The sequence below is a fragment of the Aegilops tauschii genome, chromosome 1 (assembly GCF_002575655.3).
Source record: "Aegilops tauschii subsp. strangulata cultivar AL8/78 chromosome 1, Aet v6.0, whole genome shotgun sequence".
Taxonomy (NCBI): Eukaryota; Viridiplantae; Streptophyta; class Magnoliopsida; order Poales; family Poaceae; genus Aegilops; species Aegilops tauschii.
Window position 1 is genome coordinate 41121191 of NC_053035.3, and position 144179 is coordinate 41265369.

Consider the following 144179-nt stretch of genomic DNA (forward strand, 5'->3'; position numbering starts at 1 on the left):
ACGGGCTGGATTTTCACGATCTGGCCCCCAATTTCATCCTCAACATCTCGGCATTTATCGTCGTGTGCGAGGCCTTCCTCCGCATCAGGCCCCACTTCGGCCTGTGGCTGAAGACCTTCAATGTTAAACCGAAGGTTGTGGTCGGCCAGCAAGCGGAGTGTGGAGGAGCCATGGTGGACAAAATGCCTAACGTCACCTGGCTCGAAGGCTCCTATGTGGAGACCATAAAGGGGTGGTATTCGGGGTGGTTCTACATCACCGAGCCGCGCGACACCAACTGGGTGGCGGCCCCCAAATTTTGATCCGGAATCCCCATGCGGCTAACCTCCTAGAAAGAGAAGGGCCTGTCCTGGGGTTCCTCGGTAGAGCTGACCAGACTCCAGACATGCATCAAAAACATGATGAGCAAGAAAATCAAGCTCGTCAACGTGGTCCAAGTCATGCTCTTCCGCCGGATCCTCCCGTGTCAAAGACGGGCATTCAACTTATGGGAGTTCGACCCGGCTAAGCATCAGACACTGCGAGAGCTCTACGACACGACGCACAAAGACATCCGGAAGGTGCAGTTCAAGGCGCCGAGGTACCTCCTCCCCTTACCAAGGATCGCGGACTCGACGCAAGGCGCCCCGCCAATCCGGTAAGTCTTCTACATCTCATAAGATGTTATTTCCCCCAGTATAACCACGCGCGGGATATAAGCCTCCACGCCATTTTAACAGGACCGGGTAGAGGCAGCGGAGAAGATCGATTGTCCAGCCCCACTGCCCAAAGATGTAGTAGACGCTCTTGTAACGGAGATGCTGGTTCCGGCGCCTTATGAGGTACCGGCAAAGAAGGCCAAGAAGAAGGCCACGAGGACCCGTAAGGGTCTCCGGTGCAAGGTTATATCAGACTCATCGTCCGAAAACACAGAGGCGCACTCCTCCCACGAAAACTAGGAGGAGGAAGAGGAAAGTTCTCCCCCCCAGCCGGGGGGGGGGGGGACAAGAAAAGGAAGACCGCCCCATCCGGGGAGGCCGAAGGGTCCAAGAAGGGAAGGACCCTCCTCCCGGACTGCTCCACGATGGCCGCCTATAGCGACGACGAGTGGTTGCCCAGGGACAAGCCCCTGGCGAAGTCGTACGTATCCGGATACCGTAGTAATTCATGGTAGGTCTTATTGGACTGCTTCTCATCACGCCGAACATGACTATGCAGTCCGTCCCGAGCCCATATCGACGTATCTTCGTCGGATGGTTCTTTGGACCCGTCGGATATGAATAGCGATTCACTTCCGACCGCCTCCTCCCCTCGCCCTATGGACAACGTCGAGGTGTTGTCTCAAAGGGCACCTAGCCTAGGGGAGGTAGTCCTGGTGGCGCCTCAAGGCAACATTCCGGACCCTGGGCGCAAGGGGAGCAAGACTCCCGTGGGCTCCGAATTCGGCCCCCAGCCGAACACTGCGTCGGAACCTCCAGTGGTTCCGGACTCTGTCAGGCGACCCCTCGTTAAGAGGGGCAAGCCGCCTTTGCCAGTTGCCTCTGTCCATCCAGAGGCACCGGACAACTTGCTGGAAGCGCTTCGCGGCGCTTCCATCGACGAAGAGCACCGCACTATCATGAGTGCGGTGATCGAGAAGGTTCATTCCGCCAAAAGCGGACTAACTGAAGCCTATGCCAGCCTCCTAACAGGCTTTTAGGTAAGTAATCAAATTATAAGAAAATATTACCGCATAGACAGTAGCCCCTGATGCTCTGTTTGGCGTTCACAAAGAAAGGCCGAATACAGGATCAAATAATGACTGCAGGAGTCTAATCAGAATATGTCTATGTGCATATGCAGGCTCCACTGCTGGCCGCTGCCGCACGCACTGCGGAGGTCGCTGCACTAAAGCAGGACCTTGAGCGGTCCAAGGAAGAGCTCGGCCTTACCAAGAGGCACCTCGAAGAGAACAAAGGTAAGCGATACCCCGTCTGTATATTAAAAAGAAATCAGGTTGTAAAATAATAGGATCATCATGAATTTGCCGGTAGCCACGACCGAAGTGGCGACCCTGAAGAAGGCGCTATCTGAGGCCGAAGACAAAGCGGCCAAGGAGCACATCGAGCGAGAAAAGCAAGAAGCCCGGGTAGGCGAGGTGCAGCAAGAGCTCCAGGCTCTCACCAAAAAACACGAGTCCTTGGAGCTTGACTCTAAGACGCGAGAGTCCGAGCTTGCGAAGGCCCTCGAAAGTGCACAAAACGCCAAGGCTGAAGCCCACAAGGCCCTCCAGGAAATTGAGGAGGTTAAGAAGATAGCAGCGGGTAAGGCATTCATTATGCAAAGCAAGCATGTGAAGGAAACTTTCCTTTTACTTACCCGAGTTCGGAGCTCTCCAGGAGCGTTCGCAGATCTACCCCGCAGTGTGTCGGATGCCGCGGAATTCTACCGGGCTGAGGAGGGGAGCTCGACAGAGAAGTTGTTCTGGTCTCAGTATACTGGGACCGAACACCCAATGCCCTTGAGCGACCAGCTGAAGCAACTGGTTGAGCTCCATAAGGCGGCCGAACAGGCCATGAAGGGTCTTATAATTCGGATGTGGCCTGGCGATCCCTTGCCTGACAGCTACTTCGGTCTGGTGAGGCGGCTTGTGAATGCCTACCCATGGCTTGAAGTCATAAAGCGGTCCGTTTGCATCGAGGGTGCGCGCATGGCTTTTGCCCGGGCGAAGGTTTACTGAGCGAAGATGGACGCCGTAAAGCCGGTGAAGGAGGGGCCGCCGGAAGGCAAGGACATCGCCACCCCGAAATATATTATGACAGTGTCCTGAAGGGTTCCCGCCTTGTGGCGGAGGAATGTGCTAAGGATGTAATATTCGAATAAATGTACTCATGTGATCCTGTAATATGAAACGAGTTCATGTGCGCTATGCAACGCTTGTTGATTTAAAATATTACCTTCTGTGCGGCCGTTTATGAAATCTGAGAGTTGGCCAGTCGTCGGCTTCTGCCCCCATGTAACTAGTACTGGGGTGTTCGGGATAAACCTGAGCACTCTTTATCCCAATTTTGGGTCCTTCGAAGGAGGTGTTCAGCACAGCGAACCAGGCAATCGGACTATAAAGCTTTATCACTCTCACTTAGCCATAGAAGTCTACAATTTTAAATTTTGGCGAAGCCCCTAGTATTCGGAAGGCCGAATTTGGGGCGCTATATACGCCTAAGTCGGGCAAGGCCGACTCCTCGCCCGAAGCGGAAAAATTCTTTAAGGACTTCAGACCTCTCGAACAGCGACCAGCTCTCGCCTCATCATGACAGTCAGTTTTCGGCTTTCTCTACTGAGGTGCTCGTCCGGAAGAATCGGGACACAATCACAGTAGTTCTCTCAGTGCTACCTTAGCCAATATTGCGGAACGTAAGGTACCAAAACATGGGAGCCGTGCAAACCCAACTATTGACCCAAGACATGATTCGGAGCTGATGCATATAATGCTATAAGTTCGGGGTGTCGCACTGTCGAAAGTGTTCGGACTTCTCACGCCGTATTATGGGGTATGCTGAAGCCCCTGCCGTACTAGTCGTACTAGAATGTACGGGTGCAATCTGTCATAATTAGGCAGACCAGAGAAAGAAAAGAAAAAAGAAAGGGTAATGCAATAATAGGCTAACGCTACGCATTGTTATTAAATAGTACGTCGAAGCGTACGGATACAAGTAGTGCAATAATCAGAAAATAGGGCCATTTGACATGTCCTATCCAAGGGCAAGTTGCGTGCGGGTATGTAAAACATATATTTTGATCGTTATCAGAGACCACATGGGGATTCGCTTGTACGTCAGACCGTCTTGCTTCCTTGGTATTTCCTTACTGCGATGAGTCCAACAATTAGACTGCCGGAAAGGGCTTCCAGAGAGTAAGGTCCTGAAAGAGAGAAAATGATAAAGGTATACAACCCCTGGGGCAGTTGAGCCGCATTGTGGGACGTGCCGTATTGGTGCCTCCGCCTATGTCCATGGTACCTTGAGTGCGTAGTTATGTACGCGTGGCACGAATTTCGCCATTTGACTGGGGCTAGGACGGAGGCCGAATTGCTAGTCGAGCTCAAAACGTGCCTGTCCGGGGTCTTTTTCGCCGAATTGGCGGTTTGCCTAATAAGGCAGCTTTGCGCTTCTGCAGCGAGGGCCACAGTGTGCTCCTCTGTGCGGAGCGAGCGCTCTGTGTTTCCATTGACTGTTATTACCCCACGAGGTCCTGGCATTTTGAGCTTGAGGTATGCATAATGCGGTACCGCATTGAATCTTGCAAATGCGGTTCGCCCGAGCAGTGCGTGATAGCCACTGCGGAACGGGACGATATCGAAGATTAACTCCTCACTTCGGAAGTTGTCCGGAGATCCGAAGACCACTTCCAGTGTGATTGAGCCCATGCAATGGGCCTCTACACCCGGGATGACGCCTTTAAAGGTGGTTTTAGTGGGTTTGATCCTCGAGCAGGTTCAGGCTGCTGCCGCCGTCCATAAGGACTCGAGTGAGGTGAAATCCGTCAATGATGGGGTCGAGGACCAATGCGGCAGATCCGCCATGACGGATACTAGTGGGGTGGTCCCTGCGATCGAATGTGATCGGACAAGAGGACCATGGGTTGATGTTTGGGGCGACTGGCTCCATCGCATAGACGTCCCTTAGTTCACACTTCCGTCCCCACTTGGGAATGTGGGTTGCGTATATCATGTTCACCGTTTTCACTTGTGGGGGGAACCTCTTCTGTCCTCCCGTGTTCGGCTACCGGGGCTCCTCGTCGTCGTCGCTATGCTGCCCCTTGTCCTTGTTCTCGGCATTCAGCTGGCCGACCTGCTTGAACACCCAGCATTCTCTGTTGGTGTGATTGGCTAGCTTATCGGGGGTGCCGTGAATTTGACACGAGCGATCGGGTATGCGGTCCAAACTGGACGGGCCCGGAGTACTTCTTTTGAATGGCTTTTTCTGTTGACCGGATTTAGAGCCACAAAATCCGGCATTGACTGCCGTATCTTCGGTGTTATCTCCGTTGTTGCGGCGCTTGTGTCTGTTACGACGTGGTCTGCCATTAGTATCTTTGGTATCTGAAGTGCCAGGATTCCTTGATGTGTTGTTGCTGCGAGCCAGCCAGCTATCCTCGCCCGCGCAAAAGCGGGTCATGAGTGTCGTGAGGGCTGCCATAGACTTCGGCTTCTCCTGGCCGAGGTGCCGGGCGAGCCACTCGTCATGGATGTTATGCTTAAATGCCGCTAAGGCCTCTGCATCCGGACAGTCGACACTTTGGTTTTTATTAGTTAGGAACCTGGTATAGAATTTCCTGGCCGATTCCCCTGGCTACTGAATTATGTGGCTCAAGTCATCAGCATTCGGTGGTCGCACATAAGTGCCCATGAAGTTGTCAAGGAATGCATCTTCCAAATCCTCCCAACTGCCAATGGAGTCAGCTGGCAAGCTATTCAGCCAATGCCGAGCTGGTCCTTTGAGTTTTAGTGGGAGGTACTAGATGGCATGTAGATCATCACCGCGAGCCATGTGGATGTGGAGGAGGAAATCCTCGATCCATACCGCGGGGTTTGTCGTACCATCATATGATTCAATATTTACGGGTTAAAAACCCTCTGGGAATTCGTGATCCACTACTTCATCAGTGAAGCATAGGGGGTGTGCGGCGCCTCTGTGCCGGGCTATATCACGACACAATTCATACGAGTATTGTCTGCTGTATTCGGCCCGGCCGGATTTGCTTTTTGTATATCCGGCGTGACGATCATCGTCCCACGTTGGGGCGCGACCCCGTGATCCGTAGATCGATCTTGTATGCCCTGCTTTGTTGTCCAATACGTCTCGCAGGTCCCGCGTGTTGCTCCGGGCCTTGGTGTTTTTGGTTGAACAAAGGCGGGGTGCGGTCTGGGCTTCGGGCTGGTATGCCTCTCTGTCTCGGCCATGAGGTGGCCAATCAGCTGCATCGTACGCTGGTGATGTGGGTTTTAATGCTTCCTTCTCGAGTTGGGGTTGCAACCTGCGCTTTGGGTAACTCTTGGAGGGGCGTTCGAGTTCGTATTCCTCGGCCGCAAGGACTTCAGTCCATTTATCCGCTAGCAAATCTTGATCAGCTCGAAGCTGTTGTTGCTTTTTCATTAGGCTTTTTGCTGTGGCTATAAGCCAGCGCTTGAAGCGCTCCTGTTCGACGGGATCCTCAGGCACGATAAATTCCTCGTCACCGAGGCTCACCTCGTCTTCGGAGAGAGGCATGTAATTGTCATCCTTCGTTTCTCCGTCTGCTGCCTGTTCTGGAGGGCTAGCTTGTTCATCCTCCCGCTCTAAATCTAGTTGGAGGGGATTGTCATCGTCTTCGACACTATCCGGAGTGCTATCGTCTCTTGTGCCGGTATCGCTACTTTTGTTATGGCAGGACTTAGAGCAGCGCCGCTGACGTCGGTGCTTGGGTTGCTTCTTGGAGGGGTCATCCTCCGCTGTCTTATCGCCATTGCCTTCTTTGGGGGTATCCACCATGTATATTTGATATGATGAGGTGGCGGTCTAGCGCCCTGTGGGCGGTGGTTCCTGTTCGTCTCCTGCATCGTCGTCCATACCGTCGATGTCTTCGGAGTCGAAGTCGAGCATGTCGGTTAAATCGTCGACAGTGGCTATTAAGTGGGTGGTGGGTGGGGAGCGAATTTCTTCGTCATCCGCATCACATTCTAGCCGGACATAGTTCGGCCAAGGTTCTCCTGACAAGGAGAGAGACCTTAATGAATTTAGCACATCGCCAAAAGGCGAGTGCTGAAAGATATCCGCGGAGGTAAACTCCATGATCGGTGTCCAATCGGATTCGATAGGCACAGACGTAAGCGGCTCGGAGCCCGTGGCCGGGGACGAATCCAATGGTTCGGCAACGTGGCTCTCGTAGGAGGTGCAGTCAGTATTCGGCTCTATCGCCATTGAGAATGCGGCCTCCATGGCGGGGTCTATCCACCCGTCCTTAGATGGCGCAATTTGTTCCGGATTGAGGGCCGGAGTAGTTGCAGGTGTGATCTCCCGAACAGTGTCCGACGACAAAGTTAAGTCATGCTCGTCGTGATTGTGCGGCGCAACTGACATGGGATCGAATCCGTCGAAGATTAAGTCTCCGCAGATGTCGGCAGTATAGGTCAAGTTTCCGAACCTGACCTGATGGCCAGGGGCGTAGCTCTCGATCTGCTCCAGATGGCCAAGCGAGTTGGCCCGCAGTACGAAACCGCCGAATACGAAGATCTGTCCGGGGAGGAAAACCTCACCCTGGATCGCATAGTTGCCGATGATCGAAGGAGCCATCAAGCCTTACGGTGCCGGGATAGTGGAACTCTCAATGAAAGCACCAATGTCGGTGGCAAAACCGGCGGATCTCAGCTAGGGGGTCCCGAACTGTGCCTCTAAGGCGGATGGTAACAGGAGGCGGGGGACACGATGTTTACCCAGGTTCGGGCCCTCTCGACGGAGGTAATACCCTACTTCCTGCTTGATTGATCTTGATGATATGAGTATTACAAGAATTGATCTACCACGAGATCGTAGAGGCTAAACCCTAGAAGCTAGCCTATGGTATGATTTCTGTTGTCCTACGGACTGAACCCTCCGGTTTATATAGACACCGGAGGGGGCTAGGGTTACACAGAGTCAGTTACAAGGGAGGAGATCTACATATTCGTATTGCCAAGCTTGCCTTCTACGCCAAGGAGAGTCCCATCCGGACACGGGAAGAAGTCTTCAATCTTGTATCTTCATAGTCCAACAGTCCGCCTAAAGTATATAGTCCGGCTGTCCGAGGACCCCCTAATCCAGGACTCCCTTAGTGACACCTTCACCAGTCTTGGGAACGCCATTCTTGACGACATACCAGAGGTCGACATCAATGGCTTCAAGATGCATGCGCATGTTATTCTTCCAGTAGGGATATTCAGTTCCATCGAAGACGGGGCAAGCAGCAGAGACTTTGATTATCCCTGCAGTCGACATAGCTAAAACTCCAGGTGGTTAAGCCGAATCACACAGAACAAGGGAGTACCTTGCTCTCACTACTACAAAAACAGCTATAGCCAATAAGGACACTAATGGCGCACTGTACATGTGGTGTGCCATTACTAAATACTAATGGCGCACCATGTGTTGGTGCGCCATTAGTGTGCAAATACTAATGGCGCACCACATCCACGCTGCGCCATTAGTAATTTTTTTAATTTTTTCAAAACTACTAATGGCGCACCGTGGGATGGTGCGCCATTACTAGTTCAACTAGTAATGGCGCACCACTCCCACAGTGCACCATTAGTAATTATGTTTCAAAAAAAATTTCAATTCTTTTTATTTTTATTTTTTAAACTACTAATGGCGCACCGTGGGAGTGGTGCGCTATTACTAGTTGAACTAGTAATGGCGCACCATCCCACCGTGCGCCATTAGTAACTTGGCCACCACTTCCACCGAATGCACCCCCCCTGGACCGCCTTTTCAGTTTTAAAAAAATAAAAAAATGATGGAAATGTCAAAAAAATAAAAGAAAATAAGTTTCCCATGTGATATGTGGTCTACTTGTTGTGAAAATTTACAAATATGAATTTGGACTTTATTTGCAAAATCTCTCGAGAATTTGTAAAATGGGCATAACTTTTGCATACGAACTCGGATGAAAAAGTTTTTTATATGAAAAATCATCTACTCGAAAAGTTACATCCGAATTTAATTGGGGGAACCCCGTTAAACATTTTCAAAATCCTCAAAAACCTAACAGAAAAAAAGATACGGGGCTTTTAAGATCTGAAGAGGCAAAAAAATTCAAAAAAATTCAAACTTACTAATGGCGCACCTGCCCATGGTGAGCCATTACTATCTTCCCGCGTTCAAAATTCAAACTAAGTCAAAAAAATAAAAATAAAAAGTTACTAATGGCGCACCTGCCCATGGTGCGCCATTAGTATCTTCCCTCCTTCAAAATTCAAAATAAATCAAAAAAATAAAAACAAAGTTACTAATGGCGCACCTGCCCACGGTGCGCCATTACTATGCCGTATATATGGCTGGGCGTGGTCCTCTCCTCCTTACCTCTTCATTCTTCTCCTCCACTCCATCTCCTCCTCTCCTCCACTCCATCTTCCCTTCTCTCCTCCACCATACTACCCTCCTCCTCTCCGGCGACCTCCTCCTCCTCTCCGGCGACCTCCTCCTCCCTCCTCTCCTCCCCTCCCCTCCCCTCACGGTTTCTCCTCCCTCCTCTCCGGTGAGCTCCTCCTCCCTCCTCTCCGGTGAGCTCGTCCTCCCTCCTCTCCTCCCATCCCCTCATGGTTTCTCCTTCCTCCTCTCTGATGCTCCGGTGAACTCCTCTCCAGCGAGCTCCTCCTCCTCTCCGGTGATGTAGGCGAGCGCCTCTCCGGTGACCTCCTCCTCATCCTCTCCGGCGAACTCCTCTCCGGCAAAAGAACACGGCAAAAGAACACGGCAAAAGACGTACAAGATCCAAAAACAGGAACAAAATTTGAAATAATATCGTGCAAAAAAATGAGCAAAAAAACAAGCAAAAAATGGGAAAAAAACGTGATCCAGATCCAAATTCAAAATACAAAAATAGCAATGGCGCACGGTGGGGGTTAAAGGGTGCACCACTACTATTTTCCCGCCTTCAGAATTCAAAAATACTAATGGCGCACCATGGCCTATAGTAATGCCGCACCAGTGGTGCGCCATTAGTATACCAGATACTAATGGCGCACCACTGGTGCGCCATTAGTAAAAAATACTAGTGGCGTGGTACTAGTGGCGCACCAGTAGTGCGCCATATGTAGGCAAAACTCGTGCGCCACTAGTAGGCCTTTTCCTAGTAGTGTCTGATACCAATTGAAAGTGCTAGTTATCGACTAAAGGGGGGGGGTGAATAGGCGATTTTTATGGAAGTCTTCAAAACATGAGAGTTTCGAAGACAAACAATGGAAATGAACCTATTGATATGCAGCAGAAGGTAGACTACACTAAAAAAGCCATAGTCAAGTATGCAATAAAGTGAAAGCACGAAGACTAATAGCAGCTAGGTAGTAAGGATCAGGATGGAAGATGGTATGCAGCCAAACAACGATAGTAGTCACATAGTGAAGACAAATTGGTAAAGCAACCAGGCAATGACTTCGCGAAGACAAACTGTAAGTAAGGAGAGTGAGAGGATAGAACCAGTCACTTGTTGAGGACACATGATTTGTTGGAACAGTTCCAGTCGCTGTGACAACTGTACGTCTGGTTAGGGAGGCTGAGATTCAACTCAGAAGACTGCGTCTTCACCTTATTCCCGTTGAGCTATGGACACCCAGTCCTCGCCCAATCACTCTGGTAAGTCTTCAAGGTAGACTTCCAAACCTTCACAGACTTCGTTCACCGGCGATCCACAATGACTCTTGGATGCTCAGAACGCGACACCTAACTAGCTGGAGGATTCACAGTCCTCAAGAGTAACAAGTCTTCAGGTCACGCGGGCAGAAAGACTTCAGTGATGCCTAACACTCTTTGGCTCTGGGTGTTTGGGCTTTGTCCTCGCAAGGATTTCTCACTCTCAAAAGCTTCGGAGGTGGGTTGCTCTCAAACGACAAAAGCCGTGCACTAACTCTGAGCAGCCACCAATTTATTGTGTAGGGGGAGGGCTATTATAGCCACTAGGCAACCCGACCTGATTTGTCCGAAATGACCCTGGGTCACTAAGGAACTGACACGTGTTCCAATGGTAAGATTTCAAACACATGCGGCAGCTTGACTTGGGCTACAAGTAAAGCTGACTCATCCAGCTCTGGACCAGATTTTCTCTCATTGTCTTCGTGTCGGAGTAAATGGCCACGGGTAGCCCAACCGACTACCCCTGGTTCTTCAGAAAAATTATCAGGCCTTTGGGCCTTCAAGCACTCCAGGCATTCGGGCCGCCTTCCCTGGCCGGCTACCTCTGAAGCCGACTCCCGGAGGGCGACCCTGCCTCAGCAACCCCTCCCCAGGACGATTACAGGGTGGCCGACTCCAAGAAGCCGGCCAAGACGGACGCCGACTCCAAAGAGCCGGCCGAGACCACAACCACTCGAAGCCACTCCCACATAACGGCGACAAGACGGGGTGTGGCCACAGTGCGGCCCACTACCCCCGAAGCCCGAGGCGGGCATGGCTACAGGAGGCCGTACGGGACGGCTGTCTCCCGTGCGGCTCGGCACTGTAGCCATGCTAGCCTCGACGTCACCCACGACTGACTCCCGTACGGCCCACAGGCGGCGGGCCCCTTCAGCCAGAGAGAGGCATGAAGGCGGCCCGGCCTTTCCCAGTCGGCCAAGAGCGTAGCCGGCCTCAAGAAGCCGGCTACTCCCTTCCTCGAAGCAGGAGCCCCATTAAGGAGACAAGACGAGGTAAGGCTACAGTGAGAGCCCCCGAGGTGGCCCACTGTAGCCACGCTTACCTGGACAAAGCCCTCGTCATCAGAGGCGCGGCTACAGTAAGCAGCCGCCGACAAGACCCTAGGCGGTGGGGCCGGCCTGTCGACCAAGTAGCCGGCAGCCGGCGGGACCCACCAGCCGGCGGGACCTAGCAGCCGGCGGAGTAGCCGGCGAGCGTAGACACTGACGGCTGGGACCAGAGCCCAGCCGGATTACCATTGTACCCCTGGGGGGTAGGCCTATATAAACCCCCCGGAGCACCCATGCAAAGGGTTGGCCTCTGAGCATAGAGTTGCCTTCTAAGCATAGCACACACACCATAGATAGAGAGAAGCAAGAGCTAGCCTTGTTCTTCTTCTCCCTTGATCACAAACAGCTCTAGGAGCGATTGTAGCTACCCTTTCTCGATCTAGTGATCATGCGGAGACCCCGCAGAGCAGGACTAGGGGTGTTATCTCCTCGGAGAGCCCCGAACCTGGGTAAGATCCGCCGGCATGCATGTCTTCGCCTCATCCCGTTTCCGGGCACCGGCGACGTATTATTGGCTCCCACAATGATAAGACATCCCTTGGCATACGTCGCACCAACCACCCGACTTTGGTCGCCCACCATGGGGCCAGGTGCACCGTCGTCCGGAGACCTGTTCTGGACGGGAACCCTCTTCCTCCCCCGCGAGCGCAGCCAGCCTGTTGCGCCCGATGGCGTTTGCCTCGACGCGCTGCAAGGTGTCGACGACGCCTGCGCAGCGAGCCGCCTCGCCGATCTGCTCGGCGAGACTCGCATCTCCGACGAGCCTGCGTCCGACGCAGGCACCAACTACCCCGAGAGCCGCCTCGTCAGCCTCCTCGACCAACTTCACGTCTCCAGCGAGCCTGCTGCGGACATGGAGTCGGTCGGCTCCACCGACCCGATGCTCATCGACTCCGACACCGCGTCGCTTGACGCCTACCCTTCCGACGTGGTGGTCTTCGACGACCCCCTCCTCGAGCTGACAGCGGCAGCAGCGCTGTCACCGAAGTGCTCGTCATCAGCCACGTCTCCAACTCGGGCGAGAATGCCCGCGACGCTCAGCAAGCGGCGATGCACGACCTCTCCGTCCCCATCCCGGCCGACGCCGACGCCGAGACCCTGGAGGCACGCCGCCTTGCCCTCATCGTGGAGGGCCAGAAGATAGCCTCCATGAGACGCCTCACCGAGGCCCACCAGCGCGAAGTCGACCGCGCCGCCTTCGGTACGCCGCCGCCTAGCGGCCCGAGCCGAGCCGGCTTCGTCCAGAAGCGCGGCGCAGCCGTCGCCAGCATGCTGGGCGCAAATCGCCCCGTCTACGCCACCCCGCTCGAGAATCTGCGAGCCGCTCAGGCGGCTGCAGAAAAGATGGGCTGGGAGCTGATGAGCTCCCCTACATGACGAGACGGATCCAACAGCTGCTCGACGCGGCTGCAGAACGGCGCGAAGCCGGCACCCGTGCTGATAGTCATCCCCCGCGCTGGGAGCACGCCGCAACGTCCCGCTCGCCGACTGCGAGCGGCGCGCGCCAGAAGAAAGACAAGGAGCCGGCTGCCAGCCGCAGCCGAACTCGCATCACCATCGAGCGCGACGCGGATGGCCGCCCTCGAGTTGTAGAGCACCAAGGAAATCTGCCTCCTCCCCCGCCTGGAAGAGAAAGACGCCTCACTCCGCCGCCTATCACGCACCCAACTCTTGGCGACCGACTCGGCCGCCGAGAAGGAGTCGGCGAGAACGACGCCCGCCACAGGATCGACCGCCTTGCTCGATCCTTGGCGCTAGAAGAAGAAGACGATGTCGGCCCGCCATGCTTTGGCCCCCGCATCCGCGACGAGCCCTTCCCCAAAGGGTTCTCGCTCCGCAGAGACACGCCCAAGTACAACGGCTCAGTGAAGCCGGAAGATGGGCTCATCGACTACTCCACGGCCGTCAGCATCGCCAACGGCAATCGGCGCGTCGCCGTGAAGTACGTCCCCCTCATGCTGCAAGGCACGGCGCGCACATGGCTCGACAGCCTCAAGCCCTACAGCATCAACAGTTGGCTGGACTTCACCGAAGTTTTCGTCCGCAACTTCACCAGCACCTACAAGCGGCCTCCCAAGCCTCGCCAGCTCTCCCTCTGCGTCCAGGGGCCCAACGAGTCGACCCGCGACTACCTCACGCGATGGGCCGAGCTCCGCAACTCCTGCGAGGGAGTGCACGAGGTCCAGGCCATCGAGTACTTCACCGCCGGGTGCCGAGAGGGCACCCTCCTCAAGCACCGACTCCTCTGCGATGAGCCGGCCACCCTCGATGAGTTGCTGGTCATCGCCGACAAATACGTCACCGCCGACTCCTCAATGAAGACCGAGCTCCGAGTGGACGCCTCGGGGAAAGTGATTGCTCCGGCTCCCAAGACGCCGGCTGGCGACCCTAATCGGCGCCCCTACCAGAACGACCACAAGCGCAAGGGCCCCATGCCGACTTCTTCCAATCGGCAGGTGGCCACAGTTGAAGACGAGCAGCCTGAAGAACGGCCCACTCCCAAGAAGAAGGGTGGAAGGCCGGCTTGGCAGCCGTCTTTCTCCTACGAACAAGCACTCGATGCCCCCTGCAAGTTCCATAGCGGCGCGAAGCCGTCCAACCACACAACCCGGAAATGCCACTGGCTCACCCGCATCACCAAGGGCGAAGGGATGTTGCCGCCTCCAGTCCCCCAGTAGCCGGCGGCTCGGCCGGCAGTCGGCGCCATCCAAGACGAATTCCCCGAAGAGCACGCCGCCTACGTCGTCTTCACAAGTCAAGCCGACGACAAGCGCAGCCGACGCCGGCAGCACCAAGAAGTGAATGCAGTCGCCACTAGCACTCCTGAGTTCATGCATTGGTCAGAAAAGCCAATCAGCTGGAGCCAGGCCGACCACCCAGAGGTGATGCCTTCGCCTGGCTCCTATGCAATGGTCTTGGATGTCACCCTCGCGACGGAGAGGCGAGCTGCCAGATTTTCCCGCGTCCTGATAGACGGCGGAAGCAGTATCAACATACTGTACCGCGATACCATGGAGAAGCTGAACATCAAAGCGAAGCAGCTCATGCCGAGCCGCGCCGTCTTCCATGGTATCGTACCCGGCCTGTCTTCCTCTCCAATCGGCAAGATCAAAATGGATGTCCTCTTCGGAGACAAAGATCATTTTCGCCGGGAAGCAATATGGTTCAAGGTAGTGGATTTGGAGAGCCCCTATCATGCATTGCTTGGCCGACCTGCTTTGGCCAAGTTTATGGCTGTGCCCCACTACGCCTACCTGAAAATGAAGATGCCGAGCTCGAAGGGGATCATCACGATAGCCGGCGACTACAAGAAGTCCATCGAGTGCGCCATGGCCAGTAGCCGGCTGGCCGAGTCCCTTGTGGTGGCAGAAGAGAAGAAGATGTTGGAGTGGGTTGTGGCCATGGCCGGCAAGCAGCCGGCCTTGTCCCCCAACCCCAAGGATTGTGATGCGCAGGGCTCCTTCCAGCCTGCAAAAGAGATGAAGAAGATACCTCTGGACCCGGAGAACCCGGAGAGGTTCGCTGTGATTGGGGCGAACTTGGACAGTAAATAGGAAGGCGAGCTCGTCGACTTCCTCCGTGAGAATCGAGACATCTTTGCATGGTCTCCAAAGGACATGCCGGGTGTCCCGAAGGATTTCGCCGAGCACAAATTACATGTCCGAGATGACGCGAAGCCGGTCAAGCAGCCCCTCCGCCGACTGTCAGAAGAGAAGCGAAGAATTGTGGGAGAAGAAATAGCCCGGCTCCTTGCCGCCGGCTTTATCATGGAAGTGTTCTTTCCAGAGTGGCCTGCCAACCTAGTTCTGGTTCTGAATAAGAATAACAAGTGGCTTATGTGTATAGACTACACTAGTCTGAATAAGGGCTGCCCGAAGGATCCGTTTGCTCTGCCACGGATTGACCAAGTGATAGACTCCACAGCCGGATGCGAGGTGTTAAGTTTTTTGGATGCATACTCAGGGTATCATCAGATCAAGTTGGACCCGGCTGACCGCCTGAAGACTGCCTTCATCACACCCTTTGGAGCTTTCTGCTACCTGACAATGACATTCGGCTTGAGAAATGCCGGTGCCACTTTTCAGCGTTGCATGCAGAAATGTCTCTTGAAACAACTCGGCAGAAATGCCCACGTCTACGTAGACGACATTGTGGTGAAGACAGAGAAGCGCGGTACCTTGCTGGAAGACCTGAAAGAAACATTTGCCAACTTGCGCTGATTCCAAATCAAGCTCAACCCCGAGAAGTGCGTGTTCGGAGTGCCAGCCGGCCAGCTGCTAGGCTTCCTAGTCTCCGAACGCAGCATTGAGTGCAACCCCGTCAAGATCAAGGCCATCGAGAGGATGGAGATTCCCACCAAGCTGCGAGATGTGCAGAAGTTCACTGGCTGCTTAGCCTCCCTGAATCGTTTTATCAGCCGACTAGGAGAAAAGGCTCTCCCCTTGTACCGACTCATGAAGAAGTCCACTCACTTTCAGTGGAATGATCAAGCCGACCAAGCCTTCCATGAGTTGAAGAAAATGTTGACCACTCCGCCTGTCCTGGCAGTGCTGTCTGAGAAGGAGCCCATGCTCCTCTACATCGCCGCGACTAGCCGAGTCGTCAGCACTGTTGTTGTGGTCCAGCGCCCGGAGGAAGGCCGAGCCCAGCTGGTCCAGAGGCCGGTCTACTATCTCAGCGAAGTACTATCCAGCTCAAAGCAAAACTACCCGCACTACCAAAAGATGTGCTATGGGGTGTACTTCGCTGCCAAGAAATTGAAGCCCTACTTCCAAGAGCACCCCATCACGGTCGTGTGCACTGCCCCGCTCGCCGAGATCATAGGCAGCCGGGATGCATCCGGCCGGGTGGCCAAATGGGCCATTGCCTTGGCGCCCTACACGATCTTCTATCAACCCTGCACCGCCATCAAGTCGCAAGCATTGGCCGACTTCCTCGTAGACTGGGCCGAGACCCAGTACTTACCGCCGGCTCCCGACTCTACCCATTGGCAGATGCACTTTGACGGGTCCAAGATGCGCACCGGCTTGGGAGCCGGCATCGTCCTCACCTCTCCCAAAGGCGACAAGCTCAAGTACACGCTGCAGATCCACTCGCCGCCTCCAACAACATGGCCGAGTACGAGGCGCTCGTACACGGGCTCCGGCTAGCCAAAGAGCTTGGCATACGCCGGATCCTGTGCTACGGCGACTTAGACTTGGTGGTCCAGCAATCATCTGGCGATTGGTATGCCAAGGACGCGAACATGGCGAGCTATCAATTCCTCGTCCAGCAGATAAGCGGATACTTCGAAGGATGCGAGTTCCTTCACGTGCCAAGGGCCGACAACGACCAAGCAGATGCCCTAGCACGGATCGGCTCCACCCGACAAGCCATACCGACTGGCGTCTCCCTCCAGCGCCTCCTCAAGCCGTCCATCAAGCCGTCTCCAGAGTCGGATTCCATCTTCGTACCGCCTGCGCCAGATACAGCCGGATCCGACTGGAGAAATCCCGCAGGCGGCACGGGGACTTCGACAACTGGCCCGGGGACTGTTGTAGTGGCACCCGGCCCGGGGACTGCAGCAGTCGGTCCGGGGACTGCAACGACACAAGAAGCGGTGGCCGACTCCAATGCAACACCCAACCCACCCACCCGAGTCATGGTGGCCACATTAACAGAAGAAGAAGTCACAGCTCCCTCATGGGCCCAGCCCATCCTCAAGTTCCTAGTCAGCAGAGAGCTGCCGGCTGATGAGATCTCAGCAAGACTAGTGCAACGACGAGCCGTAGCATACACAATAATCAACAGAGAGCTTGTGAAGCGCAGCGTCACTGGAGTCTTCCAGCGTTGCGTCGAGCCAGAAAAAGGAGTGGCAATCCTCAAAGACATCCACCAAGGCGAATGCGGCCACCACGCAGCCTCAAGATCCCTTGTGGCCAAGGCTTTCCGCCATGGTTTCTTCTGGCCGACTGCCTTGGAGGATGCTAAAGAAATAGTCAAGAGCTGCAGAGGATGTCAAGTTTTTAGTTCCAAGCAACACCTGCCGGCTTCTGCCCTCAAGACCATTCCCCTTACTTGGCCTTTTGTCGTATGGGGACTGGACATGGTGGGCCCTTTCAAGACAGCCCGCGGCGGCCTGACACATCTACTTGTTGCTGTGGACAAGTTCACAAAGTGGATTGAAGCAAAGCCAATCAAGAAGCTCAATGGGCCGACTGCCGTAACATTCATCACCGACATCACTACTCGGTACGGCATGCCGCACAGCATCATCACCGACAACGGCACGAACTTCGCCAAAGGAGCACTGGCACGTTTCTGCGCGACGCAGGGCATCCGACTGGACTTAGCGTCCGTTGCCCACCCGCAGTCAAACGGCCAGGTCGAGCGAGCAAATGGACTCATCCTCTCCGGCATCAAGCCCCGACTGGTTGTACCACTGGAGCGATCGGCCGGCTGCTGGCTCGAAGAGCTGCCGGCTGTCCTCTGGAGTCTGCGCACTACACCCAACAAGTCAACCGGCTTCACTCCATTCTTCCTCATGTACGGTGCCGAGGCTGTCATCCCAACAGACATCGAGTTCGACTCGCCTCGGATCACCATGTACACGGAGGAGGAAGCCAAAGAAGCAAGAGAAGACGGCGTCGACCTACTAGAAGAAGGCCGGCTGTTAGCCCTCAGCCGGTCCGCCATCTACCAGCAAGGGCGGCGCCGCTACTACAACCGCAAGGTCAAGCCAAGATCCTTCCAAGAGGGCGACCTTGTGCTCCGGCTGATCCAGCGAACAGCCGGCCAGCACAAGCTCTCGGCCCCTTGGGAAGGCCCCTTCGTCGTCAGCAAGGCACTCGGCAACGACTCCTACTACTTGATCAACGCGCAAAAACCCAGAGCACGCAAGAGAGATGACTCCGGCAATGAGTCGGAGCGACCATGGAACGCAAACCTCCTAAGACGATTTTACAGCTGAAAAGCAGTATGTATCACGCTCCCCTTTTGTATTAAGTACAAACCAACAGGCCCCCCGAACAGTACTCGGGGACTGCCTTTTATTTATCTATGAATGATGAGTGTCATATCCATGAATGTATTATTACATTTTGAATTTTTGTCCGGCACCGGGCTCGACTAGTCGGCCCGGGGACTGGCCGCCTTGAGCTATATCGAAAGTTTTTCCTAAAGTCAGAAAAGTAGTGCGCCGGCTCGCGAGTCCTCTCTTGTTGAAAGTCGCAGCTCAAAGAACTGACTGTCCGACTAGCAAGAGGAAAGACAGAAAGGACGCCCACACGAAAAACGGCTAAGGAACAACGAACCTATATAGCAAAGAGACGGCCTCCAAATATGCCTGCCGGCTACCAGAGCAGCCGGCTGGCCGGCTTCGTAAAAAACTTAGCTTTAGTCCAGAAGAGCTAGAGTACTTCCCCCCCCCAATCGGCCACGCACTCCTCAGGCTACAGATTGCAGAGCAACTGTTTGACTGGGGAAGCGGCAACCAAGGGAGGGCGGCAAAGGAAAAAGCAGAAGGACAAAAAGCAAAAGTACAAGGAAAGACCAAATGCATAAGTTATATATACATAAAGCCCCCAACAGGCGGCAACAGACATAAGTTCGAATACACCCAGTGGGTGGAATTGTGCAGAATTTAACCAAACATTGTTCTAAAGAGTAACAAGACAGGAAAAGCAAAAAAATGGCGGACTAGGACACGACATGGAGGCCGAGCTGGATGGTGAAGGCGGCCTCACCGGCCGAAGGAGTGGCCGCCTAGCGGGTCTCGGATTGGCCACCACCTACGGCAGGCGACGCGCTCGCGCTTGACGTGGTGCTGGAGGTGCGGTCAGGCTGAGGCTGGCCGGCTGCTCCACTAGCCGGCTCGGCGTCTTCACCTTCCTCCTCCTCTTCTTCACCCTCGTCGCTGGATTCGATCTCCTCCGCCGAGTCTTCGCCGTACGCCGGGTCCAGCCCGAACCACTCCTCCGGCTGGGCAACTCCATTGTCGTCCACCTCGGGGGCGAAGACGCTGGTGTCGGTGTAGTCGGCGATCGCCGAAGCCCGCCGAATGATGGCCGGCCGCGCCGGCTCCAGCTCCGTGTCGGCTTGCTGCCGCCAGGTAGCCAGCTGGTCCAGGCTCAGGCCGGGATACCAGGCCTTGACGAACTCCAGCGCCCGCCTGGCGCCGGAGCGAGCAGCCGAGGCCTTCCAAGCCTCGAAGCGGCCGACTGCCACCTCCAGCCAGTCGGCGGTCCGACTGGGGGTGCGAGGGACCACTTGGCCGGGCCAGAGGGCGGCTAAGACCTGCGCCCCGGCACGCTGAAGCCGGCGGAGCAGCCGGTGAGCTGGCTGGATGCGAGCCTGGATCGCCAGGAGCTGTTCCTCCAGCGAGCGGCCGGCGGTTGGCGAGATTTCAAAGCCGGCTTGCCTCCGCGCCTGGCAACGGGCCTCGATGGTCTGGTTGGCGGCAGTCGAATAGCCAGGGAAATACTCTGCGCGAAGAAGAAGAAAGGAAGAGAAGAACACCAAAATCAGAAAGCAAGCCAAAGTGGCAGACGACAAGAAAAGACGGAGAGGTAGGCGGCTTACTGTCAACCAGATCTTCGATCTGGCCGTAGCCAGAGACCAGAGTCTGCCTGGCCTCAGCCCAGCCAGCCGCCTCCGTCTCGAACTCGGCCTGGAGAGTGGCTTCGCGATCCTGCGCAGCCTTCAGCGCCGCCTTGTGGCCTTCCTCCTGGTCGGCCAGCTTCTTGACCAGGCGGTCGCGCTCCTGCACCAAGGCGGCAAGCTCGGCGTCCTTGGCACGAAGAGCAGTCTGGGACTCCCCCAGCTGTGCCCTCAGACTGGCGTTGGCTGCTGCAGAAACCACGGAAGAAGAAGAAAAGTAAGAAGTCGTCAAAGAAGATCCGACCCGACTGCTCAGCAGTCGGCCCGAATCTCGGGGACTACACCCAGTGGGTGCGCTGACGCGCCCCACATGAGATAAAGATCATGTCACGTACCTCGGCTCTCAGTAAGGTCGGCGGTCTTCTGAGTCAGCTCCCGAGCCTGGGAGTTGAAGGCGGCCGCTCGAAGGTTGTGGTAGTCCTGCAAGATGGACAGAAGACCGAAGTGAGAACAAAAACAGCAAAGACAAAACCTCCAAGAAGTTCCAAGCCGCCTGCTCAGCAGCCGACTCGGAACTCGGGGACTACACCAAGTGGGTGCGCTGACGCGCCCCCACGGAAGAAATCAAGATCAAGAGGAGAAATCAAGTTCAAGAAGAAACAAGATGGGAATACTAACCCGTATGGCCGCCCGCGTTGCGAGGAACTCGTCAGTGAAGTGCCTCAGCGCCGCAGCTTGGCTTTGGAGCCGGGTCCGGACGTCTTGTGCAGCCACGTTCACTACGGCTGTCCCTCCGCCTGGCGTCCAACCCGAGGTAGCGCTGGCCGCCTCCGCATCTCGGGCCGACGAGCTGGAGCCCACGGCCGGCTGTGGCTCCGACGCGGCCTTCCCGGCGCGCCGGCTCGGCGGCACCCGGACCGCCACCTCAGCCCTCGCGGCCGGCTCGCCCTCCGCCGACTGTGCAGGCGGCGGATCAGGCCGGCCGCCTTGGGCCGCTCCAGTTGGCGGGGTCGGCTCCGGCGCCTTCTCCAAGATGATGACGTCGTCGCCGCTTCCCCCCAGCCCTGGCTGGTCGCCGCTGGCTCCCCCTGGCGAGGGCTCCATGTCCCCAGGCGCCATGAAGCGCAGCGGGGTGACCATCAAAACTTCCCCCGCCGCCGCCGCGGCCTCAGCCTCTGCCTGGGCCCTGGCTGCGGCCTCGGCGAGTGCCTTCGCCGCCTCCTCCTCCCGTGCCGCCTGGGCGGCAGCCGCCTTTCGTGCCTCCGCCTCCCGTGCCTCCTGCTCCTCCCGCGCCTCCCGCGCGTTCCTTTCCGTCGCCTCCTGGAGGTCGGCGCGGGGGTCCACGCGGCGGGTGGTGCTCTCAGAGCCCCTTGGCGACTCGACAACGGAGCCGGCAGCCGCCCGCTCAAGTGACAACGGAGCTCTGATCGTTGAAGAAAAAGACGAGAGTTCAAGAACCACCAAAGAAAGAAAGAGAGTACACAGAGAAAGAGAACTTACGCCGACACAGTCTACGGTTGCTTCACCACTTTACGGAAACGAGCCGCCTTCGCGGCCGCCTCTTCCCGCCTGGTGGCTACCGCCCCGCCCCTGGGCTTCTTCGTTCGGCTGCCAAATAGACCCTGGGCGGCGCGACGTTTCTGCCCTCCGCGCCGAGCAGGCGGTGCAGCAGAGGAACCCGCGCCGCGTCCGGACGCCGGCTGGCGGCACGGGACGACTTCGGCTTCATCGTCGTCCGGCCAGTCGTCAAAGGTAGCAGTGAACCCGGAGCCGCCTGCTTCACCACCGGCTTTGCCACCGCCCGGCTCGACGTCGTCGTCCATATGGACCGCCCCCAGGTCGGGGTCCTCCAGGTCATGTTCGGACCGGTCGGGGACGAAGCGGCGCTCCGCGTCTGACCCGCCGGCCGGCCGAAGCAGAGGGCTCTGTCGAAGAACAAGCCGACTAAGTCAGAGTCGGCCAAGAGATGCTCGGCAACAAGGCTGAGAGAGAGAGAGAAAAGAGACAAGGGGAGCATACCGTAGGCGGAGGATTGGCTCGGCTATATGGCTCCTTGCCGAACTGCCACTCTTCAGTGAGTTTGCAGTTTGCAAGGTAGTTCACCATGTAGGCGACCTCATGGCGCGGCATCTCCTTGGTGCACATTCAGCTCGGATCGAGCTGGCCGCTCATCTGACAGATTAGATGAGGCCGGCTCTGGAGCGGAAGAACCCGGCGCGTGACGAACGCAGCCAGAAGATCGGGCCCCGTTAGGCCCTCCGACTGGACCATCACCCGCAGTCGGGCGATGGCGGCGTTTCCAGCCGGCGACAGCGTCACCGCCCAGAAGGACCACTGGGGCAGCCTGCCCGCCGGTGGGCCGGCTACGTAAGCCGGCAGATTGATGTAGTTGCCCCGTGAAGCGATGTTCCGCACGTAGCAGTACGACTTCTGCCACTTCTTCACCGATTGGATCAGCGTGATGACGGGGAAGGGGTTGTCGGCGCCCGATCTCCGCAACGCGATGAAGGCGCCAGTATGAGCCGGCACGCCCTTACTGCGCGTGCCCAGCTTCGACTGGAAGAACTCCCCCAGAGCTCAAGGGTGGGGAGGACGCCGAGATAGCCCTCGCACAGGGTGACGAAGGCGGACAGCAGCACCACCGCGTTGGGGGTGAGATGGTGCGGCTGGAGCTGGTAGAATTGGAGCCAGGAGCGGAAGAAGGCGCTCACTGGCAGGCCGAAGCCGCGCAAGAAGTGCGAGCGGAAGACCACCCGCTCGCCCTCCTGCGGCCTCGGCGAGATTTCCTTCGCCGGTGCGAGGCGGACCTCCACTTTGTCCGCGCTGGGCAGCCGCCGCGTGTCGCGGAGGAAGTCGACGTGGTCGTCATGGACGTTGGAGCCGTCCCAATCCCCGCCAAGCTGCTCTACGGTGGGAGGCATGGTGAAAGCTAGCACGGCAGCGGAGGAGCGTGCGGTGGAAGAGCGCGGCGGCGAGGCACTGTCGCAAGAACTGGCAAGAGGAAGAAGACGGTGGAAGTAGGAGGAGCGTGCGAGGACGTGGGATTAACTGCGCCCACTCCCCCCACGTCTCGCGATTATTGCGCATAAGTGCGAGCCGAAACTGCCGCACGGAACGTGCGGGCGGTTTCGGGATACAAAGGATCCGCGCCTGGGCCGGGGCACGGACGTGGCGGGCCCCCTCCCTGCGGCGACGTCCCGTCACGCGCGTGGGCTGGCAGGCTTTCCGGCCACGTGGTTCGCCAACGGCCCGTGGCCGGCCCGCGGCCCGGTGCACGTGCCACCGGGCTCCCGCCCTCCGACTCCAGAAGATTTCGACTCAGGCGGCGCGCCTGACCAAGGCAGGCTCCCAGCTGCCGGCTTGTCAAGATAGGAAGCTGATCGAGCTTCTCAACCCCTACTCCACCTCGAAGCCCAACCAGCTTCGGGGACTACTGTCGGAGTAAATGACCACGGGTAGCCCAACCGACTACCCCTGGTTCTTCAAAAAATTATCAGGCCTTTGGGCCTTCAAGCACTCCAGGCATTCGGGCCGCCTTCCCTGGCCGGCTACCTCTGAAGCCGACTCCCGGAGGGCGACCCTGCCTCAGCAACCCCTCCCCAGGACGATTACAGGGTGGCCGACTCCAAGAAGCCGGCCAAGACGGACGCCGACTCCAAAGATCCGGCCGAGACCACAACCACTCCAAGCCACTCCCACATAACGGCGACAAGACGGGGTGTGGCCACAGTGCGACCCACTACCCCCGAAGCCCGAGGCGGGCATGGCTACAGGAGGCCGTACGGGACGACTGTCTCCCGTGCGGCTCGGCACTGTAGCCATGCTAGCCTCGACGTCACCCACGATCGACTCCCGTACGGCCCACGGGCGGCGGGCCCCTTCAGCCAGAGAGAGGCATGAAGGCGGCCCGGCCTTTCCCAATCGGCCAAGAGCGTAGCCGGCCTCCAGAAGCAGGAGCCCCATTAAGGAGACAAGACGAGGTAAGGCTACAGTGAGAGCCCCCGAGGTGGCCCACTGTAGCCACGCTTACCTCGACAAAGCCCTCGTCATCAGAGGCGCGGCTACAGTAAGCAGCCGCCGACAAGACCCTAGGCGGTGGGGCCGGCCTGTCGACCAAGTAGCCGGCTGCCGGCGGGACCCACCAGCCGGCGGGACCCAGCAGCCGGCGGAGAAGCCGGCGAGCGTAGACACTGACGGCTGGGACCAAAGCCCAGCCAGATTACCATTGTACCCCTGGGGGGTAGGCCTATATAAACCCCCCGGAGCACCCATGCAAAGGGTTGGCCTCTGAGCATAGAGTTGCCTTCTAAGCATAGCACACACACTATAGATAGAGAGAAGCAAGAGCTAGCCTTGTTCTTCTTCTCCCTTGATCCCAAACAGCTCTAGGAGCGATTGTAGCTACCCTTTCTCGATCTAGTGATCATGCGGAGACCCCGCAGAGCAGGACTAGGGGTGTTATCTCCTCGGAGAGCCCCGAACCTGGGTAAGATCCGCCGGCGTGCATGTCTTCGCCTCATCCCATTTCCGGGCACCGGCGACGTTTTATTGGCTCCCACAATGATAAGCCATCCCTTGGCATATGTCGCACCAACCACCCGACACTTCGCTTGAAGACATATGATTTGGTTGAGCATCACTTCAGTCACTCTGACTTTGTTCACTGGGACCCCACTTAACAGTATGGTTGTTACTATGACTCAACAAAGAAGAAAAGGAAACAACGAAACAACTAAGTCTTCGTGCTCCATAGTCTTCACGCAATGTCTTCTCTTGTCATAGTCTTCAATGTGAATATCTTCACATACCACCATTGCCTTCAATGTCTTCATACACTTTTAGGGGTCATCTCCGGTAGGTAAACCGAATCAATGAGGGACTACTACCTGTGTTATCCTGCAATTCTCACGAACACATTAGTCCCTCAACCAGGTTTGTCGACAATACTCCAAAACCAACTAGGGGTGGCACTAGATGCACTTACACCTTACTAACTGCTCGTGTTTGGGTGCTCTGTGGTGGAGACGGTGTTGTGTCAACCGGAACTGGGTTACTATCTGCTGGGGTTGGGGTTAGAAGGGTTGTAGCTGGCTCTCTGTCCAACTGGGTAGGGGTACAATCTGCGTGAGTCTGGGTTATGTGTGGTGGGGCTGGTTCTTGGGCAAGTACAACCGTGGTTCTATCTGCATCAACAGGTAGCACGATCCTGTCTGAAGACCATGTTTTTACTCCCACAGATACTTCCATCACCCCCTCCAATTGAAATGGCTGATAAACAAGAAAAGTAATTGAATGTTCAGACACTGTAAGATAGACAGGGCAATGGATAGTAGGGAAGAAAACAGGGCATGAAATAATTCACATTTATGTTGTTTAACCAAAAATAATAGCAGGACCTAATTTCACATATATGATGGCTAATTAAACAGGATAGCACGACACAATTTCACAAGTATGATGGCTAACTAATTATGAAGAATGACATACTTGAAAATATGATGACCGTGTAAACAGGATGACATGATAGAACTATACGATGTGTCTATTAAAGTGGTTGTCATGCCGTAAATCACAAACATGTCGTCGATAGAAACATGATGGCATGATATAATTCATGGATAGAATGACATAATTCAAAATATGATGACTATGTAAACAGGATGAGATGATATAACTATATTATGTCTTTAGAAAATGGGTTGGCATGCCATAATTCAGATACATGCTGTCTATGTAAACATCATGCATGATATAATTCAAATATATGATTTATATACTAAGCAATAGGTAGAGGGCAATCGCATAGATGATGTGTCAACTAAGGATATGGCATTCAATATTGTGTATATGATGTAAAAACTAAGCATTGCAATACAACATATGCATGTTATGAGTAATATAACCCTGCCAATTTTGAGCATACACCTCAAGGGGATAATAGGACTGGTCATCTGCCTCTGAATCCTGCTCTAAAGAGCTATCTATAACCAGCAAGATATCAGCTTCAGCAGGTAGCATTGTCTGCTCTGAAGACCTTGTTTTCACTCCAGATTTCTCCATCACCAATTCAAATGGCTGATGCACAGGAAGAGCAGTTGAATATACAAACATTGTCGACAAATGCAATGAGAAATACAAAAAAAGGACGACATGATATAATTCACATATATGACGTTTGGCTAAACATCATGGCATTGCATAATTCACATATATAATGCCTTGCAACAAGATAGCATTGCATAACTCACACATATAATGTCTTGCAACAATATGGCATTGCATATTTCATATATATGGTAATTAGATACTAAACAGGTGGCATTCACACAAAGCATGTCTAAACTAAGCAAATGACATAGCAAATTTAAGATACCATACACGATATGAGCAACATAACCCTGCCAAGTTAGAGCATGCACCTCGGGGGGGGGGGAATAGGACTGGTCATCTGTCTCTGAATCCTCCTCTGAGGAGCTAACCGTAATCAGCAAGACACGCGCTTCGTCAGATAGCATTGTCTGCGCTGAAGACCTTGTTTCCACTCCAGATTTTTCCATGACCGTGCCTTATGGCTGATGCACAGGAAGAGTAATTGAATGTACTAAAATTGTTGACAAATTTAACACGTAATAAAAAAATGATGGCATGATATAATTCACATATAAGATGACTGGCTAACTAGGGTAGCATTGCAACATTCACATATATGATGCCTGGCTAAACAAGATGGCATTGCATGATTCACATATACAATAAAGAAACTAAACAGATGGCATTGACACTAAGCATGTTTAAACTAAGCAGATGACATATTTTATTCATAAAGTAAGCAATGCAAGGCACCATATGCATGATATTACCAACATCAGCATGCCAAGTTAGAGCGAAGACCTCAGGGGGTAAATAGGAGTGGTCTTCTCCTTCTGAATCCCCCTCAGAACAGTTATCTTCCTCTTGATTACGATCTGAAATGGGTGGAGGGGGGGCTGCCTTTGCGCGCACCATGGAGCGACGTCTGCATGAAATTTTATTGCCACGCAAGGCTCGTCTCTTTTGCTCTACATGTTCAGTTCCATTGTGTACAATAACTGACATGCATAGGAATAAAACATAGTGAGATTATGTAAGGAGTGCATGCACAAATCCATAGTGATGGTAGCAAACTGTGGATAGACCCAAAACCAATGATAGCAGGCAGATAATAGCTTTAGTTAAAAAATATAGATAATGGCTCCTTTAATGTTTGTTTGCACCCAACATGAAACTCATAGTAGACACCCGAGATTAACTAGATAGTAGACAGATAGTACTCGTAGCTGCCTCAATATGTACCCCACAACCATTTAAAAACTCAGCATTAGTTTGGACCTGACTCGGAGTCTAATAGGTGAACACGACGATAGAGTAGCATGTCATCATATTAAGCGATGCATAAGGCAAGCAGACACGGAAGAGTGCGACCTCTCTTGCGGACCCATGTAGTCCTCAAGGTCATCTGCTCAGTTGATGATGGTAATGCAGTTGTCATGGCTGCCGGCGGCGGGGAAGAAGATCCGAGGCGGCAAAAGATAGTCTGGAGAGTGGATCCCTACTGTGGTGAACCCTTCCGTCGTTGAAGCATCTAAGCTGGGGTGGAACACAGCGCAGCAGGAGCAGGACAAACACTAGTAGAAAAAGGGCCTATTGTCCTGGTTCGTATGGCCCTTCTGTCCCTGTTTTTTAACCGGGACTAAAGGGTCGTTACTAATGCCCTAGGCCTTTAGTCCCGGTTATTACACAAACCGGGACAGATGGGCCTCCACGTGGCCGGTGCAGCGAGCCCAGGCAGGAGGGCCTTTAGTCCTAGTTGGTGGCACCTACCGGGACCAATAGGCATCCACGCGTCAATAGGTGATAGGAGCTGAGCTTTTTGTTTTTTCTAAAAGGGGGTGGTTTAGGGGGTAATTTAGGGTGTGTAAGCTAGCTAACAGAGAGAAGTGTCCTCTCTTATTTCCGTGCTTGGTTTACCAACGCTACTGCTATGCCAAAACATGGCTTAGATTAAAGTGAAGGCAACATGTGGTGCATGTCAAAAGTAATATTAATGCTAACTTGATCAAGTTTGGATTAGTACTACTTTCGACATGCACCACATGCTTGTTGCCTTCACTTCAATCCAATCCATGTTCATTTCACCCACTGATATATAATAACTCTTCATGCCCGCATCATGCATCATCATAATAATAAGTCCTACTAATCATCATCATACAACTTCTACTCGTTATTAATAAAAAGTCATACGGTCATCATCCTCATAGTCATCGAAGCAACCCTACTTAACTGTTCTAGGCACATGATCATCAGTATTAGGTAGGACATAAATACCCTCTTTAAGGTAAAATAACATAAAAGAATATAGACCCTGAATCTCCATTATGAAGAATGGAGATCATCCTGTCTCCAGTTCTTGCGCTTCGCTTCCTTTTGCTTCCAAGAACCTCCTTACGACTGTCCATACATTTTTTCCATTCCTTGATTTTCATGTCTCTACTTGTTTTAGAAATCCGGTATGGACAGTTGAGATTCGTAGGATGACCTGGACGTATGTTCAAAACATCAAGGCGACCACTCTAATACATCAGATGAGGCACACAATCCTCTGGGATTATCTGTAGAAAAACATAGTAATAACTTCATAGTTAGCAATGATGTACTAGTTTTAGAAGTATGCAGAAGTTGCACGGATGTAGTAATAGTAAAAAATCTTACCAGGTGTCAGTGTGGAATGACACCTATGGGATCACAAGAATCCCTACTACGGTTGCCGAGGCGCAGGGTTGCAAGAAGAGCAGGATTAGTAGTCAGCACAAGGATCGTTTACCCAGGTGCTTGCCGCGAGGATCCCTAAAACCCTAGTCCTGCTTTGGTGGATGTATTGAGTGTTCTTAAGCTCTTGAACTAGATACGGTAGCTGAATGGTTTGAAAGAGCCGAATCCTTCTCCAGTACGCCATGGGCCTCCTTTTATAGTCGAAAGGGGCTGCCACAGTGGCATACAGGAGGTGGAAATGCATACAGTGCTACAAGCTTATCGCTCGTATTACAGGACAAGGCGCATTTAATGCACCGCTGAGGTGTCCCCTTGCTCTATTGGGGACGGGAACGAAGCCCGTCCCGTCCGTCGCTGCTCCTCCTCGCTTCGACACGCGCCCAGGCCAGTGGTGCATGCGGTGCCATGCAGACAGGCAGGCAGCTGAGGTGGTGGGGTCTTCATGAAGATCTGCATGCCGCCACGCAGGCGCCTGCCGAGTTGGCCTGGGAGCTGCATGTCGCCACGCAGGTGTCTGCCCAGCTGGTTGGGCTGGCAGCTGCATGCGAATGGTGGTGGAGACTTGGCTGGTGCGGACCCGGAGGTGGCCCCCTGGCGCCCTTGGCGGGGGCCTTGCTCAGTGGCCCGGCAAGGATCTTGTCGTGGCGCGCTGTTGTCCCCGGCAAGGATCTTGCAGGGGGTCTTGTGGTTCCCCTCGGCAAGGATCTTGCCGAGGATCGTTGTTGTCTAATCTGTTGGGTTCTACCATAGGGTGCGTCGACTACAAATTAAAATTTCCTACGCGCAGAACAGATAAGAACATGCTACGGGAGATGGATCACAGTTCGTTACCACTAGACGCACAGTGCCGTGCAGCGGAAGAAGAGTTGGGGCAGCGCGTCCACGTGGATCGTCTCGTCCTCGTCTGATCTGCCTCGAGCAGCCGGTCATTGATTCCCACATAAAGGTTCGCCGGAGCGGCGCAGGTCCACCACCTCTAACGGTATCCGCGCATGCGGGAGGAACACCGTGCGGCGGACTGCTAGGTCCGATCACACAATCGGCGGCGAGTGGAGGTGGCTATTCGCAACACATGCAAACCCTAGTGATAACGCCGAAGCGATCAACCGCGTGAGTGTGCCGCACCTCCACTTTATATAGGCGTCCGTCGCGGGCTCAACACTTGGGCCTCGCACGGACCCTAAAGCCCATAAGTCTACTCGGCCACAATCCGAATATAGCTCGGATCACATCCGACCAATGTCCTCGGATCCTACCTCGTAGGTTCCTTCCCTTAAGCGCGCTACCCCTTAGGTTCAAGCCAGCTCGGTCGCAGTTCGGATCACCTCCAAACTACATGGCTGGTAGCGGCCTCTAGCAAGGCGTGCCGACCACCAAGCAGACGATGAAGCTGGTTAGGCGAACCTGTACATCACACTTCCATTCCTTTTGCCACACGATATGTGTTGTCGCGCTCAAGGCGAGTCTGTCATCCTTGTGCTAGCCCGACCTCTTTCTCGTTCCAGTGATGTCGACCACAAACCGGATTATCTCATAATCCATGTCGCATGGCCATGCTTATCTTGGTCGGATCACACAAGGGGCCCAGAGTATATCCCTCCTGATCGGAGGGGTAAATCCCATCTTGCTCGACCACGTCTCACAGCATGGGTCTAGACAAACCCGAAACCTACCTTTGTAACTACCCAGTTAAGGAGTAGCGTTTGGTCGGCCCAAAGCAAGTCTGTCACCATCCCGAGTACATGCGTCAGCTCAGGTCTTAGGACATAGAACGTATGTTCAACAAGAGACTCGCATATGACATATCGCTGCGTCTCATAGTTGGGTCTGTCCGACTCGGACCTTATCTTGACTCGGATCCGACTACGTCAAATCCGACCAGACCTTTCCAAGCCCATATTATCCGGTTAGCATCCAATGCTCTATGGCTGGTGAGACCAAAGCCATCGACCGTGTCATATGCTAGTCTAGTTGGCTGCGCGCCACATAGCCCTTTTGACTAGGGACCTTTTAGGACAGTTATCATACAATGGATAGTCCCACAAACAAGTCACGTACTTGCTGATACACATCATTGATAATGTCCAAGGACTATCTTTATTCATAAACATATAGGAAATATCATCATACATGATTGTCTCTAGGGCATATCTCCAACAGTCTCCGACTTGCACTAGAGTCAATCAAATAGACATCGAATGCCCATAGCTCTAACGTGCCCCTCATGCTTGGGTTGTGGAAGCGGCTTAGTCAATGGATCTGCAACATGTGCATCCGTGTGAATTTTGCATAACTCTACATCACCATTCTTTATGATCTTTCGTATCAGGTGATATTTCCGATCTATGTGTCTGGTCTTGTGGTGATTCCTCGGCTCCTTGGCTTGTGCGATGGCACCAGAATTATCACAATAAAGGTCCAACGGTTTTACCGAGGCTGGGAAAATACCAAGATCATCCAGAAAGTTCCGGATCCAAACACCTTCCTTTGCAGCTTCACAAGCCGCAATGTATTCGGCTTCTGTGGTAGAATCGGCCGCCGTATGTTGCTTGGAACTCATCCAGCTCACTGCTCTGCAATTCATGACGTACACGAATCCGGACTGTGATCGACAATTATCTCTGTCGGTTTGGAAACTAGCGTCGGCGTAACCCCTTACGACGATTCTTCCTCACCTCCATAAACTAGGAACATCTCTTTAGTCCTTTTTAGGTACTTCAAAATAGTCTTTACCGCTGCCCACTGACTCTCACCTGGATTGGCCTGGTATCTGCTTGTTAGGCTTATTGCAAAAGCAACATCTGGCCTTGTACATATCATGGCATACATGATGGATCCGATTGCCGAGGCATACGAAATCCTACTCATCCTGCTTCGCTCATCAGATGTCGAAGGACTCTGAGTCTCGCTTAGCCTTATACCATGTGAGAGTGGCAAGAACCCTTTCTTCACCTCACTCATGTTGAACCGCTTCAACACTTTATCTATGTACGTGCTCTGGCTTAAGCCGAGCAGCCTCCTCGATCTATCTCTATAGATTTTAATGCCTAAAATGTACATTGCCTCACCAAGGTCCTTCCTCGAAAACTTGCCATTCAATGACTCCTTGATTGAGTTTAGCATCGAAACGTCATTTACGATCAGTAGTATGTCATCCACATACAAGATCGAAAACACTATTAAGCTCCCACTTAACTTCTTGTATAAACAAGAGTCCTCTTCACCTTTGATGAAGCCGAAACCAGTGACGACCTCATCAAAACGAATGTTGCAGCTCCGAGATGCTTGCCTCAACCCATAAATGGATCTCTTGAGCTTGCATACCTTACTAGTGCTAGTCGGATCGACAAAACCCTTGGGTTGTATCATATACACGTCCTCGGTTAAATTTCCGTGAAGGAAAGCCGTCTTGACATCCATCTGCCATATCTCGTAATCGAAATATGCAGCTATAGCTAGTACGATCCTCACTGACTTCAGCATCACTACCGGCGAGTAAGTCTCATCGTAGTCAATTCCTTGAACTTGTCCATAACCCTTAGCGACAAGCCGAGCTTTGTGGATCTGAACATTTCCATCCACATCGGTTTTCTTCTTAACGACCCATTTGCAACCAATGGTTGTTACACCAGGCGGCGGATCAACCAAGTCCCAGACTTGATTCTCATCCATGGACTTTAACTCGGATCTCATGGCCTCCAGCCATGCCTCGGAATCTGGGCTCACCATCGCTTTTGCATATGTGGCCGGCTCGTCGCTTTCGAGCAACAATACATCGCGCACTCCGCGCAATCTCTCCGACCTCCGTGGTTCCGGTGCCCTTCCACTACGGGTTCCCTAACTGACTCCGGTATGGTCTCATCACCAGCCGAGCCGTCCCTGAGTGGTCCTCGAATTTCTTCGAGTCGGACCGTCCTCCCACTGGCCTCCCGACTGAGAAACTCTTTCTCAAGGAAAACCCCGTTCCGAGCAACAAACACTTTGTTCTCTTCCCGGTTGTAGAAGCTATATCCCAAGGTTTCCCTCGGATATCCCACGAATATGCATTTATCCGACTTAGCTGTAAGCTTGTTTGACATAAGTCGCTTGACAAATGCTTCACAGCCCCAAATATTTAGAAAAGACAAACTGGGACTCTTCCCGGTCCACATCTCATGTGGTGTCTTATCTACGGATTTTGATGGTACCCTGTTAAGTGTGAAAGCTGCAGTTTCTAGAGCGTATCCCCAAAATGACAAGGGTAAATCCGATTTGCTCATCATTGACCGGACCATGTCCAACAAGGTACGATTCCTCCGTTTCGACACGCCGTTTCTCTGTGGCGTACCCGGAGGTGTGAGCTGAGGTACTATACCTCGGCTTTTCAGATGATCATCAAACTCCTGGCTCATGTACTCACCTCCACGATCTGATCGTAGAAGCTTTATAGTCTTGCCGAGCTGATTCTCAACCTCGTTCTGAAACTCTTTGAACTTTTCAAAAGTTTCCGATGCCTCATCAAATAGATATATCCATATCTACTCAAGTCATCGGTAAAAGTCACGAAGTACTGATAGCCACCTCTGGCAGTTGTGCTCATTGGACCACACACATCACTATCACTACAAAAAAAGACACATCCGTGACATTTTGGGCCGAACGAATTTTTTTTGTCATACATATGACACTTCTATGACGATAATTGTGACAAAACCCGGTATCATAATAGATGTGGTGGGCTCCTACTTCTATGACAAAAAATCATGACAGAAAATGGGCCTTTCATCCTGGGCGGGCCGGAGACACAGCTGCATGACATTCTTTGGGCTGTCCATGATGGAAAAAACCGTGGTAGAAGCGAGGGCGAGGAAAATTTCGGGGAGTTCCCGGTTACGGTGTGAGGTCGGGGGCCGAGCGATGCGCGTTTTTCTCGTACATGTATGCGCGTGTGTGCGAGGCATTGGCTCTAACTGAACCCGAGCGAGGCGCTGGGCTCTAACTGAACCCGAGCGATTGCACTGCAAGCTACGCGTTACTGAACCCGAGCGATCGATCGATGGCTGTTAACTGAACCCGATCGAGCGATACCTTCGCTACTGCTGCTAACTGAAGCCGATCGATGCTGCCTCTAGGATGAACAGTGAGTGTTGCGCGGGGTTTGGATGAACAGTGAGTGGTGGCGTTGCCTCTGGATGAATAGGACCCCGTGGTGTGGTGGAGGGCTGGATGAGCAGTAGACGGTGGAGGGGTGCCTGTGGAGGGGTGGTTGAACAGGACCCCGTGGTGTGGAGGGCTGGATGAACAGTAGACGGTGGAGGGGTGCCCGTGGAGGGGTGGTTGAACAGGACCCCGTGGTGTGGAGGGCTGGATGAACAGTAGACGGTGGGGGGTGGTTGAACAGTAGCCGGTGGAGTAGCGCGCGGTGGAGGCTGGATGAACAGGAGCTCGTGGAGCCTGGAGGAGGTCGACGGTAGCCCGTGGAGGCTGGAGGAGGTTGACGGTGGAGATGAACGGTATCCCGTGGAGTCCCGTTTTGCGGTACGCCACACCCCTCCCGATGAACAGGACCCCCGTTTCGACCGTAGGAGGTCCGTTTCGTCCGTTTTGCGGTACGCCACACCCCTCCCGATCAACAGGACCCCCGTTTCGACCATAGGAGGTCCGTTTCATCCGTTTTGTGGTACGCCACACCCCTCCCATTCAACAGGACCCCCGTTTTGACCGTACGAGGTCCGTTTCCTCCGTTTTGCGGTACGCCACACCCCTCCCGATCAACAAGACCCTGTTCCGAACGTAGGAGGTCCGTTTCCTCCGTTGTGCGGTACGCCAGGCCTCGTTTCCATCGCCAGTTCTGTCCAAGCCCTCCCGATGAACACGACCACACATTCCGATCCGACCCAGCCGGTTCGCTCCCACGCGTTCCATTGCCTCCCGATGAACACGACGCATTCTGTTGCCTCCCCATGAACACGACGCATTCCGTTGCCTTCCCATGAACACGACGACGACGCTATTTCTCCGTTCTGACCCAGCCATGTCAACGAGCCCTCGCCGTATGTATGCGCGAGTAGGCGTTCGAGACCCCGCCCGTATGTACACATACGTGGCCGTATTTTCTTTCTTGCACCCTGGCCGCTATACGTACGTGTACATGCTACGTGCGCGCCTCTACTACGACACGTGCGCGCCTCTACATCCACCAGTATATATGTTCGTACACGTTCGCGACCAGAATGACAACGCTACGTACGCTTCGACCAGGTGGGTCCCGACTGTCAGGCACTTCCTTGCGTTCGAAGATGTAGCTGGTGGGTCCCAGCAGTCAGGGGGGCGAATCGTTTTCTTTTTCTGCCCGGACACACTTCCTTGCGTGCAAAGGTGTAGCTGGTGGGTCCCAGCGGTCAGGGGAAACGTTTTTTCGCGAAATACGGTGGCCCGTCCGGTGGGTCCCCGCTGTCAGGTGGAGGAATAATTATTTTGCGCATAATAAGGAGGCACGTCCTTGCTGCGGCCGTGGACCCAGCTGTCAGCGTCTCCACGCAGAGTACTCTTCCGACGGAAGTCGATCGTTGACCACATTGACCACGCCGCGCCGAGAGCACCACGGCGGTGGACGACGGCGAGGCCTAGGAAGGGGACGATACGGACGCAGGAAAGACTCGGCAGTTGTTTCCCACGCGGAGGGGAGTACGACTGTATGAGGGTTTACTGGTTCGTCTGCCGTCGTCGGAGAATAACAGCAGGTGTGGGTGAGTAGAGGGATGGCTAGGCCAGCGATGGGAGTACGGTGGGGCGGTGAGGCCTGCGCGGCAGCACAGCCGGCCGCGGGGAGGAGGGAGCAGGCAGTCCCGCCGGCGCTTATTTGAGCGGCTGGAGCAGGAAGAGCAGAGATTGAAGAAGCACGACGGCCGTTGGATGGACATCCAACAGTCAGTGCTTGTGCGTCAACCCTTTTTTAGGAAAGCCTCAAATCTGTGGAAAACATCATACATCCCATCTGCCATTATTTCTAATAATTTACAGCCCATTTGCTAATTCTTAAGGTTTTTTTGGAGCCCATATTCTTTTAGTTAGCATTACAGCCCATATTGTGGCCACGGTTAAAAAATTATACGAAATTTTGCATATTTCGGTGCGGTCCGAACTGTTTTTAATCCCGAAAGTTCGACTCACATTCAAACTAATTTTGAAAATAAATGTATATCAATATAAAATCCAACAAATTCTCCACGCATAAAAATTAATGTAATTTAAAATCTTGAAATGAAAAAAAAAGATATTTGAAACTAATTGCCGGTTTGATGTGTTTTAAAATTGTACAGCCCATTTCTCATTACTGATGGGCCATTTTCTCGGCCAGCCGAATGAAAGCTCTCCTCATCTTGAAAGATTTGCAGCCCAACAGGCCTGACAAAGTGACTTACTTGCCAAATCACAAAAAAACTGGGCTGTGGCCGTGGACCCAGCTGTCAGCCTCTCCACGTACAGTACTCTTCCGATGGAAGTCGTTCCTTGACCACGTTGACCACGCCCCGCGGAGAGCACCACGGCGGTGGACGACGGCGAGGCCTAGGAAGGGGACGACGCGGAGCCGGGGAAGACGCGGCAGTGGAAGCCCGCGCGGAGATGAGTACGAGGGTTCACTGGTTCGGCTGCGGTGTGAGGCTGCCGTCGCCGCAGGGCCTAGCCAGCGGTGGGAATAGTAGGGGGCGGCGAGGCCTCTATGGCAGCACAGCCGGCCACGGGAGGCAGGAGCATGCGGCACGACCGGCGCCGCTTTGGGCGGCTGGAGCAAGAAGACTAGAGGTTGAAGAAGCACTACGGTCGTTGGATGGACATCGTACGGTCACTGGAGCTAGAATCGTTCATATTGACTAAGTTGACAAGGCCCTTCGTCCCCGTCAACTTAGTAGGCCCACAAGTCAGCCTCCACCAAGGTGGGTCCCAGCTAGCCGGGGGAGTATTCATTTTTTGTGCGCAATAAGGAGGCACGTCCGGTGGGTCTGAGCTGACAGCGGGGGGAACGTTTTTTTCGCGAAATACGGTGGCCTGTCCGGTGGGTCCCAGCAGTCAGGGGGCAACGATTTTTTTCGCAAAATACTGGTGGCCCGTCCGGTGGGTCCCAGCAGTCAGGGGGAAATGATTTTTTTTGCAAAATACTGGTGGCCCGTCCGGTGGGTCCCCGCTGTCAGGTGGAGGAATAATTATTTTGCGCGTAATAAGGAGGCACTTCCTTGCGGCCGCCGTGGACCCAGCTCTCAGCCTCTCCACGTACAGTACTCTTCCGATGGAAGTCGGTCGTTGACCACGTTGACCACGCCGCGCCGAGAGCACCTGGGCGGTGGACGACGGCGAGGCCTAGGAAGGGGACGACGCGGAGCCGGGGAAGACGCAATAGTGGAAGCCCGCGCGGAGAGGAGTACGAGGGTTCACTGGTTCGGCTGCGGTGTGAGGCTGCCGTCGCCGCAGAATAACAGGGGGTGTGGGTGAGTGGAGGGATGGCCTGGCCAGTGGTGGGAGTAGTATGGGCGCGGTGAGGCCTCCGCGGCAGCACAGCCGGCCACGGGAGGCAGGACCAGGCGGCACGACCGGCGCTGCTTTGGGCGGCTGGACCAAGAAGACCAGAGGTTGAAGAAGCACTACGGCCATTGGATGCACATCGTACGGTCACTGAAGCTAGAATCGTTTATATTGACTAAGTTGACAAAGCCCTTGGTACGCTGCAACTTAGTAGGCCCACAGGTCAGCCTCCAAAACAGTGCGCCCCAGATGTCAGGGGGAGGAATCATTTTGTGGGCGGCCAAAGATAAGAATATCCGAGATTGAAGAAGAAGCACGACATCCTTGGATAGACATCCAACGGCCACTGCTGCGATAACTGTGTGTTGACTATATTAAGTTGACAAAGCCTTGCATACGCGTCAACTTATTTTTTTAGGGGACGCGTCACTTAGTAGGCCCACAAGTGTGTGGCAGAGAACTTATAGCCCATTTGCGTTTTGTAAGAATGTACAGCCCATTTTTGAATTCTAATGGAATTTACAACAGCCCATTTACAGTTTGTTAAAAGTACAACCAGTTTTCTAGCTAGGACAATGATTAATAATTTCAACAAACCTACGAAGACAGAATTCAATAAAATTTCCCACATTTTGATGGGATCCGAAATATTTTTATCCTGAAATTTCTAGTCAGATTAAATATAAATTTGTATTATGTAAAAATCCAACGAAACATTGCGCGCGCAACAACGAAAATTTAAGATTTTCAAAATCCATAAATAATATTTTATAAACTAATTTCATGTTTGGTGCATTTTTTAATAGTTGCTGCCCAGTTTTTATAATTACACCCCATTTATTATTTTTTAAAGCCCATTTTCCTGTTAATCCTAATGCATCCCTCCTAGGAAAGATTTGCAGCCCAGCGGGGCGGAGAATAACAAGTTGACCTTGCCTGGGTATTCCTCAAAAAGACGTATAGCTGGCCTAGCCATTTTCATCTTGAAAAAATTAGTATCTGGGCTGGATATCTGGCCTGGGCTGGATATCTGGCCTGGGCTAGACGGGCCACAGCCCGCCCAGTTAATACCCTGCTCTCCACTGAACAACAACGAAATCATCGCCAAGAAAAACTCTGAAGTGCTCATGCCTCAAAAACACAAATACTGCTCGAGCTGCTTGGTCCCAGCTGTCGGCCGCACCTTGTGCAATTCTCTCGTTTATATTGACTACATAGGTTGACAATGGTGTGGGACCGTGATGTCAGGAAACCAGGAGAAAGCAAAAAAAATATATAGTTGTACATAATAAGCAGGCACTTGCGTACGTACGGCGCCACGGCGTTAACAATGCTCGGCGCCACGGCGAGCGCAACAATTCCCTAGTGTCATCCAGTCAAAATAAAGTCATCTCCTGAATCCCCATGTTCGTTGACGATGTAAACAATGCTCGGCACCACGGCGAGTGCAACAACTCGAAGGACAACGGAGAGGGCCTCGCGGGCCCTATGGATGGTCTGATACAGCGCCCGCTGCTCATTCAGGAAGCCAGGATCATCGGACACCTATGAGCACCTTCGAGAAACTGAGACGGCATGAAACGGTAAGGCCGCGCTTGGGAGCTCTGGTTTATTTCAAACCTGTATTAACATACAAGTGTAATTTACTCGTCATCGGAAACAACGCGTAAAATACAGGCGTAATGAAACCGAGGGCCCGAGGTCCGTAAGTAAAACTGGCGGGTTACGCGTGTAATTTGAGAGACCAGTGTATATTTTACGAGCACTGCTATATGGACGACATTACCAGACGATACATGCACGACATTTGTATCATGCCATCCATGGGCAAGGCTGAAACAGCAGCTAACGGCTGGATTAGCAATCGTCCGAGTGTTGTTTAGCGTTTTTATCGTGTGTGCAGTACTTCCGATATTTTACTAGTCGAAATCGACCAACCAAGCGCCTTCGCCCGAGACAATCTGCTTTAATTTACAAGCGTCAGTTTTACAAGCGGTTTTGGTTGGAAAACGACGATCCAATCACGGCCTAATATCATGAGTTGGTCAGAAGATCATATGGTTTCACGTCTAACCTACCCGACTTGTCGTATAGGCTATGAATGAAACATCAGACGATGAACTTCTTAAGCACGGAAACAACAGAAGAGGATGATCTTCTTAACAAGTAAATCACTGGCATTAGATCGACATGCAAAACAATACGAAGCATTATTCTCAGGAGGCACGGTGAATAGCTCGTGATGCCGCATGCCACAACATTCCAAACTCAACTTTGCAATCAAACACAAGGCCTGGCATTACATAGACAATATTCAGAACAAAGTCTTAACACAAGAATATCTCAGCAGAGTAACTATTTACTTCTAAACTGAACACAGGAATAGGAAAAACACTCGACGCTGCTCACAGCAAGGGCGTCCCACTCAAAAATATCAAATGCATGTCTTCTGGCTAACATCAATGAGCAAATTTTGACAAGGTTTTCCAATTCCAATATATTAAACTAACATCTTCTTGCTAACATCAATGATTAAACTTTGACAAGCTTTTCCCATTCAAAATATGTAATTCCTATGATCGTGGAGCCCTGTCGTAGCTTCTTGTACTTGTTTGGGCACTTTTTGCCCAGGGCACCCACGTGTTGTTAAATTGCCAATGGTCTCGGCAGACTAGTCATGTCACCGGTGTCAAATAATACTCTGTAAAGGTTCTCGGTCATTCCTTCTGTAATGTAGCGCAAACAATGACTGCTTCTTTCTGCAAAGTGGAACGACCAACTGGACCCAGTAATGCAGCAGTTTGCCTTGGACACATTGGCTCCTTTTGTGCAGTTCAATTAAAATCGAAGTCGGAATAAAACCAAGCTTTAAATTTGATATCCCTGTAAGCAACAATAGGTATAAGGGAAACAATTACTGAGAAATAACGGTTGATGACTTGTACTCCCAGAAGAAAAGCATCTACTGATCTACTTTATCTTAATGGGAAACAAAGCAGGAGAGTAGCAATTCTCCATCAGTGTGATTCATTCATATTGACTGAGACATTATCTTAACAATGCCTTGTTTCAACATGTATAAAGAACGACAAAGTAGAAAAGTATCATTCCTAAAACAATGCAACTGATTCATTTTAACAGAGACATTATCTTAACAATACCTTGGTTAAACATGTAGAAAGAACTACAAAACAGGATAGTACCATTCCTAACAAGTGTTGCAGTTTTGAACTAAGATTCAGTAGTTAATTAATTCTGAGAGTGGCATTGCTTAATTTTACCAGCGGCATTAGATTAATGAAAAGCATAAACAGTTCCAGGGGAGAGTGGGCGCAATAACGGTATGTGCTTCCATCTACTTATAGAGGGGGTGATGCAGAGTTTGTTGTAACAAAGCAACAAGCATCATGTCTGGGTTGGTCCCATTTTGTTCACTACTTAATGGGAAAAGACAGCAATACAATATCTTCAATTCAACATTTATTTAAAATAGTACCAATACAAGTAGCACAACATCTCAAAGCACACTGCACAATCATGTGAATGAAGGCCTGTACTGACCTTTCATCAGACCGACAAAGGTAAAATACGAATCTCGATCTCCTTTTGTGTAGTTCCACCAAAATTAAGCAAAGTCACCGGTGTGACATCCAAGTTGAACTGCACAAAACACTCTTAAAACATAAGTGTTTCGAGTAGCGAAGCAAAATGTCACAATAGAGACAAGTTGAATCGATAGCCCTGTTTTAACAGAGGCAAAAGGAAACAATTACTTGCCGATAAAGGAGGATGAAACAAATGGTGACAGAAAGAAGCATCTAACTTATCTTGGATGGAAAACAAAGTAGGACAGTAGCATTTCTAAAACAGTTGCATTGATTCATATTAACAGAGACATTCTCTTGAAACAACATTCGTTAAAAAATGTAATTTACTTTTAACAGTGGCATTGCTTCAATTTTCCGGCGGCATTCTTAGATTAACAACAGCAAAATAGTTGTATGGGACATGCCAGCACCATGTGCGTCCACACGTATAAATGGGTGATGCAGAGTATGTGTGGGCAGCAAATCTAGTCCTGCACAAACTACCCGACCCCCAGTTTCTTTCCCTTTTCAACAAAGAGATCGGTTCCTTACAGATGTGCGTACTGGGTTACCCCCTTTTTCCCTTTTCGACCTACAAAGCGGCTGGATAGCTAGTCTATACTACTGTCCGCCCCTCCTTTCCTCATTGAACCACATCCTAGATTCTTGCTCCAGCCCACCGCACCCTTCTTTCCTCTTTGAACCAAGACCTAGATTCGACTACAGATCGAAAAAGATCCACATGCAGCTAGAGCAACGACGGTTTCAAAGAAACTTATACCTTAGGGTCGTCGGGATGTGGCAAGGCGTGTGGCGGGAGGCCGGATCTGCCCACACTACGTACGACAACGAGGAAGAAGGGGTCGGTGGCCCTCCCGCACAGGCGCTGGGTGAAAGAGAACAGCGCAGCCGGCAGTGGATTGCCTCCCTCGCCGAAGGCGATAGAGTGAACGCTGCACCTCCTCCCCTTCCCAGTGCGACGGGATACAGACGCCTCCTTCACCAACTATGAGGGGGGAGAGAGAGAGAAGAGGCCTATGCAGTCTTGTTTAGATCTGGTGAAGAGAGGGTGAGAGACTGTGAATATAGCAAACCCTAGCAAAGGAACGCTGAGCCTCCAGCGTGTAACATATATGTAGTGCGGCGAGCGGGTGGAGAGTGCAAACCCTAGCGAACAAGCGTTGAGGCTCCCGCTTATATATATACTGCTGTAGTACGGACTGAGCTCCGGTGCCTTCACTGCACCTGCTTTTGGCTGTATGACAGGTGAGCCAGTCACATTTTGGGCCCACCTGTCATAAATCCAAAGGCAGGTGCACTAAGTCAATGAAGCTGCGTCCATATAGTACTCTCGTGTATACCACTAATATATAGTGGAGTGGTTTTCTTATTCTCTCCATAACAATCGTTTTAAATTGTGTAAGTACGAAACGAAACTCTTTATTTAATGTACAGTGAAGAAAACTAGTACTACTTCCGATGAACTAACGATCCACGCCCACGCGTCCTGGTCGCACTTCCTGTCCTTCACGTGTGGTACACTACCCTCCCTTAAGTGAACAACCACACATGCGCCAAATTATCGGAAACGTGTGACAGTGTGTACAAATAAAGAATTTTAATTTCAATTATCGGAAAGGTTTGAGAGTATTAGAAAGTTTGACTTCAGTCAAATCTAATATGCGGAGTAAATAAAAATGGAGGGCTACTACATCCATCCGGGTGTTTAGTCCACACCATATTTTAAATCAAAGTTAATAGCTGGACAAATAAAATTACAGGGGAGCTGGAGACAAAGTTGTGAGAAGGCTTAAAAATCAATACAAAACTTATGCTCTTAGTACCAACGTCGATCCTTCTTCGAGGAAACATTTGGTTCATAGCCAATTGTGTGATAAAATTGCACCAACGTGAAAGACAACTACGTCTCCAACGCAACCAAGGTGAACTGACGAAGGATATCATCTTTGTGCGTAACAAGTAAAGAGCACTGATGGAAGACAGGTTGTTTTTCATTGAAAATCGATCAGCTTAACCAGCCGACGCAACCATGAGGTGCAACCATGAGCATCGATAGGTCATCGTGGTGATGCATCATCCATTTGGCATCAAGTTTGGGTGAGGCACCTATGAAGTTTGACAAATCCTCACTGTGGTCTGTTTCTTCTCAGTAATCAAGCTCGAGGAAGGAAGAACCACGTGGCAGAGGACAGTGAGGCGGAACAACAATGGCCATCCAATTTTGTGTAGTTCCACTAAAATTGAGGAAGACATGCCCAGGTATGGAGACACGCATCGCTGTTTCCAAAAATATAAAAAAGGGTTAGCAATGACATCTCAATTGTCAATAAGAATTAATGAAAAGTACACCAACAAACAGAAGCATCATAATTATCTTGATGGGAACTAAACCAGGATACCCGAGAAAAAAAGCATTTCTTCATTTAACCAGTGATAGTACTACCACCATATGGACAATGACCGCACAACCACCATGTACTTTTTGTCGAAACAACATGTATACCTCCACCGAGGCATAAATCAAGAAAATTTTCTTGTGGCATTTCCTCTATAATAGTACTAGTAGGTGATGTTGGACCAGCCGACGAACCCTAGCAACTATGCATGGGGAGCTGGGGAGTAGTCGCATAGAAGAAAACCCGCACGTAGCGACCTGGGGAGCTGGACCAGTACAAGAAGTTATACCTCAGGTGGGCGAGATGTCGTTTAGGCGGGCGGGATCTGCCCACACGACGGCAGCGAACAAGGGCGCGGAGGATCTTCGTCCGCGCCAGCGCCGGCTCCGAGAGGACGTTGCGCATCGGCTTCCTCTGTCGCCGACGGCAACAACGTCAATGCTGCACCTCCTCACCTCGCGCAACGGACGGGATTCGGCCGGATCTGTGAGCATCGGTGTGGAGAGAGATAGAGTGGACACTGTCATCTTGTTTTGATATGGAGAGGGTCAGAGAGCGAGACGCGAGAAACTCTATCAAACAAGAGGCTATAATGGAGTAAAAAAATCTCTCCATAGCAGTGGTTTTAAATAGAATACGCGCATTCCCGGAAAAAAGAAACGAAAACTGGCGGACAATTTTTCTAACGTACCAAGAAAGAAAACTCGATCAAAAACATGCCCCCGCTTCCAGGTCGCGAGAGTCGTCGCGCACACACACATAGACATGGACATGCATATCCGTGTTTACGTAAAATTCCATTTCCATCTCCATCTCCAATCATATTTGTCCAACTGGCACATTATTTACGTTGTTAATTATATACGCAGCAATATTAACGTACAACATCTCTTGTTTGCGCATGTCTGGACCGCTGCCACGGCCGGTCCTGACCAACCCGAACCCTCTTCATCACCCGCGCGTGCTTCCCGCCCCAAACGGTCAGTGCCGCATTCATGCCCGGCCAGAGCGGACGCGACCTCTCACTGGCACCAGCATTGAAGCGGCGCGCCGGCCGAGAGAGCGTCGCCCACGCCCGGGTGCACGCGGCTGCTCCACGTTCAAAGGTCGCAATAGCCGGCTACAACATGCATGTAAAAAGTTCTTGGGAGTCTGTGCTACAGCTAGCTGTCCTCCCCCAACTCGTCAATCTCTTCCAGTAGTGCTAGTACTCCATGGCGCGATCCATTGACAAGCAGGCGGGAAAGTTATCGTATACTCGGTTTGCGGTGAGTGGCATGCCGAGCGACCGTGTGGGGTCGAGCCATGGAGGAGGGTGAGACACGAACACGACAGACGTGATTTAAACGTTGGTTTTGCTCGATGGCGCGATCCAACGAAACGAAACGTTGGTTTCTCTCCGTTTCCATTTTTTCTCCAGAAAAACGGAAACTTTCCACTCCATTTTCATTCTTATTCCAAGGTTGCCCCATTACAACATTCCATCAAATACAAAGGAAAACTAACACGCATGCTGATGCATCTCGATGATTCACAGATCATAGCCAATATTTACTTCACAACTAAAGAAAAAAGTTATGAGAGCGTGTACGAAAGAAAAACTACTGATGGGGTCACTACGACTTAAACCCTAAACACTAAACGTGATTTAATTTCCTGGCCAGGTATAACATGTCGAAGGAAAGACGGCTGACACCCTCGGATCATACGATGCTTTTGTGCAGTTCCACTAAAATCGACCTGAGCATCCCTGATGGCAAAGATATTGAAGAAGTGTGATTAGAATAATAGTACTGGCACTAGTTCATGAGACATAAACTCATCACAAGTAGAAGCCGGTAGAAGTATAGAAAGATCGACATGGAGATGGAGCTACGGCAGTGGAGCAAGCCGGCTCCAAAAGGAAGATGGACTACCTGAGACGTCGGGCTGTTGCTAGAATGGCGGTTGGGACGCGGCATCGGCCCATACCGCGGTGACCCCCGGTTGGGACGCACCGACTGTGGGTTTTCTCCCTCGTCGATGTCGACCGCGTCTATGCAGAACATTGTTCCCTTCCCCCAGCTGCGGGATCGGGCCCGTCGTTCTATGCTTGTGAAGAGAGTAACCTAAGCAAGCAAGCTTGTAGCTTAGGCTCCTGCTAGTGTATATATAGTGGTTTGCTTTTTCTCTCCATATCAACCATTTTATATTGCGTACGTGTCATTCAAGAGTGAAATGATGGTGGCTTCTTCCGACTAACTTACTGTGTGATTTGACTGCTCCTTAGTGGCCCCTACACGTACTCCCCCTACGTGTATGCAACAGTCACACGTACACATGGACGCAAAAACGCGCGCGACACCCTAATGCATGCATGTCCGAGCACACGACGGAACACACACGGTCACGCTCAAGTGCTCAACCTACACGTGCATGCACACACATACTCAGTCAGGGTGACCTAGTGACCGTATAAACACTGGAAAATATATATATTGAGCACAATGAGCGTCTTATGATGTCCACCGACCGTATTTTTACAAGTATACTGTGACACCCAAGTTTTTATTTGGATTTTTCAAAAGATTTCTATTTGACTTGAGGGGAGTGATTAAAATTTTTCCTTTAAGAGAACTCTCACTCTCAAATATTTTTTCCTTATGGCAAAAGTTTTATTTGGATTCACCCAAGATCTGTCTTTGGTCTTGGAGGTTCTTGCTTTTCATTTGGACTCAAGACCAAATGTTTTCCTTTTGGGGAAAACAACTTTTAAAAATCTTTTTTTTGAATTTGCACTATGGCTTTTGGAAACTCCTTTGCCACTTTCAACAATTCCTTCTTGCCATGGCATTAGTGCAAATCCCCTCTCCTAACCACTCCCTCACCTCTGGATCATGATTTGCATAAAATCCAGCAAGTTGAACCTCCCCATGTGATTATTTCCATTCAAATTATATTCGAACAAATTTCTGCCTTCTTTTCTAGCACCTGGAGATTTACAAAGGAACTCCACTTTCTGTCTTGGTTTTTGCCACCAAACCTTTTTCCCCTCCTAGTCCTTTGAACCCTCAACCTAGAACCATGAAGATCCACTGGTCTTCAGTTCAAAATTTTCAAACTACACTTGCTGCAAGTTTGGACCAGATTTGTCAAATTTGGTGAAATTCATTCAAAACCTTCTCCAAAAATTCCAAGTAAAATCAGGCAGCCTCTGGGTGCATTGAGTGGTCATCTCACCAAGTTACAGCTCCAGAAAAATTTATCTCATAGCCAAAACCTTCTGTCGAACACCTGCAGTGCACTGTCTTTGTCACATTCAGAAAGTTCAGAGTTTCAGTCAATGGCTGCTGTCGTTTTCTTCAGAAGCGGACGTCGATCTCGCCAGTGCCACCGCGTCGCCTTGCTCCTCGTCCCTGCCCTCTTGTTCCTGCACCGCACGAACGCCTGGCGCCTTGCGGGCGTCGGCGACGAGCAGCAGAAGGTGCGCCGCCCCGTGACCGACGCCGGCGGCGGCTTTGCGGACGCCGGTGGGAGACACGGCGCCGACGACGCCACCCAGCGCCGCCCAAACCACCGGAGCTCGCCGCGTGGCTTTCCACTCCCCCGAATGCGCTGCCGCTCTCGTCGTGAACCGCAGGGCGCAGAGCGCGCTCTCTGCCGCCGTTGAGCCCGTGCGGTCACCTCACCTTGGACCGACGCCATTACGCCAGGACCGTCTCCGTTTAGCTGTAAAACGGCTCCAGTAACCTCCGCTGATGCTGCCTGGCCGCTCAAACCACCTGCCCATCCACTGCTCCGCCATAATCGCTCGCCGGAGATTCTCCGTTCACGGTCACCCCGTCGATCTGCCTATAAATAGAGGCCCCGAGCTTCAACTCGAGCACCCACCAGCCCTGCACTCCCCCTAGAGCACGTCTAGTCACTGGAAGAGCCCCGAGGAGGTCTCCTTCCTCGACTCCGGCCGCCGCGACCCGCCACGGGATCCAGCCCGATTCGCCCCCGTGTGTGCTCCTCCGCCTCCATTCTCTTGCCAGTAGCTTCACCTTGCATCACCCGTTCTGATCCGCGCCTCAATTCGTAGTTTGCAGCCCTCCACCGGAGTTCCCCATCCTCACCCGAGCCGCCGTCCGCCAGAGAAAGTGTCGCCGTCGACGTGGTGCTCCCCGTTGGACGAGTCCACCACCCACCAACGCGGAAGAGGACGCTGAAGCTCTTGGTACCCTCCGTTTCTCCTAACTCGCCGCGGTTCGACGCCGGCGTCCACCACAGTCTTCAGGCGCCGGCGAGCTTTTCAAACCTGACATGTCGACCCCGCGTGTCAGCCTTTGTTCTTTTATTCGCGAACCGTTTTCTGTTGGCGCCTTTGGGCAAAATACGTCTTCTCCTCTGTGCTTGCGCATTCCCAGCCGAAGCGTTTTCTGTTTTCTCAGTTAAAACCCTGGAACTTTTCTGTTTCATTACAGATAAGTCCCTGGACAGAAACCTTTATAACTTTTTAATAAAAAGGTATTTTTGAGTGATTCTTTTTCTGACAATCTTCAAATTTTGTATACTTTTTTATGGGATTTAGTTGAAAAATATTTGGAAAAGTTTCTGTGCATGTGTTGGTTTTCACGTTAGTACCCGCTTCGTGATTACCGTAGGTTTCGGGAGAGGTGACGGAGCCGCGAACTTCGCCGAGCTAGACTCCGACTTCTCCGAACCAGGCAAGCATGTTTTGAACATTTGATATGACAGGTGTTTTGCATGTTCGCGTGAAAGTTTGTGCGTGGCATATGAGTGTCGGTAAAAACCTCGTTGCTTGTAAGGCAACGACCCGGATGTTCCAAAGTTGCGATGACCTCTGATGAGAGGTGGCCTAATCATGTGGTGACATGAAGGGCAGCAAGGTGGTACTGTTGTAGCATGCCAGCCTTGCGTCATCCGACTTTCTTCGACGTTAACGTGGTTGGAGCGACGTTATCGTTCTTTTCCCGCATGTTCCAAAGTTGCGATGACCTCTGATGAGAGGTGGCCTAATCATGTGGTGACATGAAGGGCAGTAAGGTGGTACTGTTGTAGCATGCCAGCCTTGCGTCATCCGACTTCCTCCGACGTTAACGTGGTTGGAGCCACGTTACCGTTCTTCCCCCTTTCCGTGCTACCACATGTCTCATTGCCAGGATGCGGTTTAGTAAGTTGGTAACCTCTTTCCGTGTACACACCAAACAGAGAGGCCGGGATGATGGTACCTTGGCCCAGGATTAAAGCCAGTCATCCGGTCAGGGGGCATGGGTGTTTCCGGTTGGGACCGAGAGGGGGGCACCCCCTTAAAGCGCGCGTATAGAAATTTGATCCCATGCTACGCGAGGTTGTAGCCTCCCCGTCTCAAGGTTTTTCTTGGACGTTGCCGAGGGTGATCCCTGGCTTCGGATGGTTGAATTGGGTGTGTACTGGTTAGACGTGTTTCTTCCAAAACACCGTAGACGGAACTAGTCCCCGTGACTACTGAAATCCGTTGGCTGTGGTTAAGTACAAACTCTGCAGAGTCAATTCTTTCCAAATCATCGTATCCATGATCAAGCAGTGTAAGTATTATATCCATATCTATCTGTGTGAAAAAACTTGTCACCGGTGAACAAGCTCAAGTGGTAAATTCAGATTTATTGTTATTCCTGTGGATGGACTAACGTTATATTTGTCTCATGCTTGTGATAATTTATGTTCCCGAACTATTGTATTAATGAGTTGTGATATAAGCCCTTTATGAGACGTCGCGCAGACGTCCGACTGTGGCGTGTACTCGTTTCTCACTTTAAATATAAGCCCCTTATGTGATGTCGCTCAGACGTCCGACTGCGGCATGCACTGTCTTTATTTTCTGTTATAAGCCCCTTATGTGGTGTCGCCCCGACGCCCGACTGTGGCATTATTATTCTGCATTTTCCTCTCGAGGAGTCTTTCAGACACTCGTTTGGCACCCGCATTATCATTCCGCATTTTCCGCTCGAGGAGTCTTTCAGACACTCGATTGGCACCCGCATTATCATTCCGCATTTTCCGCTCGAGGAGTCTTTCAGACACTCGTTTGGCACCCGCATTATCATTCCGCATTTTCCGCTCGAGGAGTCTTTCAGACACTCGATTGGCACCCGCATTATCATTCCGCATTTTTCGCTCGAGGAGTCTTTCAGACACTCGTTTGGCACCCGCATTAATATTCCGCATTTTTCCGCTCGAGGAGTCTTTCAGACTCTCGTTTGGCACCAGTATTACTATTCTGCAGTTTCCGCTCGAGGCGTCATTCAGACCCTCGCTTGGCACCCAGTATTTATTATCTCTATGTCTGATCGCACTGGTTAACTTGTTCATGTGCTTCATGTTTACATTTGTTATACCTTATGTCCGAACTGTCTTGCGAGTACATTCATAGTACTCACCTGGCTTGTTGATTTGGCCAGATGTTGACGAAGGCGATCTCTTGGATGGAGAGTTTGATAGCGCGTCCGACGCCTAGAGGAGTCCCAGTCAGTCCTGCGCGATCCCGGATATTGGTCACTTTTATTGTATACGCTTCCGCCACCCGCAATAAGTCTTCTCGAGCCTCACTCCGACGCTCGATGAGTTGTAGTCTTCTGGAATCATGTCACTCGCTTCGCGGTGATATTTCCACCACCGTTATTATTGTGAGTTAGTAGTCGCCACCCTATCCGCCGTTTTGTTTTAGCGGCGTGCATGTAATAAATTGTTGGGCAGTCTCTGCTGAACCTTGTATTATATTTAGTACTCCTGGTATTTTTCTTCTGTGACCAAGATATTGTCTACCAGTGAGAAGGAATTCTTCCTCGCTGGTCCGTAAAAGGGATTGGTCTCTCAATAATTATTTTATTGAAAAACCGGTCGTGACAAGCTTGGTATCAGAGCCAGGCTGACTGTAGAAAGCCACTAGGTGCGATCTCTAATCGGTTATTAGCGTCTTTTGTGCTTTTTTAGCATTTTGCAATTGTAGCTATTTTCTGTTGGTCATCATAAATTTATGACATGACTACTCAGAATTTTTGCCTACTTTTGTAGATGGCTGGCAGCAGCTGTGAGAATCGAGTGTTCACCAACGTGCCCGAGGGGTTTGTCAAGCTCCTCGTCTCCATCACCAAGCTCGCGATCGGGCCAGCAGCTCGCCCGGAGTTCACACTCTATCAGCACAAGCTCAGTGACGACGTGTCTATGCACCAAGCCGTGGTGCAGTTCTGGGGAGGACGTTCTGCTGCACGCCACTTCTGTTTTGTGGGAAGGGCCATGCCTACGGAGAGGCATGCCATGCAGATGGCTGCCCGTGAGGCGATAGCTCGCCTTCGGGACATCCTTCCTACGATGAAGACTCGTCGCTACCGCTACCTCCCGTGCCATGTGCCTTACACCAGCCACTATGCGTTCGCCTCCCATCGGGGAGAACGAGATGAAGCCATCGAGATGGTTGTGGAATATCTCAAGGCTCTGGAGGAGTCTTTCGACAACCTCGTAGATGATCTTGTGGCTGCCCGCATGGACTTAGTCCGGGGCGGTCCTGCCAGCAGGAAGGAGCTTCTCCACACGGCGCCGCCTCTGACATTCATCTCGTCTTCAGCCTCATATGCACCGGCCGTTTTGGCCACTGCTCGCCGTCTACCTACCACTGAGGAGTTCGACCGAGTCATCGCACCCACTCTAGTCAGAGCCGCACCGCCTGCCGCACGCGCTCTACCACCAGTCGCCCCCACACCATCACCGCAGCGCAGCGTCGCGCGCTAGGAGCCAGCTAGAGAGGAGGAGGTTGATTCTCCTGGACCGCTGAGCCTTGCCATCGGCAAGGGGAAGGAGATCTTCACCATCTCCGACTGAGAGCATCAAGTAGCCGCGTGTTATGCCTGCTTGTATGATGTGTTGTTTTATCTGTACGCTAGTTTGTATTGGTGTGTTTGCTGCCCTCCGGAGTAGTACGCTGGTTTTTAATAACATGTCAGGATTGTGTACGCGCATCCTGAGTGCTGTATCTTGTATTTGCTTTTCGCATGTAAGATTTATGTTAAGCACTTCTTCTCCATGAAAAATCATTTGTGTTTCTCTGAAAACCTTGAAGCCTTTTGATTTTTGCCTTTGCGAGATTTTTGTGCTACACAATTTTTCTCATGGGTTTTGCAAATAATACCCCAGACTGGAAAAATGTCTCGCCCATGGACTCGCTCCATGCCCAATCAGCCAGAAGAGGCTTACGGGACAGAGACCAGCAACAATTTCACTCAGGGTCAGTCCAGCCAACAAGACAGCGAAGCAGCACTGTCTCAAGTATGCCGTCTCTTCGAGCAAAGCCAGCAACAGCACCAAGAGATGATGAACCATGTCATCAACATGGGAAACCACCGTGAACCCTATCAACCACATTCCAAGTTATCTGAGTTACAGAAGACTCGCCCCTCAACTTTTGCTCACACCGATAGGCCGCTGGAAGCCGATGATTGGCTTCGTGAGATTGAAAGGAAACTGATTATTGCTCAGTGCTCAGATCATGAGAAGGTGCTTTATGCACCACACTATCTTACTGGAGCAGCCGCAGCATGGTGGGAGAACTTCCTACACATGCATCCCAGGGAACACAACATCACCTGGGAAGAGTTCAAGGAAGGCTTCCGTGGGGCACACATCCCCAGGAGCATCCTAAAGATCAAGAAGAGAGAGTTTGATGACCTGAAGCAAAGAGGCATGTCAGTGACAGAGTACAATGGTCAGTTTACTCAGCTGTCTCGTTATGCCTACGACGAGCACATGACAGAAAGCAAAAAGATGGAAAAATTCCTGGACGGCCTGGCACCAGCACTGAGATGCCAACTGATTGTACACACCTTTCCGGATTTTAAGACGCTGGTGGACAAGGCCATCACCCTGGAGAATGAGTGCCGTAGTCTGGAAGATATCCGCAAGCGAAAGAGGGACAAGACGACTCTTGCTCGCAGCAACCGAGGTAAGACTGAGGTCCCGAGGACAGACGCAAGGAGATCCACGACTACCGAGCCAAGGCCCGTCGGACAATTTCATGCCAGGGATAAGGAGTACACATACCGTCCAGGGGTCACCTGCTATGCTTGTGGTCAACAAGGGCATTATGCTAAACAGTGCCCGAAGCCGAGAGACTCGGCACCCAAGCCGAACAATGGTGGGAACAATCCAGCCCCCAAGCGCAACAACTTCAACCCCAGCAACAACCACAGGAAGGGTCACCTGAACCATGTGACCAGGGAAGAAGCGCAGAATGCCCCAGACATCGTGCTCGGTACGTTCCCTGTCAACACAGTACCTGCCACGGTTTTGTTTGATTCTGGAGCTTCCCATTCGTTCGTTTCGAAGATTTTTGTTTCACAACATGGTTTTCCGATACTTCCCTTGGAAAAATCTATGATCATCGAGTCCCCCGGAAATAAGCAAATCGCTCAAGGTTACTGCCAAGGAGTGTTCATTGAGTTCGAAGGACTACAATTCCACGCGAATCTTATCGTGTTGGAAAGTAAAGGACTGGATGTCATTTTAGGGATGGACTGGTTGACCACCAACAAAGGATTCATCAACTGTTTCAATCGGACAGTGATTCTCACTCACCATCACGGCAAGACTATAAGGGTTTCCGCCCAAGAAAGGCCACGATCACAGCAACCAAAACTGAACAAAATGGACATTGCAGAACTGAGAAAAGTTCCAGTGGTATGCGAGTTTCCTGATGTGTTCCCTGAAGAACAACCAGGCATGCCACCAGACCGAGAGATAGAATTCAGCATTGAACTAGCACCTGGCACCACTCCCATCTATAAGAAACCTTATAGAATGGCACCCTCAGAATTGGTGGAGTTGAAGAAGCAGATAAAGGAATTGTTGGACAAAGGATTTATTCGAGCCAGCTCCTCACCATGGGGTTCGCCTGTGTTGTTCGCCAAAAAGAAAGATGGGACACTGAGGCTATGCACAGACTATCGAGCCCTCAATATGGTCACCATCAAAAACAAATATCCGATGCCACGAATAAATGATTTGTTTGACCAGCTCGCACAAGCCAAGGTATTTTCAAAGATTGATTTGATATCGGGATACCATCAACTGAAGGTACGGACAGAAGACATTCCCAAGACAGCATTCACTTCCAGATATGGGTTATACGAGTTCACAGTGATGCCTTTTGGACTAACGAACGCCCCCGCATATTTCGTCCACCTCATGAACAAAGTATTCATGAAATTCATGGACAAATTTGTGGTGGTATTTATTGATGACATTCTGGTTTACTCGAGGACACCAGAAGAGCATGCTGAACACCTCAGAATTGTTTTGGGAGAATTGAGGAAACATCAGTTGTACGCCAAATTTAGCAAATGCGAATTTTGGCTAAGACAAGTTGGTTTCTTGGGCCATGTATTGAACCAAGAAGGCGTGGCCGTAGACCCAGAGAAAGTCAAGGCCATACTAGACTGGAAGCCACCCGCCAATGTTACAGATGTGCGGAGTTTCCTAGGAATGGCCGGATATTACAGGAGATTTATTGAAGGTTTCTCCACTGTGGCAAAACCTATGACACAATTACTCAAGAAGGACAAGAAATTCATATGGACGGAAGCATGTGAGCAGAGCTTCCAAGAACTCCAGAAGACGCTGACAACCGCACCGGTCTTAACTGTGCCAAACATACACAAGTGCTTTGAAGTGTATTGTTACGCGTCCCGAAAAGGTCTCGGATGTGTGCTAATGCAGGATGGCAAAGTTGTCGTATATGCCTCCAAGCAGCTGCGAAAACATGAGGAAAATTACCCAACACATGACTTGGAGCTAGCAGCAGTTATACATGCACTCAAGGAGTGGAGGCACTTTCTATTGGGAAATCGCTGTGAAATATATACGGACCATAAGACCCTCAAATATATTTTCACACAGCCAGAGCTGAATTTACGCCAACGACGCTGGTTGGAACTGGTCAAAGACTATGATGTCGGCATTCACTACCACCCAGGGAAAGCAAATGTAGTGGCCGATGCCCTTAGTCGAAACCCCAGCCCAGACAGTGACAGTCAGCAAAATTTGAGGCCTGAGTTTCAGCGAGAGTTCACTAGGCTCAACATGATGTTAGTCTCTGAGGGCACCGTATCGAACCTAGAGATACAACCCACCCTGGTGGAACAAATTAAGAAGGCTCAACAGGGACATCCCAGCATCGAAGGCATAAAGAAGAAAATGAATCTTAGTAAGACTTCAGAATTCGTCACGGACAGTGAAGGAACATTATGGTACCGAGACAGACTTCGCGTACCTAACATTGAGGAACTCAAGCAACAGATCTTGACGGAAAGCCACACCGCCCCATACTCGATCCATCCTGGAGGAACCAAAATGTACAAGGACATTCAGGAAAGATTTTGGTGGCACGGTATGAAAAGAGATATAGCCACATTCATTGCTTGTTGCGATTCATGTCAGCGCATCAAGGCCGAGCACCAAAAGCCAGCAGGGCTACTCCAGCCTAACAGGATACCAGAGTGGAAATGGGATGAAATCGGAATGGACTTCATTGTCGGATTACCCTGATCACAACGCGGAAATGACGCCATATGGGTCATCACAGACCGACTAACCAAGGTTGCTCATTTCATTCCCGTGAAGACTACCTACTCCACACAAAGACTGGCAAAACTTTATCTCTCCCGTATAGTTTGCTTGCACGGAGTCCCAAAGACTATAATATCAGACCGAGGCACCCAATTCGTCTCCAAATTTTGGGATCGCCTACAACAAGCTCTGGGCACACAACTAACTTTCAGTACAGCATACCACCCTCAGACTGATGGACAGACGGAACGTGTAAACCAGATCCTAGAGGATATGCTAAGGCCCTGTGTGCTCACCTATGGATCCAGCTGGGAAGAGAGTTTGCCATATGCCGAATTTGCTTACAACAACAGTTACCAAGCCAGCTTGCAAATGGCACCCTTTGAAGCGTTGTACGGACGAAGGTGTCGTACCCCATTGAATTGGTCAGAAACAGGTGACAGCCATATCTTCGGCCCAGATATGCTTAAAGAGGCCGAGGAGAAAGTTAAACAGATCAGGGACAGACTCAGGACGGCGCAGAGCCGACAAAAGAGCTACTATGATCAGAAGCATCGTGAGGTCAACTTTGAACCCGGTGATTCCGTATACCTCCGAGTATCTCCTATGAGGGGTCTGCAACGGTTCAAAATTAAGGGGAAGCTAGCCCCAAGATTTATTGGACCATTTCATGTAAAGGCACGAAGAGGCACGGTAGCCTACCAACTAGACCTCCCCAAGGAACTGTCAGACGTCCATGACGTGTTCCACGTCTCACAGTTAAGAAAATGTGTGAGCAACCCAGAAAAACATGTACCTCATGAGGACATTGATATGCAACCAGATCTCACCTACAGAGAAAGGCCAGTAAAGATTTTAGAAGAGTCTGAATGGAGGACCCGTCAGAAAACGACAAGATTTTTCAGGGTTCAGTGGAGCAACCACACTGAGGATGAAGCCGCATGGGAAAGGGAAGATTTCCTTCGAGCAGAGTATCCACATCTATTTGAGGATCAGCAGAAATCTCGAGGACGAGATTTTTCCTAAGGGGGTAGGTGTTGTGACACCCAAGTTTTTATTTGGATTTTTCAAAAGATTTCTATTTGACTTGAGGGGAGTGATTTAAATTTTTCCTTTAAGAGAACTCTCACTCTCAAATATTTTTTCCTTATGGCAAAAGTTTTATGTGGATTCACCCAAGATCTGTCTTTGGTCTTGGAGGTTCTTGCTTTTCATTTGGACTCAAGACCAAATGTTTTTCTTTTGGGGAAAACAACTTTTAAAAATCTTTTTTTTGAATTTGCACTATGGCTTTTGGAAACTCCTTTGCCACTTTCAACAATTCCTTCTTGCCATGGCATTAGTGCAAATCCCCTCTCCTAACCACTCCCTCACCTCTGGATCATGATTTGCATCAAATCCAGCAAGTTGAACCTCCCCATGTGATTATTTCCATTCAAATTATATTCGAACAAATTTCTGCCTTCTTTTCTAGCACCTGGAGATTTACCAAGGAACTCCACTTTCTGTCTTGGTTTTTGCCACCAAACCTTTTTCCCCTCCTAGTCCTTTGAACCCTCAACCTAGAACCATGAAGATCCACTGGTCTTCAGTTCAAAATTTTCAAACTACACTTGCTGCAAGTTTGGACCAGATTTGTCAAATTTGGTGAAATTCATTCAAAACCTTCTCCAAAAATTCCAAGTAAAATCAGGCAGCCTCTGGGTGCATTGAGTGGTCATCTCACCAAGTTACAGCTCCAGAAAAATTTATGTCATAGCCAAAACCTTCTGTCGAACACCTGCAGTGCACTGTCTTTGTCACATTCAGAAAGTTCAGAGTTTCAGTCAGTGGCTGCTGTCGTTTTCTTCAGAAGCGGACGTCGATCTCGCCAGTGCCACCGCGTCGTCTTGCTCCTCGTCCCCGCCCTCTTGTTCCTGCACCGCACGAACGCCTGGCGCCTTGCAGGCGTCGGCGACGAGCAGCAGAAGGTGCGCCGCCCCGTGACCGACGCCGGCGGCGGCTTTGCGGACGCCAGCGGGAGACACGGCGCCGGCGACGCCACCCAGCGCCGCCCAAACCACCGGAGCTCGCCGCGTGGCTTTCCACTCCCCCGAATGCGCTGCCGCTCTCGTCGTGAACCGCAGGGCGCGGAGCGCGCTCTCTGCCGCCGTTGAGCCCGTGCGGTCACCTCACCATGGACCGACGCCATTACGCCAAAACCGTCTCTGTTTAGCTGTAAAACGGCTCCAGTAACCTCCACTGATGCTGCCTGGCCGCTCAAACCACCTGCCCATCCACTGCTCCACCGTAATCGCTCGCCGGAGATTCTCCGTTCACGGTCACCCCGTCGATCTGCCTATAAATAGAGGCCCCGAGCTTCAACTCGAGCACCCACCAGCCCTGCACTCCCCCTAGAGCACGTCTAGCCACTGGAAGAGCCCCGAGGAGGTCTCCTTCCTCGACTCCGGCCGCCGCGACCCGCCACGGGATCCAGCCCGATTCGCCCCCGTGTGTGCTCCTCCGCCTCCATTCTCTTGCCAGTAGCTTCACCTTGCATCACCCGTTCTGACCCGCGCCTCAATTCGTAGTTTGCAGCCCTCCACCGGAGTATCCCATCCTCACCCGAGCCGCCGTCCGCCGGAGAAAGTGTCGCCGTCGACGTGGTGCTCCCCGTTGGACGAGTCCACCACCCACCGACGCGGAAGAGGATGCTGAAGCTCTTGGTACCCTCCATTTCTCCTAACTCGCCGCGGTTCGACGCCGGCGTCCACCACAGTCTTCGGGCGCCGACGAGCTTTTCAAACCTGACATGTGGACCCCGCGTGTCAGCCTCTGTTCTTTTATTCGCGAACCGTTTTCTATTGGCGCCTTCGGGCAAAATACGTCTTCTCCTTTGCGCTTGCGCATTCCCAGCCGAAGCGTTTTCTGTTTTCTCAGTTAAAACCCTGGAACTTTTCTGTTTTATTACGGATAAGTCCCTAGACAGAAACCTTTATAACTTTTTAATAAAAAGGTATTTTTGAGTGATTCTTTTCCTGACAATCTTCGAATTTTGTCTAGTTTTTTATGGGATTTATTTGAAAAATATTTGGAAAAGTTTCTGTGCATGTGTTGGTTTCCACGTTAGTACCCGCTTCGTGATTACCGTAGGTTCCGGGAGAGGTGACGGAGCCGCGAACTTCACCGAGCTAGACTACGACTTCTCCAAACCAGGCAAGCATGTTTTGAACATTTGATATGACAGGTGTTTTGCATGTTCGCTTGAAAGTTTGTGCGTGGCATATGAGTGTCGGTAAAAACCTCGTTGCTTGTAAGGCAACGACCCGGATGTTCCAAAGTTGCGATGACCTCTGATGAGAGGTGGCCTAATCATGTGGTGACATGAAGGGCAGCAAGGTGGTACTGTTGTAGCATGCCAGCCTTGCGTCATCCGACTTTCTTCGACGTTAACGTGGTTGGAGCTACGTTATCGTTCTTTTCCCGCATGTTCCAAAGTTGCGATGACCTCTGATGAGAGGTGGCCTAATCATGTGGTGACATGAAGGGCAGTAAGGTGGTACTGTTGTAGCATGCCAGCCTTGCGTCATCCGACTTCCTCCGACGTTAACGTGGTTGGAGCCACGTTACCGTTCTCCCCCCTTTCCGTGCTACCACATGTCTCATTGCCAGGATGCGGTTTAGTAAGTTGGTAACCTCTTTCCGTGTACACACTAAACAGAGAGGCCGGGATGATGGTACCTTGGCCCAGGATTAAAGCCAGTCATCCGGTTAGGGGGCATGGGTGTTTCCGGTTGGGACCGAGAGGGGGGGCACCCCCTTAAAGCGCGCGTATAGAAATTTGATCCCATGCTACGCGAGGTTGTAGCCTCCCCGTCTCAAGGTTTTTCTTGGACGTTGCCGAGGGTGATCCCTGGCTTCGGATGGTTGAATTGGGTGTGTACTGGTTAGACGTGTTTCTTCCAAAACACCGTAGACGGAACTAGTCCCCGTGACTACTGAAATCCGTTGGCTGTGGTTAAGTACAAACTCTGCAGAGTCAATTCTTTCCAAATCATCGTATCCATGATCAAGCAGTGTAAGTATTATATCCATATCTATCTGTGTGAAAAAACTTGTCCCCGGTGAACAAGCTCAAGTGGTAAATTCAGATTTATTGTTATTCCTGTGGATGGACTAACGTTATATTTGTCTCATGCTTGTGATAATTTATGTTCCCGAACTATTGTATTAATGAGTTGTGATATAAGCCCTTTATGAGACGTCGCGCAGACGTCCGACTGTGGCGTGTACTCGTTTCTCACTTTAAATATAAGCCCCTTATGTGATGTTGCTCAGACGTCCGACTGCGGCATGCACTGTCTTTATTTTCTGTTATAAGCCCCTTATGCGGTGTCGCCCCGACGCCCGACTGTGGCATTATTATTCTGCATTTTCCTCTCGAGGAGTCTTTCAGACACTCGTTTGGCACCCGCATTATCATTCCGCATTTTCCGCTCGAGGAGTCTTTCAGACACTCGATTGGCACCCGCATTATCATTCCGCATTTTCCGCTCGAGGAGTCTTTCAGACACTCGTTTGGCACCCGCATTATCATTCCGCATTTTCCGCTCGAGGAGTCTTTCAGACACTCGATTGGCACCCGCATTATCATTCCGCATTTTCCGCTCGAGGAGTCTTTCAGACACTCGTTTGGCACGCGCATTAATATTCCGCATTTTTCCGCTCGAGGAGTCTTTCAAACACTCGTTTGGCACCAGTATTACTATTCTGCAGTTTCCGTTCGAGGCATCATTCAGACCCTCGCTTGGCACCCAGTATTTATTATCTCTATGTCTGATCGCACTGGTTAACTTGTTCATGTGCTTCATGTTTACATTTGTTATACCTTATGTCCGAACTGTCTTGCGAGTACTTTCATAGTACTCACCTGGCTTGTTGATTTGGCCAGATGTTGACGAAGGCGATCTCTTGGATGGAGAGTTTGATAGCGCGTCCGACGCCTAGAGGAGTCCCAGTCAGTCCTGCGCGATCCCGGATATTGGTCACTTGTATTGTATACGCTTCTGCCACCCGCAATAAGTCTTCTCGAGCCTCACTCCGACGCTCGATGAGTTGTAGTCTTCTGGAATCATGTCACTCGCTTCGCGGTGATATTTCCACCACCGTTATTATCGTGAGTTAGTAGTCGCCACCCTATCCGCCGTTTTGTTTTAGCGGCGTGCATGTAATAAATTGTTGGGCAGTCTCTGCTCAACCTTGTATTATATTTAGTACTCCTAGTATTTTTCTTCTGTGACCAAGATATTGTCTACCAGTGAGAAGGAATTCTTCCTCGCTTGTCCGTAAAAGGGATTGGTCTCTCAATAATTATTTTATTGAAAAACTGGTCGTGACATATACTGTGACAGATAGTGTATTTATCTCGTTTGAAATTAAGACAATATTAACCGGAGAGGAGGCAGTATGGACTAACATTACTTTGCTGTGTCCCGTCAACTTGCCGAACGAGGAGAAGGTTGCATGACGGGAGAAGCTTGCGGGCGGTGGCTCGCAGGACAAGGAGAAACTTTTGACTAATGCAAGCTCTCCCTCGCTCAGGCGGTGGACGTGCAACAGTTAATTCGGTGTCAGATTGCCAGAAGCATACACTATACTACTAGTGCTATTATTGTTCGACTTTCCAAATAGGCAAACAGCCAAGTGCAAAGTAAACAGGTCAGCAAACCTTGTGGCGCATCTTCGTGCGAACCGTGCCGCCATCTTCGAGCGAACCGTGCTTGCTGCACTTTGAATGTGGCCGAGAGCTGGCTTGATGAAACACCTCGCTTCCTACTTCTTTTTTTGCGGGGTACCTCGCTTCCTAGTGACCAGTGTCTTGGTTGATCGTCTCAAGAATGCTTATATATGAATAAAGCTCTCCCATTTACCCGCAAAAAAGATTAAGCCATATTAACCGGAAAGGAGGGAGTATGGACTAGCACTACTTTTTGGTGTGTCCCGTCAACTCGCAGAACGAGGAGAAGCTTGCAGGACAAGGTGAAGCTCGCTTACGCCTTTTGACTAATGCAACCTACCCTCGGTGGACATGCATTAGTCCATTCGGTGTCAGATTGTCAGAGGCATACACTGTAGTACCCAACATGCGGAGTACCATCGTTGTTCGACTTCACGAAGAGGCGAAGAGCCAAGGGCAGTAGTACGAGTTGTACTACTACTAGAACCGCATGGTGGAGCGTCTGTACTCTTATTTTTTTTATCTCTGATAAAGTACACGTTTATTCTGCAGAAGGGCGGAAAACGGCAGCCCAACATGTAATGAATGATATCGATCAACCAACCATGCTCGAATATATCTTGGCCTCCGTGCGAGCCCGTCTATGTGTTCTCGCTCCTCGTCTCTCTCAAGGAACGGCGGGTTGGCTCTTTGTCGTCAATTGAGATCGGTTTGCTCACACTCCTGTCCCACATGTCAGTGATATGCCAAGAGGAGGTGCGTTGACCGACTGGCCATACGCGTACTTGGTTTTGCACCTTCATACTACTCCTCCCTTTGTCACAGTTTACAGGGCGCGCTTCATTATGATGCATTTCTCTCAATGCATTTCCACCACCAGAGAGACTTTAGACGCATTTGGTTTAATGCTCAATTAATTAGGGCATGGTAACCGCAATCAAGTCCACAATTTTCTCTCCATGTACTGTACTACTACGGAGTGGAGTAAGTGCATGCATGTGTGTACCCGGAGTGGAAGCACTGCATGCATGTGTGTACGCATTATTCCCTCTAGTAATAGACACCGTGCTATAACTACCAATGCTATTTTTCAGGCCGATCGCTAGTCGCTTTGGTCCCACAGATTTTTTTTCTTTTTTCTAAAGCGCGCTGTATAAACAGTGACGGATGGAGTAGTATGAGCGGATTCAAAGAAGAGCGTATTGATGGTTGCTTCTTCAGAGCAACTTACGGTGGGAAAGGTGGGGCTTATGATTTGACTGCTCATTACTCACTATTAATGCGGCGCAACGACCGGGCTGAGTCTCCCATGCGGTTGTGCACTACGCCCTTGGTTCTTAAATATACTCCCGAGTATTTGTCTTTCTAGAGATTTCAACGACTGACTACTCAAATATTTGTCTTTTTAGAGATTTCAAATGGACTGGCACATACAGATGTATATAGACATATTTTAGAGTGTAGATTCACTCATTTTGCTCCGTATGTAGTCACTTGTTGAAATCTCTAGAAACACGAATAGAATATTTAGGAACGGAGGGAGTACACATACGAAGCAAAATGAGTGAATCTACACTCTAAAATATGCCCGTTTGTAATTTGTAAAAAGACAAATATTTAGGAACGAAGGAGTATAATTTTGTGCATGGCACATGGACCCGGATGATGAAGAGGCTTCTGGCAATGCTACCAAGCTTCCATCATTTGTTTACATAATTGACGTACTATACAAATAATTTTCTAGCAACATGAAATTGTACAATGGTGTGAGCTTTCAGCTTTTGTTTCGCGTGTCTTGCCATCGATGCTCTTTCGGAAACAATAAAAAACTAACTTCCTTGCTAATGCATGTCAATTATTAGCAGATCAGAGCTAATAATTACATCACAACTGAAGACGGAGTTGTGAGAAGGTGTTAAATTAAAATTGATCCATGCTTTCATTGGCAGCAACGTCCCCCCAGCTCTGTCTAAATCAACAAGGCTTGTTGGGAAAAAAGTAGCTGTCTGGAGCATGCAAGATTCCGATCATTTTGTGCAGTTCCACTAAAATAGAGCTGAGCGTCCCTGTTCCAAAGATATTAAGTGTGATTACGATAATAGTGGACTACTGATGAAACAATAAACACACAAATAGAAGCCGGTCACCTTTGCAGTCTCTCTTAAGACTAACTAGTTGGAGAAGATTAGGCTCCGAGTTGGATGAGGAGGATAGAGCAAAACCAATCTCCCTTTGTGCAGTCACACTAAAATGTAGAGACGTTGCCCGTGTGACATTTTAGTACAACTGCACAAAACAGTCTTAAGAAAAAAGTGATTTGTGTAGTTCACCAAAAGGTCACAATAGCAACAAGTAGAAAGGAAACAATTACTGGCCAATAACAGTTGATGACACATGCGACAACAAAAAAGAAGCATATTCCTTGTCCTAAGGGAAGATAACAACACGGTTGTGTTTGTCTAAAACGGTGTGAGGACGAGAATGCAATATGGAAAATACGCCGGACGAGCTACGTTTTGGGCAAAGAACTATGGAAGATCCACATGCAGCGACGTGGGAAGACGGGCAGTGGAGCAAGGCCGGAGGGGATACCTGGAGGTCGCCGGGATGTAACTAGATGAGCAGCGGCGGGCGGAATCTGTGAGCAGGTGGCGTAGGCCCTGCCGCGCCGGAGCTCGGTCAGAGAGAACAGCGTGTACCGCGGATCGGGACGTGCTGCCTCGGCACCGTCAAACGGAGAAATGATGCACTTCCTCCCTTTCCCCCGGCAGACGGGATGCGGCCGGATCAGTGACCAACGGTGAGAGAGAGAGGCCACCGCACTCCCTTTCCCCCGGTGGACGGGATGCGGCCGGATCAGTGATCAACGGTGAGATAAAGAGAGGCCACCGCACTCCCTTTCCCCCGGCGAACGGGATGCGGCCGGATCAGTGACCAACGGTGAGAGAGAGAGAGAGAGGCCACCGCAGCCTTGTGTGAGATACTCTGAAGAGCGACAAACCAGGCAGGCAGGCTCCATTGTATATAGTGAGCGGACTACCTTTTTCTCCATAAAAATTGTTTTATATTCCGTGTACGTGCCATTGAGCGCTATAACATTATTTAGAAATAACGCGGCAACGCGTCAAGTCGAACTTTGTTTCGTGCACGCGTGGTACACGACCTCCCTAGGTAAACAACTGCTACAGGTGTTCAAATTAGCACGTGGGCTGCCATTTCGTAAAGAAATGAGCTCCACCGTATACCCGCGCGGGTGTGGCTTGGCACGAAGCGTGAGTACGTGCACGGTGCACCTATTCTCTTCTTGTATACGTACACCACCTACGTGGGGTTGTGTGAGAGAGATACAAACCTAGAGAGATATAGTGTGTGGGTTCTTGAGAGTTTTTTTGGGGGGTGGGGGTCAATCAAAAAATGTAACATATGCAAAGTGTGTGAAATAGAGTCCTGGATATAACATATATATAGAGGGGGCGATCCACGAGAAGAGAGTGGAGGTATCATCGGCTTGAGGTGTCCATAGAATCGAAGAGTGGGATGATGTGTGTGTGTGTGCGCGCGCGATCGATAAAGAGTGCCATCGAATTTGTGTGTGCCCACGTCAAAGATATAGAGTGGCTGGCCTACTGGAACGTGAGATGGGACATGTGCAGTTTGTCTCTATGGCATGGATACCTACCTGCAGCGCTCGACTATCGGTGTGTGGTGGGGTAAGAGGGAGGCCCAATTAACTATATAGGTACAATGGCTGGTATATGTGTGGAGGAGGAGAGAGGCCTACCTCATGTATTAAGGAGATCGATCTGCCTCATGTATTAAGGGAGATCGATCGGCATCCATGCATATGTGCAGGAGAGGAATAAGATTGGGAGAGAGACAGAGCTAGAGTGTTGGAGGGGGTGGTAGTGGAGTTGCTTCTAACAAATGGTGGGACAGGCTTGCTAGACAAATGGAGGGCACGCCCGCAATATCAATAAGGGAGGAGATGGCTGCTTGTTGTCTGTGCACGTGCGTGTGAGAGATGGGTTAGGAGGCATGCACGAATGATGAGGGGGGACGATGTGGCTGCGGTAAGCAGACGTAACTACATAGGAAGATCAATCGCCCTTTATTAGAGAAAGGAGAGACATAACTTGTGAGGTACGTCGATCGATGGGGGGGTAGTTAAAGTCGATCTAGGTATATGTTGGGAGATCGATCGGTATACATGTAACGCCCACGATGCGGCTATATCTCCCATGTGTCGAGGCACGAGTAAGAGGCATAACCGCATTGTGGTTTAGTCGCAAGAAGGGTCATCTTCACACAATCCCATGTAATGAACAAGAATGGGATAACAAGAGTTGGCTTACAATCGCCACTTCACACAATACATAAATATAAAGCATACATCATCCAAAATCCACACATAGACCGACTACGGTCAAATCCAAATGAAAATAAGATAACCCCAAATGCTAGATCCCAGATCATCCCAACTGGGCTCCACTACTGAACATCAGGAAAAGACACATAGTAACGACCACATTCCTCATCGAACTCCCACTTGAGCTCGGTTGAGTCATCTGCACTGACATCGTCGGCACCTGCAACTGTTTTGGTAGAATCTATGAGTCACGAGGACTCAACAATCTCACACCCGCGAGATCAAGACTATTTAAGCTTATAGGAAAGGATGGTGTAATGAGGTGGAGCTGCAGCAGGCACTAAGCATATATGGTGGCTAACATACGCAAGTGAGAGCGAGAAGAGAAGCAACGCAACGGTCGCGAAGCTAGAAATGATCAAGAAGTGATCCTGGAACTACTTACGTTCATGCATAACTCAAACCGTGTTCACTTCCCGGACTCCGCCGAGAAGAGACCATCATGGCTACACACGCAGTTGATGTATTTTAATTAAGTCAAGTGACAAGTTCTCTACAACCGGACATTAACAAATTCCCATCTGCCTCATAACCGCGGGCACGGCTTTCGAAAGATAATACTCTGCAGGGGTGTCCCAACTTAGCCCATCATAAGCTCTCACGGTCAACGAAGGATAAACCTTCTCCCAAGATGACCCGATCAGTCTCGGAATCCCGGTTTACAAGACATTTCGACAATGGTAAAACAAGACCAGCAAGACCACCCGCTGTGCCGACAAATCCTGATAGGAGCTGCACATATCTCGTTCTCAGGGCACACCGGATAAGCTAAGCGTACAGGTACCCACGTAACCCAAGTTGCCAAGGGACGGTCCCGCACGGTGCTCTAGTTTGGACCAACACTCGGAGGAGCACTGGCCCGGGGGTTAAAATAAAGATGACCCTCGGGCTCGCGAAAACCCAAGGGAAAAGGCTTAGGTGGCAAATGGTAAAACCAAGGTTGGGCCTTGCTGGAGGAGTTTTATTCAAGGCGAACTGTCAAGGGGGTCCCATAAATCACCCAATCGCGTAAGGAACGCAAACTCAAGGAACATAGTACCGGTATAACAGAAACTAGGGCGGCAAGAGTGGAACAAAACACCAGGCATAAGGCCGAGCCTTCCACCCTTTACCAAATATACAGATGCATTAATTAAATAAGAGATATTGTGATATCCCAACATATCCATGTTCCCACATGGAACAAACTTCAACTTCACCTGCAACTAGCAATGCTATAAGAAGGGCTGAGCAAAAGCGGTAACTTAGCCAAACAACAGTTTGCTAGGAAAGGATGGTTAGAGACTGACATGGCAATATGGGAGGCATGATATAGCAAGTGGTAGGTAGTGCAGCATGGCAATAGAGCGAACAACTAGCAAAGCAAAGATAGAAGTGATTTCGAGGGTATGGTCATCTTGCCTGCAAGGTTCTCAGAGTTGTCGAAAGCTTGATCCTCGTAAGCGTACTCAACAGGTTCCTCATTCACGAACTCGTCTCCCGGCTCTACCCAAAACAAGAACACAAGGAATGGAACCACAATCAATCACGGGAAATGCACAAGCAACATGATGCAAAACATGCATGATATGCAAGATATGATACGCGATGCATATGCGTGCTCCGGAAGAAAAATGATGAACAAGGCAGTAACTTGGCAAACCAAGCATGCCACTGTAAACATGAGATGATTTCGGTCGAAATCGATATAAAGATCACCGAAAACGGATGCACGGTTTGCAAATGGCAAGCAAAACAAGAATGACTCTAATCTGCGATTAACAGCATGATAGCACTTAGAATGCAACAAGCAACTATGCTACAGCACTCCAACATAGCAACATAGCCACATGGATACATAGCAATAAAATAACAGCAGTCACAGACTTAGAGAAATCACCAAGTCCCTGAAATCAGAAACATTACGGAGCCTAGTTTGCATGCTTGTGCTAGTCACCACAGAGATCACAAAAATACATGGCATACACCTATGTAAAGATGGCATGGCATACATCAAAACACATGTAGAGCTCATACTCATAAGATGCATAGATTAAACGAAACAAAAATAACAAATCCTCAAGTTCTGATAAGTAACAGCAGTTAACAGAAACTAGCACTCTTGCACCAGAGATTTGGCATCAAGATGGACTCAAATGAACATGGCACAATGGAACAAAATGAAGAGCATCTCGAGGCGAACATTTCGATATATTACATGCACGAAACAGAGCTATATGCAGAGAGTTATGATGCGATGAACATGAGCATGTAATGCAAAAACTTAAAAGACTTAGAGAATTTCGGGGGAAACAGAAGTCAACCCTAGGGTTCGACCCGATCGGATCTGGGTCGAGGGAGCTCGAGGCGGCGTCTCGCCGGAGCTTCGGCCGGAGCGGGAGGAGCTCGGGAGGAGGCCGGGGGACGCCGAGGAAGGAGGGGGCCACCGGATCCGGGCGCGGGGAAGAGGGAGGCGCGGTCGCGGTCGGCGCCGGCAACCTTGGCGGGCGCGGTGGCCGCTGTTACGGGCGGCGGCGCCAGCGGGTACGGCGGCGGAGGGCTTCGGCGGCGTGGGAGGAAGAAGGAGGCGGGGCGCGGGTGGAGCCGGCTCGGGCCGTGGGGGCCGGCTGCGGGCCTCCTGGGCCGCCGCGGCGGGGCGTACGGGGCGCTGACGTGGCGGCCTCTGAGTGGATGGGGGCGGCGGCGGCTTTCGTCCGGCGTCGGGCGGACATGTCCGGCGTCGGGCGGACACGTCCGACGCGCGGAGGGAGAGGCTAGGGTTTCGGGGATCCGGAAATTTCGGGGAGTCTCACATATTTATAGCTAGAGGGAGCTAGGAGAGTCCAAATGGAGCATGGTTTTTGCCCACACGATCGTGATCGAACGGTCGAGAGCATGGAGGTGACATAGAGGGATTTTGGGCTTTTTGAAGGGGGGTTTTGCTGCAACACACAAAAAAGGACTTTGCGGTTACCTAGTTAACCGTTGGAGTACCAAACGACCTCCAAATGGCACGAAACTTGACCGGTGGTCTACCGGTGGTATACCAAGGCCACTTGACAAGACTCGGTCCATTCCGAGAACGTTCAACACCCGCTCATGAAAAGAAAACAAGAGGGGTGCGCCGGAGGAGGTGGGAGTGCCGGATTGCAAAACGGACAACGGGGAAAATGCTCGGATGCATGAGACGAACACGTATGCAAAATGAGATGCACATGATGACATGATATGAGATGCATGACATGAAAAAAATGCAAAACGAAAAACCAACCCCGACCACGAAGGGAATACCATAGCACATAGCCGAAAATGGCAAGAGTTGGGGTTGCAAATTTGGAAAGTTACATCCGGGGTGTTACAACGCTCCACCACTACGAGAGGACCTCGTCCCGAGATCTAGGACTGAAAGAACTCCGGATATTCAGAACGGAGATGGTCCTCGCGTTCCCAGGTGGCTTCTCGGTCGGAATGGTGCGACCACTTCACTTTCAGGAATTTGATTGACTTGTTGCGAGTCTTGCGCTCAGTTTCTTCAAGAATAGCAACGGGGTGCTCATGATAAGACAGATCTTCTTGGAGGTCAATCTCTTCGAAGTTGATGGTGCACTGAGGAGTCTTGAAGCACTTGCGAAGCTATGACACGTGGAACACATCGTGCACGTTCGCGAAGTTGGAAGGAAGCTCAAGTTGATAGGCGAGATCGCCTCTTTTGCCAATGATCTTGAAAGGACCCACGTATCTAGGGGCAAGCTTCCCTTTGATACCGAAGCGATGAGTGCCTCTCATTAGAGAGACGCGGAGGTAGACATGGTCTCCGATCTCGAAAGCCACATCACGGTGCTTACTATCATAGTAACTCTTCTGACGCGATTGCACGGCTTTGAGATTTTCACGGATGACTTTACACATTTCTTCAGCCTTTGTGATTAAGTCATTGCCAAGAAGTTGGCGTTCACCAGTCTCTGACCAACTGAGAGGAGTACGGCACTTTCTGCCATAGAGAATCTCGAATGGGGCCTTGCCCGAACTAGCTTGGAAGCTATTGTTGTAGGAGAACTCGGCATATGGAAGACAATCTTCCCATGTCATGCCAAAGGAAATGACACAAGCCCTGAGCATATCTTCAAGAATTTGATTGACTCGCTCGACTTGGCCACTAGTTTGAGGATGGAAAGTTGTGCTGAAGCGAATGTTGGTGCCCATGGCCTTCTGGAAGGAGTCCCAGAACTTAGAAGTGAAAATGCTTCCACGATCTGAAGAAATCAATTGTGGGATGCCGTGCAAGGAGACAATTCTGGAGGTGTATAGCTCTGCCAACTGAGCTGCTTTGATGGATTCTTTGATTGGAAGGAAATGAGCCACTTTAGAAAGCTTGTCGATGACAACGAAGATAGCATCATTTCCGCGCTCGGACTTGGGAAATCCAGTCACGAAGTCCATTTAGATATGATCAAACTTCCATTCTGGGATAGCAAGAGGTTGGAGGAGACCAGCTGGTTGTTGGTGTTCTGCTTTCACTCTTCGACAGACATCACATTCATTCACGAATTGCGCGACTTCTCGCTTCATTCGAGTCCACCAATACAACTGCTTGAGGTCATGGTACATCTTCGTACTTCCAGGATGAATGGAAAGAACAGAATTGTGCGCCTCGTTCATAATGACTTTCCTTAGATCACCTTTAGGAACCACAATCCGGTCCTCGAAGAATAAAGTGTCTCTGTCATCAATGCGATAGCACTTGTATTTGGAAAGACCCTTGTCGATACCACGTTTCACCTTCTTCACCATGGTATCCAGGAGTTGAGCCTCACGAATTTGATCTTCCAAAGTAGGAGAGACTATGAGGTTGGCAAGAAAGCCTTGAGGAACAACTTGGAGATTCAGCTTGCGGAAAGCTTCACAAAGATCCAGTTGGAATGGCTTGAGAATTAAGCTGTTGCAATAAGCCTTCCTGCTCAAAGAATCTGCAATGACAGATTATACTCTTGAATCATTTCGACCCGTCGAGTCTGCTTGAGGTTGAGGTTGGGCTGAGTGAAGATGTACTTGAGACTCTTGTGATCGGTGAATATGTCCACTTTTCTTCCCAACAAGAGATGTCTCCATGTTATTATTGCATGGACAACTGCCGCCAACTCAAGATCGTGAGTGGGGTAGTTCTTTTCGTTGGGCTTCAACTGACGAGAGGTATAGGCCACAACTTTCTTCTCTTGGATTAACACAGCACCGAGACCTTGAAGAGAAGCATCACAGAAAACTTCGAATGGCTTGGATTCGTCAGGAGGAGTTAAGACAGGAGCTGTGACGAGTTTCTCTTTGAGAGTGTTGAAAGCAACGTCACACTCAGGAGACCAGACATACTTCACGTGCTTCTGGAGGAGGTTGGAAAGAGGCTTTGCAATCTTAGAGAAATTCTCAACGAATCTTCGGCAATAGCTTGCAAGACCAAGAAAACTGCGGAGCTGCTTGACATTCTGAGGAGGTTCCCAATTCACAATTGCGGACACCTTCTCGGGATTAACAGCGATGCCCTTGGCAGAGATGATATGACCAAGGTAAAGAACTTCATCAAGCCAAAACTCACATTTGGAAAACTTCGCATAAAATTGATACTCTCTGAGCTTGTCGAGCACCAATCACAAATGTTTGGCATGATCCTTCTTATTCTTGGAGAAGACCAATATATCATCGAGATACACCAGGACGAATTCATTGGTATAGGGGTTGAAGATGAAATTCATCATCCGAGAGAATGTTGGAGGAGCATTGACAAGGCCGAAACACATGACAGTATATTCATAAGAACCAACACTTGTTCTGAATGTTGTCTTGGGAATATCTTCTTCACGAATGCGAATCTGATGATAACCCATACGAAGGTCAAGCTTGGAGAACACTTTAGCACCTTTGAGTTGCTCGAATAGCTCATTGATGTTGGGAAGTGGATACTTGTTCTTGATTGTCTTCTTGTTCAATGGACGGTAGTCGACACAGAGTCGTTCCGTGCCATCCTTCTTCTGGACAAAAAGAACACCACAACCCCATGGAGATGAACTCGGTCTAATGAAAACCAGACGCTCTTGTTCATCGAGCTGTTTCTTCAATTCCTTCAGCTCCTTGGGTCCAAGCTTGTAAGGACGCTTGCAAACGGGTTCAGTGCCGGGCTCAAGATCGATAATGAACTCAACTGGCCGGTGAGGAGGCATACCCGGAAGCTCTTCTGGAAAGAAATCTTGATACTCACAAACGACTGGAATTTGAGAGATGGAATTCAATTCGCCCTTCTCATTGAGAGAAAACAACCGAATGGTTTTATCACAAGCGGCATAAATAATCACATCCTCAGAAGAGTGTGTCAATTGAATTTCCCTGGCAGCACAATCAAGTTGAGCCTTGTGCTTAGAAAGCCAGTCTATCCCGAGAATTAGATCAATATCTGAGTCACCAAGAACAAAAGGTTTAGACAGAAATTTATAGTTGCCCATCTTGATAGAAACATCCGGAATCATTGTGGTAGCCCTCATAGAAGAGCCTGGAGAAACAACTCCCATGGGTTTTTCCAACATTTCCGAAATGAAATCATGCTTTGCAACAAATGATCTTGACATGAAACAATGCGATGCACCAGTGTCAAAAAGAACTTTTGCAGGAAAGTCATTAACAGGAAGATTACCCATTATCACATCAGTAGATCCCTCCGCTTGAGCTGCATTCACCATGTTTACCTTTGCAGACTTGGGATTATGCTTGACCACTGCATTGCTGTAAGATCTGACAGGAGGAGGAGGCGGAAGGCGCCTTTGGTTGAAGCACTTGTTAGCATAGTGACCTTTCTGCTGACACTTGTTGCAAGTCACCTCCGAGAGTGGACGATGATAAGGACCATTCGCCTTTGGAGCTTGATTCTGAGACTTGTTCTGATAGCCAGAGTTGGAAGAGTGGGAAGATCCATCGCCACCTTTGTTCTTCTGCTGGTAAGGCTGACGAAACGAAGGAGGAGGAGGCAACCAGAACTTCTGTTTTTTAGCAGCCACTAGTGAGGAAGAAGAAGACTGAACTGCGTCCCTGACTCTCTTCTTAGAAGCCTCACACTTGAGCTGAGCAGCCTCTTGCTTCAGAGCCATATTGTAGAAATCATCATACTTGGTCGGCTCAAAAAGCACGAGAGGTAATTGCAGATCTTCTCTGAGGCCACTTCTGAATTGATAGATCATGCTCTTTTCATCAGGAACGTCTTGCTTAGCGAAGCGAGCGAGTTTCTGAAACTGAGTATTGTATTGATACACGGACATGCTGCCTTGCTTGAGATTGCGGAACTCCTCACGCTTGCTCTCAACAACACTTTGTGGAATGTGGTGAGCTTTGAAGTCTCGACGGAAATCATCCCAGGTAATCACTCGACCTCCTCTGGAATCTTTGTATTGTTGGTACCACTCGGCAGCTTGATCCTTGAGTTGAAAAGAAGCAAACTTGACAAAGTCCTCAGGCCTGACATTGCTACATTCAAAATGCTTGTTGATGTCCACGAGCCAATCATCGGCATCTGTGGCCTCGACACAGTAGCTGAAAGACTTGGGCTGATTTGCGAGAAACTGGTTGAGGTTAGCGAAGTGAGGCTGATTGTTGCCTTGGCCTTGATTTCCTTGATTGCCTTGCCCTTGGGTGCGTTCTTGCAAGAGTTGCAGAATCATCTAAGCATGGCGTTGGTGGCTGCCATGATAGCTTGCCATGCCTCCGGAGGCGGAGGTGGTGGCGGAGGGTTCGCCTGACTCCCTTCATTGCGTTCCGGATTCTGACGCGTTGGCGGAGCCATCCTGAAGAGGGTGACATCCGTTAGCATCTTGATAGACAAATAGACAAGTAGAATCAACGGATAGAAATTGCAACATATAGTCTTCACAATAAACATTCGAACAAGGATGAACGAATGAATTCCATAGTAAATCATCACACTTCCATAAGTTGAGAAGCCACTTAGAAAAAGGTATGGAATCAACATTTGCCTTCGAAGCAACTCGAATACCACAAATTAAAACAAAACAAAGTATTGGCTTGCAGAATAAGCCGGAACAAACATATGATAGAGATTTCGTCCGAAGTTTTCGTGGTGGGGCCCACACGGGCTCGATCGTACAGCACCATCATGTACAAGGCAGTGCACATGACATACGAAGCGTCCCCGAGTCGGCATAGCCAAGGACTCTTTAAGACACTACGAGACCACTGTAAAACCAACCGTGGAAAGGCGGACCACTAGACGTCGAACCCCAATCTCATATCATGCGTCTGTTAGAAAGATATCCTAGGAGCTACTTGAATTCCCACTTATAAACTCCCGAAACTTTCTGGTTATGCAATCTGGTGTTGGGGATACAGGGGACACAAAATATATCACCCAAACTAGCAATCCCTAGATCCAGCTGTATCCATCTGTCAACACATAACCAAGAAACCTTTGGAAATCGTGTACCTCAACCTTCGAAAAGCATCCGTTATACGAGTTATGGCAATACTCCCGAACTCCCGCCCCAGTACTGGGTGGCGTCGAGGTGATCTCACCAACAACTGCATAAAAGAGATTTCGATGTCGGCGAAACTCAGGTATTCCAGAACTGCAACGATAAAATTGTGATGACAACACCTCGGAGCTCAACTCCCCGGGACACTGCCACAACCCCTAAATGTCAGGAGGCACCAAGAACAATGTTCTCGTCACAAAACCATCGTAACGATTCTAAGATACCCGCGTGATCCTAAATTTTTTTTAGTGAAATTTGAGGAGAGAAGAGTCAAAACTTCTACGTCAGGAGACCTCACCAGAGCGACGAAGGGACTGAGGAGTAAAAAGAATCCTACTCTCCGATATATATATAATCCTAAGACTCAAAACATTTCTGTTCTAGACTCAACAACGGCAGCGATTCGATCAAGCAGGGGGCTCCTAAGTCGGGGATGGCTCTGATTACCAACTTGTAATGCCCACGATGCGGCTATATCTCCCACGTGTCGAGGCACGACTTAGCGGCATAACCGCATTGTGGTTTAGTCGCAAGAAGGGTCATCTTCACACAATCCCATGTAATGAACAAGAATGGGATAACGAGAGTTGGCTTACAATCGCCACTTCACACAATACATAAATATAAATCATACATCATCCAAAATCCACACATAGACCGACTATGGTCAAATCCAAATGACAATAAGATAACCCCAAATGCTAGACCCCCGATCGTCCCAACTGGGCTCCACTACTGAACATGAGGAAAAGACACATAGTAACGACCACGTTCCTCATCGAACTCCCACTTGAGCTCGGTTGCGTCATCTGCACTGGCATCGTCGGCACCTGCAACTGTTTTGGTAGAATCTGTGAGTCACGAGGACTCAACAATCTCACACCCGCGAGATCAAGACTATATAAGCTTATAGGAAAGGATGGTGTAATGAGGTGGAGCTGCAGCAGGCACTAAGCATATAGGGTGGCTAACATACGCAAGTAAGAGCGAGAAGAGAAGCAACGCAACGGTCGCGAAGCTAGAAATGATCAAGAAGTGATCCTGGAACTACTTACGTTCATGCATAACTCAAACCGTGTTCACTTCCCGGACTCCGCCGAGAAGAGACCATCACGGCTACACACGCAGTTGATGTATTTTAATTAAGTCAAGTGACAAGTTCTCTACAACCGGACATTAACAAATTCCCATCTGCCTCATAACCGCGGGCACGGTTTTCTGAAGATAATACCCAGCAGGGGTGTCCCAACTTAGCCCATCATAAGCTCTCACGGTCAACGAAGGATAAACCTTCTCCCAGGAAGACCCGATCAGTCTCGAAATCCCAGTTTACAAGACATTTCGACAATGGTAAAACAAGATCATCAAGACCATCCGATGTGCCGACAAATCCCGATAGGAGCTGCACATATCTCGTTCTCAGGGCACACCGGATAAGCTAAGCGTACAGGTACCTACGTAACCCAAGTTGCCAAGGGACGGTCCCGCACGGTGCTCTAGTTTGGACCAACACTCGGAGGAGCACTGGCCCGGGGGTTAAAATAAAGATGACCCTCGGGCTCATGAAAACCCAAGGGAAAAGGCTTAGGTGGCAAATGGTAAAACCAAGGTTGGGCCTTGCTGGAGGAGTTTTATTCAAGGCGAACTGTCAAGGGGGTCCCATAAATCACCCAACCGCGTAAGGAACGCAAACTCAAGGAACATAGTACCGGTATAACAGAAACTAGGGCGGCAAGAGTGGAACAAAACACCAGGCATAAGGCCGAGCCTTCTACCCTTTACCAAATATATAGATGCATTAATTAAACAAGAGATATTGTGATATCCCAACATATCCATGTTCCAACATGGAACAAACTTCAACTTCACCTGCAACTAGCAACGCTATAAGAAGGGCTGAGCAAATGCGGTAACTTAGCCAAACAACGGTTTGCTAGGAAAGGATGGTTAGAGGCTGACATGGCAATATGGGAGGCATGATATAGCAAGTGGTAGGTCGCGCAGCATGGCAATAGAGCGAACAACTAGCAAAGCAAAGATAGAAGTGATTTCGAGGGTATGGTCATCTTGCCTGCAAGGTTCTCAGAGTTGTCGAAAGCTTGATCCTCGTAAGCGTACTCAATAGGTTCCTCGTTCACGAACTCGTCTCCCGGCTCTACCCAAAACAAGAACACAAGCAACGGAACCACAATAAATCACGGGAAATGCACAAGCAACATGATGCAAAACATGCATGATATGCAAGATATGATATGTGATGCATATGCGTTCTCTGGAAGAAAAATGATGAACAAGGAAGTAACTTGGCAAACCAAGCATGCCACTGTAAAGATGAGATTATTTCGGTCGAAATCGATATAAAGATCACCGAAAACGGATGCACGGTTTGCAAATGGCAAGCAAAACAAGAATGACTCTAATCTGCGATTAACAGCATGATAGCACTTAGAATGCAACAAGCAACTATGCTATGGCACTCCAACATAGCAACAAAGCATATGCCAGTAATCTACAGGAGATGCTTGACAAACGATCAACACTGAGCTACAGCTAGATCACAAAACAGAAGGTTCAAACAAGCATGGCAAAAGTGCAAAAGATAACAGGTTCACAGACTTGGTGAAATTACTGGACATGACTGGAACAGCATCAGGTAGCAAAGTTCAGAGCACGAAATCAACATGCTACAGGAACTTAACATAGCAAAACAAGGCATGGCAGTAATCTACTAAATGCATATGACATAAGTCCCTTACTGACCATAAGCCAAAAAGGACCAGAAGATATGATGGCAACCTTGTAAACATAGCAAGTTTCGTTAACAGGTTTCAGACTTGCCAGAAAACAGAGCATGGCAGGAACAATAATATGAAGGCATCTAGGTGAGCTTGATTCACTTACCACAAAGAAATTCATGACAAAACAAACATACCTACAGCAAGATGGCATGTTTATGAAGCTATACATGGCAAGAGCAAATGGATGTATGTATCAACTACAACAAGCTTGGAAAAGTTGAATATCATGTTAACAATCTACCAGAAATATTTTATAGCAAAAATAAAGCAAGATTGAGTCATGCTATGGCACTCCATAATTGCAAAAAAGGGCATTAGTGGATCAACTACAACATTTTCTAGAAAACATCCTTACTGAACATCTCCAAAAGGAGCATGTATATCTCTGTAGCCACATGGATATATAGCAATAAAATAACAGCAGTCACAGACTTAGAGAAATCACCAAGTCCCTGAAATCAGAAACATTACGGAGCCTAGTTTGCATGCTTGTGCTACTCACCACAGAGATCACAGAAATACATGGAATACACCTCTGTAAATATGGCATGGCATACATCAAAACACATGTAGAGTTCATACTCATAAGATGCATAGATTAAATGAAACAAAAATAACAAATCCTCAAGTTCTGATAAGTAACAGCAGTTAACAGCAACTAGCACTCTTGCACCAGAGATTTGGCATCAAGATGGACTCAAATGAACATGGCACAATGGAATAAAATGAAGAGCATCTCGATACGAACATTTCGATATATTACATGCACGAAACGGAGCTATATGCAGAGAGTTATGATGCGATGAACATGAGCATGTAATGCAAAAACTTAAAGACTTAGAGAATTTCGGGGGAAACAGAAGTCAACCCTAGGGTTCGATCCGATCGGATCTGGCTCGAGGGAGCGTGTGGCGGCGGCTCGCCGGAGCTTCGGCCGGAGCGGGAGGAGCTCGGGAGGAGGCCGGGGGACGCCGAGGAAGGAGGGGGCCACCGGATCCGGGCGCGGGGAAGAGGGAGGCGCGGTCGCGGGCGGCGCCGGCGTCCTCGGCGGGCGCGGTGGCCGCGGTTGCGGGCGGCGGCGCCGGCGGGTATGGCGGCGATGGCGGCGGAGGGCTTCGGTGGCGTGGGAGGAAGAAGGAGGCGGGGCGCGGGCGGAGCCGGATCGGGCCGGCTGCGGGCTTCCCGGTCCGCGGCGGCGCGGCGTACGGGGCGCTGACGTGGCAGCCTCTGAGTGGACGGGGGAGGCGGCTACTTTCGTCCGGCGTCGGGCGGACACGTTCGGCGTGTGGAGGGAAAGGCTAGGGTTTCGGGGATCCGGAAATTTCGGGGAGTCTCACATATTTATAGCTAGAGGGAGCTAGGAGAGTCCAAATGGAGCACGATTTTCGCCCACACGATCGTGATCGAACGTCCGAGAGTATGGAGGTGACTTAGAGGTGTTTTTCGGCTGTTTGAAGGGGGGTTTTGCTGCAACACACAAAAAAGGACTTTGCGGTTACCCGGTTAACCGTTGGAGTACCAAACGACCTCCAAATGGCACGAAACTTCACCGGTGGTCTACCGGTGGTATACCAAGGCCACTTGACAAGACACGGTCCATTCCGAGAACGTTCAACACCCGCTCAGGAAAAGAAAACAAGAGGGGTGCGCCGGAGGTGGTGGGAGTGCCGGATTGCAAAACGGACAACGGGGAAAATGCTCGGATGCATGAGACGAACACGTATGCAAAATGAGATGCACATGATGACATGATATGAGATGCATGACATGAACAAAATGCAAAACGAAAAACAAAACCCGACCACGAAGGGAATATCATAACACATAGCCGAAAATGGCAAGAGTTGGGGTTACAAATATGGAAAGTTACATCCGGGGTGTTACAGTACATGCATGTGTGTGTTAGAAGCAAATGAGGCACGAGGAGAAGGATAGAGAGAGAGGGATGCATGTAGGAGGTGGTACGAGAGGCATACTATATCGAGGGGGGAGAGTGTGCGAGTATGAGAACGATGAAAAGAGTGGTGGGAGTGAGACATGGACGGTGACAAGAGAAGACGGGAAGCTTGTGTTTGTGCTAGGCACACCTGGCTAGAGAGGCATATCGATCGATGTGTGTCGTAAAGAAGGAGCTGGGGGGCCTACACACACCGTGGGTGAATGACCTAAACTGAAAAGACGCATTTGCGCGATGGAGCTAGAGAATGCTGAGGGGGGGGTGAGAGGGACGCGGGCGTGTGCATGCACAAGAGAAAGTTAGCGCTAGCTACAAAGATAAGAGGGTTTTGTGGTGTAAAAGACGAATAGAGATCATATATACTTCATTATAAAAAGCGAATTTGGATATTTGAAGAATTTATCATAGTGTTTCAAAGCGACGCATGTGTGAATATATATAACGGTGATACACATGGTGTGGTTATGAACATGTTATACTACATTTAATATATTTTATCTCTACTGTTATAAAAAACGGAGTTGTTGATGATGGTGTGCCTGCCATCCTACATTATAGGCCGTCCGATTTATATCTAGAGGATAGCAAGGAAACTATGATGGTTGAAGTTGGCAACAATCATGATTGTAGATTCTTATTGAAATAGAGAAACGAATTCAAATTTAGTTCGAATTGAAGCGGTAGTATAGACATTTGGAATGAACTAAAATGTTGGTATGAGTAGGTTACATGCATTATACAGCAAGCAAAAAAATTTAATCGGACATAACATGGATTCATACTCCCTCCTTCCATCTATATAGGGCGCAATGAGATTTTCAAGACCGCCTTTGACTATTGACAAGATTAATAGTACATGACATGCACAATGTGAAAATTATATCATTGAAAGACCTTTCACAGACGAATTTAACGGTGTGCTTTGTGTAAGTTGCATGCCATATATCATTGCTCTAATATTTGGTCAAAGTTAGCATCAAAAAACGCATTGGGCCCTATATAGATGGAAGGAGGGAGTAGCTTTGAATAGCATTTGTATAGTAAAACGGGGCAAGACTCTCTCTTTGTGTGGTGTGAATAGTTTTATTTTTTTCATTTTCTATTTGGTTGAGGGAAGTGCGAATTGATTTGGTACATACAAGTACAATATTACTACACGTTAGGCTTGTCCCTAAAATTCAACCCGCGTCTTGTTATATCCCGAAAATTCAAATATCGTGCTCCCAAAACTGGCGCCTTCACAACCCGCGCCTTGCTATCCCGAAATTACAACACGCGCGAAAACTCCCTCCAGCTGCCAAATCCCGACACGCGAAATCTCCCTTCTAACCCTGAGCCGAAAGGGCCGCTAGATCAGATCGGTGGGGGGTACTTTTGTAACACACCCTACATTTTGGACAAGCGCGTCCCTAAGTCATGCTTCACCCCGTCCCATCGCCCCCTTTTCGCCATTTGAAATCCCAGGCCACCATAACCTCTCCGCTCCAGCCGCGAAACCCCACCCTCCTCCATCCTCCACGTCACCGCTGCCCAGCCGGAGCCTCTTCCCCGATGACGTCGTCCACCGCAATAGCTCGACATCCCTCGTCCACCTCCCCGGATGAGGATCCGTCGTCCATCTCGCCGTCCCGCCGGTTCGGCCGCCCTGTCCTCCACCTCCAAGGAGCTGCTCCGACGATCGCCTCATCTATCGCGGCTGCTCCATCCCCACAGCGCCACCTTAACCTGCTCCACCGGAACCGCAGCATCCTCACCGACTCCTCGGCCGAAGCCGAGGCCTACTCAGCGCCACCAAAGAGGTCGTACACTCATCGCATCGCACCTTCTCCTTAACTCGACCTCCCGACGCCGACGGTGCTCCATCCCGCACCCCCATGGAGCGGCTACCTTGAAGCCGGCGCCGCGGGCGACATCTCCACGGCGGCTCTCCCCCAGTGCGAGGCCCCTTCGGCGGCGGCGTCCATACCAGCCGGATCTGCTGCTGCTGCTCTGGCTCTCGCTCGCTCGCTCGAGCTGCTGCTGCTGCTCCGGCTCTCGCTCGATTGCTCGCTCGCCCAGCGGCTGCTGCTGCTCTCCCCCTCGCTCGTGTTGCTGCTCTGCTCCGACTAAGCCACACTTCAGTCGACTGAATCGACTTTTGGTTCAATCGATTTTCAGGGGTTGGGGGGGCTCACCGGAGTTAAGGAAGAACCACCCGCAGCGGGGACGGGGGCTTGCCGGAGAGGTACCCTACTATCTATCTTAGGGTTCAGGGTGGGGGCGGGGTGCCTAGAGGGCTGGCCGTGGCGGCGGTGGCAAGTTGTTTCGGGGTGGCGAGGCGGCGCTGGGGCCGGCTGTTCGGCCGATGGTGGCTGGCGGCTCTGGGGGTGCAGGTTGAAGATGAACTGCAGGCCCTCCCTAAACTACATATCAAGTGCCTCTCTGCTACCATTGCGTTCAGTTTCGACAGTAGCATTTAGATTCCACAGTAAATTTCAGTTTCGACAGTTAAGTTCAGAGTCAATAATTAATACCTCATCTATTGTAGTCAGGTGGTTTTTGGTGATGTTAATTTTACATCCATTTTACATCATCTATTGGAGATGCTATTAGAATCCCACTTGAGATTGATGATGTCTGTCTTGTGCTGCTTCAGCCTTGACGTCTTACGGCTCACCAGAGCTGCTCCAATGACAGAACGATCCATCACAACAGAGCAGTGCCCTGGACGCTGTCTACAGATTCCTCAGATCTCCACACCTCCGACAGCCACCTCTGCCTCAACTACTTCAGCGTCCAACCCAATGATGCTGAGGTCGACACGGCTACGGCAAAGAGGTTGTACACTTGTTGCATCACTTATTACTATACATTCACGTCGATCCATTAGGGCTATTTTGGTTCAACGGAAAAACGTCGATCCACTGGTTGTTACCATCACTCTAAATTTCTGCATGCTCTCCTTACATAATCTCACCATATTTTTTTCGTATGCATGTCAGATATTGTACACAGTCATGCTGAACATGTAGAGAAAAAGAGAAGAGTTTTGCGCGGCAATGCAATGTCATGCAGACATCACTCCATGGTGGGTTCAATGGCAAACCCTCCCCACCCCTCTCCAGATTGTAATCCAGAGGAAGATATCTGTTCTGAGGCGGATTCAGACGTCGCTAACCACTCCTATTTACGCCCCAAGGTGTTTGCTCTACCTTGGCAGATGTTAGTCATATCATGCATATGTTGCCTTGCAGTGCCTACTTTTGACATCATATATGTCATCTGCTTAGTTTAGACATGTTCTGTAATGCCACCTGTTTAGTTTCTATATCATATATGGGAATTATGCAGTCTCATGTCTTTTAGCCAGCCATAATATATGTGAAATGTGCAATGCCATCCTGTTTAACCAGGCATCATATATTTGAATGATATGTTGCCCATCCTTTTCTTCATTACATTTCCATTTGTCGACAATGTTTGTACATTAAACTACTCTTCCTGTGAATCAGCCATTTGGGTGGGAGATGGAAAAAATCTGGAGTGAAAATAAGGCCTTCAGAGCACACAGTGCTACCTGTCGAAGCAGATCTCTTGTTGGGTCCCGATAGCTCCTCAGAGATGGATTCAGAGACAGATGACCAGTCCTATTCCCCACTGAGGTGTATGCTCTAACTTGGCACAGTTATACTGCTCATATCATGCATACGGTGTCTTGCATTGCATAGTTTAGACATCATATACACAATATTCAACACCATGTTCTTAGTTCAGACATCATATCGAATGCCCTCTGTTTAGCATATAAATCACATATGTGAATTAAATGATGCGATCCTGATTACTTAGATAACATGTAGGTGAATTATGTCATGCGATCCTGTTTAGTTATTCATCATATCTTTGAATTATGTTATGCTACGCTATCCAGTTTAGATAGACATCATATATGTGAAATTATGTCATGCTATCCGTTTTTGTTAAACAATATACATGTCAACTATTTCATGCCCTCTTTTTTCCACACTATCTATTGCATCTGTCTCTCATACAATGTCTGTACATTCAACTATGTTTCCTGTTTATCAGCCATTTGAATTGAAGCGGGTGATGCCAGTATCTAGCGGACTAAAAACACGGTCTTCAAATAAAACAGTGCTACCTCTTGGTGGAGATAGCACCCCATTGTACATGCACAAGAACCAGCCCTACCACACATAACCCAAACTCTCGCAGATAGTACCCCTACTGCGATGGACAGAGAACCAGCTTCACCCAATCTAACCCCAACCCCGGCCGATAGTAACATAGTTTCTGTTGACACAACACCATCTCCACCACAGAGCTCCCAAACAAGAGCAGTTAGTAAGGCAGCTCCAGTGCCCAAAGGGCCAGTACTATCACAGCGAACCCCAACTCCACCAGTCAGTACGCCTATTCCTGTGGAGGAAGCACAACCAGCTAGTCGTAGTTTAGCATCTATCGCATTTGATGTTGTTAAATCGTATGTGCGTATCTTCCCATCTTGGAAATATTATACTGAAGATGAAGGAAAATGCCAGTTGCAGGTGTTTGTCCAGGAGTTATGTGTAAGTAATGTTATTCATGGCAATTACTTTGCTTCGTCCCATACATCCTACCTCCATGATGGTTATAATACAACAAATTTTCCCATTTTTCTCTATAGAGAAGGACCGATTTGGAAACTCAGGATGAGGTACCCTATGCTAATACCTCTGCTATCTTCAAGAATGCTTGGTGGCAGTATCGGAATTACCTGAAGAAAACGTACTTCACCGGCAAAGAAACTCATCAAATTCCCTTAAGTTCTCTTGAGACACATTTACTGGACGATGAATGGGAACGCCTTGTTCTGTACTGGTCCCGAACCAAGAATGTGGTAAGGTCTATGAGCTCATTTACTATTTTTTAGTATTATATTCTTGCATCTTACCGTACTCTGTTCATGTAGAACAAGTGCCTAAACCTGAAGAACATTTTTTCTAATTTAAGATTCCATTGCTATCATAGTTCAAAAAAGCGCTAGGCGTTAATTGTGTGTTTTGCCACCGCCTTGCGCTTTACTGACCAAAGCGCATGCTTATGCGCAGTTATGCGCAATGAGTTTTGCCAACGCCTCGAGCCTAGGCGTGCCTTTTTTAACTATGATTGCTTTGCTCTTATATCACTGTATTTACTCATACAAACTTATTTTTCAATTGAAGGATCCAATCGAAACTCCAATGGCACAGCAGGTATTTTCACGCATGTTTCTTTAACAAGTTTGCTCTTATCAATAGCTCTGTTGATTTCAATTTCAATTGTGTATACAGTTGACTTTCATATCATGCACATTACTAGCATCACAACAGAGCCAATAGTGTTGTTGTACATGTAGACCCGTGGTACCCATCTGAAATCTTGTTGTGCCATGTACTTTCCCACGCTTTGTATTCTTTCACTGCTGCTTTGTCTTGAACTGATATGATTTGAACCGTGTCTCTATTTGGATTTGGCAAGACAATGCAGTGACCATAGGACATAGATATATGTTTGTTTGATGCTTTTATTATGTACTAGCACTTGGCAATAGAAGACTTGGTAGTTTAATCCTGTCCACCTTACTAATGAACTGGTTCACCGAAATGAGTTTCATATACTAGTACATGCTAAACTTGTTATGTGTCTGCTTGTTTCTTCTTTTAGAATGCTGACAGAAAATTGGGGAAGAGAGCCTTATTAAGCAATGGTAAAGGAAGTAATGCAGATAAGGTTCAGGATAGTTACACATCCTTGTTGGTCTCCAACAAAGCTGATAAAAGAGCTAAGGAAGACTATCTTGAAGACAGCAAGACAACCCCAAAGTCCTGTCTTGGTTTAGTGTTCGAGTTACTGGCCACTACCGCTTGCACAAGCTATTCAAACTCACTGTCTGAATCAGTTCGGTTTCTTGAGTCTCAACTACAAGCTGAAAGACATCGATCAGCTGTGCTTCGACAAGAAGCGGAAGGACTGCGGAAGTCCCTGGAGCATTCAGATGCATACTTTCTGGTGCAACAGCAAGCGTTGGCGGATTTTAGCGCCAAACAGGACAAAGCTAATCAGCTTGCTAAGCTTATTGCCAGCATGGTGGATACCCAGGATAACGTTTCTTGAGCTCTCCTGAAGTTGGTTTAGTTATGCTCTTGTTTTGCTGCCGCGTTTATTTGCACTGGTGGCCAATTTTGACGGCCAGTGTATGTAATGTGCTGCTTTGTTCCCTATTTGTACTGGTGGCGAACTTTGATGCCCAGTGGATCTAATATGTGTAATAGCGGTACTAGGCTAGCGTTAATTGCTTGCTTATTTATTTCCTTATTGTCTTGTTTAGTTGTTTGCTTGTAGTCACTGCAGTTCTTTTTCTGTTTTTTTCTAGTGGCCACAATAGCCTATTTTTGGTAACTAGGCCAAAATAATCATGGCAACACACGGACTGTTGTAACCATGGGCCTCCTGTAGGCCGTATGATCCATGGGCCTTCATCCGGCTATAGGATCCATCGGCCTTCTATACGGGCCTTAGGGTCCATGGGCCTTCTACGGGTCGTAGGGTCCATGGGCCTTCTACGGGTCGTAGGGTCCATGGGCCTTCTACGGGTCGTACGATCCATGGGCCTTCTACGGGCTGTACTATCCATGGGCCTCATACGGGCCGTAGGATCCATGGGCCTTCTACGGGGCGTATCATCATTTCGCCAATCATGGGCTGTACTATTCATGGACCATAACGGGCCGTTAATAGGATGTATTTGATAACTCTATGAAAACAGCCCAACGGGGTTTTTTGACATGAAAACGGCCCAACGTATTAACGTTCCGCAAAGGGGCGACTGTAACGACGGGCTAAATTTGGCCCACAAGCAGAAAATGACAGTAACGGGCCGTATGTAACCGAATGCTACAAATGAGCCCAAGAATCAATGGGCCCTGAGAAGGCCGAAAGATAACTTGGGCTGGAAATGGCCCAATGGAATAACGGGCCGTTAATGGGTATAAAGTGATACACTGTTCATTACGGGCCAGTTTCACCACAGGCCGTTAATGGGCCAAGAGTTACAAAGGTCCTCATATGGGCCGAAAGAAGTCATGGGCCACACATGGGCCAGAAGTTAAAACGGCCTGAATCATATTGGACGGCCCAGATGACGCTACTGGGCCTAATTCGGATAGGGCATAACGGACCCTGGGTTTGCGGGCTATAAATGGGCTATATGCGAACAGGCCGTTAACAGGCTTTCCGTGGGCCGGCCCGCCACCTTTTGACCAAGTCAAACGGGACGGCCTTTTCACACGAATGGGCCTCTATTGGGCCGTGCCATGTGTCGCCGTATCATAGGCGCCTTCGGTCCAATGAGCGGATGACATCTGTCCCAACGGTGAGCCGACACGTGTTTCCTCCAGCCAATGATGATTTTACACGTGCAAAATCCCCATTGGTCGGGGCTGTTAACGGGTTATCGGATCGAAAACCCGACCCGATAGCTTAACGGCGTTCCGTTATGGTGGATGCCACGTGTCGGTCACCCTTGACGAAAGCACTTCTATGACGCGCGATTTATCGTCATGGAAGTGGACACTTCCGTGATGATAATTTTGGTAATGTCATGGAACACTTCTACGACAGCACAGGTATGACTATCTTGATTCTGTCATAAATTTGTCATGGATGTACATGCATGACAAAAAACGCGACCTACTGTGACAAACACGTATCATGACGGAAGTGTATTTTTTTGTAGTGTATGTATAAGTTCCAATAGCTCGGACGCCCTCTCACAACTCTTTGCGAAAAGGAGACTTAGTCATCTTGCCTAGCAAGCATGATTCACATGTCTCGAACGACCCGAAGTCGGACGAAGTTAGGAGCCCATCATCATGGAGCTTCTTCATGCGTTTCAGACTAATGTGTCCAAGCCGGCAATGCCAGAAGTATGTCGGATTTATCTCATTAGGCTGATGCCTCTTGACATTCACGTTATAGACTGGTTCTTGTTCCAGATTCAATATAAATAGCCCATCAACAATGGGTGCATAGCCATGGAACATACCAATCAAATAAAACGAACAACCAATGTCCTTTAAATTGAATTCATAACCCTGACTCATCAAACATGAGGCAGAAATAATGTTCCGACTAAGTGCAGGAATGTAATAACAATTATTCAATTCCAAAATAAATCCAGAAGGAAGCTGGAGCTGCATCATGCCGACCTCCAACGCAGCAACTCTTGCTTTGTTGCCGACCCTGATGTCAATCTCCCCTTGTGCCACACGCCTAGTTCTTACCAGCCCCTGCATCGAGTTGCAAATATGAACAACCGATCGGGCATCAAATACCCAAGAGCTACTAGGTATGTCAGCAAGGTAAATGTCTATAACATATGCAACAAGTGTACCTTTTCCTGAAGCGGCATTCCCGACCTTCTTGCCATGCTCTGCAAGCCACTTGCTATAGTTCCTCTTCCAGTGACCAGTCTCCTTGCAATGATAGCAAATGGTCTTCGAGTCCGGTCTAGACTTCAGTGCAGCGGCGGAGGTTACCATCTCCGTGCCCTTTGCCTTAGCCTTCTTCTTAGGCCAACTCTTCTTGAACTTAGCTGATTTCTGCACCATCAACACTTGATGCGTGCCTTTCTTAATATCCTGCTCTGCCACTTTTAGAATCCCATGCAATTCAGTGAGCTTCTTATCCATGCCATGCTTATGATAGTTCGAGATGAACGTCCCATAGCTGGGTGGAAGAGAACCCAGAACTGCATCAGTAGCCAGCTCATCCAAGAGCGGGAAGCCCAACCGATCCAAAGCTTGCACATATCTGATCATCTTGATCACATGTGGGCTCAGTGGATCACCTTCCTTCAGCTTGCAATCCATCAAGGATCGCCAGACGTTGAACCTTTCGGTCCTAGCCTGTGTCTGAAACATGCTCTTGAGACTCTCGATCATATCGTAAGCCTCAACATTTTCGAAATGCAGTTGCAAATCGGGCTCCATACAAGCCAGCATCAGACAGCTGATCTTCGTTGTTTCATCAACGAGTTTTTGGTAGGCATTCTTAGCTGTGGCACTAGCATTATCGGCAGGTTCCTATAGAAGTGGATCCTCTAGAACATGTTCCTTTTTATCATGCTTGAGAACAATTCTCAGATTTCTATACCAGGTGGTAAAGTTTGTTCCATTCAGTTTATCCTTTTCCAGAATTGATTTCAATGCAAAGTTGGGTTGAGCAGGTGGTGCCATTGATCTACAACAGAAAATATGCAATCACTAAGCAATGTGTTTATGTAGAGTAATTCAAGCCTTAAACAGAAATTCTCCCACTGAAGTCAGCATCCCTCCGCAAACTCTCCGTGATTCAGGATCCCGACTAGCACATGCGACTAGTGAGATTTAGCATCACTGCTAGACAACATGCCCATCCGGTAAGCAACTCCTTGCTAATAGTATCTCTATACGACTCCTGTCAGTCGGGAAGGTATCTCATACCCCAGCCCCCAACCTTCTTTGCCACAAGGCCCAAAACCGTTTTGATAGCCTTGTCAAGTTAACCTGATGCAGTGCATGTCCGTGTCCAACACGAACCCTTCAGTTCAAGGACATCCAGCAGCACCTCAATTTTTATGAGCCCACTACTAGACGTACTTGACGTGCGAAGGTGCAACATCGGGGATGGCAATTCGCTGGATATTCAAGAGGGATCTTTCTACCATTCTAACATGCATAGAAAACAAGAAGCATAACAATCACAAATAAACATATATTGTGAAATAGTATGGCTCCTTCATGGACGTTCTTCCAGGTCGGCTCCGACTCCGATGACCATCTAGGAACCCCATCTTGTTTGTCACGCCCGGACGCCAAGCCATCAATCTGATCTCTATTATCCAACTACGACAACTAGTAATGAATTTTACAGAGCCACAAGTCGACACATAGGTCGTTATACAATATAATGACAGCACTTTGGCTCCTGCCGGCTGACAAACATGACGTGCAGGCCATGTAAAAATTACACACATGCATCACATACACATGAGCCATACTATTCATATCAAACCTGCAAAACAAAGTTATGCATAGAATCGCATTCTACCGGTTTGTGTGTCGGGTATGAAATACAAGGCGCTACGCACACGGCGGTCCTCATCGATCTCGATAGACAGAAAACATAGCCTTATCGATCCCCATGTGCAGTTGATCTCATCAACCGTGCACATAGCCAATCTCATAAACGACGACAGATCTCATCTGCCGCCTCCACATATCTAATATGCATACGATCTGAATCCAAATCCCATAGCAGGCTCTGATACCACTGTTGGGTTCTACCATAGGGTGCGTCGACTGCAAATTAAAATTTCCTACGCGCAGAACAGCCAAGAACATGCTACGGGAGATGGACCACAGTTTGTTACCACTAGACACGCAGTGCCGTGCAGCGGAAGAAGAGTTGGGCAGCGCGTCCGCGTGGATCGTCTCCTCCTCGTCCGATCTCCCTCGAGCAGCCGGTCGTTGGTTCCCACGTACAGGTTCGCCGGAGCGGCGCAAGTGCACAGCCTCTAACGGTATCCGCGCGTGCGGGAGGAACACCGTGCGACGGACTGCTAGGTCCGATCACACAGTCGGCGGCGAGTGGAGGTGGCTATTCGCAACACATGCAAACCCTAGTGATAACGCCAAAGCGATCAACCGCGTGAGTGTGACACACCTCCACTTTATATAGGCGTCCGTCGCGGGCTCAACACTTGGGCCTCGCACGGACCCTAAAGCCCATAACTCTACCCGGCCACAATCCGAATACAACTCGGATCACATCCGAACAGTGTCCTCGGATCCTACCTTGTAGATTCCTTCCGTTAAGCGCGCGACCCCTTAGGTTCAAGCCGGCTTGGTCGCAGTTCGGATCACCTCCAAACTACATGGCTGGTAGTGGCCTCTAGCAAGGTGTGCCGACCACCAAGCAGATGATGAAGCTGGTTAGGCGAACCTGTACATCACACTTCCATTCCTTTTGCCACACGATATGTGTTGTCGAGCTCAAGGCGAGTCTGTCATCCTTGTGCTAGCCCGGCCTCTTTCTCGTTCCAGTGATGCCGACCACAAACTGTATTATCTCATAATCCATGTCGCATGGCCATGCTTATCTTGGTCGGATCACACGAGGGGCCCAGAGTATATCTCTCCTGATCGGAGGGGTAAATCCCATCTTGCTCGACCACGTCTCGCAGCATGGGTCTAGACAAACCCAAAACCTACCTTTGTAACTACCCAGTTAAGGAGTAGCGTTTGGTCGGCCCAAAGCAAGTCTGTCACCATCCCGAGTACATGCGTCAGCTCAGGTCTTAGGACATAGAACGTATGTTGTACTAGAGACTCACAGATGACATATCGCTACGTCTCATAGTTGGGTCTGTCCGACTCGGACCTTATCTCGACTCGGATCCGACTACGTCGAATCCGACCAGACCTTTCCAAGCCCATATTATCCGGTTAGCATCCAATGCTCCATGGCTAGTGAGACCAAGCCATCGACCGTGTCATATGCTAGTCTAGTTGGCTGCGCGTCCACACAGCCCTTTCGACTAGGGACCTTTTAGGACAGTTATCATACAATGCATAGTCCCACAAACAAGTCATGTACTTGCTGATACACATCATTGATAATGTCCAAGGACTATCTTTATTCATAAACATATAGGAAATATCATCATACATGATTGTCTCTAGGGCATATCTCCAACATAATCATCATCTGATCTCGAGTATTCCTTGTCTTCACAAAGATCTGCATCCCACCACAGAGGTGCCTCCCGAGCCCTGGCCCAACGTGGTTGATGGTGTTGGAGACCGCGGGCTCAAGGGCGGCTCGCTTTGTTGGTGTTTGGGCGTGATGCCCTGGGAAGGGTCTTGCCGGGGCTGCTGAGGCCGTCCCCGGCAAGGGTCTTGCCGGGGGAAACTGCTCCGCCCCTCTGCTTCTTTGCGTTCTTGGCCTTGGCGTTGTCTTGATCGTCTTGGGCTTCGGTTTTACCTCGGTTCACCTCCCCTGTTATGCTTGGTGCGGCCGTGGGCGTGGCTCCGACTGTCCTTGCACAGGTAAAGGGGTACAAGGGTGCGCCCCTTCTTTTGTACACTGACAGGAGCCCCCGGGCCTGGGCCACACACAAGCGCGACATGTTGTTGGGCCAGGCCCAAACCGGTGCGCGGGCAGGCGGGGCGGTTTTTACCGTGGTAAAACTTTTCGCGCGCTGTGCTTCCCACGACCCGCGCGCGACGTGGTGGGGTGCGCGTGACATGGGCGGCATGCATGGGGCAGATCCCGCATGCATGCGTCATATCATAGTAAAGAGGCGGCTCACGCCTTGCCCGTAAAAGAGGGAGGCATGGAGGCGCGGCTCATTTACTGGATGGACGGGGGTCGCGGTCTTCAAGGCACCCACGCCCCCCTGATCACGGGGAGGGGAATGGTCGCCTCACCCGTCCTTTCGACCCTGCATGCTCGCCACGTGTCCTTCATGCAGGTGGTGAGCTGTGGGGGCGGGAAACCGGGCCGTCGCTGGTTGGAGCGGCTGGTCGGTCCTGATTCCCTGCGCCCCCGATGGCTGGATTGGCTTAGCGGGGCGGCTAGGTCTCGACCCCGCCCCTTTATAAAGAGGGGGAGAGGAGGAGCGCCACCCCACATTCTTCAGTATCCATCCTTCTTCACCTTTGCTTCTTTCTTCCATCTACCATGGCAAGAGGAGGTTCTGGGCCTTCGACGGTGGCAGCGAGGGTAGCTGCTCGTCAGCGCGTCCCTCCTTCTCCTGAGCCCGTGGTGGTGGAGCCGACCGCGAGAGGAAGGGGAGGGGGCGTGGCCGAGGTCGCCGTGGCAGTCGGGGGAGAGGGGCGCGAGGCGGCGCGGCGGTCGTGCCTCCCCCAGCGGTGCCTCCCGTGATGGAGGGTCACGTCGGGGACCGGCCCCGCGAGTTCTTCGTCAAGCTGCACCGGCCACCGCGTCGTCGTCTCTGTCTCCCCACCCCCTTCGCAGCGGAGATGGAGCTCAATCCACCCCAGACTGTCAGGTTGCACATGAGGGGCTGCGGGACTAGCGGTACGCGAGTCGACGTTGACTTCCCCGCCCCTCACGTCATGTATCTCTGTCGTGGGTGGAAGACGTTCGCCCGCATCCATAGCCTGACGGTGGGGCTCGTGCTCTATTTCAAATTAGTGGAGGGTGGCCTGCTCTCCATCAACGTCTTTGGAGATCTTGGGACTCGCCTGAAATGCTGCGTGGAGAGCTCTTTCGACGACGAAGACTCTTCCTCGAGCGGGAGTGACGAGGAGGACAGCTACAGCGGAGACGAGGGAGCTGGGCGGCAGGATGCCGACTCCGACTTCGACTGAGCGCGTTGCTCCTCCCTCGGTCACGCACCCTGCTGAGGGCCATCCACACCAAGCTCTCCTTCGGGGTGCTCCCCATCGTCTCCTTGGGCGGCTGGTGTAGGAGGGCCGGAGAAGGCGAAGAAGGCGGGTGGCGGCTCTTAACTCGGATTACGCGGGCACCGACGCCTTCATCACGTATTGGTGAGCCGCTGCCTCATCTTCCAGCCTTCTGCTCCTCGCACCTCGCCTAGGCGCTCTTTTTTCCCTCCCGCTGTCCTGTTCCATCTTCTGAGGAGAGGGACAAGAAACTGATTACAGGCATCTTATCTCTTTTTTTAGTCTGTAAGCCTTCGGGCCTTGTTAAATTTAAAGCTTGTAATCCCCCTTGTTCATGTTTTTCTTTCGGTACGAACTGTACCTGTATGGGACTTTTTTAATGAAAAGGGGTGTTTGCCGGGTTCTTCGTGCATGAGCAAGGCCCATGCCAAGGATGAATGCTTGTTATTTTCATAATAAAAGTTATCGCCCGGCAACAGGCCTTGCCGTTTCTCTCCTTCGGCCGACCGTTCTCGCGCTTTTGGCAGAGGCAGGGGCGAAGTAGAGTTGGCTCCTCGTTCATTTCTTCCCCACCGCAACTACTACCAAATTCCGACCCAGGAAGTAACTCTCGGGCACAAGGAAAAAGGGAGTACGGTGGTTTTAAGACATAAACGAGGCTCCACATGTCCCAGTTCCATACGGAAATGTACAGCAGGGGGATGAAAAACTTATCTGAATCCGCAGCCCCCGGCAGGCTTGCCTTGCCGGGGTCGGGGCATTAGTTCGTTCTCCTTTTCCCAAGTGGCTCAGTAGAAGTGACATGTGGACCAAAGAAAAGACGCACACCGACCTCTAGGCTACGGGTTAGTCGCCAGTAAGCACTATCAACCCTAATCGAGGAAGGGACTCAACCTAGCATGCATGCTATAACTTAGGGCACCAGCGCTTCGTTTATTTATGCTCAGGGTCTACGCCTGGCTTTGTACAGAGGGTTACATGCCTTGCCGGCAAAGCTTGTACAAAAGGTGGCATGCTGGGGGGCCGGCAAGCCGCGCCTTATGGGTAAAACATGCGAAGATGCTCAATGTTCTAGGAATTACTCACTGGGACGGCATCTTCGGTCTCCAGGCGGACTGCGCCGGGCCTGGTGACTCGTATTACCCGATAAGGGTCTTGCCACATCGGCATCAACTTGTTGGTATTCTTGGCCGACTGAGCGCAGCGAAGAACAAGGACTCCTTCCTCAAAGCTTCGGGCATGAACCTTGCGGCTATGGTAGCGGCGCAAGGCTTGCTGGTAGCGTGCTGCTCTCACAGCCGCCCGAAGACGATCTTCCTCAAGGAGCATTGCGTCATCTTGCCGCAACTGCTCTTGCTCAAGCTCATCATAAGCGAGCACTCGAGGTGACCCGTATATGAGTTCCCTGGGGAGAACTGCCTCTGCCCCATATACTAGGGCAAAGGGTGTCCGACCGGTGGCTCGATTTGGCGTCGTTCTGATCGACCAAAGAACCGCCGACAATTCATCAATCCAGCGCCTACCGCTCTTGTGCAGCCTGTCAAAGGTCTTCGTTCTCAGGCCTCGCAACACTTTAGCATTCGCCCTCTCCGCTTGGCCGTTGCTCCAGGGGAGTGCCACGGAAGCAAAACAGACCTTGCTGCTGAGGTCTTGAATGTACTGCATGAAGGTGTGGCTTGTGATCTGCGTGCCGTTGTCGGTGATAATTCTGCTTGGCACACCAAAGTGGCAGACCAGTGCCTTGAAGAATTTGACGGCTGACTGTGTTGTCACCTTTCTCAATGCTTCCACTTCCGGCCACTTTGTGAACTTGTCGATTGCAACGTACAAGTACTCAAAGCCCCCGACAGCATGGGGGAAGGGGCCCAGTATATCGAGCCCCCAGACCGAGAATGGCCAGGAGAGAGGGATTGTTTGAAGGGCTTGAGCTGGTTGATGAAGCTTCTTTGAATGGAACTGACACGCTTCACACTTGGTTACTAGTGTCATCGCATCCTGGAGGGCAGTGGGCCAGAAGAAACCTTGCTGGAACACCTTGCCGGCAAGGGCCCTTGACCCTATGTGGGAGCCACATATTCCTCCATGTATCTCCGCCAACAGCTCCAGTCCTTCCTCCCGGGGGATGCACTTCAATTTCACACCGTTCGGCCTCCTCCTGTACAGGACGTCATCGATGAACTAGTACAGGGCGGACCGACGGGCTACTTTTTCCGCTTCTTCCTGCTCCTCAGGAAGCTCCCCTGTTTGTAGGAATCAGATGGTATGTTGTGCCCATGTCCGAGCCTGGGGCTCGACGGCAAAGACAAAGGCATCTCTTCCGCCATGGGAGTGGCTGTCTCTACGGCCAGGGCTTGATGCCCTGCCGGAGCCAGTTGCTCTTGGGCAGGCTCAGTGTGCACGACAACATCCTTGTCGGCCGTCCCAGGGGTCTCGGCGGGAAAGTACTTGCCGGGACCTGATTTCCTCCGCTTGTTCTGCCCCATTGATAGTTCGATGGATGGCTGAGTTAACCGGAGCAAAAAGGTACCTGGTTCTACAGGTAGCTTGAATGCGGCACGCTTCGACAAGTAATCGGCGATGTCGTTCTCCACTCGGGAAAGGTGCTCCACTTGGATACCGTCAAAGCGCTCCTCCAGCTTCCTCACCTCATCTACGTAGGCCTCCATCAATGGGCTCTAGTAATCCTTGTTGACTTGCCTGACGACAAGCTGCGAGTAACCTCTGACGATCAGCTTCTTCAACCCGAGGTCTGCCGCGATCCTGAGACCGGCAAGCAGCCCCTCGTACTCAGCAGTGTTATTTGTGGACATCTCCCTGGGGAAGTGCATCTGGACCACATACTTGAGGTGCTCTCCGGTGGGTGCGACAAGCAGCACACCGGCACCGGCGCCTTGCAGCGAGAAAGCCCCATCAAAGTACATGATCCAGTCGCGGTCTGCTTCCTTGCCGGGGAGAGCGGTCTCCTGGATTTCCTCGTCCGGTGTTGAGGTCCATTCTGCAATGAACTCCGCCAAGACACTGCTCTGGATTGTCGAGTTACTTTCAAACTTCAACCCATTGACAACTCCAGGGCCCATTCCACAATCCTTCCGGTCGCATCTGGATTATGCAGTATCCGTTGTAATGGGAGGCGGGTGACGACAGTGATCCCGTGGGCTTGGAAGTAATGACGCAGCTTCCTCGAGGCCATAAGGAGGCCGAAGAGCAATTTTTGCACACCGGAGTACCTCGACCTAGCCCCCTGCAAGAGGGAGCTGACAAAGCAAACCGGGTGCCGCATCATCTTCTTCTTCTGCACCACCTCACTCGACTGCGCGGGCAATGCTTTGGTGGCATCAGACCCTGCCGGGGGCCTTGCCTTGCCGACACCAGGCCCTGCTGGGGGGATCTTTGGCTCGCCATCCGCTAGGTCTGCCGCCGCCACTGCCTCCTCGTCGACCTCCCTTTGTGCCACTAGTGCAGCGCTGACCACTTGATTCGTCGCCACTAGATACAGCAGCAACGGCTCTTGTGGCTTAGGCGCAACCAGTATTGGCGTGGAGGAAAGGTATTTCTTCAGATCCTGCAACGCCGCCTTGGCTTCTGGGGTCCACTCCATTGGGCCTGCCTTCTTCAAGATTTTGAAGAAGGGACGGGCACGCTCGGCGGACTTGGAGATGTATCGGCTCATGGCGGCGACGCAGTCGGTGAGCCGACGTGCATCTTTGATCCGCTTGGGCGCCTCAGTCTGCTCAATAGCTTTGATTTTGTCCAGATTTCTTCGATCCCGCGCTGCGACACAAAGAGTCCGAGAAGCTTGCTGGACGGAACGCCGAAGACACACTTCTTAGGGTTCAGCTTAAGGTTGATCTTGCGCTGGTTGGCAAATGTCTCTTCCAGATCTTGCACAAGAGTTGGCCCGTCCTTGGTTTTGACCACTATGTCATCCATGTATGCCTCCATATTTCTATGGAGCTGGGGTTCAAAACCAATTTGGACCGCTCTTGCAACCGTCGCCCAGCACTCTTCAACCCGAAAGGCATCCGTAAAAAGCAATATGTACCACATGGGGTGATGAATGTTTTCTTCTCTTCATCTTCTCTTGTCATGAAGATTTGATGGTAGCCCGAGTAGGCGTCGAGGAATGACAACAGATCACACCCGGCCGTGGAGTCAACAATCTGGTCGCTGCGCAGCAACGGAAAGGGGTCCTTAGGACAAGCCTTATTGATATCTGTGTAGTCAATACACAGCCTCCACTTCCCATTTGCCTTGCGCACCACTACCGGATTGGCCAACCACGTTGGGTGGAGCACTCCTCTCACCAAACCCGCCGCTTCCAATTTCTTGATCTCCTCTGTGATGAACTCCTGCCTCTCTAGAGCCTGCTTTATGACCTTCTGCTTGACGGGCTGCGCATGAAGGCAGACAGCTAGGTGGTGCTCAATCACCTCCCTGGGAACACCGGGGATGTCGGATGCTTGCCACGCAAACACGTCGACATTCGCCCGCAGGAAGGTGACGAGCGCGCCTTCCTATTTGCTGTCAAGGGTGGATCCTATTGCCATCCTCCCTGACGGACACCTTCTTGGTCTGTGGCGGCTCGGCTCTGGATTTCTTGCTCTTGCCGGTAGAGCTCTCTGGCACATCCTCAACGGCAGCGCAACAGTCCGAGGAGGTCTGCTTGCCGGAGTGGGTGCGAGAGGTCTTGCCGGACTTCTTCTTCTCTCCCGGGTCTTCAGCGGCAGGAGCAAGTGCCTTGATGGCAGCTGCTGCAACTGCTTCCCGGTAGAGTTGGTTAGGGGAAATCAGCGCGTCCTTCTTGTCAGAGGGGACGAAGATGATGGTCAATGGCCCGGGCATCTTTAGCATGTTGTAGGCGTAGTGTGACGCCGCCATGAACTTGGCTAGTGCCGGGCGAGCGAGTATTCCGTTGTAGGGCAAGGGGATCTCGGCCACGTCGAAAACGATCCTCTCCGTCCTGTAGTTCAACTCTCCTCCAAACGTCACGAGCAGTGTGACCTTCCCCTTCGGCTGGCTCCTCCCCGGATTGACCCCTTGAAACGCGCCCATTTCCTCGAGGTCTCCATCAGGAATTTGCAGCCTCTTGATCACGACGGGCGAGATCAAGTTCAGGCCGGCCCCGCCGTCAACCAACATCTTGTTCACCTTGATGTTGCGTATCGTTGGTGAGACCAACATTGGAAAACACCTGACCGTGGTTGTGCGGTCAGGGTGGTCCTCGGCTTCAAAGATGAGGGGCGTGCTAGACCATTTCAGCGGCTTCTGAGCGTCGAACGACGGCTCCGCTGCTGTAATCTCACGCGCCCACTGCTTGAGCTGGCGGTGAGAAGTATGCAGCAAGGCCCCACCATCGACGCACATGGCCTCCATAGCCTTCTGCAACTCTTGCTCACCGGACTCGTCGTCCTCGTCGTGATCATCGTCTTCTTGTTTCTTGTCATGGCCCCGGACGGGCCTCTCTTGCTGGTTGTCCTTGCCGGGGCGGCTTCCTTGGCCGCCACGCTTCTTGCCGGATCCCTCGGCACCGTTCTGACCTTTCTTCTTGTCCCGCCTTTCATACTCAGCCTTTTGCTTTTCAGCAAGCAGCTCGACTTGCCGGCAGTTCTGGAGGTCGTGGCCCTTGGTGCGGTGGATCTGGCAGTACTGCTTGCCGGAGCCCCCTGGATTGTCGGCAGCTGCTAAGGCCCGGCAGGCGGCGCACCCGGCAATCTCCTTGCCGGGGCCGTCTGCCTTGACCTTCTTGGCAGCGCCAGTGTCGTTAGATCCCTCAACGGCAAGCACGGCCTTGCCCTTGCATTTCCTGTTGCGACACCGTCCCTTCTTCGTCGGGGTGGCGGCTTCTTCGTCGGTAGAGTCGGTTTCCGCGCCGGCGTCTTCGCCGGGGTACTTCCTTCCCTCTTCAGCCCGGCGCATCTATCGGCCAGAACGTAGAGTTTGGCCACATCCTAAACCTTGGTCATCGCCAGCTCTTCGCGTATTTTGCGGTTGCGTATGTTCTGATGGAACGCGCTGATCACAGCGGCGGTACGAACGTCGGGGATGTTGTATTGCACCCAGCTGAATCTCTGGATGTACTTGCGCAGGGTTTCCCCTTCCTTATGGGGAATGATATGTAGATCACTGGCCTGCCCATGAGCTTGGTGGCCTCCTGTGAAGGCGCCAACGAACTCATGGCACAAATCCGACCAAGAAGAAATGGAATCCGCCGGCAAGTGCATCAACCAAGACATAACGTTGGGCTTCAGTGCCAGCGGGAAATAATTGGCAAGCACCTTGTCGTCGCAAGCTCCGGCAGCCTGCATCGCGATGGTGTAGATGCTGAGGAACTCAGACGGATGGGTCTTGCCAGTGTACTTCTCGCGGACGTCAGGCTTGAACGTGCGGTGGGACGGCCACTGGAACTGCCACAGCTCACGGGTAAAAGCCGGGCAGCCCACCTCGTAAGGTAGGCCGCCGGAGCCGCACGGTGCTGGGTGGTCCATAGCGGGTCCCGCCCGCTTGTCCGACTGGTGGCGTGTATCACGCCGGCGCTCAATAGTGGTTCGAGCATCTTCATGAGCTCGTTCTCGAAGAACTTGGCGCTGATCGCGGTGGGTCCGCGGGTCGGACGACGCTATATAGATGTTATCACAAGCGTCGTCACGACGGGCAGACGCCCGCAGCGGCTGGCGAGGAGGAGGAGAGTGCACCGTGGCCGCAGCTCCCACTACAAAAAAATACACTTCCATGATGATACGTGTTTGTCACAGTAGGTCGCGTTTTTTGTCATGCATGTACATCCATGACAAATTTATGACAGAATCAAGATAGTCATACCTGTGCTGTTGTAGAAGTGTTCCATGACATTACCAAAATTATCATCACGGAAGTGTCCACTTCCATGACGATAAATCGCGCGTCACAGAAGTGCTTTCGTCAAGGCTGACCGACACGTGGCATCCACCGTACCGGAACGCCGTTAAGCTATCGGGTCGGGTTTTGGATCCGATAACCCGTTAACAGCCCCGACCAATGGGGATTTTCCATGTGTAAAATCATCATTGGTTGGAGGAAACACGTGTCGGCTCATCGTTGGGACAGATGTCATCCACTCAATGGACAGCAGGCGCCTATGATACGCCGACACGTGGCACGGCCCAACAAAGGCCCATTCCTGTGAAAAGGCCGGCCCGTTTGGCTTGGTCAAAAGGTAGCGGGCCGGCCCATTGAAAGCCTGTTAACGGCCTGTTCACATATAGCCCATTTACAGCCCGCTAACCCAAGGCCCATTACGCCCTATCCGAATTAGGCCCAATAGCGTCATCTGGGCCATCCAATATGATTCCAGCCCGTTTTCACTTCTGGCCCATGTATGGCCCATGACGTCTTTCGGCCCATATGAGGCCCTATGTAACTCCTGGCCTATTAATGACCCATGGTGAAACTGGCCCGTAATGAACAATGTATCACTTTACACCCATTAACGGCACGTGGTGAAACTGGCCCGTAATGAACAGTGTATCACTTTATACCCATTAACGGCCCGTTATTCCGTTGGGCCGTTTCCAGCCCATGTTATCTTTCGGCCTTCTCAGAGCCCATTTATTCTTGGGCTCATTTCCAGCATTCGTTTACTTACGGCCCATTACTGTCATTTTCTGCTTGTGGGCCAAATTCACCCCGTGGTTACAGTCGGCCCGTTTGTGGTCCATTAATACGTTGGGCCGTTTTCATAGCATCATCAAATACGGCCTATTAACGATGGCCCGTTATGGTCGGCCCATGAACGGACGATTCCAACTCTAGCCCGTTTACGGCCATAATGCGGCCTGTCATTGGCCCATGTTTGGCCAATCGATCATACGGCCCGTATATGGCCCATTGATGATACGGCCCGTAGAAGGCCCATTGTTTCGACGGCCCATAGAAGGCCCATTGTTTCTATGGCCCGTGGAAGGCCTACTGTTTCTACGGCCCGTAGAAGGCCCACTGTTTCTATGACCCGTAGGAGGCCCAGTGTCACTACAGTAAATATTAGCCCATGGTTATTGTGGCCTACTTTTTAAAAATAGGTTATTGCAGCCACTAGCAAACCGCAGAAAAATAACTGCACTGACTACAAGCAAACAAATAAACAAGACAACAAGGAAATAAATAAGCAAGCAACTTACACTAGGCTATCACGGATATTACACATATTACATCCACTGGGCATCAAAGTTCGCCACCAATGCAAATATAGGGAACACACCAGCATATAAACGTCGTAGCAAAACAAGTCCAGAACTGAAACCACTTCAGAGGAGCTCAAGAAACAATATCCTGGGTACCCATAATGCTTGCAAGATGCTTAGCAAGCTTATTAAATTTCTCTTGTTTGGCGCTTAAGTCCTCCAGCGATTGCTGTTGCACCAGAAAGTATGCATCTGAATTCTGCAGGGACTTCCTCAGTCCTTCGGCTTCCTGTCGTATAACATCTAATCGATGTCTTTCAACTTGAAGTTGAGACTCAAGAAGCCGAACTGATTCAGACAATGAGTTCGAAGAGCTGGTGCCAGCAGTGGTAGCCAGTAACTCGAACACTACATCAAGACAGGACTTTGGGGTTGTCTCAGCGTCTTCAATATAGTTTTTATCACCTTTCTTGGAGACCAACAGGGATGTCTCACTATCTTGAACCTTATCTGCATTACTTCCTTTACCATTGCATAACAGGGTACTCTTCTCCAATATTTTATCCGTGTTCTAAAAGAGAAACAAACAAACACATCTCAGGTTTACAATGTAGTATATGAAACTCATTTTGGTAAACCAGTTCAGTAGTAAGGTGGACAGGATAATAGCATGAAACAAACATATATATATGTAGTATGGTCACTGTATGGTCTATATCATTCTAGTTTATGTTGCCAAAACAAGATAGATACAGTTCGAATCATATCTATTTAAGACAAAGCAGCATAGACAGAATATAAGTGTGGGAAACTACACAGCAATAACAACACTCGTAATGTGCATGGCATGAGAACATAACTGTTTATTCAATTGAAACTGAAATCAACATAGAGCAAGTTACAACAGCAAACAGCCAAACACGTTGAAGAAACAGGTTTAAAACATACCTGTTGCGCCATTGGAGTTTCAATTGCATCCTTCAAATTTGAAATTAGTTGGTATCAGTAAATACAGTGATGCAAGAGCAAAGTAGTATGAACCATAGCTACGGAACCTGATCTGAGAACAATTCTTCCTCTGTTTTAAGTGTTGACTTCAGGTTCGGAGTGGTGGCCCTCATGATTTGGGCACTGCAGTTGCCTTACTAACTGCTCGTGTTTGGGTGCTCTGTGGTGGAGACGGTGTTGTGTCAACGGGAACTGGGTGTCTATCTGCTGGGGTTGGGGTTAGAAGGGGTGTAGCTGGTTCTCTGTCCAACTGGGTAGGGGTACAATCTGCATGAGTGTGGGTTATGTGTGGTGGGGCTGGTTCTTGGGCAAGTACAACCGTCGTTCTATCTGCATCGACAGGTAGCATGATCTTTTCTGAAGACCGTGTTTTTACTCCCACAGATACTGCCATCACTCCCTCCAATTGAAATGGCTGATAAACAAGAAAACTAGTGGAATGTACAGACATTGTAAGATAGACAGGTGCAATGGATAGTAGGGAAGAAAACAGGGCATGAAATAATTCACATTTATGTTGTCTAAGCAAACAAAATAGCAGGACATAATTTCACATATATGATGGCTAATTAAACAGGATAGCATGACACAATTTCACATGCATGATGGCTAACTAAACAGGATAGAATGACATACTTCAAAATATGATGACTATGTAAACAGGATGACATGATATAACTATACGATGTGTCTATTAAAGTGGTTGGCATGCCATAAATCACAAACATGCCGTCGATGGAAACATGATGGCATGATATAATTCACGGATAGAATGACATAATTTAAAATATGATGACTATGTAAACAGGATGAGATGATATAACTATATTATGTCTTTAGAAAATGGGTTGGCATGCCATAATTCAGATACATGCTGTCTATGTAAACATCATGGCATGACATAATTCAAATATATGATTTATATACTAAGGAAGTGAGCAGAGGGCAATCGCATATATGATGTGTCAAATAAGGAGATGGCATTCAATATTGTGTATATGATGTAAAAACTAAGCATTGCAATACAACATATGTATTATATGAGTAATATAACCCTGCCAAGTTTGAGCATACACCTCAGGGGGATAATAGGACTGGTCATCTGCCTCTGAATCCTCCTCTGAAGAGCTATCTATAACCAGCAAGATATCTGCTTCAGCAGGTAGCATTGTCTGCTCTGAAGACCTTGTTTTCACTCCAGATTTCTCCATCACCAATTCAAATGGCTGATGCACAGGAAGAGCAGTTGAATATACAAACATTGTCGACAAAAGCAATGAGAAATACAAAAATGGATGGCATGATATAATTCACATATATGACGCTTGCCTAAACAGCATGGCATTGCATAATTCACATACATAATGCCTTGCAACAAGATAACATTGCATAATTCACATATATAATGTCTTGCAACAAGAACGCATTGCATAATTCACATATATGGTAATTAGACAGTAAACAGGTGGCATTCACACAAAGCATGTCTAAACTAAGAAAATGACATAGCAATGCAAGATACCATACGCACGATATGAGCAACATAACCCTGCCAAGTTAGGGCATGCACCTCGGGGGGGGGGGCGAAATATGACTGGTCATCTGTCTCTGAATCCTCCTCTGAGGAGCTATCGGTAACCAGCAAGACATGCGCTTCGTCAGATAGCATATTCTGCTCTGAAGACCTTGTTTCCACTCCAGATTTTTCCATGACCGTGTCGAATGGCTGATGCACACGAAGAGTAATTGAATGTACTAAAATTGTTGACAAATTTAACACGTAATAAAAAATGATGGCATGATATAATTCACATATAAGATGACTGGCTAACCAGGGTGGCATTGCAAAATTCACATATATGATGCCTGGCTAGACAAGATGGCATTGCATGATTCATATATACGATAAAGAAACTAAACAGATGGCATTGACACAAAGCATGTCTAAACTAAGCAGATGGCATCTTTAATGTATGCAGTAAGCAATGCAAGGCACCATATGCATGATATTACCAACATCAGCATGCCAAGTTAGAGCGAAGACCTTATGGGGTAAATAGGAGTGGTCTTCTCCTTCTGAATCCCCCTCAAATTAGTTATCTTCCTCTTGATTACGATCCAAAATGGGTGGAGGGGGGCTGCCTTTGCGCCCACCATGGAACGACGTCTGCATGAAATTTTATTGCCACGCAAGGCTCGTCTTTTGGCTCTACATGATCAGTTCCATTGTGTACAATAACTGGCATACATAGGAATAAAACATAGTGAGATTATGTAAGGAGTGCATGCACAAATCCAGAGTGATGGTAGCAAACTGTGGATAGACCCAAAACCAATGATAGCAGGCAGATAATAGCTTTAGTTAAAAAATACAGATAATGGCTCCTTTAATGTTTGTTTGCACCCAATATGAAACTCATAGTAGTCACCGGAGATTAACCAGATAGTAGACAGATAGTACTGATTGCTGCCCCAATATGTACCCCACAACCATTTAAAAACTCAACTTTCAGCATTAGTTTGGACCTGACTCGGAGTCTAATAGGTGAACACGACGATAATGTAGCATGTCATCATATTAAGCGACGCATAACGTAAGCAGACACGGAAGAGTGCGACCTCTCTTGCGGACCCGTGTAGTCCTCAAGGTCATCTGCTCAGTTGATGATGGTAATGCAGTTGCCGTGGCTGCCGGCGGCGGGGAAGAAGATCTGAGGCGGCGAAAGACAGTCTGGAGAGCGGATCCCTGCTGTGGTGAACCCTTCCGTCGTTGGAGCAGCTGAGCTGGGGTGGAACACAGCGCCGCAGGAGCAGGACAAACCACACAAGGTTTTCTTTGACACATATCTGTAAGAGAAGTAATTGAGTAAGGGCTTGTTTGAATTTGTGGATTCTAACAATGTAGGGATAGGAAATAGACGGGAATAGGATAGGAATGCACGTGCAAAACAGAGAATTTAAAAACACAGGATTTCTGCCAATCTGGGTGTTTGATTCAAAACAATTGGAAGATCACAGGATGAAAAAAAGCATGGTGAGATTAAGTCAAACCACAAGAAAATGTATGGTTATAATGCTATTATGCTACTATCTCTTAGTCTTGTGCTTGATGAATAGGAATATGAAAAGGAGGAGAAGTGCAAATTAGAATCCCTACGGTTTTTCTTTTAAGGAGACACTAAAGGAACAAATCCTACAGTTTTCCTTTGCTCCATTCCTTTGCACCAAATTCATGAAAAGTAGTACCATAGGAAACTTTCCAATTCCGATGTTTTTCATTCACTTTTCCTTTCAAGCATTGGCGATTCTAGTAGGCAGGCTTGAGCAAGGAAAATACTATACTAAAAAAATGTTTTTGTCCTACTTCTATTACTTTGGACCCAGGCCACTGCCATACTAGCTCAACTCCCAGGCCCATCGACAAATGCACAACTCAAACGCATAGAGATAAATAATGATGGCGTTCAAGAGAGTCCATCACGGATCGCTAAGTTGCCTGGTACCTCACTGCTTGTCATATAGTAGGACAAAATAATCGTATTTCCCGTTACTACGAGTGCTCAGTGGACAATATATATAACATGTAGAGTAAAAAAGAGATGCAACAAGTGTACAACCTCTTCGGCGAAGCCATGTCGATCTCAGCGTGATTGGGTTGGCCGGTGAGGATGCTCCGGCTGACTTGGCTGTCGGAGGAGGGGAAGAAGATCTTAGGCATCTGGAGATGGAGCCCGAGGTACTGCTCCGCCGTGATGGAGGGTTTCATCGTTGGAGCAGCTCCGGTGAGTTGTACGATGCCGAGGCTGAAGCGGGACAAGAGAGACAACGAACAACGTTAACCTGAGTGGAATTCTAATAGCATCTCCAATACATGACGGAAAATACATAACCACAAAGTGCTAGATGTAAAATACATCAGCCGCTCATCTCTGAACTTAACTGTCAAAACTGAATTTAACTGTCGAAACTGAACTTAACTGTCGAAACTGAACTTAACTGTCGAAACTGAATTTTGTTGTCGAAACTGAATTTTGCTGTCGAAACTGAACGCACTAGCAAGGTGAGGCTACACGTCGGTCGACTAACTTTTTCATCTCTGGTCAGTCGATTTTGCAGCCGTTGGATACGAAATCAAGGGCCTGCGGTTCATCTTCAACCTCCACCCCCTGAGCCGCCAGCCACCACCGGCTAAAGAGCAGCCCCCCGCCGCCCGCGGCCGGCGGTGCGCCACCCCGCCCGCCCCGAAAACACTCCCCACCGCCGGTCCGCCGCCGCCCGGGCCATCCCTCTAGGCCCCCCGTGCCGAGCTTTTTCTCCGGCGATCCCCATGCCACCGCCCCGCCAACGCCCCGCCACCGCCGCCGACCACCGCCCCCATCCTGAACCCTAAGATAGATAGTGGGGTACCTCTCCAGCGAGCCCCCCCTCCCCGCTGCGGCTGGTTCTTCCTTCACCCCGGCGAGCCCCCCCACCCCCTAAAAATCGACTGACCCAAAAGTCGATTCAGTCGACTGAAGTGTAGCTAAATTGGAGCAGCATCGCAAGCAAGAGCAAGAGCGAGAGCAGCAGTGCGAGCAAGAGCAATAGCAAGAGCAGATCAGGCAGGGGACCGAGAGCAAGAGCAGAGCAGCAGCGCGAGCGAGAGCTAAAGCAGCAACAGCTCCTACTGATGTGGACGTCGCCGCCGAGGGAGCGACGCCGTGGAGGAAGTGGCCAGTGACGCCACCGTGGATGGAGTCGCGCCGTGTTGGCTCGGGACCGAGCGCCGACAGCACCGTGAGATTGAATCAAGAAGAAAAGGCGGCGATTAGTGTACAACCTCTTTGGTGGCGCCGATTAGGCCGCAGCTTCATCCGAGGAAACGGTGATGATGATGCTCTTCCGGTGGTGCAGGTGAAGACGGCGGTGTAGGAATGGAGGTGGCGCGAAAGACGAGGGGAACGTCGGGGCAGCTCCTTGGAGGTGGAGGACGGGGTGGCTGAACTGGCGGGACGATGAGATCGACGACGGATCCTCATCCGGTATGGTGGATGAGGGATGTCGAGGTGTTGCTGTGGACGACGTTGTCGGGGAAGAGGCTCTGGCTGGGTGGCGGACGGAGCTGGGTGTGGGGTTTCGTCACGGGTTTTCGCGGCCTCGATGTACGAATGGGTGGGCGGATGGGATGGCAGTGGGGAACCATAGCTTAGAGACGCGCTTGTCCGAAATGTGGGGTAAGTTACGAAAGTACCCCCACCGATTTGAGGCGGTTCTTTCGGTTCAGGGGTACCACGGGCATTTCGCGTGTCGGAATTTCACAGGAGGTGGGAGTTTTCGCGCGCGTTGTAATTTCGGAATAGCAAGGCGCGGGTTGAGATGGAGGGAGTTGTCGGAGCACAACGAGACAAAGATATATCTTAAATATGTCGGGCTAACAAGGCGCGGGTTGAAGAGGCGGGAGTTTCGCAGCACGTTAGATAGAGACGCTAGCTTGAATTTTCGGCATAACAAGGCGCAGATTGAAATTTCGGAAGAACAAGCTTACCGTGTACCCAAAAAAAAGACAATTTGCACCTCAACACGCACAACACACACACAAACACCATTTATAAGCTACACGTGCATTGCACGCATGAGATTTGGCAACTAAATTATGAATAAATACCACATTATAGCATGCATGCTTTGAGTCATATATGCATGATGTAGATGTTCGTTTAATTCTTATAGTTCATTTAATTCAAAATCATCTAGTTTTTATAAGAAAGCTAATCTATTTTAAGATTCATGGAATTGTGCGTCGTAAGACATAAAGTAAACACAAATAATGGCAAATCATGTAGAAAAACATTTGGGCAATTCTGATACGGAAGATTCTAGAACAAATAAGAAGTGCTTGTGTTTTTATGTTTGTGCATTATGCTTAAGTTCAACCATGGAGTCTTCTAGATTATAAATGTGGCGAAATCTGGTGGAATCTAGATGATATCCAATGGCCAGTAGTGCTCAAATTTTCCATCTTTGGACCATCGGATTCGCCTCATCCAACGACCATCTTTCAAAGTTAAAGTTACCCGCTCACAATATAAAAAAATATAAAATATAATATATATATATAGGGGTATAGATATAGATATGTGATGCGAAAGCCGCCCATCATCTCCAATTAGAATAGTGTGTCCATGCACGGATGCGACGTGGCCAAATGATGTCTGCCATCGGTATCTCAAATTCAAGTCAGTCTGACCTTGTTCAATGTGTATACATTATAACATGCTCGTTTCCAAACCACACCGCGCAGATCTCCGTTATATTCATGCATGCATGGGTATCAAACATCAGGATCTCTTATTCAAATATTTGAATTCAACTTTACATTGATTATGACCTCACCTATTCTTTTACACCCACACAGTAGTCTTCTCTTTATAATTGTACCACTAACTTTCTCTCGTGCATGCATGCACACACACTACCAGTCGGCATTATCCATCGGACGCATGCAATCTTTTTCTTCAGGTCGGTCTCCCATGAAGGCACACACCCACACACATCCCCCTCTCGATCATATCGGGCATTCTTTATCTCTCACGCGTGCATGCACAACGATCGATGTTCCTCTATGTATGTGTGTATATAGCTAGGTCTTTCATAGTTTTCCACACAAACCGATCAATCGATATATCCAGTGAGGTCTCACCCTCTTTCCCACGTCCACATCGATCAATCTATACCTCTCTATATAAGATTAACATATATAGCTAATACACCCACATTAATTATATATCAAACGTCCCCCTCTCATCATCCATGCCTTCCGCTTCATCTCTCAGACGCGTGCACAATGGCGAAGACAGGGGGCAGTAAGGGCCCTGCCCCCTCCCCCCCCCCTAACATCACTATATATCGAGGCTAATATGAATGTGATCATTAGACAATTGCTGCTAAAAATGGTTTAACTACATGAATTGACCCTCCTCGTAAAGGATTAGCAATGCTTGGCCCCCTAGCTCATTTATTTTTCATGGCTCCGCCACTGCGCGCAACAGCGCACGTGTTCGCCCCCTCTCTCTAAATAACGATCTCGCACTTGTGCATTCCTTCATAGTCTCCCTCCACTCGGCCCCTCGCACCATCTTCTAGCCCCCCACCGGATTTTGTCACATGTACAATCTAGCAGACTCCATGGTTGAACTTAAGCATAATGCACAAACCTCAAAACAACAGTGGTTCTCTTTTGTTCTAGAATCTTCCGTATCATAACTGCCCAAACTTTTTTTCTAGTTGAATTGCATTATTTGTTTTTTACTTTATGCTTTACAACGCACAATTCCATGAATCATAAAATAGATTAAGGGCTTCTTTGATTCAAAGGATTCTCAAAGGAATTTTGGAGGATTCTAATCATTAGGAATTTTTCCTATCTTGGTTGTTTGATTCGTAGGATTTTAAACCATAGGAATTTTTCCATATGATTCATTTGCACTAGATTTCATAGGAAACATCCCATCCACTCAAACCTCTTTGAAAGAATTCTGCATTTTTTCTATGCACAATCAAACACTCGTACAATCCTGTAGGATTCAAGTTCTTCCTATGTTTTTCCTATTCCCGCGTTTTTAGCTTTTTTATAAAAACTAATTGATTTTGAATGAGATGAACTATAAGAATTAAACGAAGGGCTACATCAGGCATATATGACTCAGAGCTTACATGCTATAGTGTGGTATTTATTCATAATTTGGTTGCAAAATCTGATGCGTGCAATGCACGTGTACCTTACTAGTACTTCGAGTATGTGCAAAACACGTAAATTAGAATACCAATGGCACGCTACACATTGTCTCTCTTACAGTTCATGAAGCCACGTGGCACATGTGGAGGCGTTGTCGCGACCCCCTTGCGTGGATTGATCACAGTGACGTGCTGCTGGTTCCAGAAGAATGTACTCGTCCCCCCTGAGCCATACTGGCGGTACATGCACGAAGCGAAGATGTGCACGCACGCCACGCACGCACTCATTCCCTCGCACGCACACGCGGGTACACGGGCGGACGCAATTTTGTACCAAGATCCACCCCATGTGATAATTTGACGCGTGTAAAGTCGTTCACTTCATTGATGGTCAATTAATATAGTGCATGCAAATTGAGTGGACGTGAGGGCGGAAGAAAGACATTATTACTCCACTGCGCGCATGCGAGTAGTTAAATCGTGGGTTGCTAGTAGTACTTCCATTGGTCTCCTTCGTATTTTGTGCCAAGTTTTGACAGTAACATAATATTTACGCATTTGAGCAGTGTAGTACTTGAAATTTATGTTCCGCTAAACTCATCGGGAGCCGTTTCGGGCCTCGAAACCAAAACCATCAATTAATCTTTACCTTGTTCCCATCACATTCGAAAGCCTGCTCACACCTACTAGTACGTACCAAACCTGAACGTGCTCCCACTATGCAGGTATTAATACTAGTGCTAGTACTTAGGTTATAAAAAGGGGAACTACCTAACCGAAAATTACTCTACCTTTCCTCCTCACAAGTGCTTCATCTTCGTCCGTCGTTGCCATGGCCGGTGAGCAGAGCTCTAGGTCGAGAACTAATCGTAACAAGGGAGCGGCAACCAAGGCTGCGGAAAAAAAAGAGAGGGCTCGCCGCCACGCAGAGACCTCAAAAGATCTCTCACAGGCAGGCGCTGGCTCCCAGGAGCGCCCTAGCCGCGGAGGCAAACATGCTGAGCCGGCGGAGCTGTAATCGTTATCCCTCGACGGCATGCCCGGTCAGCTCAATAAGCAGAAGGAGTTCATCCAAGGCTTGATGGAGTTGCTGAAGGAGAGCCTCGACGACATGCCCGCTGAGCTCAATCAGCAGGGGGAGTTGACCGCCGGCTTGGTGATGCTGCTGAAGAAGAGCATTGCCTCGGAGAAGAAGGCGACCGGCGAAATCCTGCGACTTTAGGAGGACAAGGTGAAGCTCTGCCACGAGATCGACCTATTGAAGGAGAATATCGCCGGCTGGAAGAAGCTGCATGAGAATAGTAGTTCCTCGATGAAGATGCTGCAGGCCCTCGTCATGGAACAGAAGGAGGAGTTGGCGAAGCTCCGCATCGAGCACCCGGCTGCTGTTAAAGTACGTAATGCGGCCGTGGAACAGATGATGAAGGCTCGCGTCGAGAAATCCCGCGTCATGGACAGAATGAAGAAGATGGCGGAGGAGACGCGCAAGGAGATGGAGGTCCTGGAGGCGATGAAGAAGCAGTTATGACTCCGCGGCGAATTAGATCATTTCGGGTGATAATCTTCCTCCTTCTTTTGCTCTTGTGTTTCATCTTTTGCTTCGGGTGTTTCGCCACACGTGTCACGTTCTCTGCGAGGCATGAATAGAATGGTTTTTTTAGGGAATGAATAGAACAATGCTAACAATGAGATGACTAGCAAATTAGATCATTTTTATCGCCATATGGCACTGGGCTGCCGTGTTTCGTGCTCCTCCGTCGCAGTACTACTCCAGTGGAAAACTTGAGTATACCGCACGGTTCTTTGCTCCTCCTCGATCAGGTCGTCAGCGCATTTATACGAGCAGTCAAATCACAAGGCCCCGCCTTCCAGCAGTAATGAGCCGTCAAATCACAAAGGCCCTTGCCTCTCGTGAGACCGACCAAGCTAGACTGCCCCGCCCTCTAGCCTTTTAAAAAATGTATACTTGTGTACAATAGTAGTATCGATGGATTGCGCCATGGAGCAAAACTTGAAATTAAAAAAAAGGTGGTACATATGGAGAGCTCTCGTCGCCAAATTATGCATATAGTACTATTAAAAAGGCTAGTCACAATAATGGTGTCCAGCACAACCCACCCCTCAAATAAAACTATGAGGGTGCTTGGATACGTTTTAGTCCCATGACTAAAAGTAGTGGGACTAAAATATGCTAGCCTCACCCATGCTTGTATCCAAATACTAAAGAGGCTAAAATCAAGTTAATGAGCATTTATTATCCTCCAAACCCTCCAATCCAGAACTCGCCTATGTTAAAGGAGAAGAGTTAAATGAGTAGAGAGAGGACTAATCCACATTCTAGTAGGGGTACCCCTGACTAAAATTTTTTAGTCTCAAGACTAGTTTTAGCCCCTCTTTAGTCAGGGGTGCTTGGAACTTTAGCCTCTTAAAGTGACTATTTTTAGTCAGACTAAAATAAGTCCCTTGGATCCAAGCACCCTCTAAGGATCCTAGAATTCTTTGACAAAACTAAGCACCCGAAAATTCTTTGACAACTAAAGTGCTGGCTATATGATGTTGGCCATATATATTGTACGTATATAATGTGAAGAAACGATTGGTAGTACTATACCAACTAAAAGATGAAATGTAAGAAATACTAGTATGTACATATTGAAGAGTTAAAGTAACGAGAAGAAACATAACATAGTTCTGTTGGGGGCTCAGCACAACACACCCCTCAAACATAACACTTTGCAACCACCATGAGCAACGACACTGCCACCTTACTCGGAGTCCTCGTCCACGTCCTCGACTTCGTCCTTGTCCCTGTTCCTCTTGGCCGATACTTCTTTGCTTGAACCGCCCACTTGGCTGTTGCTCTTCATCCAACCCTTGTAGATATTGAAGCAAAGGTAGCCATCCATTGCAGCATAGTGGATGTGGTCTATATCTAGTACATTCCGCTGCCATGCATGACGATGAAACGTTTATGGAGGTTTCTCCAGTTTACCGTACGAAGGATGAACCATGGCTCCTGCCAGGGTCAGCATTGAAGGCTGACGAGAGGACACCAGCCGATTCTTCTGGAGGTCGAAGGTGTTGCCTACAACCAGGCCTATCCGACGCAGGACTTCTTTGTCGTTACCAAAGTCTACAGTAACGAATTTGACTAGGTTGCTCTCGAGGAAGTGCTTAAAATCCTGGCACTCAACGTCGGCATGGCATATGTGGTAGACCAAGCATAAGTCATGCACGCAAACCTGGATCACGGCGGGCTTCTTCCTCTCTTCGTCCTTTAGATCCTTCTCTCGTCCTAGGATTGTGGTGTACTCAACATCTAGCCCAGCTACCCACTCATCATCTGAGTCTTCGAACATGCGTCTGAAGCGAGAAAGGCATCCTTTCACCGTCGCGGAAGAACGGGTGTAGATGACGTCGAACTCATCGCCGGTGATGGTTCTAACCTTGTACTCACCGCCGATCGTGGAGATTTGGGACGCCATGGATTTGGGAGGAGGGTTAGGATTAGTGGAACTGCCTTAATGTGAATGGACGGGACGACTAGGAGCGAACCACCGTAGTATTGAAGGACGTGCGAGGACGAGTAGGAGCGAACTGCCAGCATGCGAATGGCAGGGTAGTGGCTTTTCCATTCTCCCATGATACGGGCTTCCGAGAGCCCTTGGATCTGAGATCGAACGGTTGCATGGCATGATTCTAGACCTATGGGTGAATATCCTATCCTGGAGGGTTATTCTGCAAATTTTCAGCAACTTAGCATGCGACCGTTTGATCTCAGATGCAAGGGCTGCCAGCAGCCCGTATCATGGTCGCGCCTACCACGACCGTCGCGTCGCTCGCGCCCTTGGAGATTTAACACGGTGCGTTAGGCTATCTGATGTTGGCATGTCATACATAGTCATCACTTAGTCACTCATACTACAACAAGGTTGGCTATAAGTGTATTTTTTTTACTCCTCTCTATCTCTTTCTTCGTACTCCCTCCGTCCCATAATATAAGAATGTTTTTGACACTAGTGTAGTGCCAAAAACGTTCTTATATTATGGGACACAGGGAGTACTAATATTTATTGCATTTGCCAAGGAGTGACCTCTTCCAATGAAATGGTGTTGCTAAGTTTGCTTCATTTAATTAGCTATAGACTCAAAATTGTCTTTTCACCTAGGTACACGCGCTTAGCACCGTTTCTTCCTTGGGTCACCAAACTAGTCTCTCTCTTCTTGATTAACTTGCCACATCAGACTTTATGCCTATGTGGCAAGCTTAAGCACATGTAGGAGCAAGTAAAAGTAAGTACAATAGTGCGCTTTACATGGCATTTTTGCATATGTGGAGGAAAGAGAGGCAAGGAAAAAGTGGAGAAGTGGGCTCTCATGCAAGAGCCAGCCTCTACTACATGGTGGAGCATTGGGAGAGGCACCTGTATGGAGGTGGTCAGGAATCGGGAGTCTCACGCCGGTCGTAGCGCCGCAGTTAAAATGATAATGGCAAGTCAAATCACGGGGCCCCACCTGTCCAGCAGTAACTCGCTGTCAAATCACATAGCCCTACGGTTGCAGCAGCCTACTCCCTCGTCTTCTCGCGTCTCTGTCGAACCGACTAGGCGGAACTGCCCCGCCTACCACGCAGGAAAAGCCCCGCCCTCGACTTTTAAATAGTATACAGTATACTAATTTTGTATCCATGGATTGCGCCCGCGCCATGGAGCAAAGCGTCTAGAAAACGGCGGTACACATGTACGGAGTATACAGCACGTCCGTCGCATTCGTGTCGCACCCCAGACGGTCGGTCGGTCTGGCACGCTGCTCTCCGAATGGAACGCGCGTCGTATTGCGTTTGCACACACATGTGGGACGGCAATTGAGAACCGACCATAGGCACACTCCCCGGCCCCGCAAGTCGGGTGACTTAATAGAAGAGGGAGATGAGCGATAGTACTAGAGAAGTGTTGTAGTATGTTGGTGCCTGGACGATACCTGCAAGACACGAAAGATCAGTTCGTCCATGCATGTCACCAGACTCCAGCAGACACGCCTGGATTGGCTATCGTCTACATATCGTGCAGGCTGTGTTGTACATGTCTGTAGTTGTGGTGAGAAATCTAAAAAAAGGTTTCTTGTCATCTCGCAAAATTAGGTGTCATGTGCTTCGGATCACTGCGAGGGTTAAATAGCGACAACTGAGTTGGGCTAGTCATTGGGGGCACATGCACGAACAGTGACTACTCAGGTGCCATCTAGTTCAAGCCGGCTATGTTAATTAGGACATCTATCGACGGACCCCTTTTCTACGAGTTTATCTTTAATTTGAGCTTTGTTCCTCGTCTAGTTTGTCCGTCGGGATTCATGTTGTCTCCTTTGGGTAGTGAGGTTATGATTTCTTTTCATGTGGCATTTTTTCGTGTTATATGTTATAATCTAGCGCTTCAGATCAAAATGACGACAACTGCGCCTCCAGGCCACGTGGATGAAGACTTCTCGACAGTGATTGACGAGGTCAAGCCGGCTCCGGTAGACAAAAGAAAACTAGTACTACTCCACTATATAGGCAGGAGCCTCCGCGCTTGCTTGCTAGTGTTGCTCTCTTCACACTGTCTCGGCCTCTCCAGATCTAAACCCAACAGCGGTGGCCACACTCTCTCTCACTCTCTGCTCACCGCTGGTCACAGATCCAGCCGGATCCTCTCCGCCGGGGAAGGTGAGAAGGTGCAACGTTCACGCAGTCGTCCTCGGCGACGGCTCTTACCCACTTCTGGGCCCGTCCCGATCAGCCTGCCTTGCCATTCTCTCCCAAGCACCGCTGGCGAGGGAGGGCCTCCGACCCCTTCTTCCTCGCCGCCGTAGTGTGGGCAGATCCGGCCTCCCGCCGCCGACCTAGCGACATCCCGGCGACCATCAGGTATAACTTCCTTCGAAACCGGCCATGCTCTATTTCCCGAGCTCCTGATGTCGCTGCATTTGTATCTTTTACTATTTCTCAGGCCCCCTCGTAGATAGGATCGATCGGCTGTTCGAAAACCACCTAATTTTTTACGTTTAAGATGTAAAACTAGTTCATGCACTCGAATCTAGTACTACTTGGTTCAAACAAGGAAGAAAGGGGGTGGGGGTGGGGGAGGATTTGTTACCTGAATCTAGGACTTGGTCTAAAGAGGAAATAATGGGGGCGAAAAGTAGCAGAGACTGGCTATCCAACTGGTCTCTAGGTCTAATAGGGAAATAAAGGGAAACACAGTACAAACTCAATATATACCCGATCTATTGGTTGAAAAAGGAAAGAAAGTGGGGACTGGGGGACAAGTCAACAGAGTAAGTCCAGCACTAGATTTGCTAGCCTCACACAGTATAAGATGGCTATACCGAACAAAAATGGGACCAACCCAGATATCATGTTCTGATGTTTGTTGCCCCGAGCCACTCTTATGTAATGCCACTTGTAAAAAGTAGCAGTCGCACTCTTAAATGTAAGGAAACATTAAACCAATGTTGTTTTTAATGTAATGCCTCCAGTAATATGAATCAATGGCACTTCTTTACATGTCCTGCTAAAATTTCCCATTAAGATAAGTTGGTTCTTTTCGTTAGAAATGCAACTGTCCTGGTCCGCCTACTCTCCCGTGCCCAAAGTAATGTCATATTTAACGGTTGTCATAGTTAATCCTAATGCCCACACTAATATCTAGCAATGCCAGTGCTTTAGAAATTGCTACTGTCCTTGTAGGATTGCCATTCAGATAAGGAACATGCTTCTTTTCATTTGATGCATGTTTCATCACTTGTTAGTCACCCTCCTTTCCACCTTTTTTGTGCAAACAGAGATATAGATTTCACGCTCGATCTTAGTTGAACTGCACAAATGATATCCAAATTATAGTTGAGCATTCCAGGAGCTTCACAACCAACCTTGATGTTGCTCAATTTTATTGCAACTAATGAAGAAGAAGGTCTGTGGGTTTCGTTTTCTGATGGAAATGGAACCGGGGCTGGAGCCCTTTTCTTAATAAAAATTGAAGAAGAAGCTGCTAGCTCACGGGACATTGCTTCATTTTAGGTGAACTGCACCAAAAGGTCCCATGAATTGAATCATCCATGTTGGTGACTGAAAGAGCCAGCTTCAGTATCCCAGTCTAAGCACCCCCGACCTCCATCCTTGCGATGCACGGTACACCTCGTTTGCCACCTGCTCGACCCTAGTGTCACTGATAAAATGAAGTAACAATACAGTTAAAATAGAGCGAGTGTCATCTCTATCATTTCATTTCCAATGTAGATAAAGAAAGTGCTTCTCTTTGTTAATGTATGTTTCGTCAACTAGTCCCATTGTTAATGTTTAAGCGTATCTGCAAACTGGGGTGCTTAATTTTAGTTGATATGTACAAAAATTGAGATTTGAATGTCTCAAGGCGCCTCCTTGTACTACCGCTGTACACTGATGTTCATCACTGGCAGAAGGTGTATCTGGGAGACTTGGGACGCTGTCCAGTATGAGGCGTACCGTATGAGGCGTCGCAGGGACCATCTCGCCCTCGCAGCATGGCATACTATGATACTATCGAAATATTTTCTTCTATTTATTTTGTGTGTTTCATCAACTAGTGCCACTATAATGTAATCACGCTTTTTCATTATCTGTGTCAACATGGTTATTCAGCTGCATTTTGGTGGAACTGCACAAATGTACGTATGGAAATGGCATATATGCAGAGTGCGAGGTGTGCCAAGTAAAAATTACCGACACCAACCATGCTGCATGCACGCATTGGCATCCACCACCACCAGTGGGATGTGTGGCGCTCTCTGTGGACGGATCTTTCTCGGCAGCAAATCATCTAACCAAATACTAGTAGCTTATATTGGCAGTTTTCTAGGGAGTACTCTTTTCTGAAAGAAGCACCAATCTATTTTTCTTTATTTGTACACTGTGTCACAACTTTGACCCAAAGGTCCAGAGCTATTTTAGGGTGATTGGCGTAGTACTCGGAGACTGATTGTAAGCATGATTTTCATTTGCTGTCACACTGATTGTAAGCATGAGCAGGTGGAAGATTAGGTTAGTGCGAAGCTTACCTTAAACCCTACCGCCGCCGTTGAAATGAGGCGAGCGTCGAGGGAACCGTGGAGAATGGCGGGGAAGCGACGTCGCGCCATCCGACCTCCTCTTGCGGTGGGAGAATGAATACTCTTGTGGCTCCGGCTGGCTCTACACCCTCACGAATGGCACACCATACTCGATCGATTTGTTATCCTCTAGGTGCTCGACCTTCGACCTGTACGCCCACCACCTCTGCATGACTGTCACCTCGGGCAAATCTGTCTGCTCCATGGCCCAGAGGAGATACTCGATGAACTCGGAGGACTGCGGCGTGACTGCCGCCGAGGAATACATGTACATCGCCGCCCTCATCGCCGTCGTCTCCCTCTTTCGCATACATTGCCACATGGCCCGCACCGTCCTTGAAATCTCCCACTCATTATCAAACCAACTAAGGATCTCCTTAAACCTGGCTAACTTTTCCTGGTCGCCACCGGCGATCTGCCTGATTCGCTGCTGCATCCTCCCCATAGATGTCCTTCTGAGTGGTCCGGTGCTAGCTTTGGAAGATGGGAGGCGAGACGGTGGTCTTGCAATAGAGAAGAGGGAGACACTACTAGGAAAAGGGCTATAGACAATATGCACACTAATGGCGCACCAGACATCCGGTGCGCCAGTACTATATAGCGGTGGCGCATCGTATGCTGGTGCGCCATTAGTGTGATAGACACTAATGGCGCACCACAACTATGGTGCGCCACTACTAACAATTTTTTTCTTTTTTCCAAAAATACTAATGGCGCACCGTGTGCTGGTGCGCCATTAGTGTCTATCACACTAATGGCGCACCACAACCATGGTGCGCCACTACTAACATTTTTTTCTTTTTTCCAAAAATACTAATGGCGCACCGGGGCGCAGTGCACCATTACTAGTTTTAACTAGTAATGGCGCACCAGTCACCCCGTGCGCCACTACAATCATTTTTTTGCAAAACTACTAATGGCGCACCGCCAGCTGGTGCGCCATTAGTATCCAGGGTTTCTAATGGCGCATTTGTTGGTGGTGCGCCATTAGTAACCTGGGACCAGCTAGATATTTTGGACAGCCACCTACACACTCACTTTCGCCACTTCACTCTCTCCACCTCCTCCTCCAAGCTTGTCTCGGGTGCCTCCTCCTCCTCACCTCGTTTGCACCATAGATTCATCCAAATTAAGTGGTTAAATTACCTTTTTTGGATAGGTAAGTAATGGGAAAGCTTTCTTTACGTTGTAGATCTACTTTTTTCTCCCTCCAACAACGTGCACATGCACTTTTTATGGCCTAGCTAGATCTATGTATGTTTGTGGTGTTCCATATGTTTGTGGTGTTGCATATATGTTTGTGTTTGCCGGTACCGGTATTTGAAATGCGATAGTTGCCAATATTTTGCCGGAATGTTGATTCATTTCCATTTCGGCGAGAATTTTGGCACTATGCATTCTTTTTGGTCCTATTTTTAGGCAAAGTCATGCCAAATTTTTTTTTGGTTCTAAAATATCATTTTGCTCTACCCGGTAGGCGACCATGGTCCACACGATGACCGAAGGCATCGTGAATAGGTTTTTGAGCTCTGCGAAGGCCGAGATGCTTCAAAATAACGAGACGGAGATAAGATGTCCGTGTCGAAGATGCAAGCTGAGGAGCCTTATGGACCCGGATTCCGTACAGGTGCGGGACCACCTGCTCTTGCGTGGTTTCCTGGATGGCTATCGGTGGCAAGGTGATGAAGATGATTATGAAGTCGTCCATGGGGGCTTGCCGGCAAGAAATGAGGAAGGGCAGCAAGACAACCGCGACGAGGGCTGGCGAGAAGACGAGGAATCTCCAGGACATGATCACGAAGTAGATGCAGTACACAATCATCATGTAGAAGATGCCGGACATGATGATGAGGAAGATGCCGGAGCAGACGAAGGGCATGATCATGAAGATGAAGATGCCGGAGCAGACGACGATGGACCATCGATGGGCTGGGTGCAGGACCCTCATATTCAAGAGCTGCTTCTCAAGCAGACGGATAACGCAAGAGCTGCCGCCCGAGAGAAAACCAAGCTGGATCAACTGGAGATAGACGCGGTTACTCCATTGTATGAAGGATGCAGGCCCGAGGATACCTGCCTGAAAGTAACGATCATGGCTCTGGAGATGAAGGTAAAACACAAAATGACCGACGCATGCTTCGACGAGAACATGTCATTCTGGCACGAACGTCTTCCCAAGGGGAACAAGTGTCCGACCAGTTTCGAGGAGGCAAACAAAATCGTGTGTCCTCTGGATTTACCGCACGTGAAATACCATGTGCGCATGAACAATTGCATCATTTATCGGGATGAGCATGCGGAGTCTACCATATGTCCGGTGTGCGGCGTCACTCGATACAAGAAGAGGAAGAAAGCTCCTCGAAAAGTGGTGTGGTACTTTCCGATCACTCCTCGTCTGCAGCGGTATTTCGCGGACCCTAAGGTAGCAAAGCTCTTGTGTTGGCACGCGGATAGGGAGGAGAAGAAGCGAGAAGATGACACAAATGATCCGAGATAAATAAAAAAGACAAGATGCTCAGTCACCCTAAGGATGGGAGCCAGTGGCAAGCGTTGAACTTCGAACACCCAGAATTTGGGAACGATCCAAGGAACATCATGCTGGGCGCGAGCATCGATGGAGTCAATCCGTTTGGCAGCCAGAGAAGCACACATAGCACCTGGCCTGTGTTTGTGTGGATGTACAACCTTCCCCCTGGTTGTGCATGAAGAGGAATTACATTCACATGAGTATCCTAATTGAAGGGCCGAAACAACCAGGGAACGACATCAATCTGTATCTGGGGCTGCTGAAAGAGGAGCTAGACACGTTGTGGAAAATGCCAGCCAATACGTGGCACGCCGCAGAGAAAGAATATTTCCCTATGAGAGTCGCACTGCTCACGACGGTGCACGACTATCTCGGTTACGGATATCTCGCGGGGCAGGTGGTCCACGGATTTTCTGGATGCGTCAGGTGCATGGATGACACAACGGATCGCCAGCTAGATAGAGATCCCAGGTCTTTGAAAACCGTGTTCATGGGACATCGAAGGTGGCTTCGCGATGATGACCCATGGAGAAAACGCAAGGATCTGTTCGATGGTGAAACCGAACCCCGAAGACGCCCGCGTACGAGGAGCGGCGAGGAAATAGATGAGCTGTTGAAAAATTGGAAAGATTGCCCACTGCCGGGAAAGAAGCAAAAGGCGCCAGAGCCGAGAAAGAAGCGAAAGGCGCAAGAGCCGCTGCTGAAGGTATGGAAAACGAGGTCTGTTTTCTGGGACTTGCCGTACTGGAAGATCCACCGTGTGCCTCACATCCTTGATGTCATGCATACCATGAAGAACGTGTGCGAGAGTCTGCTTGGTACCTTGCTCAACATGCCGGAGAGGACCAAAGATGGGCCGAAAGCAAGGGAAGACTTGAAATCAATCGGCATCATGGAGGAGCTTCACGCTAATGATGATGATGATGAGGCGAAGGAGGACACGGAAAGTCGTCCCAAAGGCAAAAAGGCCAAGAAGACCGGAAATGACTTCCCTCCCGCGTGCTACTCTAAGTCAGGAGGAGATCGATCAGTTTTTCACCCGCCTCATAGGAGTAAAACTTCCTTACGGTTACGCGGGGAAGATAAGCAGATACCTTTTCTCAGCGAAGCAGAAGATCAGCGGGATGAAGTCTCACGACTGTCATGTGCTGATGGCGCAGATACTTCCAGTTGCAATCCGTGGGATCATGGACGCGCACGTCCGTGAAACGCTATTTGGCCTATGCAACTTTTTCAACGTCATCTCTCGGAAGTCGGTTGGCGTGAGGCAACTCAGAAGGCTACAGGAAGAGATTGTGGTGATACTATGCGAGCTTGAGATGTACTTCCCGCCCGCATTCTTCGACGTTATGGTGCATCTGCTGGTCCATATCGTGGAGGATATCATCCAACTCGGGCCGACGTTCCTGCATAGCATGATGCCGTTCGAAAGGATGAATGGTGTCATCAAAGGATACGTTCGCAACATGTCACGTCTAGAGGGAAGCATAGCCAGGGGCTTTATGGCCGAAGAGTGCATCTCCTACTGCACGAATTATCTAGGCATCGAGAACCCCGTTGGTCTGCCCGTCAACAGGCACCTCGGCAGGCTCGCTGGATGGGGTCACCGTGAGGGTCGCCGCGAAATGCATGTCGACTTCAAGGGTCGACTCGCCGACTTTGAAAGAGCAAACCTAGTCGCGCTACAACACATAGACGTGGTCGATCCTTGGGTGGTAGAGCACAAAACCTTTATTGAGAAGACGTACAATGACCGAGGCCAACAGAGGACGGACGGAGATATAATCAAAGAGCACAACTCATGTTTCACGCGTTGGTTCAAGCAGAAGCTTCTGTCGTACCTTTACATGAGGATTCTTCCGCGGAAGAACAACTCATATTCGCCTTGTCACAGGGCGCCGAGCACAACCTGATGACTTATGAGGCGTACGATATCAACGGCTACACATTCTACACCGAGGGAAAGGACATGAAGAGCGATGGTTATCAGAACTCTAGGATAACGATGGAACGCTACACCGGTAACGACAAGGACAGATACTACGGAAGGATCGAGGAGATCTGGGAGCTGAGCTACGCTGGAGAGAAGGTCCCGATGTTCCGTGTCAGATGGGCCAAGAGCGTCCTAAAAGAAGACCGGTATTTCACCACCATGATTATACCCGAAGCCAAATCCAAGACCGCGGGCGCAAATGTCACCGCGAAATATGAGCCATCGGTACTGGCTTCCCAAGTGGACAAATGCTTCTTCATTACCGACCCGTCAAAGCCCAGTCGTGTTGTCGTGAGGAGAGGCAAAAGGAAGATCATCGGAATGGATGGAGTCGCCAATGAGCAAGACTTCGACAAGTATGGCGACCCGAAGATGGAACATGACGACGACGATGAAGTACCAGCATACACCACAAGAAGAAGCAGGACCACCCTACCTAAAGGACGTCCGTTCAAGAGAAGAATTCCATTTACGAAAAATAAGGGCAAGAAGATTGTGAACAGATAGCTAGCTAAGATTGATTGTATTTAAATTGTAGCCTTCATTTCTCGATTGTATTTTTACATATTGAAATGATATTTCTTCTGTTCTAGTGTCCTCATGAATATTTATTTATGTTTATTATGGTATTGAATTTCTAACTCACAAAAAGTATTGAATTTGTTAATATTTTTTGAACTCATGAATATTTTTAAATTTCATGGGCACTTTTTGAATTCATGAATATTTTTTCAAATTTGATGATATTTTTTCATATTCAATATGAAAAAATATTGAATATTCATGAGGACACTCGATCTTGATCGCCCTCCATCTCGATCGCTATCCCCCCTCGCCAGATCCCCCTCGCTGCCGAGCACCCCCACCCTCCCCCGCTCCACCGCCGCCGCCGACCCCCCGCAGCCTTCCCCGCTCCACCGCCGCCGAGCACCCACCGCACCCTCCCCCGCTCCACCGCCGCCGCCGACCCCCCGCACCCTTCCCCGCTCCACCGCCACCGAGCACCCACGGCACCCTCCCCCGCTCCACCGCCACCGAGCACCCACCGCACCCTCCCCCGCTCCACCGCCGCCGCCGACCCCCCGCACCCTCCCCGCTCCACCGCCGCCGCCGACCCCCCGCACCCTCCCTGTCTCCTCGCTCGGTTCCCCCTCCCTCCCCTCCCGAGCGCCATTGCTATACAAAAAAAGATTACTAATGGGGCACCTCACTGGGGTGCGCCATTGCTATTAAAAAAAGATTACTAATGGCGCACCTCTCTGGGATGCGCCATTGCTATAAAAAAAGATTTCTAATGGCGCACCGGGTGTGGATGCGCCATTGCTATAAAAAAATTCTAATGGCGCACCGCTCAGGGGTGCGCCATTGCTAACCCTTCCACCCCACTAAAAAAATTTCTATCTTCCCCATCTCTCTCACCCGCCCACAGCCCCGACCCCCCCACTGCCCCGACCCGTGTACTGCGCCGCCGCGACCCCCGCGCCCCCGCCGCCTCCCCCGCTCCGACCCTCGCCCCGGCGGCGACGAACCCTTCCGCCCCCACCATCTTCGTCCCGTTCGAGGTGAGGCCCTCGCCCGGCCGCCCCGCCCGGCCGCCCGGTCCTCCCCTCCACCCCTCCTCCGACGCCAGTCAGAGGCGCCGCTTGCTGCTCTGCACCGACGCCAGTCAGTACTCAGTGTCCAGCACACCGCCGCTTGCTGCTCGGTCTCTGCTTCTCTCTGCTACATATATACAGTCCATGTCTTCTTGTTTTGCTGCTTTGATCAGGGGCGCCGCTGCCGCTCAACAGGACGCTCGCCTTCTGCGGCAACGCCCCTGGCGCCACCTGCTGCAACGCCGCCGACGACAAGGCCCTGCGGGACCAGCTCCAAGCCGCCAATGTCTCCGACGCCGCCTGCGTCGCCGTCCTCAAGTCCCTCCTCTGCGCGGTGAGTGCCCGCCATGTGCTTGACTGTGACACCCAAAAATTTTATTTTGGTTTTATCAAAACTTTTATTTGATTTGAGGGAGGTTATTTAAAAAATTTCTTCTAAAGAACTCTCCCTTTCAAAAAATTTCCTTTATGACAAGTATTTTGTTTGGATTCACCCAAAACTTGATCTTTGGTCTTGGAGGTTTTTCCATCTTTTGTTGACTCAACACAAATGTTTTTCATTTGGGGAAAGTTTTTGAAAAACTTTTTAAAATAGCCTATGGCATTTGGAGTGATCCTTTTCCCTTTCAAAAACTCCTCTTGCCATGACATGAGTGGAAATCCCCTCCCAAAAGCCACCTCCCATCTTTGTATCAAGATATACTTCAAATCCAGCAAAAGTTGAACTTCCCCATGATTTTTCCTTCCATTTATTTCTTATCAAAAATATTTTCTGCCTTCTACTTTGGCTCTTGGAGATTTACAAAGGAACTACCTTTTCTCCTTTGAGTTTTTCCTCCAAACCAATTTCCCTGGCTAGTCCTTAGAGTCCTCAACCAAGATCCATGATGATCCACTAGTTTCTAGTTCAAATATTTCAAATTGTGCTTGCTGCAAGTTTGGACCATATTTGCCAAATTTGATGAAATTCATTTGTTTTCTCCTCCTAAAAATCTGAGAAAATTCAGGCAGCCTCTGGATGCATCGAGAGGTCACCTCACCAAGTCCCAGCTCCAGAAAAAAATTTCTTCATGCCATATCGTTTCGTCGAACACCTGAAGGGCACTATTACTGTCGAAGTTCAGAAGTTCAGAGATACAGTTTCAGTGGCCGATGTCGTTTTCTTTAGAAACCTATCTCGATCTCGCCAGTAGCCGCGGTGGCGCCTTGCACCCTGTGCTTCCTTCTTATCCCTGCGCCGCACGATCGCCTGGAAGCTTGCGGGCGTTGGCGACGAGCTGGTGGAGGTGCGCCACCCCGTGAGCGACGGCAGCAGCGCCCTTTGCGGCTGCCAGAGAGGCGCAGCGTTGGACGGCGGCGTCAAGCGCCGCCCAAGCCACCAGAGGCCACCGCGTGGCCATCCACTCACCCGTGCACGCCGCAGGTCCGTCGTCGTGAACTGGTAGGCGCGGAGCGCGCCCCTTGCCGCCGCCGTGCCCGTACGGCCGTTCCGTCGAGGGCCAGTGCATTACGCAAGCCCGACCGAGGTTTGAGCAGAGAAACGGAGCCAGTGATCCTCCCTGATGATGCCTAGCCTCCTAAACCCCCTGCCCAACCTCTGCCTCGCCGTAATTGCTCGCCGGAGCTATCCCGTTCACGGCCACCCCCTCTGATCGCCTATAAAAGGAGGTCCCGAGCTCGAACTCGAACCCGCACCACCTCTACACACCACCAGTACCACGCCAAGCCACTGGAAGAGCCCCGAGGGAGTCTTCTTCCCCAACTCCGGCCGCCTCAACCCGCTTCGGGACCCAGCGCGATTCACTCCCGTGCGTGCACCCCTACCCCTCAGCTCTTGCCAGTAGCCTCCTAGTACATCCACATCTCTGACCCGCGCATCAATTTGAAGCTTGCAGCACCCACTGGAGTATTCCACCATCGCCCGAACCACCGTCCGCCGGAGATAGTGTCGCCGTCGACGTGGTGCTCTCCGACGGCCAAGTCCACCACCCACCGACGCGGAAGAACACCCTGAACCTGTTGGTACCCTCCGATCTCTCTGCCTCGCCGTGGTTCAACGCCGGCGACCACCGCAGCCTTCGGGCGCCGGCGAGCTCCGTTGGAAGTTTTGAACCTGACGGGTGGGACCCCCCCGTCAGCCTCTCTCCTTTCTCCCTCGAACCGTTTTCTGAAAGCGCCTTCGGGCAAAATGTGTTTTCTCTTTGGGCTAACGTATTTCCTACCGAACCGTTTTCTGTTTTCTCAAACAAGTCCCTGGATCTTTTCTATTTCATCACAGATCAGTCCTTGGACTAAAACCCTTATATCTTTTTAATAAAAGATGCTTTTTGATTGATTCTTTTTCTGTCAGTCTTATATTTTTGTCTAGTTTTTTATAGTATTTATTTGGAAAAAATTTGGAACAATTTTTATGCACGCAACGATTTTCACGTTAGTATACGGTTTCGTTATACCGTAGGTTCCGGAGGAGGTGACGGAGCCGCGAACTTCGCCGAGCTAGACTCCGACTTCTCCGAACCAGGCAAGCATGTTTGAACCTTTGATATGATAGGTGTTTTGCATGTTTGCTTGAATGGTTTGAGCATGGCATATGAGCATCGGTGAGTATTACGTTGCATGCAAGGCAACTAACCTTGTGTTTGGAAGTTACTGTGATCTTTGATGAGAGATGACCTGATCATGTGGTAACATGAAAGGTTGTAAGATGGTATTGTTGTAGCATGCCAGTCTTACGTCATCCGATAAACTCCGACGTTAACGTGGACTGAGCCACATTACCGTTCTTCCCCTTTCGTGCTGCCACATGTTTTCTGCAAAGAATACGGTTTAGTAAGTTGCTAACCTCTTTCCTTGTACACACCAAATAGAGGGGCCGGGATGAGGGTTCCATGGCCTTGGATTAAAGCCAGTCATCCGGTCAGGGGGCATGGTTGTTTCCGGTTGGGACCGAGAGGAGGGCACCCCTTAGAGCGCGCGGTATAAATTTGATCCCATGCTACGCGAGGTTGTAGCCTCCCCGTCTCAAAGTTTTTCTTGAACGTTGCCGAGGGTGATTCCTGGCATCGGAATGTTGAATGGGTGTGTACTGGTTAGATGTGTTTCTCCTAAAACACCGTAAACGGAACTAGTCCCCTGTGACTACTGAAATCCGTTGGCTGTGGTTAAATAGTACAAGCTCTGCAGAGTCAAACCCTTCCGAGTCATCGTGTCCATGGTCAAAGACCATGGCCAGCATATCCATATCCATGTCAGTCCCCGTGTCAGTCTCCCTGGTAAATCCCCGGTGAACAAGCTTGAGTGGTAAACCCGGTTGAATTATTATTCCTGTGGATGGACTAACCTTTTTATTATTTCATACCTGAGTATTTCCTTGAAATGATATAACTTCCTGAGCTACTGAAATATTATGAAATATAAGCCCTTTATGTGATGTCGCACAAACGTCTGACTGTGGCACCCTTGTCATTTACTTTCAAGATAAGCCCTTTATGTGATGTCGCTCAGACGTCCGACTGTGGCACTCTTGTCATTTACTTTCAATATAAGCCCTTTACGTGATGTCGCTCAGACGTCCGACTGTGGCACGCTCGTTATTTACTTTTGATATAAGCCCTTTACGTGATGTCGCTCAGACGTCCGACTGTGGCACGCACTGTCATTTATATTCCATTATAAGCCCTTTATGTGGTGTCGCCTTGACGCCCGACTGCGGCATTGTTATTTTATTTTGTATCCTTCCGAGGAGTCATTCAGACACTCGATTGGCCTTCAGCATTACGTTGGGATTTCGGGAGGACTACCGCCCGACTTCCTTTTTATTTCCCATGCATAGCTATTTTATTATCTGAGTGCGCTTTATTAATCTGTTCATATGCATCATGTTTACATTTGTTATATCTTATGTCCAAACTGTCTTGAGAGTACTTTCATAGTACTCACCTGGCTTGTTGATTTGGCCAGATGTTGACGAAGGCGATCTCATGGATGAAGAGTTTGATAGTGAGTCCGGCGCCTAGAGGAGTCCCAGTCAGGCCTGTGCGATCCTGGGTATTGGTCACTTGTATTTTTATACGCTTCCGCCACCCACAATAAGAATCCTCGAGCCGCACTCTGACGCTCGATGAGCTGTTAGATTCAGGAGTCATGTCACCCACTTCACTGTGACATATCCACCACCGCTTTTATTGTGAGTCAGTAGTTATGCCACCCTATCCGCCTTTATGTATTATCGGCGTGCTTGTAATAAATTGTTGAGCAGTCTCCGCTCAACCTTGTATTATATTTAGTACTCCTGGTTTTTCTTCTGTGATCAAGAAATTGTCTACCAGTGAGAAGGATTCTTCTCTACTGGTCCATAAAAGGGATCGGTTTCTCAATAAATGTTTTATTGGAAAAACCGGTCGTGACAAGCTTGGTATCAGAGCCAGGCTGACTATAGGAAGCCACTAGGTGCGATCGCTAATCGGTTATTAGCGTTTTTAGTGCTTTTTCAGCATTTTGCAAATGTAGCTATTTTCTATTGGTCATCATAAATTTATGATTTGACTACTCAGAATTTTTGCCTACTTTTGTAGATGCCTGGCAGTGACTGCGAGACTCGGGTGTTCACTAATGTGCCCGAGGGGTTTGTCAAACTCCTCGTCTCCATCACCAAGCTCACGATCGGGCCAGCGACTCGTCCGGAGTTCACGCTTTACCAGCACAAGCTCAGCGACGACGTGTCTATGCACCAGGCCGTGGTGCAATTCAAGGGAGGACGTTCTGCGTCTCGCCACTTCCGTTTTGTGGGAAGGGCCATGCCTACGGAGAGGCATGCCATGCAGATGACCGCCCGTGAGGCGATAGCTCGCCTTCGGGATATTCTTCCTATGATGAAGACTCGTCGTTACCGCTACCTCCCATGCCATGTGCCATATACTTGTCACTATGCATTCGCCTGCCATAGGGGAGAGCGAGATGAAGCTATCGAGATGCTTGTTGAGTATCTCAAAGCTCTGGAGGCAGCTTTCGACAACCTCGTGGATGATCTAGTGGCTGCCCGCATGGACTTAGTTCGGGGCTGTTCTGCCAACAGGAGGGAGCTTCTCCACATGGCACCGCCACTGACGTTCGTCTCGTCCTCAGCATCCTATTCACCTGCCATTTTGGCCACTGCTCGCCGTCTTCCTACCACTGAGGAGTTCGACCAGGTCATTGCTCCCACTCCAGTCAGAGCTGCACCGCCTGTCGCACCAGCGCCATCTCCTCAGCGCAGTGCTACGCGCCTGGAGCCTATTAGGGAGGAGGTGGAGGTTGAGTCTCCTCCACCGCTGGGTCTTACCCTCGGCAGGGGGAAGGACATCTTCACCATCTCCGACTGAGTGCGCCTAGTAGCCGCGCAATGTGTCTGCATGTATGATATGTTTTATATGTACATAAGTTTGTAGTAGTTGTGTGCGCTTCATGTAGGATCCCGGAGGAGTGTGCTAGCCTAAATAACATGTCAGGAGTGTGTATGCACATCCTGAGTGATGTATCGTTTGTTTGTGTATCGCGTGTAAAGTATGTGCTGAGCAGTCCTTCTCCGTGCGCGATCAAATATTTTCTTGAAAAATCTTGAGGTCTTTTATAATTTTTGCCTTGCAAAATTTTCCTTGTGCCACAAAGTTCTTATCATGAATTTTGCAAAATAATACCCCAGAGTGGAAAATGTCTCGTCCGTGGACTCTCTCCATGCCAAGACACCAGAAGAACATGCTGAACATCTCAGATTTGTATTGGGAGAATTAAGGAAACATCAATTGTACGCCAAATTTAGCAAATGTGAATTTTGGCTAAGACAAGTTGGTTTTCTAGGCCATATATTGACCCAAGAAGGCGTGGCCGTAGACCCAGAAAAAGTCAAAGCCATACTTGACTGGAAACCACCAGCCAACGTAACAGATGTACGGAGTTTTCTAGGAATGGCTGGATATTACCGACGGTTTATTGAAGGATTCTCCACTGTGGAAAAACCAATGACACAGTTGCTCAAGAAAGACAAGAAATTTGTATGGACTGAAGCGTGCGAGAAAAGCTTCCAAGAGCTCAAGAAGAAACTAACAACAGCACCGGTTTTGGTTGTGCCGGACATACACAAGAGTTTCGAAGTGTATTGTGACGCATCCCGGAAGGGCCTCGGGTGCGTATTGATGCAGGACGGCAAAGTTGTCGCGTATGCTTCCAGGCAACTACGGAAGCATGAGGAAAATCATCCCACTCATGACTTGGAGCTAGCAGCAGTCATCCAGGCGCTCAAAGAGTGGAGGCACTTTCTACTGGGAAATCATTGTGAAATATATACGGACCATAAGAGCGTTAAATATATTTTCACACAGCCAGAGCTCAATTTACGACAACGACGCTAGTTGGAATTGGTCAAGGACTATGATGTCGGCATTCACTACCATCCAGGGAAAGCAAATGTAGTGGAAGATGCTCTTAGTCGGAACCCCAGCTCGGGCAACGACAGTCCACCGAACTTGAGGCCTAAGTTTCAGCAGGAGTTCGCTAGACTGAACATGGTGTTATTCTCTGAGGGCAACGTATCAAATCTGGAGATACAACCCACCCTAATGGAACAAATTAAGAAGGCTCAGCATGGACATCCCAGCATCGAAGGTATAAAGAGAAAAATGAGCCTTGGCAAGGCTTCAGAGTTTGTCACAGACAATGAGGGAATATTATGGTACGGGGACAGACTTTGCGTACCAAACATTGAGGACCTCAAACAGCAAATCCTAACCGAAAGTCACACTGCCCCATATTCGATCCACCCTGGAGGAACCAAAATGTACAAGGACATTCAGGAAAGATTTTAGTGGCACGGTATGAAAAGGGATATAGCCGCATTCATTGCTTGTTGCGATTCATGTCAGCGCATAAAAGCTGAGCATCAAAAACCCGCAGGGCTGCTAGAGTCAAACAGGATACCTGAGTGGAAATGGGATGAAATTGGAATGGATTTTATCGTCGGGCTACCTCGATCACAACATGGAAATGATGCTATATGGGTCATCACAGATAGGCTAACCAAGGTAGCACATTTCATTATCTGAGTGCGCTTTATTAATCTGTTCATATGCATCATGTTTACATTTGTTATATCTGATGTCCAAACTGTCTTGCGAGTACTTTCATAGTACTCACCTGGCTTGTTGATTTTGCCAGATGTTGACGAAGGCGATCTCATGGATGAAGAGTTTGATAGTGAGTCCGACGCCTAGAGGAGTCCCAGTCAGTCCCGTGCGATCCTGGGTATTGGTCACTTGTATTTTTATACGCTTCCGCCACCCACAATAAGAATCCTCGAGCCGCACTCCGACGCTCGATGAGCTGTTAGATTCAAGAGTCATGTCACCCACTTCACTGTGACATATCCACCACCGCTTTTATTGTGAGTCAGTAGTTATGCCACCCTATCCGCCTTTATGTATTATCGGCGTGCTTGTAATAAATTGTTGAGCAGTCTCCGCTCAACCTTGTATTATATTTAGTACTCCTGGTTTTTCTTCTGTGATCAAGAAATTGTCTACCAATGAGAAGGATTCTTCTTTACTGGTCCGTAAAAGGGATCGGTTTCTCAATAAATGTTTTATTGGAAAAACCGGTCGTGACATTGACGCTTTGCCTCGCTGGTCGTTTCATCAGTTATTTTATTATATAGTGTTGGTTATACCGTCTCCTGGCTCTACTACTCAAAGTATGCATGCACATCATGACAACAATTGTTGGCAATTCAGTCGCCTGGTTCAGACAAATCCACATGTGTAGAGTACAATAGTGGTAGCTGACTGACCTGTGGCTGGTGAAGAACATGTTGCAGGCCCGGCATGTTACCAGCTTGATGGTCTGCTGCTAGCTGGGCGGCTGGCTGGCTGGCTGTGTGGCAAGCCCTCTGTAGATAAATTGTTTGATTAGGGTACGGTCTTAGTGGACTTGCTATGCTTAGAGTGGCACTTTACAGTGCTTGAGGCAGGGTTGGTTTGTATAAACCAAATTTGTCCGGGACAGTTTAATTAGCCAGTAATAATGTGCAGTTATCATCATCCCTTCTCTTTTGTTGTGGATGGAGAAGAGAGATTCATGGTACCATAAAGTTGTCACTTTTTTATTCATATAGAAGACTTCAAGTATCTTTTTTTTAGAGAGAAGTCTTCAAGTATCTAGTTAAGTTGGTGAGCAACTACACTTTCAGAGCCCAAAGGCCCACAACACACCACACCACACAGCCTTGATGCCTTCTAGTACTACTAGGGTGCTGAGTCCAACATAGTAAAAATGCAAAAAATCACAAGGAAAGTAGAAGTTACTATTATGTTTATCCGTAAACCTAAAAAACACCATTATCCTTTCTCAATCTAACCCACTAGAGATTAATAGGAAAAACAGTCTTAACACAGAATGTGCCGTCTTTTATGTCATTGGAGTCAAGCAATTGAAAATGGACTAGCTACAAATCGAATGTCGGATTCTTTTTTTACCATGGCAGATAGAGTGTTTTTCATGGCAATTATAGGTGTCGCAGGGATGGCAGATTTCTTTAGCAAGCATGGCAAATCCTTGGCCCGTACTGTCATCATGTTGACAACTATAATTAACATGAAGCATCCACCTTACTAAGCCATTACTTGTGTGCATCTCTAGTTTCCTTGCAGGTTGTAAGTTTTTATTAGGATAGCTGTAAATTTCTTCTGTTTTCTAGTAGTACAACCTGTACTAGTTGGGACAAAAACACTGCTTTTGGTGTACCTGTACTGTTCTTTCTAGCTGTAAATTTCTTCTTTCTTCACTTTACTGATGAGTACACAAAGCAAGTGTGAGTGAACTGAATGAATTCAGTGTGCACTGTAGTATAAGTACCATCTAGTCAAGTCAAGCTTTGGTCATGGTCCAGCAGATGAGATTTTCTCTTCTGAGGAAAAGCATATGAGAATTGAGAAGCATATGCCACACAATGATTCAGCAATATCTTTAAGGCAAATCTGGCTGGCAATTTGGCCCTCTGTGTCCATCACCATGGCCACTACTATTACGAACTGAAGAAAGAAAGGAAGAGATTATTTTGCAGGTACCCCGAGAGGCCCTTGAGTTTGCCGGAATGTCGATTAACTTCCGTTCCGGCAAATTCGGGTACTCCATATGTCCTATTTTCAGCAAAGGTCATGCTAATATTTTCCGTGAATTTTAGCATGACTTTTCTAAAAATAGGACATATGGGGTACTTGCGACTAATGCATGGGCCGGGGTATCTTAGTACTTAATTAATTAGTTCGTGTAGGTGTATATACACACATGAATCCACCTACATCCTGGAAATCCATTTAATCAGAGGAAGACGATGAAGAAGAAGAGGAGGAGGAGAGGTTGGTTAGCCAAGAGTCAAACCCTAAATGATAAAACCTTGGCTTTTAGGGTGCCTCAGTGTCGATAAAAACCTAAATGATCAATTTTCAGCCCTTGGATTAGTTTAGTATTTTTTCACACACTCAGACACCCTTGCTTGCCATGTGTGTGAGAGAGATAGTGAGAGGAGACAAGAAGAAGGGGGTTAGGAAGGGACTTAGACCTTAGCAACAACACACTAACAGCAAATTCCTCGAGAATTAGGTTATTTGGTCAACTTAGAGATCTTGTTCCTTGACAATAACAAACTTTTTGACCAAACTTTTTTCCTATTTAGAGCGAAACATGGCCCACAACGATGAGGCCGGCGGTTCGGGCGGCAAGGCATTCTGGGAGCTGTCCCAGGAGATGGAGGAAGAACCTCACCGCTATGAGGACGCCGCGGAAGACACCGATCCTGACTACACAACCCCTAGTGGCGTCGGGGATGACACCACTGATGGTGCCACCGAGGATGCCACCACTGATGATGGCAGCGCACGTTCAGATGGCAGCCAACCGAAGAGGCAACGGAAGGACCGGCGCCCGAACGTGCTTGGCACCGTCAAGGAGGAATTTACTGAAGTGAACTACGACGGGGATCCAACGGCGCCCAAATAATTAGTCAAGGGGTACTCGGTTCAGCTCGGTGCATTCTCCGGAGCACCATTGTAACAGCCCCAAAATTGGGTTATCAAGTTTTGTGCTGTTATTCTCTCCTGGCACTGATTTTCAAAATTTTCTCCTGAGTTTGCTGGGACCCTGAGAATTTTTTTCATTTCCAACCTTTCAAAATCCTGCTCATGTCTTTTTCAGTGGGGAAGACCTCATTTGCATCAGCTCAATTCCTCTTAAACCCTAATTCCAAATTTTTGGAATTTGGATATGCCCTTGTGATTACAAAGGAGCCACCATTTTCCTTGTTCTGTTGATCCTCCCAATTGATCCCAGAGATCATCCTATCTTTCTTAACCTTGGATATGCAAAAATATTGCTAAGTCCAATGCAATATTTTTGAATTATGATTTATTCCTTTTCTTGCCTTTCTGAGGAATAAAATACAAAGGCATATCTAGCCATCTCCTAAATTCATGAGAATTTGTGGAGTTGATGCTTATGCCTAATCCAAGCTCTGGCAAGTTATTGGCCATAATTAAATAAGGAAAATTGCCTTTTCCTATTTAATGCCAGTATTGCATTTATGCCAATTTCCAAAGGAACTACTATTTTTATAGCAAAGAAAATTCCCACATAAATTGTGGAGCTTGTCCTTGCTATATAATCACTAGTTCCATCCTAATATCATGATTCCACAGTTCAAATTTTGGCACATGATCCAATGCAAGTTTCTGCCTTCTCTGAAATTTTGCAAAGGAAGTGCTTTATTGCTAAGTCCAATTGATCTGCAATTTGGCAGGGTATTTAACATTGTTAAATAACCCATGGGTACCAAAGATGAGCTCAATACATTCACCCTAGCTCCCTGTGCAATTTTTCAAAGTTTCTGACCAGAACACAAGTTTGTGAAGGAAGTACCTTCATAGTGTTTCCAAATGGGATGAAACTTTTCCATCCTCTCAAGTATCTCAATTCATTTTCCTCCACCCAAATTCAGTTCATTTCATTGAACTATGTGAGCACAGGAGCAATTCTTGTTTTCTGTCCAAATTTTCAGTTTGTGAAGCAAGTGTATTTTATCTTGCTCCATTATGGCTCATTTCACAAGATTGTGGCTCATTTCACTTGACCAATTGCCCTGAGGATTTTTCTGAAGTTTTTGGACAGAAATGATAGCTTTGCCAAGTTATAGCCCAATCCATCTCTCCTAGTGAGTGTTTCATCATGATGAAGTTTCTGGGTCAGTTTTGGTGGTTGTACAGCAACTATGGTAAATAGTTGTCCATTTTACCTCAAAACTCCCTGGACCGTAGTCCTTTCTACCCCAAGCCTCCCGGACATCAAGTTTACCATTTACCCTCTCTGGTTTAATCTCTAGGATGTTGCCAAGTTTGCAACAGCAAACTTGTGGAGCTTGTTTCACTCATCTCCATTTGTCTCTGCCCGATCTTTCACCATGGTAACACTCCACGCTGGAACTACGTGGTAGACATGAACTTACATCAGTAAAAACCCCAGAGCGCGCCATGCCAGTGGTGACTACGAGGGTAGCCAGCCAAAATGGTGGTATAGCCACTGTTGTCGTCGGCAGCGCTGCCCCGACCGTCTCTGGCCTCGCCATTAATGCCCAACAGCTCCCCCTCGACGTCGTCTTCCCTCTGGACCTCTGGCCCCCTTCGTTTTCTTCTCCGGCGAGCCGTGCCAATGCTCGAACAGTCCGTGCCCGTGAGCTCGTCCTCTTCCTCGCCGGTGTTCGCTTCCTCCTCTTGTCCTTGAGCCTTGCTCGTCATCGTGAGCCTCTGGTGCTCGTCTTGATCCTCCCCGTCGCCTTCCCGCCGCTTCCCGTGGGCCTTGGCCGCGCCTGACGACACTACGCCGTCGCCGACGCGCGGACACGTCGCCCGCCGCGTGCCACCTCCTCCCCTCCTTGCCCCGGCTATAAATAGCCAGCCTGAGCCTTCTCCGAGCAAGCCAACCCTTTCCCCTCCCTCCAAAGCACTCCAGTATCGGAGCCCGACCGAATCCCTCGCCGGAGCGCTCGGATTTCCGGCGGGCCTGCCACTCTGCTCCACCGCCCTATACCACCCCCGAGCTTTCCCGAGCCCCGTGCGCATCATGGATGGATGTGCCACATCCCTGCGACCCTCCCTTGTCCGCCGCCCCTCCATTCCCCTCACCGGAGCCCCGTGTCCACCAGAGGCCGAAGCCCCTCTACGCCGCGGGCCGGGTGCCTCCCTCCCCTGTGCTCGTCGCTGGCAATAGAGACTACCTCAGGGTGCGCCTCCTCCTCCTGAGCCCGTGGGTAGGTCGCCCGTCGCCGGCCGTGGCCAGACGCACCGGCGAGCGCCGTCGGGGCGGGCGTCTCCCCTCGGCCAGGCGCGCGTCGAGCGGGAGGAAGAAGAAGACAGCCAGGCGGGCCCCACCCCCTCGCGGGTCCCCCTCATCAGTGACCCCGTGTTGACCCCGCTTCGCCACGTTAGTTAAGTGGCGGCTGTAACACCCCGCATGTAACTTGCCATATTTGTAACTCCGACTCTTGCCATTTCCAGCTATGGGTTATGATTTTCCCTCCGTTGTCGGGTTTTGTCTTTCGTTTTGTATTTTGTCATGTCATGCATTTTTATATCATGTCATCATGTGCATTGCATTTGCATACGTGTTCGTCTCATGTATCCGAGCATTTTCCCCGTTGTCCGTTTTCCAATCCGGCGCTCCTATCTCCTCCGGTGCACCCCTCTAGTTTTCTTTCGTGTGCGTGTGTCAAACTTTCTCGGAATGGACCGAGGCTTGTCAAGTGGCCTTAATATACCACCCAGAGGCTACCGGTCAAGTTTCGTTCCATTCGGAGGTCGTTTGGTACTCCAACAGTTAACCGGGCATCCGCAAAGTCCATTTGAGTGTCCAGCAAAAACCCCTCCAAAACCAGCCCAAAACCCACCAAACTCTCTTCCATGCTCTAGGTCGTTCGATCACGATCGTGTGGGCGAAAACCGCACCTCATTTGGAGCCTCCTAGCTCCCTCTACCTATAAATATGTGGGCATCCCGAAAAACGAAATCGCAGTCCAACCCTAGCGTCTTCCACCTCACGCCGCCGGACAACGTCCGCCCGCGCCGGACTCGTCCGCCCGCGCCGGCGGACGAATCGCAGCGCGCCACGTGTCGCCGCCGGATCCTCCACTGCGCCGGCCCTCCAGGCCCATCTCCTCCCGCCGCCGCCGCCGCTCGGGCCCCGCGCCCCGCGTCCGCCGCCGCCGCGGGCATCGCCGCCGCCTGCGCCGCGCTCGGCCGCCACCGCCCGCCGCCGCCGCCGCCGCGCCGGCCTCCCCTCCGGTCCCTGCCGCCGGCCTCCACTCCGGCCTCGTCCGCCGCCGACCCAACGCCCGCCGCCGTCGCCTTCCTCTCCCAGCGCCGGCCGAGCCCGAGCCCGTGCGAGCCAGCCTCGATCCGATCTGGGTCAACAAGGTTGACTTTTCCCGATCCTGAAAATATTCCAAGTGTTTGCATTTTATCAGCAAGTGCCTCTGTTCGTATAGCTATAACTCCGTGCATGTAGCTCCGATTCACGTGTATAATATGTCAAATTGTTTGCCTCGTGATGCTCTTCATTTTGTTCAATTGCACCAGATTCATTAGAGGTCATATTGATGCCCAAATCGCTGACGGAAGAGGGCTAGTTGCTGTTATTCTCTGGTTCTTAACAGAACTTGGAGATTTGTCATTTTTGTATCATTTAATCTGTGCATCTTTTGGGCATGCTCTCTACATGTGTTTTGAAGTATGCCATGCCATCTTTCCAGTGGTGTAGTCCATGTATTTTTGTGATCTCTGTGGTGACCAGCACAAGCATGCAAAGTAGGTCCCGTAATATTTCTGATTTCAGGGACTTGGTGATTTCTCTAAGTCCTCGTCTGCTGTAATTTTGTTGCCATGTAAACTTGATTCTACAGAGATATCCATGCATATTTTGTAGATGTTCATTAAGGATGTTTTGTAGCTATAGTAGTAATAGATCCATTCCGGCAATTGTTTGCAATTATGGGGTGCCATAGCATGACTCAATCTTGCTCTACTTTTGCTATAAAATAATTCTGGCACATTCTTAACATGATATTCAGTTTTGCCAAGCTTATTGTAGTTGATCCATACATGCTATGCTATTGTTCTTGCCATTTTTAGCTTCATAAACATGCCATCTTGCTTTAGGTATGCTAGGTTTGTCATGAATTGCTCTGTAGTGAGTGCATCAAGCTCACAAAAAGGCCTATATATTAATATTTCTGCCATGCTCTGTTTTCTGCTAAGTCTGAAACCTGATAACGAAACTTGCTATGTTTACATGCTTGCCATCATATCCTCTTGTCCTTTTTGGCTTATGGTCAGTAAGGGACTTTTGTCATGTGCATTTAGTGGAACACTTCCATGCCTTGTTTTGCTATGTTAAATTCCTGTAGCATACTGATTTCATGCTCTTAACATTGCTACCTGATGCTGTTTTCTGCCATGCCCAGTTTTTCACTACGTCTGTGAACCTGTAATCTTTTGCACTTTTGCCATGCTTGTTTGAGCTTGATATTTTGTGATCTAGCCGTAGCTCAGTGTTCATCTTTTGTCAAGCATCTCCTGTAGATTACTGTCATATGCTTTGTTGCTATGTTGGAGTGCCGTAGCATTGTTACTTGTTGCATTTGAAGTGCTGTCTTGCTGTTAATCGCAGATTCGTGTCATTCTTGTTTTGCTTGCCATTTGCAAACCGTGCATCCGATTCCGGTGATCTTTATATCGATTTCGACCGAAATTATCTCATCTTTCCAGTGGCATGCTTGGTTTGCCAAGTTACTGGCATGTTCATCATTTCTCCTCCGGAGAACGCATACGCATCGCATATCATATCTTGCATATCATACATGTTTTGCATCATATTGCTTGCGCATTTCTCGTTGTTGATTGTGGTTCCGTTTGTTTGTGTTCTTGTCTTGGGTAGATCCGAAAGACGAGTTCGTGAACGAGGAACCTGTCGAGTACGCTTACGAGGATCAAGCTTTCGACAACTCTGAGAATCTTGCAGGCAAGATGACCACCCCTCGAAATCACTTCTATCTTTGCTTTGCTAGTTGTTCGCTCTATTGCCATGCTCCGCTACCTATCACTTGCTATATCATGTCTCCCATTTTAGCCATGTCAGCCTCTAACCACCCGTTCCTAGCAAACCGTTGTTTGGCTAAGTTACCGCTTTTGCTCAGCCCCTCTTATAGCGTTGCTAGTTGCAGGTGAAGTTGAAGTTGTTCCATGTCGGAACATGGATATGTTGGGATATCACAATATCTCTTATTTAATTAATGCATCTATATATTTTGGTAAATGGTGGAAGGCTCGGCCTTATGCCTGGTGTTTTGTTCCACTCTTGCCGCCCTAGTTACTGTTATACCGGGATTATGTTCCTTGAGTTTGCGTCCCTTACGCGGTCGGGTGATTTATGGGACCCCCTTGACAGTTCGCCTTGAATAAAACTCCTCCAGCAAGGCCCAACCTTGGTTTTACCATTTGCTACCTAAGCCTTTTCCCCCGGGTTTTCGCGAGCCCGAGGGTCATCTTATTTTAACCCCCGCGGGCCAGTGCTCCTTCGAGTGTTGGTCCGAAACTGAGCAGACTGCGGGGCCCCCTCCTGGAAACTCGAGGTCTGGTTTTACTCGTAGGATGTCTCATCCGGTGTGCCCTGAGAGCGAGATATGTGCAGCTCCTATCGGGATTTGTCGGCACATTCGGGTGGCTTTGCTGGTCTTGTTTTACCATTGTCGAGATGTCTTGTAAACCGGGATTCCGAGACTGATCGGGTTTTTCCGGGAGAAGGTTTATCCTTCGTTGACCATGAGAGCTTATGATGGGCTAAGTTGGGACACCCCTGCAGGGTATTATCTTTCGAAAGCCGTGTCCGCGGTTATGAGGCAGATGGGAATTTGTTAATGTCCGGTTGTAGATAACTTGTCACTTGACCCAATGAAAATACATCAACTGCGTGTGTAGCCGTGATGGTCTCTTCTCGGCGGAGTCCGGGAAGTGAACACGGTCTGTGTTATGAATGACGTAAGTAGGTGTTCAGGATCACTTCTTGGTCATTGCTAGATGACGTCCGTTCCGTTGCTTCTCTTCTCGCTCTCATTTGCGCAAGTTAGCCACCATATATGCTTTTGCCGTTGCAGCTCCACCTCTTTGCACCACCTTTTCCTACCAGCTTAAATAGTCTTGATCTCGCGGGTGTGAGATTGCTGAGTCCCCGTGACTCACAGATTCTACCAAAACAGTTGCAGGTGCCGACGATGCCAGTGCAGATGATGGCGTCGAACTCAAGTGGGAGTTCGACGAGGAACGTGGTCATTACTATGTGTCTTTTCCTGATGATCAGTAGTGGAGCCCAGTTGGGACGATCTGGGATCTAGCATTTGGGGTTATCTTATTTTCATCTGGATTTTGACCGTAGTCGGTCTATATGCTTGTATTTTGGATGATGTATGATATTTATTTATGTATTGTGTGAAGTGGCGATTGTAAGCCAACTCTTTATCCCATTCTTGTTGATTACATGGGATTGTGTGAAGATGACCCTTCTTGCGACAAAACCACTATGCGGTTATGCCTCTAAGTCGTGCATCGACACGTGGGAGATATAGCCGCATCGTGGGCGTTACAGCGGCGCCTCGGGCTGTTTTCCATTTTCGGAACCCCGAAGGCGCATTCCGGAGTGTGCGCTTTCCCTAAGCCGAAGGTGTATTCCTCCTCTTCTTCGGGCCAGAATGCGCTTTCCTTTCTGGAAAGCGTATTTCTGAGAAAGACGCGATCTGTTTTTCTGCTAGGGCCCCCTTTGTAATGATTTTCTTTACAGATTGGTCCCTGATAGTTAAACGGTCATATCTTTTTACCCACAACTCCAAATGAGGTGAATCCAAAGCCCACGTCTTCGTTTCGTCGAGCCCGTTCCGTTGATGTCATTTTCATAATATTTTCACACAGTGAAAATGACCTTTTTGCCCTTGCCCGTAAACAGCCCCCTCCGAGAAGGAACTATTTCCGACAAATCTTTTCGCGATCATTTCGCACTTCTTCCTGGAGTATTTGTCGACCCCAGGCAAGCCAACCTCTTATCATGAGCCCCGAACTTGCATGTTGACTTTGCTTGCACCTTTTGTGTGTGTAGTTGCAGTTGTGTCATATCGTTTTCATCTGCAGTTATTCTATTATGCCTGAAATGCATGCTTTCGTTTTCATGATATCTTTTGCCATGCTAATTAAAATGTTGTTATTGATAATGCCATGTCACTACTCTACTTTATTTGCATGTCATCATTATAAACTGTTATGAGGATTGTAATGCACCATTGATATACTATTGTCGTGTCCTTTATGTTATAGTTGTGCACTTGAGCAGTTCAATATTTTGTTCGTGCATTTGTATGCGGCATGTTGCACTCATGTTAAATATGTTCATGATGATGGAGAAGGAAATAAAATGACTTAATAACAAACCTCCTCCGTCATCGATGGGATCGAGTCATAGTGCCGCCAAACAGAACTTTTTCCGTGCAGCCACATTTGCCTTTTTGGGAAGGCCTTAATGCGATCTATTGTCGTGCCTCTCGTCGGTGCCTCCAACTAGGGAAGGTTATGGGCGTGCTTACCCTGATCAGGTAAGCGGACATAAACTTGTGTGCTCGTTTTTGAGATTTTTGGTACCAGTCCCCGAGTGGGAGTGTCCCCAAGTGGGAGTTGACCACGACGGTGGTCGGGGTGTCTTTGGTAGACACGGGACCACCCAGGACCAGCCCGTTGGGGATTGGTTCGGAGTGGCCAGGAGAGCGTCATGGCAGTAGGTTGGTTTCGTCGGAATGTCGTTGGTCCACCCGAATGGGATGACGAGGCCATGGGTTCCGTGGTGTGGGTACAGTGTGTTACCTCTGCAGAGTGTATAAAGTCTATCGATAGCAACAGTTCGTAGTAGGTCCCACTATCAGGTCTTGGTCGAAATGGAGGACAAACCAAAATAATTAAGTTGGTAAATAAATATGTGATAACAAGAATATGGTAACTTGAACTATGAGATAGTCGTGAGGAGTCACGACGATATTTTGATGATGAGCTAAGTGGTTGTGATCGCCGTAAGGATCACGGGCCAAATATTGGTCGTGGTTGTGATCGCCGTAAGGATCACGGTTGGAGACCAAGTGTTGGTCGTGGTTGTGATCGCCGTAAGGATCACGAGTTGTTCTTGAGAAAGACCACTTTGGTGGTGTGTTTGTGATGCAGAGATGATCACAGTTGATAAGAGAGTCCGAGGGACTCGATGCACAAGTTTGGTTGCATTGCTGGAATAATATATCATTATTTGCATTTAAAGAACCATGATAGAACAGAAGATGATTGCATAATGTTAACATGCTATGTCTGCATTGCATATTACTAGTAGTTTATTTTGAGCATAGTTTCTTGATGCCATGCTATGCTTTGATTGACATGTTAAGTTATGCCATGATTGAGATAAAATTATATGTTTTGCTATTACAATGTTATAATCATGTTCTGATATGCCATGTCATTGCCATGTTAGTAGATGTTATTATTTTGTTCATGCTTAGTTGATTTTTATCATGCCATGTTTAGTAATTGATATGAGATAGGGTGTTGCATGCGCTCGGTTCTTGCTTTGTCTGCAGCTTGTTTGGATGCTATGTATTTGGTTGTCTTGCAAGTACATTCAATGTACTGACCTGGCATGTCATGCCAGTTTTGTAGGTCGTACCCGTATTGCTCGCTTGATCCGTTGTGCTAGGCCGTAATCTTGCCAGTCCTGTGAGTTGTGGAGCCCAGCCAGAGTTGTTATGTTGCCAAACCAAGACTTCCGCCGCCATTTTTGTCATACTTCCGCTGTCATTAATAGCCTTAGGGTGAACTTACATCAGTAAAAAACCCAGAGCGCGCCATGCCAGTGGTGACTACGAGGGCAGGCAGCCAAAACGGTGGTCTAGCCACTATTGTCGTCGACAGCGCTGCCCCGACCGTCTCTGGCCTCGCCATTAATGCCCAACAGCTCCCCCTCGACGTCGTCTTCCCTCTGGACCTCTGGCCCCCTTCGTTTTCTTCTCCGGCGAGCCGTGCCAATGCTCGAACAGTCCGTGCCCGTGAGCTCGTCCTCTTCCTCGCCGGTGTCCGCTTCCTCCTCTTGTCCTCAAGCCTTGCTCGTCTCCGTGAGCCTCTGCTAGTCGTCTTGATCCTCCCCGTTGCCTTCCCGCCGCTTCCCGTGGGCCTTGGCCGCGCCTGCCGACACTGCACCATCGCCGACGAGCGGACACGTCGCCCGCCGCATGCCACCTCCTCCCCTCCTTGCCCCGGCTATAAATAGCCAGCCTGAGCCTTCTTCGAGCAAGCCAACCCTTTCCCCTCCCTCCAAAGCACTCCAGTACCGGAGCCCGACCAAATCCCTCGCCGGAGCGCTCGGATTTCCGGCGGGCCTGCCACTCTGCTCCGCCGCCCTATACCACCCCCGAGCTTCCCCGAGCCGAGTGCGCATCATGGATGGATGCACCACATCCCTGCGCCCTCCCTAGTCCGTCGCCCCTCCATTCCCCTCATCGGAGCCCCATGTCCACCGGAGGCCGAAGCCCCTCTCCGCCACGGGTCGGGTGGCTCCCTCCCCTGTGCTCGTCACCGGCAACGCAGACTACCCCGGGGTGCGCCTCCTCCTCCTGAGCCCGTGGGTCGGTCGCCCGTCGCCTGCCGTGGCCGGACGCGCCGGCGAGCGCCGTCGGGGCGGGCGTCTCCCCTCGGCCAGGCGCGCGTCGAGCGGGAGGAAGAAGAAGACAGCCAGGCGGGCCCCACCCCCTCGCAGGTCCCCCTCGTCAGTGACAACGCATTGACCCCGCTTCGCCATGTCAGTTAAGTGGCGGCGCCTCGGGCTGTTTTCCATTTTTGGAACCCCGAAGGCGTATTCCGGAGTGTGCGCTTTCCCTAAGCCGAACGCGTATTCCTCCTCTTCTTCGGGCCAGAATGCGCTTTCCTTTCTGGAATGCGTATTTCTGAGAAAGACGCGATCTGTTTTTCTGCTAGGGCCCCGTTTGTAATGATTTGCTTTACAGATTGGTCCCTGATAGTTAAACGGTCATATCTTTTTACCCACAACTCCAAATGAGGTGAATCCAAAGCCCACGTCTTCGTTTCATCGAGCCCGTTCCGTTGATGTCATTTTCATAATATTTTCACACAGTGAAAATGACCTTTTTGCCCTTGCCCGTAAACAGCCCCCTCTGAGAAGGAACTGTTTCCGGCAAATCTTTTCGCTATCATTTCGCACTTCTTCCCGGAGTATTTGTCGACCCCAGGCAAGCCAACCTCTTATCATGAGCCCCGAACTTGCATGTTGACTTTGCTTGCACCTTGTGTGTGTGTAGTCGCGGTTGTTTCATATCGTTTTTATCTGCAGTTATTCCTTTATGCCTGTCATGCATGCTTGCATTTTCATGATATCTTTTGCCATGCTAATTAAAATGTTGTTATTGATAATGCCATGTCACTACTCTACTTTATTTGCATGTCATCATTATAAACTGTTATGAGGATTGTAATGCACCGTTGATATACTATTGTCGTGTCCTTTATGTTATAGTTGTGCACTTGAGGAGTTCAATATTTTGTTCGTGCATTTGTATGCCGCATGTTGCACTCATGTTAAATATGTTCATGATGATGGAGAAGGAAATAAAATGACTTAATAACAAACCTCCTCCGTCATCGATGGGATCGAGTCATAGTGCCGCCAAATCGAACTTTTTCAGTGCAGCCACATTTGCCTTTTTGGGAAGGCCTTAATGCGATCTATTGTCGTGCCTCTCGTCGCTGCCTCCAACTAGGGAAGGTTATGGCCGTGCTTACCCTGATCAGGTAAGCGGACATAACCTTGTGTGCTCGTTTTTGAGAGTTTTGGTACCAGTCCCCGAGTGGGAGTGTCCCCGAGTGGGAGTTGACCACGACGGTGGTCGGGGTGTCTTTGGTAGACACGGGGCCACCCAGGACCAGCCCGTTGGGGATTGGGTCGGAGTGGCCGGGAGAGCGTCATGGCAGTAGGTTGGTTTCGTCGGAATGTCGTTGGTCCACCCGAATGGGATGACGAGGCCATGGGTTCCGTGGTGTGGGTACAGTGTGCTACCTCTGCAGAGTGTATAAAGTCTATCGATAGCAACAGTTCATAGTAGGTCCCACTATCAAGTCTTGGTCGAAATGGAGGACAAACCGAAATAATTAAGTTGGTAAATAAATATGCGATAACAAGAAT